Source organism: Apus apus, chromosome 5 (assembly GCF_020740795.1).
Source record: "Apus apus isolate bApuApu2 chromosome 5, bApuApu2.pri.cur, whole genome shotgun sequence".
NCBI classification, from domain to species: Eukaryota; Metazoa; Chordata; class Aves; order Apodiformes; family Apodidae; genus Apus; species Apus apus.
This window is the reverse complement of record NC_067286.1, coordinates 52,831,387-52,975,565: the sequence shown is the minus strand read 5'-3', so window position 1 is coordinate 52,975,565 and position 144,179 is coordinate 52,831,387. Positions and strand designations below refer to the sequence as shown.

The following is a 144,179-nucleotide window of genomic DNA, read 5'->3' as shown; positions in this document are numbered from 1 at the left end:
AATGTGAAATTTGGAAAAACTGGTTATCTACCGGTAGATTCTTATCCTGCCTGTTGCTTTCTGCACTGGTCCTTTGGAGAAGCTCCTGGGCCAAGAGAAGTAATGGCTGTCTCCTTTGGGTGTCCTTGCAGGCCTGAACTACAAGTCCCTAAGCAGTCCCGTGCAGCTCTACCTAATTATCATTCTAGGTGTTGGTCCAGGACTCTGATTTTGAGGGTTGTCAAGTCCTTACAATAGAATGACTTCCAGTTGCTCAAAAGTCACTCTTAACATAAGGCAAATGTTAAGGTAAATGCAAGGAAGTCTGTTTTTACTGCAATCCAAATTTAACAGCATAGTTACTCAATTTCAAGACAGGTGGATAGAAATAGAAAAACATAATTAGAAGTATCTATATGTTAGATCACCCAAGAGGTGTCTCTCTGTTTCATCCAGCTAGCAAGCTGTCAGATGCTTATGCAATTTCTTGGCACAGCACTTCCTCACATAGAAGTGTAGTCTCAGGATGAGCTTTCAGATTTAGGAACAGGTTTATCTTTACAACCCCCAGCCTTCCCTGAGGATCCATTCTGAATCTGATATCTGTGCAGGATAAATGCTCCCTTCTGCCTTGCAGAGCAGGGGATCAGCCCTCAGCATATGATTTCTTTATATACTGAGACAGACATTTTGTGTAACCACCTATACTTTATTCAGCCTTACTTCTACAAAGAGAAATGAGAATAGTGTGCATAGTGCTTTCCAATTTCTCATCAAGATTAGACATGATGATAAGTAACCACTTTGGAGTGATAGTAGGTGTTAGCTGGGGTGAATGAACCTTGGGCTGGGCTCTGAGGCATTCTGGGGCAAGGTATTTCAGTGCTCTGGGTATTACTAACTAATGATAAAGAGGCTTACATTCCTGAACTCATCCTTTTATTTTGTATCTGTTTAATTTTAATTTTAATTTATTATAAACAGGGGAGAAAAGCATACTCAAACCTCTACAAAAGCAAAAGGTTCTGGTTTTAATATTAAAATATGTCATTTGCAATAACCTTTATGCCTTTGTCATATACTCTCAATAAATGACTTCTAAGATTGATTAAAGACCTTAGCTTTGCTTCACATGTTAATCAATCTCACCAGCCAATTAGAGCTTTGGTGCTAGAGAGCAACAGAGATCATCTCTTAGCTATATATGGCAGCATTTATTGTGCAAGCCAAATCTTAATGACCTAATACTGGCAGAGGAACTCGTGAGGGTTTATGGGAAAAGAACATCAAAAGAATTGCAAGATTATTCATGCTGATGCTTGATTAATAGATATTTAGAAGTTCTATTTCTGAAGGAGTAGAAGTTAAATGCAGAATTTGTTTTCCTGGGCTGAAGCAAAATTGGTGTTTAAGAACAGCAGACTCCTGCTTAGCCACCCCATGCTCTCCCTTCTTTTTATGACTCGAACTGCATCAATTAGATTTTCTTTAGTTTCACCACCTGTAAAATGGGTTTTAAACTATCTGGTTTTCTATCTGGATGATCTGAGGATGAATTAGCTCATTCTGGAAGTAAATTAAAAGTAAGACATCCGTTTCGGTGACACTACAGTTTCCCACCTGAACAATTTAACTGGAAATTAGTTTGGAGCAGGAAGGGTAGAACTACGTCTAGCTTGCAGGCCATTGGTTCCCAGTCCTAACTGCAGTGAGCAGAGGGGGCTACAGTCCATTTTCTGCATGTCTCCACAGCTGAGTTGCTTAGTAGCTTTTACAGCAGAGAGGCCACAAGCTAGTCATGGAAAATGAACACTTGTTGTGCCAGTTCAGCTCAGTGCTGAGGCACACTGATGTGTCTGAGCTATACACAAATAAACAGATTATTTCAGCCACCAGGGCTACAAGCTCCTGCATTTTTCAGAAGATTTTTAACTCACCCGAAACGTAAAGAGAAATTCTGCTCTATGTGGGATGTAGTGATTAAGTGACCGAGCAAGAACCGGCTTTTTAAGTGTGTGCGCCCTGGTCCATTCACAACGGGTTGCCATGTCCTGATTGGAATATCTGAATATTAGTGTAATTTGAATAAATAACAGCACTAATAAATCAAGAGGTAAAGTAAAAAACAAACATTGAAAATTAACTCTAACTGTCACAAAAAGTCTTTTGCTTTTCCTGTGATGAGTATTTATTTCAAAATGCTTTGGTATTGCGAGGTATTGCGAAACACTTTATTTCACAGAATATACATTTGAAAGTGTTGAAAGATCAAATTCCTAGAATTCATCTGTTCTTGAGGTGGATGCTAACAACATGTTAGGACTAGACTGAGGGCTTTATCTGAGTTCCATGTATAGCCTGAATTCCAGACAAGACTGAAGCCAATTTTATTTATGTTTCGTCTTGGTATAATATCTTTCTGTCATTCAATTGTCTTGGTCTAAACACTGCAGGAAAGTTATTTTGAAATTAATGTCTGGGTGTTAGGGGCTTGCGAGCTAATAGTATAATTACTTTTGTAGTCTTTATTAGTTGAAAGGTTTATTAGAAAGGTTACTATTTATCCAATGAAGGATGACAATCTGGGTTTGATTGAGCACTGTTTGTTGTTTTAATATTGTTAGCTGTGTGAATGGGTTAACACACTTCTCATCTTCCAGAAGCTGAAGGCTATGAGAAATCCCAGGGGTAGCCAGTCCTCAGCCCACATTTGCTGCCTTTGCCAAGGAAAGATCCCATAAGATTTCACCCCCTCCATCACTTAAGGGTTGTGATGATTTTTAATGTCACTGCCTAGATGGCCTGGAGATTTTTATCTATTGCACTTACAGGTCACCTTAATATTATCTCACTCAGAAGGGGAAAAAGTTTCTAGTGGGATAATATTAAGTTATACAGCATGACACAAGGTCAGACTGTGAGAGACAAGAATATATGAATAAAGCCAGTGGCCATGAGAGTCACCAGTGTGGAAAAAAAAAAAAAAAAAAAAAAAAAAAAAAAAAAAAAAAAAGAAGAAGAAGAGAAAGAGGAACAAAGAGCAAGATAGGAAAAGTGCCAGTGGAAGAGAAAAAAAGTAAGAAGGGGGGAAAGAAAAAGGAAAGATTAAAAGGGAAAAAGAAAGATCAGGGTCAGAGTGGGTAACATAAAGTCATCCTTCTTATCCCAATCAGCTGCACACTGTGTACTCTCAGTGGCCATGTTCATACTGAATTAGCTCCAGACTGTTTCTTTTCTCTGGGACTCCATCTTTTTAAAAATATATCATCAGTACAACTCCATCCTGAAGGCATATTACACTAATGCATCATTATTGCGGTGGCTGACTGATGATGCGCTGCTATCGTACATCACCAGAGCTGTGCCTTGCTCTGATGAAATGTTGGTGTGGCACATAATCAGGGAGAGGCACTTGGGTCCCTCTTCTAAGGGATCCAGAGCTGTAAACTACACAGAATTAAAGCTAAAGCCTAGGAGAAGGGGAGCCAGGAAAAGTGAGCATTCCTGAGTCCGGCAGCATCTTGAACCTCCTGAGAAAACCTGCAGTAACTTTGAGTTACATTAGTGGAAGTGCCTGGAAGGCTGCCAAAATCCAGCTGCTAGACTTGGGCAAGAGTCACGAAACCTTAGCGACATGGCAGTAATGAGAGGCAGCTACCACAAGCCAGAGAGGACACACAGAAACATCCCACTCCTTCCCTGCCTGTGAAGGCAAAATCACAGCTTGACTGACAAACAGATCCACAGCAAGGGAACAGAGGAGTGGGAAGGTGGGGCAGAAGGGATACCTGTCACCAGGGTCTGGCCTTGGCTCTCTTCCAGATGAGCATCTCTCCTCCTTTCCCTAAAACACACTCAGACTCCCTCTGTGGCCCCCCATGGAAGCTGGCAGCTGCCTCAGTGGATGGTTTTGCAGAATCTGGCCCTGACAAGTGGGTGGCTGCATCCCTGTTGTTAATCTGACTGTTTTGTAAGGGAGATGGAAGAAGAATGGAAACTTGGCTGAATGGCAGCCTGAAACTTGGCATGAGACCTTCATTTCTGGATCCCCACACACACACACTCTTCCTGTCCTGCAAAGTTTGCCCAACGATATGTAAAAGCCCAACCAGTTGTTTTGAACACACGTACCTTTGCATCAGTGCTTCCTTCCAATACAGCATAAGCACCTGCCTCACCTTCCAAACCAGACTCTGGTCATCCCTCTCCCTCTGGCTTCCCAGCACCCTGCAGCAACTTCTGTCTCTGTGCCCCAGTTCCCCACCAGACAGAGTGGGACCAGTAACACTAACCACCATTAGATGCAGAGTTGCGTGGCTCTGAGTGTAGTCTCTGTTTCAGATTGTTTCTTACAAAATAAGTCTGAAATAGGTGCTTTCCTATCAGAGAATCCATTCCTTGCCTCACCAGTTGTCATTCCTCTAGAGATAAACACAAGGAATGCTCACGCCATTGGTAATCATCATTTCATGATCCATGATCTCGACTCCTCTCAGTCTTTTTTCCATCATGTCACCTGTGTAACAACAGGTCTAGAGTATGTCTGAAGTAGATCTGTTTTTCAGAATGGAATTACTCCAGCTCTACACCCACATTGCTGAGAGTTGAATTTGCTCCAGTGGTGCTAACCAAAGAGGATTTTTACCAAATAGCTTGGAAATGTAAACTGTCAAAAATCAGAAAAGGCCTCAGCTCAGCATATCGAGGTATCGTTTTTTCCCTCAGTCTTGCAAAATTGCTGTGCACCTGCCATACTTCACATATCATTTAATGGACTTAATATCTTCCATTTTCACAAGGGAAATAATCCCATCACAAGGCTGCAACTATATTAAGGAGCATTGGTTTACAGCATTCATCATATAAATACCAAATTGAGCTGTGTGCATGGAGTCTGACATTCAAGAATGAATATGCTGCATCAAGAAAATCTAAGGCTTTGCAAGAAGGAATTAATTTTGGCACCAGTAAACAATAGTTTTGCTTTTAAAGCATGATTCCTTACAAGTCATTGCTGGCTGTAAGATCTTCTAAAGTATTCATTTGTAAATTCCCTTATAATACAGAAGATCCCAGGTCAGGTCTCTGAAAGATTAGTTTCAGATCTTTGAGAGATTCACCAACAACTGGGGTTCATCATCTGTAGGAATGATAGGTAGAGAAAGCCTTCATCACTAAATCACAAGGGTATGTGCAAACATGTACTCAGGGAGCTGCCTCTTCACAAAATAATTATTATCTCTGGGTTTCCAGTGCCTAATTTATAATTTTTGTATGGCCATAGCCAGGAGTTGGAGTCACTGTCAGCAGGTCAGTGTTAACAGGACTAACAAATAAATGCCACAGGACACCTTGAGGCAAATGAAGGCCTGACACGTTCATCCCTTTTGTTCAGGCTAGCAGGAGACAGACTTGACCAACAGCTATGTTCCTGCCTTCCCTGCCTAGACCTGACAAAGTTCTGTTCAAAGCTAATGATACCTCCAAATTTTTTATTTTTTTCTAAAATGTCAGTTCACTTCAGGTGATCGCTCTGATGCGCAGATGGATACGTGGGCTGTCCAAGTAGCTTTGGCCTGCAACAACAGGGACTGTAAAATTAATCTGAAAATATCTAATTTTTCTGATTTTTATCCTGTCAGAAGCCCTGTAAGAACAGTCAGTTTTCAAGTGATATTCAAGCACTGAGACTCACTCCATTTACAACTTTGACCCCTCAGAACTGGTCAGGATCAGGAGAGAGATTCAGAAACCTGTAATTAAGAGACAGTTACAGAATGCCAGGCAACGGGTGGTGATGCCCTCAGGGACAGACAAAGCAGGTGGCAGAATACAGGACAGGCAGGAGAGCCCTAAACATTTCAAAACTGCACTGGTACATTTACTTGGATTTAGAGTTTGTTTCAGCTAGTGGTTAGTGTTGCTATTTGCCAGAACACTTACCCCTCCACAACTTCTTGATTTCTCTTTTATGGTTTCTGTCTGTGTCCACCAATATAAGAAGACAACACAGGCAAGGTGCCTAAAGTTAGCCTCTGAAGGGGCCAGAAGGCTTGTAGCACCTTTGTATCAACGAGAAACATCTCTTAGGAAATCAATAATGCAACTCCTTTCCTTAGGATTTAATTAAAGAAGCATTTCAGGCTTCAATTTGAAGGCAAACACAAACAAAAAAAATCCCATTGGCTTTCTCTTACAGCTGCTATCTCCCCAGTGCACTGGAAAGTGAGGGGGAGGAATCATTCTCACATAACATGTAGAGAACGAGTTTTTAATGTCTTAATTATTTCCCGTGTGCACAAAGCATTTCAGTCCTATTGTTACTTTTCACAATCTGTTTGAGGTCATTGGTAAGCAGATCACTTTGCTCACCCAGAAGACTGTGAAACTGCAGGCAAAGCTAGAGAACTAACTGCATGTGTGCTTGCTGGTCCAAGGTTACCACATCTGATGTTAACAATCTCCTTCATGTCCTTTGACAAATAAATTTACAATATGCCGCTTGACTCTAGTTAAAAGCCCAGTGAAGACAATGCAAATGGTATGAAACTTTACAGCAGTGCACAGAGTATCAGAAGTACATTAACTCCTCCATGATCTTTGGCTTTCTACTGGATAAACATCAAGGGAAATGTCAAGCCTCAGCTATTTTCTCAAATTACTGCCCCCCCCAAAATCTAGACAATTATGTCAACCTCCTAGATAAAGAGTGGCTGGCAACTCTGAGCCTTGGGCTCCCTGGCTTAGAAACTGGACTCAGGATGGGCTGAGGTCTTGCTCAGCTTTGGAAGGTGGAGCCAACACCATCAAGAGCAAGGTGTTCCTCTCATGTCAGGGCACAACGTACCTCTTTATTGTCATCTTACCAGCATTGCAAAGGAAGAGGTCCTCGAGTTGAAAAGCAGCACAGCAAACTCAATTTATTCTAGAACAAACTGCCCATGAAAGATGTTTGTCAGAATCTTAATGCACTTCTACTTACTTCCATAGAAAGTCAGAGTGGGTAAAGCCCAAATTTCTCTGGATATCAAAGATAAGAATTAAAATTGATTCAACACATTTCTAATACCAACACTGCATCATTTAGGTTCAAGCCAATTCTAATCAAATACTTTGTGCTTGGGAGTGTGAAATTCCTTTTCCACTGTCCATGACACTTAACATACTAATTGAGTTGTAGTCATCAAACACAAATTATTACAATTAACATTCAGTCTGGACTAATTTCTGTAGAAGTCCTGTTTGAAGATATTCCAAAGATATGCTCATTCCAAATAGAGGTAAATAAGTGAATGACACTATAGTGTAGGTGGATTCTGTGAAAAGAGACATCAGCTGTGGAATATCTTCTGGAAAAAGAAGCACATATTAATCTTTCAGGTGTTTATTTATAGTAGACACAGAGATATGTATATTATCTCTTGGGGTTATTCAATCCCATATAAGTTAACTTCCCTTTCAGTCAAAGACCTCCTCAAGGAACAGAATAAGCAGTTGAACACTTAAAAAATTTCCTGCTGCACTATGCCACATCTCCTCATTTTCCAGTTTTACTACTTTGACAATTCTGAATTAGCATTTATTCATAGCAAATTCTACAACATCACCAAAATAATTCTGCACTGAATGTCTATGCAAATGAACCTCTGTCCATGTTACCTCCCACCTCTATTTGCAAACACATTGGGGCTAAGAGCTTTCTCCTGATGAAATACACTTCATCTTGGAGCTGAGACAGAGAGTTTGGAAATGGAACAGCTTTGTCATGTGCTCACTTGTGCCCCTCAGCAACAGGACCCTGCGCACTCTGAGCACCCTGAGCACTGAAGTTCAGGATGAACATTTTGTAGATAGATCTGACAGTGACTCTAAGACCAACCAATTTCCATTCTAAGTAGACAAAGTAATTTTTTTTCTATATTTTGGTTTTGTTTTGTTGTCCCATCCCCCCTTTTGGGTGAACAGCAGTAGGAATTTGGTAGGGAGGCACAATGGATGAACTTGAGAGCTATTTAAATACTGCTTTCTTTGCTGGGGGAAGGAATTTGTTTTGATATCAAAATTACTTTTGTAGTTGAGAACAAGGAAAGAAAAGTTGGGACTTGCAGATTGTCAGACATGTCACTGCACTCTCCTAGGCAGCGTCTGCTTCTGAACTGGTCCAGATGAGACCTGTGGCCACCCTGGGCCCCTGGGTCTCTGCACCACATAGGCTTTTTATGTCTGTGTTAATCAGATGTTGTGCCAAGCTCGGTCGCTGATGGAGGCTGTAAGTGTGGAAGCTCTAACACACGAGGTTGTACAGCTATTCCTTAGTCTTTCAGGCCAGATTTCACACGCCTACAAATGAGGGCTGTAAATCACCAGAAGGTCTTGCCAGATTTCTTGAGAAAGACTCAATATATTAATGCAATGGGCATAATTCAAAACATTTTGCAGTAAACACTCATCACACTGGGGAAAAAACACCAACTTTTAATGTACTTTACTTCTAAATTCTTGGTTTCTTTTCTTTCACAGTCCATAAATACAGGAAGTTTCATAAAAGGTACATTTCTTTGGCAAGTGGAGACATATTTTCAAGGGGGTCCTAGAGAATCTGAAGCCATGGAGATGACTGCAGCTCTGGATATTCCTGGAGACAATGACAAAAAGTTGGATCTTGAGTTTAATGGCACAAGATGGACGAGGAGTGGGAGGGGGGAAGAACATATGGAAAAACTGTCACTTTTATCCCCTAGAAGCATCATCTAACAACACAAATTTCTCCTTAAGGATTCTTGGGGTTAGGATTTATAATATGGCAGAAAAACCTTTCCTAACCAAAGATAACATGGAAACCTGCTAAGGTATTTGGAATGTCTTTTCAAACAGTGAAGATGCACAGGAGAACTGCAGGTGTCCCTGGGACAGGAGGGTACAGGTGTTTCAGGCAGAACTGCCAGCAGTTTAAGACAAGAATAAGAAGATACTATATTCTTGTGGAACATAGAGAAAGAATGTGAATTTATAAAATATATTTAACCACCCTGGAATTTATCTAGGGCTAAGGAGAGAATATTTTTGACAGCCACCTTTAGCCAGTGTTTCAGCCTCCTAAAGGCCTAGGTCAATGGTCTCTCTGAACAGGCAAATGAGCTGGGGAGATCTTCTCTCCCTCGTCGTGTGCTTCCACGATTAAATGCCTCCGCATCGTTTAACCACGTACTGAGCACATACATCTAACATCCCAACAGCTCCTAGCACACCTGTGCAGCCCGAGGTGACTACATAAAAGAAGCTAATAAAGCAGAGCTTACATTTCATTCATTTTATTCATCGGCTCGAGATTTCAGGGATGGAACAGAGCACAGCTGGCCGTTGGATGTCAAATATGCTTCATAAGCCAACACCGGTTCAACACACAGGCAGAAGCCTTTTCGTCTCATGGCTCTCCACAGGCAATAGAAGGGAAGTATGTTGGCACTCTCACAGCTGGCAGTAGGGCTGGCACAGGAGAGCTGTAAATACTGTGTAGGCATGATGGTGCAAGCTGCCAGGGTGAGAGCGGGTCACCATGCCTCAAGGGGCTCCTAGGCACCCGCAGGAGGGCACGATGAAGAGTACTTTGCTCTTTTTTTAATTGAAGTGAAGGGCAAAGGGTAGGGTGGATAATTCAGGTATTGAATCAGGTCTGGCCTAACAGGGACACATGCTGCTGGGAGTGGAGATGCATCTCAGGAGGCTTTGTAGCAAGGAGCTGCTTACACTTGTGACCACAAAAAGCTCCACACTCAGAAGCACTGACTGCTGTGGGAGTTCTCCCTGCTGTAAAAGAAGTAACCTTGGGTACCTGCTGTCTTGTGTCTGCTCTGGTGCCTGGTCTTCCTACCTATTCATGTGGCAAAGGGAATCTTCTGTTTCCACCCCATCTCACTTGGGAATATGCAACAGAGTGGGTACGAGAGTCTCATTGAAAGCCATGTCATCTATGTATGATTGGACAGCTGCTAGAGAGGAAAGGAGCACATGGTAAAGAGCCGTGTTATAACTTTTAACTCTTTATTGATTTGCAGATCAGAACATACTTTATCAACTTCTTTATCCTCAGCATCCAAAGAAAATAAAGGGGGCAGATGTGCCTCTTCTAAGGAAGCAAAGAAAGACTCTCTGACCAGGTATTGCCTCTGTCGACATGTCTTTTTTTCCTCATGACTGTGTGCACAGTCCCAGTGAATTTCTGGCTTTCTTAAATTATCCAAAGCAGTTCCTTTTTGCATGCATGTTAAGCCCCTGGGGGAACTTCCTTTAAATGAGTGTTTCCCAGAGCAGGATGACCACTTGCAATATATGCTCACCCTGGCTGAGTATGATAAGAGGGCCTGCCTGGTGGGACTTAGTCCCGTTGGGTACCATAATCAGTGTCACCTGTGGTCTGAGTCCAGAGACCTCTCCAAAATCAGCTGTAAACATTGGGAGTAGCTGGTTGCAGAGCACAACTGAGAAGTGACAGCCAAAACCACCCTACCATTGGTCCTAAAGTTTCTCAAAACCTTTCTTTTCCCCAGGCATATCCTCACATCTCCTGAAACATGTGAATAGCCATTCTTCAGACTCAGCACAGAGCTTTTTTTTCAGGCAATCCTACCTGAGTAGTGTCCACATAGAAGGACAAGGCAATACTGAACCAGTTAACATGCCAGACAGTCACAGTTAAAGTAGCACATAATGTCTTTATTTCTGACCATCAACTATTATATTTAACAAAGCCCTAAGTTTCCCTGATGGAAGATGAGAGTCTGATAGATAAATGAACAGAATTATATATCCAGTCTCCCTGAGCAAACACTGCATCAAAAAAACCCACAACAAAACAACAACAAGAAAAAAGGCACTCATACTCAAAAGGGCTCAAACTGCAGAATCTAGCACCTCATTTCAAATACCCCCGAGGCTGTGGATGTTCAGAATTGAGATTCCAGCTTGGCCTCTTGTAAAGCTGAAGAGTCACATGAAAAATGTGAAACTGCACTGCTTAAATTCAAGGTTTTTCTCAGCCAGACGTTTCATTTGCTCTTTTTTTTTTTTTTTTTTTTTTTTTTTTTTTTTAAAGGGTATGGTATGAGCCTTCCCTTAGAACTTCCATTGTCAAATGGCATCCTAATCTCAGTATCACCTCCATCTCATTCAGTCATGTTTTCGTTTCATTTACACACAGGCATGTTGCAGTAGTAGTAGTACAGTTGCCCATATGGCTGTAGAGGAGCATATTAGGGTCTAGCCTCATGATAAGGAACATTTTTCAGGCAATGATGAAAGTGTTCTCATCTGCTTCTCTTCATGGTAACCCACCAATGTATCAGTACCTTGATTTCAGTCTTTCTTCATGCATTTTTAAAAGACACCCAGAGAACTTCTTTAAAAATTATTTTAAAAGCCTTGGGTGCCTTCGAGTTCTAACACTTTAAGTGTTTTCCCCAGGGCACTTGATTATAGTAGAAAACTGTCTTTTTAATTTGCAGAACTCAGAAAAGTCAGAAGATGGCAGCAGTTCATTCATGCATTAAACAATCCCTAAATCTCGTGAACAGAACAGCTCTTCCTTAAAGTTATGTTATGCAACCACCTAAGAATAAAGATTTATAATTTGCTAAGCAAAATGATTTTGCTTGCCCAGGTTCTACAGTCATAAAAGCTATTATCTCTCACATTCTGTTGCCTTTTTTTTTTCCTTTTCAGTGCAATGGAGAAATTTTCAGGGGCAGGTGAAAGTGAATTGTCATGAGAAGAGTTTTTAGATGGATACTTTTAGTTCCAGACATATGTTTGTGAGATGTCTAAACTTTCTTCCTTATTTTTTGTTACAAATATCACATTAAAATAAATAAATAAATAAATAAATAAGTTAGTATTGATATTTCCAAATAACATGAGATCTTAAAAGGGATGGTTTGGTTTTTCACCTGCTTTTACACTCAAATGTTTTTATCTTATCCTATGCTAATCTACACACCTCATCATTTCCAAAGCATCAGCTGTGGGACCTCTTCTCTCCAAAGATTTAATAGTGTCAATGTTGCAGTATATTACTAAATTTTCTCTATCTGGAGAAAATATATCATAGCACATTGAAAGTAGGGCATAAGGGGTTAGCATAAATAATTAAACTAAATTACAGCCATCAAAAAACAAGGCAGGCCAGATCCAAGATGTCTCAGAAGAAATCTAGTGTAACTCCGTTGCTGTCAGTGGAATTATTCCCAACTGAAACTGGCTTAAAGGATGCAGAATCCGGCATCCTAGCTTTTGTAACACAACCTCCTTGTCATTGTGTGTTCTTATTCACTTAATTCATAAAATTCAATCCATTGCAATGGGCCACCCAGCCACTAGAGTGAAGAAAAGAAAATCTATTGTATATGATATTTCTTTGATCAACTATGTCTGAAAGTGCATTCCCCCCTCCTGCCCCCCAGCAAAAGAATGCATCAGAGACCAGGCTGACATTGTGGTGCTGGGAGCTGATATTTCCCTCAGGCCTCATTTGTATTGCTTTATTGACTTGTTAATGACAAAGTACTTCCCCAGGTCCTATGAAGTACAGGACAAGTCAGAGAAGTTAGAATAATACCTAGTCCTAATTAGAAGCCAGGTATCTGCCTGACATGCTCTCTTTTTGCATTTAGCAGCTTCATATACTTGAACGTTGATTGATTGCCTGTTAGTTTGATTGATTGATAGAGAGGCTCCACTGAGCTCATAGACACACACATGAAGGGAAGCTTTTGATGTCAATATGAACAAAGATAATGATAGACTTACAAACAATGCCAAATGGTGAGTCTATGAATTAAGCATAATGTTAGCAGAAAATGTCCCCGACACTGTTCTGAGAGCAGTGTGACGAGGAGGAAGACGTTTTGTGTATGACTGAGCCTCACAGCTACAGGCAAAATTGTACTGTCGGGCAGATTTGCAGGTGATGTTTCTGATTGCTTGAAGATCTCTGCAGATAAACAGGGCAACAGAAATTAATCCAAGTCCTTTTTTTGCAGCATCACAAAGACTGTTTTGGAAATGGGCTTCTAGACCTGGTCTGCTCTGGGAGACAGGGTTTTATCCAGAAAGGAATCAGATTGATTTTCCATATGTGAAGATCACAAATGTACTTTTATATGGGAGCTAGGGAATGAATTGATGAGAAAGCTCAAGATGCAAAGGACAAAAATGATCAGCAAAACATAGAACTAGAGGACTACAGATTCCTTTACACATTTCGCCCCTATATGCCCCCAAATAAAAATATTTAACAACAAATAGAAAACCAGAAAAACTTTAAGGGGCACCTTGATCCTCGGGGGCTGCTGAGCCTGTCTTTTTCTGCCGCCTTTGATCTGTACTCCCCTCCTCTGTTCTGCACAGTGACAAATGCACTGCACACAGGGCGCAGAGTGCAGCACAGCAGGACAGATCCTTTTAGCTAGAGCTGTGCAAAATGTTCATAGCAGAGCCCCAAATCACAAGAAACTTGCCTGGCTTCAGGTTTCATTGCAAACTTGGAACTCAGACCACGTTTGTCAAAAGGTTACTGAGATTTGCTGGTCCTTTGAGAAATTTCTCTCTTTCCCTTGCGCACTGCTTTGCTCTCTCTCTCTCTCTAATCTGCCTGCATTTCTAAAACTATTTCCACAGTGTTTAGGAGCTAGAGGGACATACAGGTTTGGGCTTAAAAATCTGCCAAAAGCACTTTCTCATGGTGTCAATTTAAAACCAGGTGAAAGTAGGTGATTCATTCCAAGAAAACAAAACAAAACAAAAACCACAATGCAACAGCCAACTAACATTCTCTCAGTTCTTGCAAATTTGTGTGCTACAGAATCGGTTCTTCAGGAGCTTGAACATCTTTGACAGTGTCTCAGTAATGCTACTGATTGTCAGAGTGTTAGGGCCAAGCTGGATTTTCTGAACCCCAAAAGTCAAAATGAAACATAGATGCGTAATTTCTTTGCAGTCCTAAGTGAAATGAATCCCTGTGAAATGAAATCAGTTTCACACAGCTCTTTGTTTTTTTCCACCATTATGTTTAAAGACAAGGATCAACAAGTTTGTTATCACCTTACTCTTACACCATCCCTGACTCGAAGATCTCACATCACTTTGCCAAGATTATCTGAGTAACTAATTGCCATAAGGTCAAACAGGAAGTCAGTGCTAAGGTTGGAACCCAGGTCTCCTTAGAGCTTTAAACTCAAGCTCATCTGCTTTGCTGGCAGAAGTGCTGTCTAGCTCTGTTTGTGCCAATGACATTTCATGATTCAGTTTGCATATTTAAAGAATAGGTGAGTGATCCCTCTCTGGACATACCTTATGTGCTCTGGTGCACATAATATCAAGTGACATATGAATTCAGCACAGTGATATGCACTTTTTTCTGAGCTTTTTCACAGTATCTGAAATATCTACCCTTTCAGTACCTAACAAAGAGGCTGGAACTTATGCCCAGACATAATGAACACCTCCAGTTCAAACCAGACTTTAAAGCAATGTGTTAAGTTATCACACAGCAGTAAGGAATGCTTTTGTTTTTGATTCACCAGATCCAGAGAACCTAAGGCTTTCACAGATGCTCCATGAACAAGATCCCTATTAAGCTAATACCTCTTGTGTCCTGATACAGATGTCAAGCTTGCTTTATAAGCTTGGAGAGACATTTAAAATGAATAACATAGTGCCTTAAGCTAGTGCAGGTTCAGTTGAGTAATTATGTTTTAATGCCCAACCCTTGTTTGTTTTCTATTTCTCTTTGGAGATCTTTTGCCATGAAAGGTTAAAGATTACTGAGATAACTAACAATAAATGTGTCTGGTATTGTGACTTTTGACCAATAATTATAACTCGGGTTGACTGAAATTAATCTTTATCCAATTTTATTTTACATCATATTGCAACAAAATTGACAGAGGTGTGAATTAAGACTGTAGACTTGCTGATTAATATCAAAATGAGGATGGCCATTTCTCTGAGCTTTGACAACAACCTGAGTCCTCCTCGTTTATCAGCAGTCAGTGTGGACTGCAGCATTGCAGTAATTGCTTAACTGCTCATTTGCCCGTTGGGACTCAAATGACTTGGCTTTGGAGTGGACTTGAGAAATGACTCAGAGTTTCAACAGACACACCCAGTTACTGTATTTGTAGTACACTAAAAGCCTTCCAATACAACATATTTTTTAAAGAAAGGCTGTGTATTGCTCTCTGTAGACCTGAGGGCATATATTCAGTCACAACATAGGTGTAGGTTGAAAGATAACTGTGCAAACTGCAGTCTCACATGCTGCTGGCCTGCTTCAGTCCTATTCTGAAAGTGTGCCTGGTGTGGGCAGAGGAGCCCCTCTCTGTGTAAGCCCCAGCCCAACTGCTGCAGTTACTAGGGTTAGCAACAGGGATGCTTACACAGGAGGTAGTGCCTTCATGTCCTATGTATGTTAAGGGTTGCAGGTGTCCATCTGCACACTTCCTGGTGCAGAGACCAAGATCAGGTGAGCTTTGCATAAGTGGTCAGTCATTAACAGTAGTCATGGTTTTGCTGGTCTACACTGAAAAGAAGCACCTTACAGCCACACTGCTTTGTGGAGCTTTAACTGATCCAGTCCCAGTGCTGATCATGTCTGAGATACCAATCAGTTTATTGAGAGCAGCCACCAGAGGTATAAACCAAGGCTGTGTTGAAACCCGTACCTGAGGCAAAAAGCATCAGCAATTCTCATCATGAAAACATCCTGTTATTTAAGCTACATAATCTTCACTACCCAGCCCAGGAGCCAACACTCTGGTCCACCATGGTAAAAAAAAACAGTTTGAAAAAAAATTAAATGAAATTCTTTCTAAAAGTTCTTAGATTTCCCCTGGTTTCCTTTTTTATTTTTTATTTTTTTAATACAGATTATGTGATTTTTCAATTATAAAAGCTTTAGAAGCACTGTCTTCCACAATAAAACATGTTTATTAAGCAGATTATTAGCTTTCCTGCTATAAGTAGTTTTTAGCATTTTGGTGCCACAGAGGAAGAACAGCAGCAGATTTAGTTATTAATAATATGTTGTCATGACAATTTTTTTTGCAGCATTGGAAAAATGCTCTCAGTAGCATTCTAGGTACAGCCAGCTTTCAAGGTAGTGACAATGGCTAATTTCTTTGGGGAAGGGTGATAAGGCGTAAGATTTGCCCTCTGTCGAAGTTTGAAAGATTTTCTAGCAGACAAACTGTGGTCTTCTTGCTTGCATTTGTAATTGTCCACTTGTGTAAGTGGTCCCATGAGACTTTCTAAGATTATTGGGTATGAAGGAGAACACAGCATTCATGATACAGCTGAGATTTCTGTTTATTTTCAAGTTCACAGATGCACAAACTACAGAGCAATTTCAGGAAGGTCTTTGAGAAATTTATTTTTTTTGTCAGTCTTGGACTCAAGAATTCAAAGGCTGGTATTCTCAAACAAAAACCCTGCAATTCCCCAGAAAGAGGTCTGTGTCAGAACAAAAAATGCGCTAGAAATTTCTGTTTTGAAGAGAGGTATCATCTAACCCAAGAGAGAGGACGTGGTTGTGGTTTTGGTTTTTTGTAATCCCTAAGCTCCATGTCATTTTTAAGGAAAAAATTGGATATTAGCCAAATGTGACTTCAGTCCCATCAGAGGAGTAAATTTTACACTAGAGGAAGTCCTTTCAGAGGAGCAGACTTACATTTGAAGCTGTTTAGATACCCACTGTATTTGGGCCTAAAACAATTGCTAAGTCATACAGGTATTCATCCCCTTGGTCACCACACCATTTAAAACAGGGAGAAGAGACCACCTTTTAAACATCTTGCCTGCTTGCTGCACATCATCTCAGCATCATGCACTGTCCCCAGGCAAGAAGATACTCTCATCTTCCAGCTAGTCTACTTTATATGAAAAATAAATATCCATTGAACTGGAGGAGGAGAGCACTTGCGCACGTGTGAGGGGGAGAGAGACTTACTCTGCTGCCAGAGATTAGCGCATTAATGTGAAATAAGGAAGAGAGGTCCAAATCTCTGGGCAAATAAATATTTTATTATCTACAACAAGAGGAAGGGCTTCTGCAAGAGATGTCTTGCTGCTGAAAACAGTGTACAGTGGATTGGGTCTCTTCTCAGGGGAAACCTGGCCTTGAGCTCAGGCAGAATGGTAGGAGAAAAGTAAGCCTCCCATTCTGAGCTGCATCTCTATCCAGGGGACATGGGAGGAGACTTTTGTCTTCTCTCACAGTTTTTATGAGAAAAGGCTGACCGGCTTTAGGCTTCTAAAGCAGCTTCCAGTTTCAAAGAGACATGGATCCTTACCTGCTTTTCTGGAGCAAGAGTTAGATCTGTTTTCTCTTCTTAGCAGAAATATCTCCGTTTCCAGCGAAATAAACCCAAAACATCACATCAGACATAATTTCTGGCAGCCAAGAGCTGGGCATGGATGTGGCAACAAGCAGTGAGTGAACCCTGCCTAAGTAAAACTGATCCCAACAGGCATCTCATGTCCACACTACCCAGGGCAAGAGATGCAAGAATAGGAGCAGGATCAAGATGCACTTATGTACTTGCTCAGTCACACTCCCATGACCAAACCTCTCAAATGCCCAACCACCAGCCCATCCAGCCCTGCTAGGGTGTCAAATAGCAGCAAGGTGCCACAACAGAGCACTATGGGCATGCTGAGTTGTTTTTGTAGTTGTTCGGGTTGCTGTCGAATTTATTATCTGACCTAAGTGAACAGTTGATACTAAATGTACATTTCAGTATAAAGTGGTGTGCCGCCTCTTTACATCTGCGGGCTTGGGGAGGTGACTTTGGTTTCTTAATTTCCCTGTTCACATGGGTGAGTACCCCTAGGAAGGACAACACTTGGCTGCAGCTTCAACTGAGCCTGGGGGAGACACAGGATCTCTACGTAGAGGAGAGATATGGGGGCAAATAGCAGAAAATAGGTGCTGATAACCTGCCCAGGAAGGTTTGGTACTGGCCTTAACTGAAGCCTTCCACTATGTGGGACTGACATGTGGCTTTTGCAGAAAAGGCCCTTAGTTCTCTGGTAATCTCAGAGATGAAGGAGGGAAACCTCTTACACGGTGTCATGTCCCACCAAATGGGTACGGGTGGAGTTCCCCAGAGGTGGGGTCAGCCCTCTCATAGCTAATCCTGGTTAACAACCCATTTGGTGAATTTAACCTCTTGAATTCTCTGGGTGGTATTTTAAGAGTAACATCATTACCCAGGAGGCTTATACAAAACACAACTTGACTTAAAATTGAGGAAGGTTATAAAGCTTGTAAAAAACCACACAACATAACTCTCAAAGCAACAGGTTACAACCAACAGAACTCAGCAAAATTAGAAGTTGTGTTACCCTTATGGCTGAGAATAAGGTTAGAAACAGAAAGAGAGGGAGAGATGAAGAAAGAGGGGACAGAAAATATATCACCACCCTTGGATCTCTGCATGACATTGTGGTCCTTGGATGGTGGGGGTGCACCAAGCGTCCTGAGTTTGCATCTTTTGTGCTACCCGGCCTCACCTCCCCGGGCCCCACTTGCCAGCCACTGTTCCTTATCTAATAAGGACAGTGTCCTGCCTATCAGATTGGCCACTGAAGGAGGGGCTCCCGTTGCAAGGACAGTGTCCAGTTTATCAGGGTGGCCACCAAAGGAGGGGCTCCTCTTGCAAGGACTGTGTCCATTTATCAGGGTGTTTACCAAACGAGGAGCTCTCCTTGCAAGAATAGGGTCCAGGTGGCTTATCAAATGAGGGCCCCACCCAAGCACAATGTCCAGTTTGTCAAAGCGACTGTTTTGACGCACTTACTCATTTTGGGACTCTACACATGGGACTTGAGAAGAATGTTTCTTCGAGAGAAACAAAAAACTTTTCCTATATCTTCAGGATGTTTATGGTGAGAAGAGGACAGACTCAGTGTGAGGGATGGTGTTTATGTTTTACAGCAGGGGCCTATATCCTTGTGCTTTCTGGGTAAATGGGGAGGGAGATAGAGGTCTTGCTTATATCTTTCATACCTGGAGGAGAACAATGCCCTACTGTCTTGGGAAAAGGGAGGAATACTGTTAGATATATGAGGCTAGGGTTTATGAGCACTGATAAGGTAGCTCAGTTTAACCTGAGTAGCCCAAGGTGTTGCCTGCTAAAACTGTTTTGGTTTTAGCTCTGAGCTGTATGTCTGTAGACGACTGGGCACATTTCCTGACGCTCCAGGAAACTGGGCTCCTTGTGGCAGTACTGCCCAGATATGCAGAGGTGGACACAGCTGGCCCAGAAAACTAGCCCCCAAACATCTGTCTCACAGGAGCGTGGGGACTCAGCACCCAGCTATAGCCACACAACCCATGGCAGTAGCAGTATTCACTGCACCCCAACACAGTGATGGCTGGTATTTCTTTGGGAAGAAAAGGTGAAGGCCTTTTCCCACCACAAATATCCTGGGTTGTGAAAAAAATGTCAAACATAGTTGTGATCCTGGCCTATGTCAGAAGGAAAAAGATAGAAACATCTCTGGCAAACATGGACTGAAATGGCTTCAGAAGGGCTAGGTTTCTCCATCTAGGAAAAACTTGACAAAGACCTTCATCCCATGTCTTTGCCTCTCAAACCTTGGGATGAGGAGCAGCAGCAGGGAGGATGCTTTCATATATGGGTAGTGGATGCCTGGGTAACGGATAGCTGGGAGCATGCAGTGTGGATGGGCACTACCCATACATTGAAATCAGGCATTGTGTGAGACACCTGATATCTAAGGTGTGCTGGTGTGTCCCAATCTGTGTAGCACAAAGAGCTGTGGGCAGACATTACAATAAGGGGTAGTCCAGCTGAGATGCAACTGCAGGTTCAAGTAGCATCTGGAAACCTGAAATGCCCATGGTGAGTGCAGCCCAGGGAGTCTCTCATCTGATTTTTCTGCCGGAATCGTTTTGGGGTGGCAGAGGTCCTGGCCACAGCACTGAAAGGCGCCTCTGCAGGGAGGATCAGGTTGCAGTGTTGGAGCAGCTGATGCACAGCGAAGATGGCTGAGCTCAGCCTGTGCTCCCATAACATATGGCTGGGCCATGAAGGATTGCAAACACAATCTCTACCGCGCAGAGCAACTGAAGGCATTTAAACTGCTGATGAGCTTTTATTGCAGTGTGTCTCTACTGCTTTCCCAAGCCATACCAGCACCATGTATGCTTGGGAATTAGAGCACACCTTGGGTATCTGAACACTACTTGTCATCTTGTGGCTATGGTGTGGAGAAATAACCAGGACAGATGGTTAATTATATTAATGAATAACACTTAAGGCTCTACCACCTACCTGTGCTGTGGCTAACCATGCATCAGGTGACTTGAGGTTTGTAAGGATGAGTCATATTTTTATTAGAAAGTTGGTAGACTTGGAAGGAAATGGACAACCTCCTAGCACACAACTCCTTCCTCCAGGCAGAAGCACGAGCCACAAGCAATAAGCATATCCCTTAAGTCACAGATCTCCCTGCACATCTTTGCTTTCCTATATTTTTATTAGGGATGCAAAACTACAAAATCCAGTTTGGCATTCCTGTAGTCTAATGGAATGGCCTTTGCAAGCACAGTAGGAAACCCAAATAGGAGGTCTTGATATATCCCTGAACAACTCCTCCTGGTGTCCTCACAGGCAGAACTGTCTCAGAAAGGCTTGTCCATCACTGAAAGAGTTAACAACATCTTGTCAAGGATATGCAGTTATCTGGAACTTTTGTTTATACAGAGAGGCAATAAAACATTCAGCGCCTTAGACCAGTGTAAGAAGGGTCAATACAAGCTCCAGCAGTTGTATATAAATTAACCTTTTAAGTATGGTCTAATCCATAATGATTCATTGACAGGAATTATTCCAGGAGGCTGAGCTGCGACAAATTGTAGCAGTTGTAGCTAAACTACAGTACCTCACAGCTGCTGAAAGCTCAGATGCCTCTGAAGATGAAGTATCTAAAGGAACATTTTAAAAGGCTTTGACAATGTATTTCCACAATACTTGTTAGAGGTAGGACATTTCCAATGATCTTATATTCCTAAAGTGGAGTAAAAGTATGAGGAATCTGAATATATACATGAAGGATGTTTTGAAAGATTTTTCCTTTTACTGCAGCACTGACAGAATATGAAAAGGATGCTTCACTCCTACACACTGGAGTGGTCACCCAAGAGAGCTCATTTCTTCTCCTCACTAGGATTTAGCCAGGATAGTGCAATGAGTGCTTCAGCTGAGAAGCCTGCAGTGTATTTGCAATTGTCAGAATTAAAAGTGAAGAAAGACAAAACAACCTCTCCACTCCCACCCTCTGTCAAACATGCCTAATGAATAGCTGTACATGCACTGTATCAGAAACCCCAAACGTTGACGGCAATGCGAGGCACTAATTTGTTAGTTATCATATCTGACAAATTGTCATCATGGTTCCACTCCTTCAGAGGGTGTTGTGCGTGTGACCCAGGGAAGGGCTCTTAGGCTTGAGCTAATGGGTGTATGACTTGGAACAGAAGATGATGTGCCAAGATGGGAACCACAGAGTGGGCTGCCAAAAAAGAACAGTATAATTATCTGTGCATAATTCACGGCCAGAGAATAAGCTTTCCTCCAAAGTTGTCTGCTGTGGAGCTGTACCAGATTCATGGCTTTTTCAGCAAGTATTCACAAAGTAGTGACAATCTGTGCAGAAATGTTCACTTCTCCAAACTTTTTTTTTTTTTCTATTGGACTAAAATAGACATTTCTATAGCACTCTGCTCTTAGGACTGGTCTGTTAAGACAAGTGATGACTCACAGATGTATATTCTTACTTTCTTGGATAGTTATCTCTCCCATCTAATCCCTCCACTGACGGGATTTGAAAAAAATACAACACTGCAAGGAAAAGCACTAAAAATACAAACTAGTGCAAGCGTATTGGCTCACTGAATCTTCAGAGCTGCCACTATACTGTGACAATGGTGGTCCTAGTTCTCCAATTTCCAGGACAAACATGCAGACAACATGAGCCAAAAGAAAATTTCCTTCAATTCTTAGCAGTTTTAGGCAACACACCTTGTCAGCTCAGGTTCTGCTCAGCAGATGGCTAGGTATGAATGCACCTGTGAGAGTGCATGTATATAGCCCACTGCTCTTTCAGTTGCTATTAGACTGTATGAGCCTTATTTGATTATTTTACCCCCATCAGAGATACCATGCTTCCAGTACTGTTATGGACAATGAATATTTTGTCTCAGCAATGAGTCAAAACTAATTTTCCAAACTGTGTTAGTTTTCTTGAAGGAGATTCAGCTTCCAAAAGGGAAAGCTCAGGAAATTCCTTAGCTAGCGAGTGTCTCTGGAGGAGATCAGGGTGAAGGACTGAATGTCCAGTAAGGGCTATTCAGAATGGGAGGGAGAAGGCTCTTAATGAAAGGCAAAAGAGATGGAAAATGTTCCCATAAACGCTGGCAAAGAAGATGCAGATTTTGCTTGGGCACATTTCTTTTTGAAAGCTGATCCTGTTTTGTAAGGGTAGACAAGGAAAAGTTGCCAAACTCGTAGGACAACGAAGTTTGGAAAGCGCTGGCAAAATATGTGGATTTGGATTAAATTTGACAAAATGTCATATTGCTTTAAGGCTCCTCAGGGTGTCCTGAGCCATTTTTGCTCCACGTAATGCAGATTTCCTGTAAAGCTTTGGCACCAACTCCTCTACCCCGAGCTGCTCAAAATGTTGCTGTGGCCATGCTGAAGCTGTAAGGATCCTGTCTCATGGGAATTTTCTCAAAGACTCTGTGCTGTTTTCCCTCTGTCCTTGTGTAGGAACACCTACCCTGGGAAAATTCTGGTGTTACAGGCAGCTTGTGGGCATGTGCATGGGGTCTGTGCCATCCAGGGGTACTTGGGCAAAGCTCACTGGGTCCGGCCAGAGGGGACAGTGCTAAGTGAATGTGAGAGTTTGGATCTGAAAGTGACGTAAAGCACAAATGTGCTTTCCAGGCCTCAAATAGCTTCTTCTGGGGTTGGTTGTGTGAGATGACATTTCTGCACTTGAGGTGTAAGCCTTCCTTGTGTCACTTGTCTTCCATTACTTTGCTGGTTTATAATCACAAAATGAAAAATCAGGACTGGAAAAAGATGTCCTGGTTCTGGCAAAGTGCTTCAGTCAGTGGGATAATTGATCATTTTTAGCCCATGCTTGATTGCTTTGCTGGATTGGGGTGCAACTTTCTTGGTAGATACTGAAAGACTTTCACTTCCTGGGAACGGTCTTGGAGGGAGGAAACAAAAACTTTTCCTCTCTGTTTGCAGAAAATGAATAAAAATGTGTGAGTATACAATTAAAATTAATTTCCATTTCTTTTCTGTGTTCACCAAACAACTCAGCAAAGCAGTAAGGACCTAAGCTTGTGTGAACATTGAGGAATGAGCTCTGCAGCCTATTAACTTGAGTGAGGAAACTCTGGGGTAGGGACATGTCCTGTGGTTTGTACTTATGGAAGTGTCTTTGTCAGACTGATCAATTGCCCAGAAGGCATCAAACTGGACCTAACTGGGGGGTGTCTCCTGGAAACACCTCAGAGACAGGCTGGTGCCACACCTGAGGCTGCTCTGCTAATAATGAGATGACTTCAGTTTCCAGAGATCTCAACCTAGGAGTTTTCATTAACATTGTGTTCACTGAGAGGAAATTACGAAGAAAAAAAAGGGAAAAAAAAAAGCACTGGAAAATCAGGTGCACACATGTAACCAGCCCCAGCATTGATCTAATGTAAGTGGTAGCACTTATGAGGCAGATAATCCAGCTTCTCATTGATCTTGGCAGTACTAGTAGGGGGCAATATTTACATTTGGTTGAATTGCTCTTGGACAAATTGTCTCCACGGTATTAAATACAAAAGGAGCTTTCCATTAACACCAGGAGAGCAGAGCTTTTCATTCACTTTTTTTTGTTTTCATTTATTTAAAAAATAAAAATACATGGCCTGGTACTCTGTTCTGTTGCTGGTCTTAGACTGGGATAACTGCACTAAGGAAAGTAGCAACTACATCAAAGGCTGCAGCACAGAGGAGTATTTGCAGCAAACACCAGATTTTTCTGTACTTTTTAAAATGCAAAAGAACAAGGAATTATTATCCTTCCTCTCCCAGGAAAAAAAAAAAAAAAAGCAAAATCAATATTATTCCCTGTGTCATTTCTCTAAGCTTCCTTCTTTCCTAAACACTCACCTCATGCTATCTCCATTCTCAAGATATTCTATTCTTTTGATGAAGAAAGGAGAGAAACAAGGGGTGTGGGGTTTTTTTGAGTAACACTTTGGATGCACTTCAGGCTAACATGAATTGCACCATGATGTGCCTGTTTCTCTCCAGGTATGACAGAGTTCAAACCCTGCGAGCATGTGTATGTGTGCGTGATTGTATGAGTCCTGCCCATTACATCTGGGCAGTCCCATCACATCTGGCCAGTTTTATCCTGCTGTGTGGTAAAGTTTTTGACCCCTTACTATGTTCAAGTAGAGAATGAAAGTGCAAAGGAGATGCTGTCTCCGCATGTCCCACCCCACCACTCTGGCAGCAACTCGGAGTACAGTGGTGGATGATGCCTTGCTGGACACTTGCAGCCTCCTCCTGGGCCTGTGACAGGGAGAAAAAAACTGCAGAACAGAAGAGTTTATTAGCACCAGGAAGCCACTGTCTGTGCCATATCAGCATAAACAAAGAAATAGTTTTAACAGAGAGCCACACCTAGAAGTATTACAGTCTTTGCATGGGTTCACACAGCATGTGGTACATGAAACCAGGTAGTGAACCCACAGCAAGCAAGGAAGAGCAAGTTTATAGCAGCTAGAAAGAGAGCAAACAAGTAATGTGAAGGGAGACAAAAAAACCCATATAGTAGCAGGGAAGCCAGAAACAAGTCTGTATGCAGAGCTGACCATGAAAGATAAAGATGAGAAAATGAAAGTAAAGATTTTTACTGTCTCACTGGGAATTAAAGGATAAGAAGCAAGTGAGATGCTGCTGCCAGGAATAATGCCTGAAACACTGGAATAGCTGATAAAGGTGTTTGATTAGAATCATGACCCTGCAGACAGAATGAGACTCTGGAGAAATATTGCATCTTTTACCCCACCTCAAGAAGCAGGAACTGAGATAGGCACCTGCCTCACAGGGCTGCAAAATCTATAGCTCTGGAGATGTTAAACACTCCCTAAATGGAGCCAAGATCATCTGTAGGACACACAAGTCCCTCTTATAGAAAAGTATAAAAAGAGGAGATCTAGCCCTAGAGAAACACCTCCAGATAACAAGGGAACAGCTAGCTGTCCCAGGAAAAGGTCAAACCAATACAGCAAAGGAAGGCAGTGAGCAGGAGGGAACAGTCTACCAATAACACAGGCAGCAGAGGCCAGTGTAGGAGCTCTGTAGTGAAACAAGAAAGGCTGAAAGAAAAAGGCCTGGCAAGGGTGAAGATGCAAGAGAGGTGCAGAAACAAAATGTTTGTCTCAATTCTGAGACTCCTTAAGGAATAAAAAAGTGGAATGCCGTTCAGATACCCACACTGTTGCTTCAGCAGCCGGAGGGACTCTGGGGGTCTGCACAGCCAGCAGAGGATGGCCACCAGCCCTCAGGAGCCATATCTGCCCTTACAACAGCCAAGTCAGAGCCAGCTGGGTCATGAAGCTGCAATGTCTTTGAAAGAAGCAATAAGCAGCAATTCTAACCTGGAGAAATGTGACCACAACATGGTGATGTACAATAAAACCACTTTGAGGTCAATGGTCAATGCAGGCTGTTGATAATAAATCCATGAAACAAGAGATGTTATTGCTCAGAGTTTATAACAGTTGACATTCAAGATCACCACCCAGGGCAGAGCACCAGGGCAGTGCACAGCTTCCCTCCGGTCACAGTACAAACCCTCAGTACCCTTCATTTGCACAAAGAGACAGACAGTCTCTGTGGTCCATGTCCAGGATTCAAACAGGACTAAAGGGCATAGCTTTGCTCCCTGTGCCACGTCAGTAGAGATAACATTGCCCAGAGAATCTGGCCCAGACTCTGTCTACATTGTGATCAGAGACCTCCTGACTGTACAACCCTGTGCATTGTGTATGAAGGGTGAAGGGGGGAATAAAACATATTATCCTGACCTGGCTGCTTTAAGCATTCATTTTTGGACATGTCTGAATGCCTACACAAGGTACCAGACAGAAATGGATCCGGCCCAGAGCTTATATGTTCCTGTTTCAGAAAGTGTATTATATACTTTACAATAGGTCTTATGCTGCTAACTTATATAATCATTAAACATTATTTCTTCAGCTTGTATTTTAAGAGATGGCTAAATTTGTGGTTTGCCTACTGTGCCAAGAGCCTGGCAAGTGGCCACATGCTTTCACACATCTCCTTGCAGACTTTGGGGTCGAATTCTAAAACCAGTGGTGCCATCCTACAGCTGAAACAATTCCATCTACATGAGCTCAAGTGCAATCACAGTGGAACCAACTGCCTCTTTGTTTGGCATCAGGATGTATAAATATCTGAAGTTTCCTATGCAGGTATCTATGGATTTCAAAGTAACTGGCATGACGGAATTACCAATAAAAGAAAGTTTACTTACACAATAACCATCACTTTGTCACAGATGACATTTCAGAGGAATCAGCTCTGCCTGTCTTTTTTTGTTGTTGTTTTTTTTCTTGTTGTTGTTGTTGTTTTAATGAAAATGAGTAACAAAATTTTACCTAAGTAAAGTTTGCATCTCATTATCAAAATAGCTCAACTGACCTATGTTAAAGACCGTATAAGAATCATCGAGAAATAACAGAAGAGGAATATGCAGAGACTTTAAGCTGGACATTCTCTCCAATAGACATAAGATAGCACAGATGACCTACCTTTAAAACACAACCTCACTGAACATCTGCTTTTTTGTTCCAATATACACCAGGCAAAGCATAAAACATATATTTAAATGTGTATTTATTTTTTTAAATACAGTTTTTGAAGCATAACTTGAGATAAGACATCTGTGCAACAACTGAAGATAAACATACATTATTTAATTCTCTTTGAAAACTTATGCTTCACAATATTCTTCAATGGGGAATTGCAGATTTTTTTGTGTTGCCAAGGTACAAGCAAGATTCAAGAAGACAATTCAATGCAAAGGTGTTTAGCCAGCACAAATCTGTTTCTTTTGTGTTGAGAACAGTCACTTCATTCTGCCCTAAGTAATATTTAAGATAGAATATGAGGGAGAAAAAAGGAGAAGTTTCTTAAGCTGTATTCTGATAGTGTTTGTTACTAAGTGCACCTGCCTCCCTTGAGTCTCAGCCTTATGTGCTGGCCAGCAGGACTTTGAAAGGCACATATGTCCCTTGAAAATGTAATTAATACCTCAGTGGAGTCTTCAAAGGGCAGAAGTTCCTGGCTGGTACCTGTTTCAATAGAAAGAGAAAAATACTGGATATTCTCTGGTTTGAAGTGAAGTGAAGATAATAACCAAAGGAGAGGGAGGACAAGGGTAAATACAGTGAAAGCACCAGGATGTGAGACAGCAGTGATAAGGATCTGGGGGCTCTGAAGTGATGTGGCAATTCCCTTAGCCTGTGGCAGGAATATATCTCAGTGATTAGAGCTAATTAGGGAGGACGAGGCTTGAGCCTTTTTATCCTCCTTGGTAAATCTGCCTTCGATGCAAATGGTTATAACACAGCTCTGGTTCTAAAATGGGTTTTGAATGTCCTTCCTTTGCTGGTCCATTTAAATAAATACAACAAGCTCTCTAGGTCTGTTATGCACAATAAATCTATTTTGGTTCCTGATGACTGATTTTTTTTGGCTCTGCAACCTTGGTGAGAACACCAGTTTTGTTTCTTTTTAGCACTGTAAAGGAAGTCTTGTGTAATTTTGAGAGTGCTGGAAAAAGTTTAGAAAAGAAGTAAGGAGGTGACTTGGATTCTGGATTCTGCACCTTTTATTGAGGGACCACAACTGATTTATCGGTGAGAAAGTTAAAAAAAAAATTCATGACCAGAAATTGGGATTGACTGGCATTGAGAAAAAGATTCTGTTCTCTGTCCTAGCACAGACCATTTTAGTGAGATTGTTCAGTTGGAAGCTGAAGCTGGACAAATTCAGGTTGGCAATAAGGTGCATTGGCTTTTAATGGGGGAAGCAATACGTTTGTAAAAAAGAGCACTTGGGGTTATTGCTGACTTGTCCTTAAGTCAAGACTAAGTGGCTTTGTGGAAGTCAAATGGGAACTGGGGGTTTGGTTGCCCCAAATCCTGGATAAGGTTCTACTGCCTGCATTATACAAGTGGCCTCTAGCCTTCAAACCAACTAACCCAAGTACTCAAGAGCAAGGACCAGATCTCTGGAAGTTGAAAAGGTTGAATAGCACATGCCCCAGGGATACCCAACTTGAATACCAAATCTCCCAAATGGCCACAAAATGAGCCTCCTTGGGGAATCCCAATTTTACACCATATTAATCAGAAAATTAAGACTCAAGTGTATGGAAACATGCTTGTGGTGACAATACGGTTAAATCCAAGCAATACCCAACAGCATATGAGCACATGTACACTGGGTCAGGGAGCAGCAGACACTTGTGCACAGCACCATGCAATGCAAGCAGCTGCAGAAGCCAAAACCAGGCCAGTGCTGGGCTGTGCCAGGCCAGTCTCGGGCCTCCCATCTGCTCTCCAGCACCAAAGCTCATCCACTGAACTCCATTAGGTGAGAGGAGCACAGCTGGATTTTGATGTCTCACACAACTCATCAGGATTTTACAGCAGCTTTGTTGCTTGCTCATAATTGCTGTGCCTCAGAAGATGGTTTCTGGTCAGCCAAAGTCTCTCAGCTCCACAGGTTTCTGTCTTGGTGGCTGCTGGCCAGCTGCGGAATGGTTTCAGGGTTCATACTCTCGAAAGCACAACGACCTCGGGCTGATAAAGAAGAGCAAGATGTTAACCACAGGCACTCAGGACTCATGAGGCAAGCCTGACTGCTGTGCATGTGACTGAAGAAGCATCTGCAGTTTTAGTTCCTTTATTATGCTTAGTTAAGTGTCCTTTTTTTCTCTGGAATGCTGAGCCTTTTGGTTGGCACAGTTTGGGCTTTTGGCACATATATATATTTTTTTTCTTCTGCAGTTAGGAAAAGCTCTTTTTTTAACTGCGATCTTTTTTTTTTTTTAATGAAAAAATGCCCAAAGCTTAATAAAATCTGAAGATGGCAGCAATGAAACAGGAGCAAGGCTATGGCTAGAGCTTCTAGGGCAGGTTTGCACCATACAGTGAAGAGATCCCCAACACAGTGTTAAGCTGAGTTAGTAAGGTCTCACGACTTAGCAGGTTGGATCTGGAAAGGTCTGTGGCTGTGTTGGCAAGCCCTGCCTCTCCAGTGGGACTGTCCAGCCCCGTGCTGGGAATAGCAGTGCTTGCCCACCATGGCTCAGCTGCCTACAAAAGCAGCTGCCTGAGCAGAGCCCACAGGCACACCCAGCCCTCAGCAGCATGTTTGAGTGCCCTTCTGCAGACATGAGGAAGGTGCGTATACAGGGAGGAGAGTATTTGCAGGTTTTGTCTGTGGAAAGTTGATGTACACAGAGGCTTTTAGGTACCATGGTTTTATTGCATTCATATTTTGTATCCTTTATAATACTGGCAGAACATATCACACTGAAACTGTAAATTGATTTGCGTGGGTTGGTCATTTCAGAACAATGTCCAGCCTGCAGCAAACAGATATGCTGTACTTAGGTTCAGAGATAAGGTGTCTATTGGTTTGTCAGAGTGGTAAATGTGTTATCACCGGTGTTACCTGTGTCCTGGAGCACATCACCCCCCCTCCTACTAATCCCATAGCTCCTCATCAAACTTTCCCCACAGCTGAAGGGAATTGTGGAGAAATTCAGCGAAGCTCACCCACCACCAAGAACTGCTTGAGCAGTGTGGCCATGACAGAGGGTGATAAAGCAAGAACTGCTATCATGAGTGACCAGCAGAGGGTTAACCACCCTGAGGAATGTGTCTCTGAGTTTTCATTCTGGAAAAAGGCACAGAACTCTTCAATATCCCAGCAAGGTACCACAGAGGACCTGGAATAGTAGGTTCAAGTGCCTCATGGAGACTGAGATTACCTTCCAGATTGCCTGATAAATTGCAGCCATGGCAGCAACAACAGCCTTGGTGGGGTCTTTTGAAGGGGAGAGTAGCCATCAGCTGCCTGATGTTTGCATTCTCAGCCACAGTGAGTCCAGAAGGCACCTGAGCATCCTGGCTGCAGGGCTGGTGCCTGACTTCCCCTGATTAGTTGCATGATGACCAGTGAGACAGGAGGCTGAGGGGGTGAGCAGGTCTTCCTGGACAGCATGGTGGGGGATGATTAGGCAGGGACTGGCAGCGTGCTCCTGCTGCTGCTACTGCTACCGTACGGTGTTTCATGGAGGGGATGCAGAGGCGTAGCAGGCAAGCAGCAGGAGAGTAGGATGCCACATGGCGAGGAGGAGGAAAAGAAAGAGGTGGAGGAGTAGGCAGAAGGGAGATTCAGTTTAACATGGCATGCCAGGCCTCCACTGCTGCTTCCCTCCCTCAGGCCTGCTCATCATGAATTTAATTTGCGCATGGGGTGAGGGGGATTTTGTTGGCATTGTTTTATTCTTATTCGAGGTGCTCCTTTGCATGGCAAACGCTGATAGTGTGCTCATCGCTGTGCATATAGGCAAACGTGGCCTTGGGTGTACTTCAGTCTAAGGCTCTGATTCTGCAAACACATTAATAAACCAAAAAGCAAGGCGACTTAGTAATATTCTTAAAATGACACCTGCTTTTGTCTTCATCTCTCTTTCCTTCCACCTCCCAGTATACTTTTGCTTCTGGATATCTAATTTGAGCTCAGTATCTAAATTAAAATTTGAGTACAGAAAGGGAGCAATTTTTTTCTTTTTTTTTTCTTTTTTTTTAAAATCTCAATTTAGAAGCTGACCTCATCTACATATGTTCAATAAAACAACTAAAATATTAGTCCTGTCCCAGATAAGATTCAATAAGCAGGAAAGGCTCAGGAAGGGTCAGGCTTCGGGTGGCAGTTGATGTGCAAGGGTGTTTGGAAAGATTTGTCTTAACCTGACTCAGATGGATTTCGGTACGTATTTTGGTAGATAATTGTTTGCTTTGCTTATAAGCATTAACTTGGTCTCTTACAAAAATACATTTGGGAAAGCATCTACTGAATCTTTGAGCAACACAGTGGAAGGCAGTGCAATTAGCTGCAATTCTGAAGGGGGATCTGAAAATTCATAAAAGGTAGAACAAGCATATATATAGATACACTTACATATATAAGTTTAAAAAGTAGATTTCAAAAACCATTCCTGGGCTTTGGTGTGGAGGCTCCGAGCAGCAGCAGACAGCTCCCTCTTCTCAGTAGCTGCAACATCATTACACAAAGACATAGAGACACAGGAGCCACTATTCAAATGTAGCCCCTCAACTTTGTGACCACAAGTGGATTCTATTTTGGTCCTTGCTTTTGAGACTCCTTTTGATGAAGGGATCAGAGTTTTTCAGCTCCCTGCCATTACATATTGCTATTGACCTCTAACTGTTTCTAGCTTTAAGAACTTTGTTTCCATTTCCATTTCTTTACTGTGAAGGTTGGGGGCAGGAATCTGTATTTTTAAAACCTTGGTGCCAACTGCTGTGTGCTGTTGTACTGTGGATGACTTTTACCTCCCTTACATTTCCTCTTATGTTTCGAGATCTGAATTGCCCAAAGTATCTGGTGGAGGATGGCTTCTGGCCCTGCATATCCTGGTGACTTGGGACATGAACTATTGTATAGCAAATTCTGACTGATATAATGGGCAACAGAGCCTCAAGAATTATTTAGGCACCTAATGACCACTGATTTTGGTAGCAGGTAAGCCCCGAACTGAGAATCTGTGCATTAGTTTTTCTGTGGCTTGATGTGTCCCCTTCAAAATCAGTCTTTCCTAGACTGCCTTTTCCTACCCTTCCTTTCAAGCAGACTGTGGATGCTGGATATCCCTGTGCTGTTGTTGCATGATCCCTGGACTGCGTTTCCTGAGGGCTGTCATAAATCTTCAGTCCTCTTGTATTCCTTGTTCTCTTCAGGCAGCCTGGGTTAGAGCACAGGCCATGGGGAAGCCAGCAAGGGAGTCAGTCCCTGCAGTCACTGGGCATCTGCAAATTTAAGGGTGTGCAGGGACAGGAGCAAGTCTTGAGTACCATCTGCATGTGAGTCTGGGGGGACTTACTCAAACTGATCCTTTTCTTGAACAGCTCAATATGTAATACCGAGTAATAAAATAACATTTTAATATTGTTACTGTTGAAAAACAGAGGTAGTGATGCTCTTATGAGATGGGTTTTTCGCAGTTAAGAGAACTGGTTTGTAGCCTTTGTAATCTGGCATTTTCGCTTCTGTCCCACAGACTGGCTGGGTAACGTTTTAAGGTTATGGGAACACCTTTTGTATCTTATTCTGCTTTTCTCTAGGAGAAGTATCCCAATCATTGCCACCTTTATGAATCACCTGGAGATGCAAGTGAGGCATAAATGCAAAAATATTATTGGTATTGTATTACTATTTTTCCCCAGGAAATAGCTATTTTTCACAAAGCAGAGCACATGATCTCTGGTTTATTGTGTAATAGCATTGTGTTGTGATGGTAAGTAGGACATAGATACAGCTTTTCAGTGATGTACAGTACTCTTTCTTATCTTTAATTAAATGCTATTCCCTTGTATTGGAACATATTCTGTGATTACACATGTTTACAGTCTCTAAGTAACTTACCATCAAATACACTAATGAAAATCAGTGCCCCAAAGCAACTTGTGCCTTTTGTCCTGTACTATCCCACACCTCTCTCATTTTTTATTTATTTAATATTACTTCCAGTTTCCATTTTAAAAATTAAAGGCTTGAATTAAACACTTTTGTTGTAATTTTCTCCAACCATCTCTGCTTTTGATGTAGGGACATGTACCTATCTACCTCTCTGCCCTTCCCCAGAACAGTAACCCCTGGGGATACCATAGAGCATAGAGATGATACAATTTAATAAAGTCACAATAAAACATCCAAGGCCTTTCATACTTTTTCACTTTCTTTAACTCAATTTATTTTTCATTTCATGGACAGAGATTTAGTCCTGGTATTAGTTTATGATTTTGCTGAAAGAATTACTGAACACATACGAAAAGGAAATACTATTTTTATTATTTATTTTGTGCCATGTATACCATAGGAAAAAAAAAAAAGAGTTGAAATCACTTCAGTACCACTGTGTTTTTCATTACAAAGTTATTACATATAGAAATTACTCCAAATTATCTGAAATGAATGGAAATTATGAGGTTTAAATTCCCCAGGTTACTGCAAGCACAGCACTGGAAATTTATTTTGTCATCTTGCTGAACATAATTGCTACAACAAAATTTCTTCCATTTTACAACTGCAGCATAACTTATTTATACCAGTGTTGTTGTAATTTTACATCAATAAGTTGCATGGGAAGGAGTACACAGGTGGTAATTGAAAACAATAATTTGTAGTGGGGTCCAGGTGGAGCAGTTGGCTCAAAAAAGACTTCATTTGCTGCTCTGTAAATGCTTCGCATCTCTGTGGCCTTTGACTAGGGTGCCATCAAATCTCTGGTCCACCCAGAGCTGAGATGGCCCGGTCATCCTAAATTACATTTCAAAATGTCAGCAGAAGTGAGAGGAGCGACCGATCTATCATCATGGCACTGACCTGCAGCTCAGGCACAGAAGGAAAAGCACGATGCCTGAGGAGAAGGCAAAATCAAAACTGGGAAAGTGGCAAACATGATCCTGCAATCTGAGCAGCATCCTTGAAGGAAACGAGGTGGAAGGAAACAGAGTCCAGGCCTGGACATGCGCGTGTGTGCACACGTGTGTGCTTTTAGCATATTACAGCAACACCAGCTGTTGCCCCTGGCTTTTCAGCTCAACCACCTTCAATGTGCATGGCGATACATTGTCATTTGTTTGTTGAAGGGAATGTTGTTATTTGATTATTTTCAATTAAGATGTGAGTAGTTGCCTGAGACACGAGCAATGACGTTCACATTCATACTTTGCTCCACTTTTTATGAACAGGAATGTGTGATTTGGGTGCAATACACAAGCACTCCCAAGCCAGGCATCCACACCTCTCTAATCCGTAATTGTCAACAGGAATAATGAAACTTCAGTCTGGTACTGAACCTAGAAACTGATGAATTTCCTTGTTTGAGTTCCGTTGCCCAAGTTAAAATAATAAAAATAATAATAATTACAACAATGCTTATATGTTACTATGGTTATACACAATTTAAATAAAATAAAGTAGGAAAAACATGGAGGAATAAAGAACAAGAATGAATGAGGTGCCTTTCTCTTCTGATGTTCATATTCAGATTGTCATGATTCACAAGAGACAGGCTGGAACATTTCTGTCATGAGTTCAAGCTGAAGATTTCATTGCCACTTTCCGAGCTTAGAGGCTTTGTTATTTTAAACAATCCAAAGATTTCAAATCCTCTTAAAATGATCTGAGAAAGGCAAGTGAAGAAATTGGTTGAAACTTGCACTTGAAAGCGGCAGACAGCTGTATGGATCCCAAATTTCAGGTTGTGTAAGTTCTGAGGAGCACCTATGAGGAGGGGAAGTGTTCTTTGTCCACTCCACATGCAAATGGAGTTGCATATGAATCTCTAGAGAGAAACAATGTTATGTATTTCCATAACGGAGCAAGTTATAAAAGTACCTCTTCAGACGAAAACATCCCTCAATTTCTAGCAGTTTTTCAGGGATTGTTTTTCCTTCTTCACAGCAAAACTAAGTACTGGTTCACAAAACTCAGCTTATTGCACTAAGCAATGATGGCATTTGTTTTCCAAAGACACAAACAATCCTTGGATTGATTTTGGTAGGGAATATGTGCCAGCTTTTTTCAAAAAAAGTCTCCCCAGCAACAGCAGATTTTGCCCATCTTCCTTCAATTTATTTTTATTTTTTATTTTTTCATAAAGAGCAGTCCTACCCAGCTCGTTATGTGGATGCCTGAGTGGCATTCATAGTGGGACAGAGCACATACAGCAGATGGGATGATTGACTTTTATTTACTTTGGATGCTTGTAAAGCATGTTCCCCACTACCTGTCAGTGTGTGCATGCAGATAAAGACCATCCTTTACATGATGAGAGAAGACGCTGGAGAGGATTATTACCTGTCTTTTAGAGAGACCCTCAGATTACAAATGTAGGGGCAGGTCTTGTTCTCACTGCAGACCCTGAGGGTCCTGCAATCTCTCTTGTCAGAAAGTCTGAAACTTAAACAGACCAAATTCTGCCTTTAGGAATCCACCTTTAAACTGAAGAAGGAAAGCAGGGTCAAATCCTGCATTTTATCTGATTTAAAAAAAATAAGTCCATGGGGTTTTTCTGGTCTTGCTTGCTGCTTCCATGATTTTTTTATTATTATTTTTTTGCCGGGGGATGAGGGGATGGATACTGTTTTGATTTTGTTTATTTTAATTGAAAAAAGGTGGGGGAGAAAACTGGGCTCCAACATTTGGACTGCTGCTGAATATGTCTAACACTTGGAAAGAACTGGAAGAGTGAGGGACTCTGCAGGAACCACCACCCCTCAAAAAAACCTAACAAAACAAAACAAAAACAAACCCCAAACACAATAACCCAGAAAAAGCCCAAACCAAAACAAAAACTCCCCAGACCACTGACTGATCAGGGGACTTCAGGGAAGGTTTAGAACATAAATGTTGAGGAAATCTCATTTTCTAAATTCACTCCTGGAAACATGAGCAAATGACAGACATAAAAAATAAGGGGACACCAAATGCCTCGAAAGCACAGCAGAATTGGCACTGCTTTTGCCTCTCTCAAAAAGGTGTTGGTAATGGGGCAGGGGATAATACATTATCCTCCTAAGCCTTCGTTTCACTGCACCCTCAAATATACTAGTGTCATGGAAAAGAAAATCAACTTAATAAATGTTGCAATTTATATATATTTGAATAGATAACAAGAACAATCTTACTGTTAGCCATAAATGAGAAACCCCACCAAATCATTCCTCTGATTGAGGTTCTGAAGCTCTGTTTATGGCTGCAAAGTGATTTGGTAGAAAAAAATTACACATTTTGAGTTATTATATCACCCAGAAATTTGATGCCACTTAACTATGTAATTTTCAGAAATGATATAAAACCACTGCAGAAAAATATTCAGGGAAGCCCAAAAGACCTCTTTTTATCTTTTTTTATGGGTCTAAAATGAGAACTCGCAGAGATCCTTGTGCTGTATGTGAAGGCTGAACTGCCACCTCGGGAGCTTTATTAATATGTATGTAAATATGATCTGGTTAGATCTGTGTTTCTGTGTCTTTTCACAAGGTGGAGCGGCTAACTAAGCCGATCAGATCAACGCCCTGTGTTGGTTTTGTTGTTTTTTTTTTCCTTCCCAAACAGCAACATTTAAAGATTCAAAGAGAATGAGGACAGCAGCCTCATTTATGTCAAGATTGTCTCAAACCTCCTTCCTTCCCTCTCTCTTCTCCCCCCCAGCTCCCAGATCCATATCAAAAACAATTTACTTCTAACTTAGCATGAGATTTCTCAGTAAGGACTGGGAAGGAACTAAAATCACATCACACAGAATCTGCAGCTCGAATTTTTTCTTCCACTGAAAAGTTATTTGAGCAAATGGGGAGAAAGTGGAAATGCATTCGTAATGCATCCAAGCGACACATCAAGCTTAGCCTCCGTGAGGATATTGGGACCTCCCTTTACACTGAAGCCACTGTTATTTATGTATCTAAATCAGTGCCAGTTTTTTGATAAAGACATTGCATGATTTAGGAAACAAAAAAAAAAAAAAAAAAAAAGAAAAAAGAAAAAAAAAGGGGGCTGGTGGTGGTGGAAAGAAAAAGCCAGAAGCTGAACATGTGTGTGCGGAGAGTTCTTGACTCAGTGTGCCTTGCTTTATATAGGATAAAATAGAATATGTAACATCATATTAGCTTGTTTTCCCCTATGATAAGGACAGTGCTTCTAGATGAGAACGCCTCAAATCCCTGGTATATTATGAAGACAGAAAAGATTATTACCTTAATACAAGTTCTTTTGTGCAAGAGAACCGTTCCTCCCCCCCCCAATTTAGAACAAGGGACGAGAGCACCTTTAAAGCCAGCGAAAAGCTTTTTCTGTTCTTGCAGGTTATGCTCCCGTTCTGCCTGTGTTATTTGTTTCTTTATTTCGGGGATTTTTCTCTGTTGAGGTTTGGGTGGGTTTTTTTTGTGGTTCTGAGGGGCTGTGGCTCCAGGTTTGCAGGAGGGTGGCGAGTGGCCGGCACTTTCCTGTAGCCCCCGGGACGGCGGAGCGGGGGGCCGGGGGCCGCAGGCCCCCTTTACGGGGACAAAACTGGGCCGTGTCGGGGGCCGCCGCCGCGGCTCGGGGCAGCCTCCGAGAACCCCGGCCCCTCTTGCGGGGCTGCTGCCACCGAGTGCGGTGGGGCGGCGGGGAGGGGGGAGAGACACAAGCGCGGGGCCAGCTGCAGATGGAGGCGGGTCGAGGGATAGGTCAAGGTTAGAAAGAGACTGCTATTGATCTGGCTTTGAACGCGAGACAGGGAGAGCAGAGAGACTAAAGGGGGAGCTGTGAGACAAGACATTAACAGCTTTCAGTGCTAATGATCACAAGTGCCAGACAGGGGAGGAAAGAGGAGACTGAGAAATCACTTTGGAATTTATTTATTCCTCCCCATTGGGATGTATTTTCGGAGGAGGAGGCAGGCTGGGGGCTTACCCCCCGCAGCTCTGCCCGCAGCCGGAGAAGCGGTGCGGGTGCAGTGGAGGGGAGGCTCCGACGGCCCTGCAAGCCCCAGGAGGCTGCCTGGGTCTGAGGGGCCGTCAGGGTCCCCCCGCCCCCGCCCGCCTGGTCAATCATTGTCGGCCCTTATCTCCTGTGCTCAGTGCCCACTGGAAGACACTGGTTAATCAACAGATGATGCCCAGTAACTTCCCGATAAGCTGCGCTCCGAAGAGGGTGCAGCTTCCTGCAGCTCGCTGAGAAACGGCCGCAGCCGCTGCGAGCCGGACTTTGTACCCCTGAGGGTAGTAGGTGACACCCCTGCACCATCCCCCTCCTTCCCCGTGACGGCGGCCGTAGCCCCATGGAGTGACCCCCGGGCCGGGCACAGCCACACAAAACCTCTCGGCCTCGCAAGCCGGGATGAGATGGAGGATCGAAAGGGGAAGAGGAAGGCAGCCCCCATCCCTGCTAACCTTCCCCGCAGGTGCGGAGCCCAGCGGAGTGGACTCGCTTCCCTCCCATCCCTCCCTCCCCTCTCTCACCGAGAGGGTGCCGCATCCTGGCCCCGGGCAGGGCAAGCTCGGACAACGAAGACCCGGCCCCGGGAACACCCCCTCGGGGCCCAGGGGCCGTGACTCCCTGTCCCTCCCCTGCCCGGCGGCGTGGAACCCTTGCCATCACCACGCTCGTTTTTTCCTTTACAGGACCCTGCAAAACAAGCCAAAACACACGCGACGAAGAATCTCAAACAGCTTAAGCGCCGTTAAAATGTCTTCTGCGTGTTCGTCGTGCGTTAATAAAGGCGGAGGGCTGAGCCGGGGCACTGCAAGGTTGGCCCGGAGCCCACCGCCCGGCCTGGGAGCTGGGGAGGTGGGGAGAACGGCTGCCCTGGGGCTGCCGTCGGGCCGGGTTCCGGGGGTTGGCAGCGCTGAAATGCGAGCTGTGAGCGGGCGTGCGGGTGTGGGGAGGAAAAGGCAGATTTGCTGGAGGAGGCGAGAGCGATGCTGTTTAGCCAAATTCTACTCGAAGCTGATTAAGGGCACCGAGAAGAATTCTGGTCCCCCTCAAGGCTCCCATGCGATTTAATACAAAAAAATATTCATTTAACGTGGAAAGTAAATGACACGACTGCAGAGGGGCTCTCCTAGCGTGCTCCGGGTGGAGGCTGGGTGTCTTGGGTTTCTGTTCCATCTGCTTTCAAGCCCCCAGCCCTCCCCCTCGCCCTGTCCAGACCTGGTGCTGAAAAGCTGTTTGCACAAAACAATTTCCTTGTCTGGGGAGAGAGAGAAAAGAAAAACCCAACACATAATGGCAAGAGATGCGCTGTGAGAGCGGAGGTAGTGAGGAAAAAGTTGATTTCCAAGAATCTCACAAGTTAGAAGCGCACGCCGTTGTGGGCATTTCCCCGCGTGTGAAATAGAAAGGAAACTGCACTGAGATGCGGTCCCTGGGAAATCGGTGTCTCTTGATTCGTGGCTGGGACTTAATTCCTCCAAGGAAAAATCCTCTCTGCCAGGATTTTAACGGAAGGGGGAGACTGAGGGGGGGGGGGGGGGGGGGGGGAGGTGGGAAAGAAGGTCGTAGCGTGTATGCGTTTGCGGATCGGGTGCGTGTGCGCGCGTGTCCCGCTACCATCAGACTTCGGGTAGGGAGAGAGGAGGGAGAAGAAAAACAAAAAACCAAACAACACACAAAAAAACAGGGAAAAAAATCCCAAACCACCTCTCCTCAACCCACACAGATATTTGTGTTGTTGTAAAACTGTTTGAAAGAAATGCAGGGGGAACGTGCTCGCCGCCGAGGAGCTGCGGCGGCGCCTGGAGGGAAGAGCAGCCCGAGACCCCTCGGGAGCTGCCGCTCCAGGTCTCGGACGGCGAGAAGCACGACCCAGCGCCCGGCCCGGACGGCGGAGACCGGCCGCCGCAATGAGTAACGGCGAGGCGAGGGCCCCGACATCGGTCCCGGCACCGGCGCCGACCCCGGCGGGCAGCGCGCCGCAGCCTCCCGGCCCTCGCCTCCCGCGGCCGCCGGGCCCGGCGCTACCCTCGGCAGCCGCCCCCTCCCCGAGCACAGCCGGGCCGCCCCAGCAGCCCCCGCCGGGCTCCGGGAAGTTTGGCCGAGCGTGAGGATGCGGATTTATTCCTTCGGCCCCAACCCCCCTCCCCTTCTCGCTTTCCTTCGCTGCCGGTAGCGCCGCACAAAGCCCCGAGCGGCTCCGCAGCCCGGCATGGGCTGTAGTTTGTGTGTGTGCCAGTGTGTGTGTGTGCGAGTGCGGGTGTGTGCGAGTGGCGTTTCTTGTTCTCTTGCAGGGTACAATGTTAAAAAGCCACCACTAGTCGCCCCCAGTGCTCCTACTCTCTGGGTCTTTTTGTCTCTAGTGCAGATTAAACGTCACGTCCGCACTTGAACTTGAATTTTATCCCATTGTACAGAGGCAGCCCCAGCCATAGAGAGACAGAGCGCTCCCAGAGAACCCGGACTCCGCCATCTTCACATTGCAATATATAATAGTAATAGCCAGCACCAGCCCAGCTGCACTGGGGGCTTCCTTCCTTCCAGTCCCAGTGCCAGGCGAGGGGGGAAGAGTGCAAAGTGGTGCAGGAGCACTGGCAATCCAAAAGCACCAGGGCAAAGCAGTGGCACTTGTACTGGGAAAGAGGAGACACAGTTTTGGCTACCCCTTTTTTTTTTTTTTTTTTTTTTTTTTTTAAATTCTCTCTGTATATCTTCCCTGCGAGGGTCAATCTCTGAATTTTTTTTTTTTTTCAATTTTTGTGTGTGTGGGCAATCCCAATTCTAGTACTTTTAAAAAAATATTACTGCTTTTTTAATTTTTTTTTTCTTTTTTACCCTCCTGGTGGAAAAGCGCACTTGCCAATTTGCCAAGCGCTCTGGAAAGAGGGAAAAAGAAAAGTGTCACTGGCGGTGCATATCCTCCTAAGTTCAAGAAGAGATCTGGAAGTCCAAGTGGCAGAAGCAGTGGAGAAAAGACAGAGTGTGTGAAAAAGAGGAAAAAAAAAAAGAACGAGAAAGAGCTTTTCCTGATGATGATGATGATGATTTTTAATTGAGAGGGGATCCCATCCAGTGCACCACAGCAGCAACAAAAAGGAGGCTTTTTTTTTCTTTTTTCTTTTTCTTTCTTTTTTTTTTTTTAAAAAAAAAAAAAAAAAGAAGAAGAACTCCATAAAGAAGAAGAAGAAAGAGGAAAAAAAAAAGGAGGAGGAGGACCGGCCCCCCAACACATCCCCCCAAACCAGTGCGGCTCTCCAGGCGATGCCAGTGTAAATGCCAGGGCAATGTCCCGTCGCAAGCAGGGAAACCCGCAGCACTTGTCACAAAGAGAGATTATCACACGTAAGTTTGAACTTGGAACCAGACCGAGCCGAAATCGAGCAGCAAAATTAGGGAAGGGGAGGAAGCGGTTGGGAGAGGAGCGGGGAGGGGGGGGAGTAAGGGGGTGGGGGAGAGAGACTCCAGGAGCAACCAAAGCTGGTAAATGATTTCGGAGAGGGAGAGGAGAAGGGAATTAAAGAGGGGAGGGGGGTGTGTGTCTAGGGGGGATGGGCTGGGGGTGGAGGGGGGGAGAAGCCCGAAGTTTGCTGTGCGTTTTTGCAGCGGTGCGGAGGTGAGGCGGGCGGGCAGGCGGCGTGGAGCAGGGCAGGCTCTGCTGGCGGGGAGAGCGCGGCGCGGGGCTCTCCAGGGTGCGGGTGCGTGTGCGGGGGCCGGCGGAGCGGGGCGCGCCGCTCCGGGCCGGGACACCTAGCCGGGGCTCCGCCGCTTGCCCCCGGCCCAGCTTCTCCTTCCTTGCTCCGGGAGCAGCGCGGAGCGGTGGGAAAAGTTGGCTGAGCGCCTTGCCTCGGCGTGACAGCCGGGCCGGGGGAGGGGGGCGGTGGATCAAGGTGGGCAGAAAGGAGGGGAGAAGCGCAGCAGCCGTTGGGGGGGGGGGGGGCTTAAGGGGAAGCACATGGAGGCGGCTGGCCGGACGGGGCAGCGCGGGCTGGCAGTGGAGGGCGTCGACTCCCCTGGCGCAGGGACACGGGGGCAGGTAGAGGGGCAGGCTGCACCCTGCCGGCCCCAGGTGCACTGCTGGCCGGGGGGGGATAACTATCCTCCAAAACGGGGGCGAGGGGGGAAGGCAGGCTCTGCTCAGTGGGGGCTATAGGCAAGGCAGGGGCTGCAGAGGGGCGGCCGGGGATGTGTGACTGTGGCTCGGGGAGCAGGCAGAGCCGAGGAGGGCGACAGGGCTGGAAGGCACGAAATGCGGTTCGGGCAACGGCACCAGCTCGGGTGCCGGGGCAGGAGCGGAGGCTGCACTTTGCCGAAGCTCCCATTGTGAAATGAAAATGCACACATACCACCTCCTTCCACCTCCCCCGCGAAAAAAAACAGGGAAGGAAAAGATAAAGAGAGGAAGCGCGTGGAGGGAAGGAGGCGCACCCCCCACCGGTTTCAGCATCTCCCCCCTCCTTCCCCGTTCCCACCCCTAAAGCCCCCGGAGAGGGGCAAGCGCCTGCAGGCAGAGTCGGGGGCAGGTCCCCGCGCCGGGCGCCCCGCTCCGCTGCTCCGCCGCTCCCGTCCCCGCGGGGCTTGTTTCGCGGCGCTGTGTGGAGGAAGGGGGGCGAGGGGGGCTCCTGCTGGGGCACGCAGCGGGGGGAGTCAGGGGGTCCCCATTTCTCTCCTATAGCATCGGACCCGCCGCCATCGGGGCACGGGGGGGGGGGGTGGGTCAAGGAGTCCCCATTTCCCTTCTATATCATCGGACCCGTTTGGGGGGGGGGGGGCTGGTAGAAAATGCCCAGAGCGCCTATGGGGAGGTCTGGGGGGGTGGCGGCGGTCCTAGGATGGGGCCCCGCACCCCGCCAGGAAGGCCTGTAGAATAAGCCCCCTCCCCAAGACGAGTCCGCAAGTTGGTGTGTTGCGGGGGGCGGCGGCGCGCACAGAGCCATCCCGGGGCTGAGCCTGAGCCGCGGTGGATCCGAATATTTATGTTGAGATTTTAAAGAATTTAAATAAATAAATAAAATATTCCCCCGGCTTCTCTCCCCTCCCCTGAAAGCCAAGAATAGGAGCCATCTGCCAGGAGCATTTGGTGCTTGCGAGCTCCTCTCTTTCTTTGTTACCGGTGATAAATTTCTGTTTGTAAGATTTCCTTAGGAATCGAGATATAGATGTGTACATAATTTTTCCACGTCTTGTGAGATTTTTTTTTTCTTCTCGTAGCGGAGTGTTGCGGGGGGATGATTTGACTTCCGAAATTTCAATTCCTTTCGCTCTTTCCCTTTCTCTCTCTCTCTCTTTTTTTTTTTTTTTTTTGAGTGCGCCTTTATTTTTTAACTCGTTCCACCTTCCCCCTCCCCCACAGCCCATCAGCTGGTGGAACACAAATGAAGATGCATCTGGTATTCAGCTCTTTCTGGGGGGTTTGTTTTTAATTCATTGTTATTTTGGAGCCAGATTTGCATCACCATAAAAGGTGGATAACCCCCCCCCATAACTCCCTCCCCTCCGTTAATTGCATTTTTGTTTTTAATCATCCGGTTTGGAAAACGCGTTTCCCTTTCTGTTGGTGGCTTCTTAATTTTTCCCCGTTTTTTTTTTTTTGTGTTTTGTTTTGTTTTGTTTTAGAAAAAGCTTCAACAACCTCACTCCCCTAAATCGCCCTGTGCAATTTCTCCTACTGCTTTTCTGTCTCAGTTGCGAGATGTGGGGTGTTGAAAGGAGATGTGCGGAAAATCTAGTTTGTTGCGCACGTCTGAATTTGTTTTAAGGGGTGAAACATTTCTTTTCTCGCTGCTGTTGCTGCTGGGGGTGCGTGTGTATGTGTGTGTGTGTGTGTGGAGAAGAGAGCCAGGTAGGTTTGTTCTTCTAATTTGATCTCCTTTTGTGATCGCTTTACTTGAAAGCAAATAACGAGGAAGGAGTGCATTAAAAGGTGCCGAGGAGCTGCGTGTACAATGGGTATAGTGGGGAAGAATGGAGGGCAGAACTGTACTCAGCTTCCCTCCCCCCTCTCTTGTATTTATCTGTCTTTCCATCCTGAGGAAGCTGGCGGAGAAATCAGGCTGCATACTGAACAGTGGCAGAAAAAAATGAAGGTATCCAGGGGAGGAGGAGGTGGGAGCTGGGGCGGGGGGGTAGGGGGGAGGCTGCGGCTGAGGTTGGGTTGGGGCTGGGGGAGCAGGAAACGCAGGCATTTCAGAGCACAGACGTTGACTCTTAGCTGCAGGCTTGCAGGAGGGGGCTTTTGCAATCCCTGCACTCCACGGGAAGGTGTTAGCAGCCAGGGAGACTGTCCTCTGCAAGAGGGAGTTTGGAAAGTAGCGGGTAATGGAATGGGAAAGCAAAACACTAAACATCAAAATAAAGCCAACCCCAAGCCATGCCCCCAAAGCTGGGATAAATTGTTACTATTTTCTGAAATCTTTCATTTATGTCATGTTTAGCTTGGGCTTTTCTTTCCCCACTATTTCTCCCTTTTTGGCATCTGTCAGGAAAGTTGCATTTCAGGATGGATTGGAGGTCTGTGCCAGGCAAGGAAAAGAGATTGGGAGAGAGATGGAGAGAGAGAGAGGGAGAAGGGTTTTCTGACATTACTCAGCTGAAGTTTATTTGGTTTCACGCTCTTGGTGTTCAGAGAAACGTTTACATCCTGAGTGTAGACAAACAAACACAAAAAGCAGAGAAGCTGCAATGTAGTTGTGCTCCAGAGTTGCAGCGTCTCATTAGCACAGTGGTCTTTAAGACTGAAAAACGGAGTGGCCTGTTTTCCTTGCCAGGCTCACCCAGGCAGCCTTGTAATGGATGCACAGGCAAGACAAAAAGAGGGGAAACAAGTGGATGCAGAGAAGAGTAGCTCTGGACCTTTCTTCAGTGTTGGTGGACAGAACAAAGTTGGTAGCTGAACTCCCTTAAATGGTTGGACAAAGCAGGAGAAGATTATGTAGAGAAGAGGAGGCTGAGCTGTTGAGCTGCTCTGTGCAAATAAATGTTACTTTGATTTGGTTAAAACTGCTGATTTTCCTGCTACAGTTTACATACATATATATATATATATATATATATATATATATATATATACTTGAGAAATCTGTTTTCAAACTAGTCCTGAATTTTGCATTTGAAGGAAATGTGAAAGGTAAGAGCATGTGAGTGAGGAGTTCACTGATAGCAGTTCTGCAGACAGGCGGCAAAACAAGACACTTCTGTAAGAGCTGCAGCAAAGATTGGGAGGGAAAGGCACAGTAAAATAATTCCAGGTAGAGAGCCAGGTTTTCCAAGGAGAGTCTTCACTACCTGGTCAACAAGTTCCCTAGGAAGAGCAGTAATTTCCTTTATCACTTTGTATTTGTATGTATTAATTAAAAATAATAAAAATTAAAAAGAAAACGTATGATTTTTTTGCATGTCAAAGTTTTGCAAATAGCTTCAAGGAGCTTCTCTTAAAATGCATTTAGGTTTAGTGCAATTAAGGTACTTTTTCCTGCAGAAAAAAACCCACATCAATGTAATCCACTCTAATACAAAGAGAATGTGATCTGTGACTGAAGAATTAGAGAGGAAATTATTGTTTTGGAGATGACTGACTTTTTCATAATACCTGCATAGTTGTGCACAGAAAAGCTTCATGTGCTTTTAGAAGAAGTTACATGTGTTGGCTTTAAATAGGACGGGAAAAAAATTAAGCTTCTGTGTTATCGACTTCAGGTTTGCCTTTCATTTGAATATATTTGTATTGGACTTAAAAGATAAAAAAAACAAAACAAAACAAAACAACCACTAGCAGGTTTCATAGTTTCTGGTCTTTTAAAATATTTTTAAAAACTGGTGCAGAGTAACTAGATTGTGGATCTAGGTTGTTCCATCCTTTTTGGTTGATATGCTCAGCGGCTTAAATAGATGTACAGTGGGTGAGAAAGCTGTATTTTTTTTGCTGGTCGGCAGACGCAGAGCATATTTTGTCAGACATTTAAATATTGAGAAATCGAAGTCTTCAAGATTTTACAACCTGGCTGCCTTTAATAGGAACAATTGGAGCCCTTGTCTTGTGCAAAATGTATGTTTCTCTGCAGAACAAAGGTTTATCTTGTGGCATATTTGACAATTATGACTTAGAGGAGATCTCATAGAAGTGGTACAAATTATTGGTATCAGTTACCGACTTCAGTTGACACCTCTTCAGCGGCTCTTGCCAGGGCTGAGCTTGCCACTGTCGAATCTTTCCTCTTGCAGAAATGCCTCGCACAAGACTCTCGCTTCTCTTCCACATTTCCTACCTGGGTTGCTTTGCGCTCTGTCTTGTTTGTTGATGGAAAAAATACGTTCCAAAATAAACTTTGCTGGCTTTTGCAGTTGCCTCGCCAGCCTGCCCTGTGCCCCCGGCTGCAAGTGGCGGGTGTTGGCGACTAGGGGGAGCTCGTAGCCCGCCTGATGGCCGGGCGGGCGCGGGATGCGCTGCCCGGGGAAGGAGCAGCCGCGGCTCAGGCAGCCGGCCCTGCTGCAAAATGTGTCCAGGGTAAAGTTGTAGTATTGATTTTCATGCGAAGATCTATATAGCTCTAGCTGAGAGGGGCCGCGAGCGAGACAAATCTATTTTTAGCGAAATCGCTCTGAGTAATTGACTCGGGCGGACAGGAGTTTTTAATTAAAATTAGTTTTTAACAACGCCTTTTATAGTCAGCATACAGTGTTTAAATTCTCAATCTATTGTTGTCAGATAGTGATCAAGGTAATGATACCTGCACATGAGCGAGTGTCTGTGTGTGTGTGATTGGGGGGAAATACGGGGATCTGTTTGTTTGTTCGAGTGGAGGTAAAAACACAAAGTGAGGAAGCTGGAGTTGTAGAAGGTGTGTACAGCAATAAAGCAGACGTACACGAACATAATTTGGCATTGATTACATGTCAGAAAGCCACATTCACCTCTGCTGAGAGTATTTGATATTGGATAGTTTACCATACTTTGATCCTCAGGTCCTTACAGCAAAAAATCTGAAGTTTGCAAATGAAAATAAGCATTTATTTATTTATTCTTTCTTTCTTAGAGAAATAAGCACAAAATCACATCTGTCATGTAGAAGTTGCTGCTGAGCAGCTCACAGGCTGCTCTGCTAGGCTTGTGCTGTTCTCTGCTGCAGTCAGCTTGTGCATTGTGGATGGACTTCAGCGGGATGCTTTCTTACCCAAACATTTAATTTCATGGTGTACACATGGGTAGCTTTGATCAGTGGATATTTATTTGACCCAGCCCGAGAAATTAATCAAGTTATGGTGTTGTTCACATGGCACAGGTGTCTTCTTAATTTTAGGGCGCAGTATGTGGATAGAGGTTTTCCCGTGACAGGAAAACGCACTTTATTCTGACCTGAAAGAGAAGTAAATTAGGTCAGACAAAAGATCAGGGCTGTCATCAGCTGTACAAAAAACCTTCACTCTTGGGTAGAGAGGGCCAGCAATTTATCTGATGATTCCTCTACTTCATTTAATGTTTGAATCAAGCTAGCTGGAAGCATATAGACAGCAGCCAGCTCGTTTGACAGACTGGTAAGCTGAAGAACACAGTGCCTGGGCCACTGCTGATGCTAGTGTTCCCCAGCAGTGGGGAAAACCTTCCCTTCTCCCCTCCCAAAACCACAGACTTCACAGAGTGTGAATTTCCTTCCATTCTGTGACTGTTAACTTTTATCAAGTAATGATCCCACTCTCCTCCTCCTTGTCTCCTCTGCCCACCCAGGGCCTGTGTGCTCCTTCCTCCTATTACCTGCTCTGACTTCCACCTGTCCCACTCCCCTGTGTTGAAATGTGGTGGAAAAGTCTCCCTGCAGAGACCTGCTACCCCAAAGTATCTTTATGCCTTCTTGCTGGAGCTTTTTGTTTGTTTGTTTGTTTGGGTTTTTTTTGTTTGTTTATTTGTTGCAGTTTGGTTTCTCTAGGGTTGAGCAGCAGTTTTCTGTTGAATTTGGTCTCCCCTTTGTAGCCTCTAGAGAAAGTGCATCAAAATGTAAACAGGGGCCGGGGGCTCCTGCCTGCTTTAAAGTTAGTGGTACCATAAAAGCGCTTGGTGAAGCATCAGCATTGGCTGTAGATGGATTTATATATATGTGTCTTTTTAATGAGGGAGGGAAAAGACATCAATAACCGCATGCATTGATAAATGCGTGATTCATTCAGCTGCTCTTACTACAGCACCTTCCTCTCTCGTGTTTATTTACTTTCTTAAAATGTATCTGCACACCGTTCCTCTGCACCCACGGTTACAGACTCAGAAGCAGCTGTGTGTTCAGCTCCTGAACATCAGTTAAATTTGCTCACTCTCTGCTCTCCCTCCCAAAAAGCTGTTGCCTGCTCCATACAGTAGATTCTTGCTGGAGCTTAAAGTAGTAGCTTCTTTTTTTTTTTTAATTTTTTTTTTTCCAAGGAATATCTAAAAAATGCCTAAAGGAGGCTGTTCAAAAACAAATTAAAGCAGAGGGACACACTTCATGCGTTGCAGGCACGCGCCAGTAGAAAGGAGTTAGAAGAATATCATCATTTTACTGGCAAAAGTGACACCAGATCGGGGATTTGATTAATGGTGCAGCATTCACAGGGACTTAGTTCTGTATTTTTGACATATGCAAGTCTTTTGTGTAGTTGCCTCAGTGCATTTTTTTTTTTTTTTTTTTTTTTCCCTGGAACAGCCGATAATTTGTGTGTGCTGGATATGCCCAAGGTACTTTCCAAAGACTGAGCACTAGGCAGCACAGTATAAAAAAAGAATCCAAAGTTAAGGGAAAGGAAAAAAAACACTGGTTTACTTAACTTTTTTATGAACCCTTTTACTAAGCCACTGGAAGAAGCCATAAATTTGCTCAATGTTGTAATGAATATGGTTCAATGAAAGTAAAAAAAAAACCTGCTTAAGAAAATTGTATATGAGCAACAGTGTGCCATACACAATTGAGAGACACAGTCTCTTTTGAGCCTGATATTTAAGAAAAGAACAGAGCTGTTGTGTGTTTAATACATGTTCAAAACTAATTACTTAATTTTGATCATGCCTTTTAAATCCTTGGATAAGAATCCGTGCTTCCAATATCCTTTTCTATGGCAGTTAAAAGCCTGTACCCAAGTACTGCTCATTCTCCTTTTGTGGCACCAAGCACTCCTTTCTCTCCGTTGTTGTTTAGTTTTAAATAAAACAAATGTATTCACTGGGGAACAAAGAATGCTGTTATATCACATCATCACATCCCATTTTATCTGTTCAGATTTACAGCTTCTGCAGTCTATAGAAGAGTCTGTGCATTTTACATTCTCAAAAGCAGTAAATATTTTTTATTAATATATAGTTTACTTGAGAGGAGACACACCACTCCCTTCTTTAACACTGTACATAGTTTCTGATGAAATAACATCTGACAAGGGTTGGAGATTTGTGCGGATCCTTGGATATTCTTGGCTTTTGTTCTGTTTGGCTCTCACGTGGTTATTGTGTCGTTGTCGTTTTCCTTCTTCGTTTCCTTAAACCCTGACGTGTTGCCCAGCTCTGTGGCAGTGCTTGGGGCTTACTCTGTCTCAGGTGTATACAGAGGGTTAAACTGCTTTCTGAGGGATTCGGGCTACTTCTACAAAAGGTGTCTGACCTAGCTGCCTTGCAGGAGAGAGACTCTTAAGTTGCAGCAGTGCGTGGGGCTTGCTAGGGCATCAGGCTGACACGGGTCATTTCCCCCTACACTCTCTCCACCGCTGGGTCCTGGTCCCCTGGCTGTGAGTACCCAGCAGGGGAGGCTCAGCGGTGGGTGCCGGCCTCCATCCCGCTGTAGCGGGCAGGTGTCGGTGGCCAGCCCGCGCCAGCCGCCGGTAGCGGGTGACGGGAGGGCAGCGGGTGCCTGCCCGGACGGCCGTGGCTCGGCCCCTGCGCGGGGCCAGGCGCGGTGCGGAGGAGTTTGGCCGCTGCTCCCGCCGCCTTTGTGCACTTTGCAGATGCCTGAGAGTTGCTCAGAAAGTGAAGCTGAGCTGCGGGCCCCAGTGTTTCTCGGGCTTCCTCAGAAGGTTGCCTCTTCTGGCCAACTCAGCTTCAGACTTCTATCTAGAAAAAATAAAATACTACAAACAGTCGTTTTCCAGTCCTCAGATAAATTAAAATTTGATGCTGGATAAGCGGTGGCTAGTACTGCTGAGTGTGATGCTGATAAGATATGTAGGTATAAGCTCAACTCTGCACCTTGCAGCTGCATGGAGCTGACGGGGAGGCTCTGGAAACAGGTTATTGATAAACTTTGACGGTGAGGAGCCGCGTCGCCCGCTCTGAGCAGTGTTAGTCTTTGTGCAGCGAGGATCCTGACACTGATCTCGGCGATAACCCAGCTAGAGAGCGTGTGATCTGAGCCATTTCCGTTAAGCATGTTGATGTTACAGTAAATGTGAGGTGGGTGTTGATTTGAAAGGACATAATTTTCAGGCCTGCTTTGGGCCAACACCCTGAAAAGTAAGCCACTTCTTTATGCTCGATCCTCAACCAGGCTGAGCCCTTTCTGGATGTGCCCTTTCTGGATGTGCCTTCAAGACAGCAGCGACTGCGTGCAGGGCATGGTGTGCTCGGTGCACTGTGGCACATCTGTGGGCAGCTACCCGTGCCTGGACACCAGGAGCGGTGACCCATGGCAGACTTTGGGCAGCCCTGGCCTGTCCCAGAGACAGGTGACTCCTGGGGTAGCCCGTGATGGGCATAAGGGTGGACGGTGGCTGTGGAGGGGTGCTGGGACAGGCAGGGCACCCAGCAGCACCCCTGTGGCAAAGGCACTGCCAGTGGTTGCCTTAACCACCCTGTTACCGATTTGTGCAGAAATTGACCGTGGAGGGGAGGTTTCACATGCAACACTTCGGCCTGACACCAAACCGTTCCCTCTTCCCCCTTTCTTTGCTTTCTTTTGATACAGCAGGATGGGAAAAATTAGGAAAAGAATAGGTTGGCAGTTTTTAGATCTCTTCTTACCTTGTTTCTGCAGTGCAATGAAAAGGCAAGATAATACTTTATGGCTGACTGGACCTAGCCTCACCCAAACCCTGAGAAAAAGCATCTACAGTTCTGTCCTTTGAGGCCTTGGAAACGATTTTTAGTAACACAGTCTTTTTCAGTATTAATGGGTACGATTTTGAGACATCTGACAGGCAGAAAGTAGTTAGCATGTGCATTTGCTTTAATACTGGGCATGAGAGTGTTGTTTGCATGGGGCACATATGCTCTAATGATGTCACCACGCTGAAGTAGAAGCACTGGTGGTTTTGTGACAGTGCCTTTTTGGAATTAAGGAGTTTGTCCACTGTATTTTGGCGTGGTAGGCAGCCAGAGAGGCTGGAGATGCTGCCTAGAGTCCAGCCAGCAAGTGCGATGTTTTTCAAAGTAAAGCAAAGGATTTAGATTGTCCAGTTGCATTAATTTCATGAAGCCATCGGATAACAACAGAGTCACTCACATTGCCGTAGACTGTGCACCCCGACTTGCTGTGCTCCCTTGACAGGCAATGCCAAAGCAGTCTTCCTTGGAGTAATCTCTGGGTGCAGGGAAAATGCTAGGCACACCTTAACACACCTGGAAGAACAAGGGCATGAGTCCTGGCTGGAAATAGCTTGTTTGCATTTTTTTCCTTTTCCCACGTAAGGGAGATGGTTTCCCTTCTCCTTTTTTGTGTGGCTTGGTTTCTCCTGATTAAAAAAAAATATAAATTCATTTTAAATAAATACTCATGAGGAAACACCCTCCTCCCCTGAAAACCCAGCTACCAACAAACAGCAATAAAACCACAGAGTTAAATTCAAATAATGTGAAGCGAGTCATTTGAAACCCACAGACACAAGTGGAGTTAGAAATTTAGATTGAGACTGGCCTAAATTGCCCCATTGGTATTAAAGGACTTCTTAAACAGCCTAAGATCTTGGCTGTTGTATTAACCAGGCATGACCCAATGTGTTATGGGCTGGACTTGCAGGCTTTTTTCTCTTTCCCTTTGTGGATTTTAAATCTCTCCTGTTATGTTACTTGAATGTAGGTTTTTAATAGCTTAATTGAGTTGTCAATAGAAATCCTTCTTTTTTAAATTTATTTTTTATTTTTTTAATTCTGAGTTAGAAAAAAATATATGTAAATTGACATGGATGAAATGCATTTAAAGATCTATTCAGTATTTTGTTTTTCATTCTTTTATGTCTGTTTTCCACTTCCCAAACAAGGGGATGTAATGTAGCTTCTGCATTGTTGGGTGTATGGCTGGTCTCATGCTTGATGATTTATTAAGCTCCAATAAGAAATAGAGTCAAGTAAAAAAACTCTTTTGATGGTTTGAAACCAAATAACTACTGATCACCAGGGCTCGGCGTATCAAGAAAACAAAAAGCTGATTTTTGATAATGTAATGACTGCCAAAATATGAAGGAATACCAGATGTTATTCTAAAAAAGTGCCATTGCGGAGTCCTTGGAAAGGGAAAGTGAGCACGGGTACGTGAACAGGCATACGTGGATTTAACTAATATTCTAATGAAGTGTAAAACTGAAAAGAAAGAATTTGCAACAGTTTAGCTGTTTAAACCTCCTTCATGTTTCCACAGACGCCTGGTCAGGACCCTTATCAAATGCAGCAGCAGTTTTCTATGATTTCTGAAGAGCACAATTCAAGTTGCAGGCAAAAAACCCATAATCCTCACATCAAAAAGATAACAAAGTTGAGATCTGTGCTTTTATTTTTATTTGTGTTATATATATATATAAATATATATATAAATGCCAAGATTCAGCCTTTATAATTTGAGAGACAGAATTTAATCTGAAGGCTTTACAGGAATGTTAGGGGAAACCAGTAACAAGGATTTTCCGTCTCTGCCACCTTTTCTCCTTACAACCCTTGGTTCAGTTCCTAGTTTTGTGTTGTCTTTTCCAGCTCTTTGTCCCATCTCCCACGTGCGTATCTGTGTGCCTGTGTATGCGTCTCTGTGTGCGGGTTGTTGGTGTTTTGTTTTTTTTAATATTTTGACACTCTGCTCCGTCTTAATAGGAATTCTTCCTAGAAATAGTCCACACATTTCTAAAGGACCCTCTTCGCAGTCCTTTTCTTTTGGCTCTAAGGTGATGTATATGTAATTGGTAATTAAAGGTGCAAGCTCTCTTCAATATAAACAATATTGCTCAATGTTAGATCATTAAAGGGAACCGCTGCACTAAATAATTACCTTTTGCGTCGTGACACACTGTTTGCAGGCATCTGCTCCTTTCCCAGCAGCCCCTGTTCAGGGCAGGGTTATGGTTGCATTTTCACTAAGGCAAGGAGGCATCTTTTCATTATATAAATTGGTGAATTATTAATGTACTTTTGTCTTCAAACTCCTTTCCAACTTAGATTAATGGGAAAAAGGTAATTACTGGTTTTCAGAATGAGTGTATATATTTGGAAAGCTTGGTGTGAGTTAGGAAACTGAAGCCTTCCTGTGACCACCTTCTGCTCCAGCAGGACGGTCCGTGCTCGGGCACTTCTCTGGGGTTCCCATCCTTTTCCTGCTGCTGCTGGTGCTGCTGTTGCTCTCTGCTGTGCTGTTAGTGAGTTCTGATGCAACTTGTAATACAGCTGGTAGACACTGATCAATTATTTATTCTGGAAGGCGAAAATGGGGATGATTCCTTTTCTAAACGGCCTTATTCATGGCTTAGCTATTTTTGTTGCCAGGGAATATATTTCACCTTCTACCTCTTGTAGCTTTCCTATGCAGTGTGGTTTTTTTGTTGTTTGGGTTTTTTTGTTTTGTTTTGTTTGGGGTTTTTTATTTGTGTTGTTGTTGGTTTGGTTTGTTTTGTTTTTTCTCTTTTGTTTTGTTTTGGTTTTGTTTTGGTTTGTTTTCCAATTTGGTGAAGAGTGGGACAAAACTCCTTTTGTTTTTGGCCAGAAGGAGAATCCAGTTCTGGATTATAATATCTGTTTATCTTAGTCCCACTTCAGTGAGGTATATTTATGTGCCTTGCTTTCCTCAGGAAATCCATAAGCAAACCGCTCAGGCTAACAGAGAACATTTTCCCTCCTATTCCTTTAATCCTGATTTGTTTAGAGGTCTCACTCACTGATTTACATACTGTTAGTTCCTCTGTTTTGTTCAGCCCAAATCCTATAGTCCCTGCAGAGGCAAAACAGCCTTAGGCAAAAGTCAGTGGAAATTTTGCCCAAGTAAAGACCAAGGTTTGTATGATTTGTCAGTTACATGGCAGAACAAGAAAAAACACACCAAAAAACCACGTTTTTCCCCAGCAATAGATTGTGATCTATAATTATTTTACAATGTAAGAATTATCTTCAAAATACCCATTAAAAACACACTGTGTTTTATTAATTGTGAAATCAGAAGTTACTTATTTCTTAGAAACTGATGCAGGTCACTCAGACATGCTTTCCCAGCCTGTGGGGGTAATGGTATGAAATCCATCAGGTCTGTGGTCAAGATTGAAACAAAAAATGTCTGTTAACCTATATAGCAACTGCAGGGACTTTTGAAATCAGGAAAACAGAGTGGAAGATTTTAGACTCAGCCAATATTCCAGTATGTTAAATAAGTACCTCATTCTCTTTCCCACTGTACACACTCTTGAAACCCCTTAACTTCTCATGAAATGGTATCCTGTTTGCCTTACTCTTGCAGAGAGTTTGCTGTAATTCGTGCTAATGGGTGGTCATTTAACCTTGCCCGTATCTTTGTAATGGGACAAAGTGGTACTAATTTTGTATGCCACACGGAGCCTGATCCTGCTTGTTTGGAGCACACAAGCACTTTTCCCCCCCTCTCTCAGAAACAGGAGGAGAGGTTTGGGTGCATAAGCTTTGCTGGATGGGGCCTTGGCCAGATGGCTGAGAGATGCGGTGGGAATTAAAAGGTGGGATAAAAAGAGAGGAACTATTTCAGAAAGTGACTCGGGGCTCAAATGTTTGCAAAATGGCTCTTTGCTAATATTCTTGCAGTGCTGGCAGCAGTGGGAAGGAGCTGTCAGCAAAGCTATGCCAGGTCAGCCTTTCCATTTTGTTTCAGGCAGGCTTGGTTGCAAAATATATTTAAATCATTCTGGGAGAGTGGAAAAGCTGAAAAAGAAAAGAAAGATCTAATCAGGCTTGGCTTCTTATGGGGTGGGTGAGGGGAGGATGGGCCTCTTGCGATGCATCCTTCAGAGTCTGTGAACATTCAAAGCAATCTCTTTCTCTTCTCCCCTTGTCCCTTTCCTCCCTCTTTCTCCTTGTCCATGTAAAGCAGAGGCTGACCATGTGGAACCGGCACTCGCCGACGAGGATGAGAGCCTGGCAATAGCAGAGCCAGGCGGCATCAGCATCGCCGCAGGCGGGACAGACCCCGACTTGTTAACCTGTGGACAGTGTCAGATGAACTTCCCGCTGGGAGACATCTTGGTTTTTATAGAGCACAAGAGAAAACAGTGCAATGGCACTGGTGGTGCCTGCTATGAAAAAAGCATGGATAAGAGCAGCCCTCCCCCCTCCTCACGCGCCGAGCTCAGGAAAGTGTCAGAGCCAGTGGAAATCGGGATCCAAGTCACACCCGATGAAGAAGACCGTCTTCTCACGCCTACAAAAGGAATTTGCCCCAAGCAGGAGAACATTGCAGGTACAGCATGTTTTACACTCAATCAACTGCCTAGGTAATCTTTTAACAAGAGCCCTCTAGAAAGTGCCATGAAAGAGACGCTGCACTAACAGATCTTTATAGGAGCCATTTGTCTGGGGGATCCTCATGGTTGCAGGGCTCAGCAGGGCTGTCCACCCCATGTTTAATTCAGTGTAGCTATCTGTGTAGGGTCCCCTCCTAGAGAGAGGGGACTCTGGATCACCCAGGAGATCCCAGTGGCAGCCTGTACACATTGAAAAATGCAGAAGGTTGGGGTCAGAAATTATTTCACGAGTGTTTGTAAGCAGGTAGCAATGATGGAGGGATAGGCGTCTTTGGTAAGATGCTTGATTCAGTCCAGTTCAGACACACTTTGTAATACGTAGACCCAATGGGAAGGAGAAAACCCTGACCTCACTGAAGACAGTGCTAAAACCCCTCTTCCTACCAACTGCAGTGGAAAGAGGATTTGGTTGCCAGGGCAAAGCACAGGTTCATTAAGTCCTTGCTTGTTCCTCCTGCTGGGGTAGATATCAGCTGCCTGGTTGGCATTGGCGCCTGTGCTGCCTGTCCTGGCTGCAGATGGCTGGAATTGAGTGGGTGACACCTCCATTTCCATGCACACCCCAAATGGGCCTTTGGAAAGAGAACACAAGAGCATAGGCTGGCCCGGGTGAGCAAACTGCAGGCATTTCTTTTTCTAAAAATCTTGGACATGGTGCAGTTAATGTTTACTGCCTGGCTGAGCGATGGGCAGGCAGGTGATGGCATCAGCTGGGTGAGCTGCTGTGCAGCGGCTTCTGCAGCACACCCGGCGCGGGGCCGCTTCCGTTGGGCAGGGCGTTTCTCCCCTCCACAGCTGTGTGTTCCTCTGCTGTGGTGAAAGGAAGGCTCTGCTCCCTGCCAATGAGTGGGGTTCTATGTTACATAGCAGGATATCCCCTCAAAAAGGTTTTTTTTTTGTTAAAATCAACTGTATCCCATACAGAAGACCAGTGGCAATTTGTCTTTGCTGCCACTATCAATTTCTGTAGGAATTGTCCGACAGGATTAGATCTGATTGTCCAGGATCCTGCCTGTAGTAGAGATGTTCCTATGAGGGGATCCTGAGAAGACTTGTGATGGGCTCCTGTCTTCACAATTGAAGCTTAAGAGATTCCCACTTTTAGGACTGGAGGTCTCTGAGTCAGTCCGCAGCATCTCTTGACAGGCTTGGCCATCATGTAAATGAGAATGTGGGCTTTGAACTGCTGCAGTCTTCAGATCTCCAGATGACCTGCCTCTTCGGAGAGGGCATATGCCACCCATTGACTACCTTGTTCCTTCTAGGAGTTGTTTTTGAATGCAGTCACCATCTAGGCATGGGGCAGCGGGTAGCTTTGGGGACACTAGCAGTGGCAGCCTGTGCCATTTTTGTAAGCAACTCTACTGTAAGATGTGACCGCATCCCTTCTTCATCCTTTTCTAGCTTTTCTCATCTTTTTCCAGCTTTCCCCATCCTTTTGCAGTTTTGAATGCATTTCTTGGCAGAGATTGCTACCTCATGATGTAGCAGTTTTGAGGGCTAGATTTCTTTCCAATTTGGTAGGAGCAGAAGAGAAGTATTCAGGACTTTCTCCCCGAGTCTACTGAAGGCCTGGTGCTGAGCACTCTCAATAGCTATTGATTGCTTTGCAAGTTGGTGGCACTCAGGCCCTTGTAGAGGGTGCCCAGTGCTTAGTAAAGTTGGTCTAGGACACTTGGTAGTTCAGATCTCATCTCTTACTATCTGTGCCCCAGTTCAGTCCACAGACAAATACGTCAGTGGCTTTACCCAGAATAGAGGGTCCTGTCCCACCCCAGCTTCTGGAGTTCAGCATCAATATTACTTAACACTTTCACCATGCAAAAAATCTGCTGGGGGAAGGAGTGAGGGGATGTTCACATGTGGGAAAGGCATAAAAAAATTTAAAAGCCAATCTGGGGCACCTAATCTCTTTGCGACTAAACTGAGTATCAAATGAAAATACGTAGAAAAGATTTTGAATTGAGAAAAATAAAAGGGTTTATAATTTGATTGGCATTTTCTCAGCAGTGCACGGAGATAGGGACATCCACTAAATAGTGCAGTAATAATGCTTTCTCAATTAGAAGCCCAGCTCCAAGATAAAAAGGTGCAGTGTCCTTCCATATTTTTTTTTAATAGCAGCGGATAGTTTTCAATAGTAGGATAAAAGCCTCACATTACAGCCATGGAGGGTAGCCATGAAAAACCCACAGAAGTCATTCACTGGAAAGGCTTTAGTGGGATATACCAAACCCCTTATTTATATTTCAATAGAAAGGCTTTCTGCATTAGCCAAGAAAATCAGAATCTGCATTTAACATTAAAGGTATTTCCCAGTGAGCGGCTGTAGAGCATTGTTGTTAGATTTGTTAAAAAAAGAGACTAAATACGATTTCATAAAAGGGAAACTTAATCTCTAAGGCAGCTTTCTCCCACCCTGCCACCCCCTCCCTCTATTTTTTTATTTTTTTGGTAATAATGCAACAGCCTACAGTATTTTTACTTTATATGTGACGAAAGATATTCTTAGCCTTTCTGTACTGCGACAGGAAGAATGAATTTCTTTATTCCACCAAGAAATATGTAAAATAATCCCTTAGAAGTATGGGGAGATATGTTTGTTCAAAGCATTTAAAATGTTATTTTAATCAAAGGCACAAAACACTCTACATGCTGTGTCAGCTAAAGGAGACCATTACATTTTAACAGAAAATCATGCTCTTTTTCCCTCTCTTAGCTAGCCCCCACCTTTGAAACTAACTTTTTTTTTTTATTAAATAAAAAGGCGGAAAAGATTAAAGAATAAAAAAACTTCAGTGGCTCAAATATATAAAGTAATTTAATATGGTGGAAGCATTAATTATTTTAGCTTAATTGAATTCTGAGGACTGCAGTAGTTGCATTTTTGTAGACAAGCTCTGTTTATTATTTCTTTGTGTAGATTAACAGTAAAGGAAACATAGATAACTTTCAGTTATTTATTGTAAAATAAATGTGTCAATTCATGTGTAAAGCAAGCTGTTCAAAGATAATTGAGTCTTTATATTTGAAGAGGGAAACCAGAAATCACCCACTCGCCACTCCGACTCCCTGAAATATGCTGCCACTGCTGCTGCCCTCAAATAAGTTTCACCTCTTCTCCTTGATCTTGTTATATTTTTAGACCTTCTTCTTTGGTTGAAATTATTTGTACGGCCTTCTGCATCAAACCTTACAGTTTGCCATGGCTGAGTGTAGTCAGGGTATGTCAAGCATCAAGCTTGGCTCTGCCGTTGCACCTCTCTTCCCTCTGGGTGTGAGGATGTTGGGATGCAGCTCTGTGCATTCTGATGCAGGGTGCTCCAGAATCCTGGGGTTTTCTCCTGCCTTTTTAAATTTCTTTTTGCTTTTCTTTCTTTCTTTCTTTCTTTCTTTCTTTCTTTCTTTCTTTCTTTCTTTCTTTCTTTCTTTCTTTCTTTCTTTCTTTCTTTCTTTCTTTCTTTCTTTCTTTCTTTCTTTCTTTCTTTCTTTCTTTCTTTCTTTCTTTCTTTCTTTCTTTCCTTCCTTGCTTGCTTTGCTTGCTTTGCTTTCTCTGGTCATTGAATGTCTCTTGATCACAGTGGACCTTGGGCCACTTCAAGGGAGGCAAGTAGAGCTCAGGAGTCTGCAAGAATTTGCATGCACACAACACAAATCTCCAACTGACATTTCTAGGTATCAGTAGAGACAAAGGCAACTTCATGTCTGTAATGAGCTTTTAAAGACCTTCTGATAATGAAGTCTGTCATCTTTTCCTGACTTGTAACTTGTAAATCAAGTATGTTCAAGGCACTTTAATTTAGTTAACACTGTAAGGTGCTTGGTAGCCTGTTAGCTGGCACTGGGAGGACATGACTTGCTGAGGAGAAGTCTGCCCTGTAAAGTGGTGTTTTCTTTCAAATTGGCTGACCTGTTTGAAAATCAGTTCTGCCTCTTGTGCAGCAAGTGTGATAGTATCAAACAGATGTACCAGACTGTCTTACAGCAAAACAGCCAGGCCAATGAGTCGGCTGGGAGTTATCAGTCACTGCTTCTTTCACTCACTGCAGGCAGGTATTTTTTGAAAAAAATAGGCCATTGTTGTATTTTATACCTCTTTTTATCTTTCATATTTATCAGATCTTGTGCATAACCAGGTGACCTGTCCTGGCTGAAGAAGGCTTTGGGTATGTGGATCCTGCTGTCCTGTGACTGCTGGTATCTTCTGTCCTCCTCATGAGCACTGCTGGGCACTAGGCTGTTTGTTAGCAGGGCTCTCTGAAATGATCCAGATTAAAGAAAAAGTGCCTGTTGGCTTGTTTTAACACTGGATGATTTCAGAGAACCCCAGCAGAGAGGAGGGAACCTTAATGGGGCAGCCACCACATGGACCAGACCTTCTCCAGCTTCCCTGTCCGGTCTGCATACCGTCACAGGCAGATAACCACAGAGGCAGCAGAGATTCATTAAGACTGCGTAGTTAATTTCCTCAAAGACAGTGCTAGGAAAAAGGGAGGCAGTTGATTGGAATTCCTCGCTCATCTCATCCCGGCCACCAGTGCCGGGCTCCATACATTATGTACTTGATCGGCATAGTGAAAAAAGGCTCCCTGTCAGAGGCAGGATTTAACTGCAACCCCTGCTCCATGAATGTTCATTTCAGGCTTTTGAATGGTAAAACTGCCAGTGAGAGAAACTAAATAACTTGCATGTGCTGGAAGCCAGAGATAAACACTGCCGCAGGTTGCCATGAAATAGGCTATTTGATATATTTAGAATTGTTATTTTTCTCCAAATTAAGATTAGTTAAATCCATGTGTGTTGTGTGAGTGATTGTTAACTCAATGGCATGGATTATCCTTTTTTCAAATCATGACAGCTAATTATTATTGCTGTCTACCCTGAGACATTCACTTACAATGTACCATTATGGACCTACACACCCGTATTAACTGTCGGACTCAGCCACCGTGATGCCTTCACACGAGGGGAGGAAAATGCCAGCTGAAACACCCCAAGGCTGGTGGCGGTGATCTTGGGTAGGTTGGGAAGAGGTGTCCTGAGCAGTGCCGAGCCAGCACAGGGCATGGGACACAGCCTCTTCCCGAGGCTGCCGTGGCAGCGGGTCCTGCTGTCAGCACCTCTCCAGGGCAGTGGGTCTTGCAGGAGCAACTTGTCAAAGCCAGGCCAGGAAAAACACTGTATGAGAAAGAAGAGGCTTCCAGAAGTGTGTGGTAACAGCGCCTGAGAAACTGCGATTGTAGCTGCAATGCTTTTTTGCGAGGCTTTTCCAGGCTTGTTTCTTCCTTCGTGTCTGCCAGGCTTTTCCTGAGAGCAAAGGAGTTAGCTGGCCTTCTACTCTGCAGCTTCACCAGGTATTTAGCAACATGTTTTGCTAATTGGTGTTGCTCAGCAGTATGGGGGGGGGACGACACACAGAATGTGTCAACCACTGCTCCCCTCGGAGCAGGGTTAACGAGTGAGCCTCCTGCCCCTGGGGACTTCAGCCGAGGTCGTGGGGAGAAAAACAAGTCGTGTGATCTCACCCAGGGCCCTGCTGTGCTCGGGCAGGGAGGGGGGCACGTCAGGGGAACCTGGCTCTCCACCGGGGACAGGGCACCCCCAGCCCATGGGAGGGGCCCCGCAGCAGCAGCTGCCCTTCCCTGGCTCACTGCGGCTTCAAGTTTTAAGGCTGCTGGTGAAGCCAGATGAAGGGTCTCCAGGAGTTGTGATCCCTTCTTTAGAGGATCCTTAGGGGACCCGGTGCGGAGGCGGTCCTGTGGCGGCTTGGTAGGCTCCCATCCTCAGCGTGCAACCCCCGTCCCGCTCTCCCGGCTGGCAGTGAGGGACTGGGATGTGGCCGCTTGGCTCTTGCCTCCCGCCAGGGCAGCGGTAGGCACCCTGATAATCCCCTCAAAGAGTTAAAGGTGAGGAACCTGCCGATTACGAAACCCTTTCTTCCCCTTGCTTGAACTCCACCGCACCCATGTGGCGCGGCTCCAGCCCCCTCTGCTCAGCCCCGGCCCGGGGCCACCGACCGCCCTCTCCCCGCCGCCCTCAGAGCTTGCCCTCAGCCGTGTCCTGCGCCGGGCCGGCCCCGCTGGGCACTGAGGCTGTCCCGGCATCCCCCAGACTCAAGTGTGAAGTTAATCACGAATTTTAAGATCAGACACACACACAAAAAATAACCCAACAAACAGCAGACCACCTCTGAGGAATATTATGCCCTCGATTTTCCCTATGGGTTTTTGTCTTTTTTGTTTTGTTCCTTTCACCATCCTGTTTTTGAAAATTATTTTCTGCACTCTGTGTGTGGTTAGCTGGATTCCCATGGGGCCAAGATGGTAGGTGCTGGTGCTGGATTGCCATTGGGGCATCGGGGTCACCCCACTCACCCTGCTTTAATCTGGGTAACTCCCCTGAAACCAGCAGTGCTACGCTGGATGGATGGGGTGGTGCAAGCGGGGACCTGCCCCCAAACACCCAGAGAGCTCGCTGCTGTTATTTTCTCTCTCTCTAGTCTCTTTTAGTTACAGTCATCTTTGGTTTTACATGTGACAATGCTAGGTAAAACCTTTTTGACAGAAGTGCCATTTTGCAGGCTGATGAGAGGGGATTTAAGAAGTTCATTCAGTACACGTGGCCGGAGTTTTCTTGCTCCAGGGTGGTTTTGTATCAGGAATCACTCTGTAAGAGCAAAACTTGCTTGTTTGCACCAGTTTGGCACTGCCGTTACCCTCTTTTAATTCAATGGGAGGACTCTGGACTTACTCAGAGGTAGAGCCCAGTGAAAATGTCACCCGGCAAAGTGTTTTTTTGCCTTTAATTTCAGCCCTCTTGTGAAATTACTTGGGCCATAGGTGGGAGACCAGAAACCATGTGTGTATCTCTTATTAGCATGGAAAGATTAGTAGATATTTTAGACACCGCTAATGGTAAATAATGAAAAGGCTCTGGTCAGCCAGTCATTACTCATTTTTCTTTACAGTTCTGTGAGCAACTGTTAGGATCAAAGTCAAAGTAGTGGCCAATCATCCTATAGACTGCTTTGGCATTTGTGTGGATGTGACTAATAGCAATAGGCTTGTACTCAGTGGCGTATTGACTGCAAAACAGGAGTTTATGTGTGTACACAGGCAGATTCTGCACTGGGATGTAGCCGAAGGAAAGCTGGTTGCATGGAAGTACTATAAAGCAGAAACGCTCCCTCTAGATAGAAAAAGTCGATGTTCCTGTGATGCAGTGAATAAATATGCCAAGGCACAGAAATGGTTCCTTTGCTTCAGCAGGACAGAAGTGCTGCTATAGCATGAGGCTGCCTCCCTTCATGTCTTTTCCATAGATTGTTTTTCTTCCTCAGACCGTGTTTGAACTGTGCTGCCTACACACAGTGACCAAATCGGCTGTGACATAAAGGTTGAACCTTTCTAGGGTTTTTTGGAGACTGGAACATTTTTCTATCATAACTGGAGAAAAAAAAAAACCCTGTGAAGTAATCATACTTTTTTGTACAAGAAAGGCTTGTATTTCTGTGTCATGTCACATAACTTCAAAGGGCATAGATTTGGGGTTGAGTTTCAGCGCTGGCTTCTGTGGCCGAGTGGGAAGATGGGAGCCCGGAGGGTGAGAAATAGAGGAGAGAAGACAGGTACAGAAATAAGCTGTATTTCTCAGCAGACAAGCCTGGAAGCCCAGAGAAAGTGGGTAGCTCTCAGCTTGGGAAGCACACATGCACTCGCTCACTCCAGCGAGAGCATCCTTTTCAGCATGGTTCCTTCTCCCTCTTCTCTCCCACCCTCCAAATGGTAATTGGTGGGCTGTGCAGTATAAATGTTATTAAAGAAAAAAAAAAGAAAAAGAAAAAGTGGGTGGGTGGGGTATCTAGGGATTTGGTGTCTAAACTCAGGAGTTAAGCCGGAAATCCCAGAGATGTAATGAAAACAAAACGGACTTTTCACTTGCGCTGTGGCATTCTGGCAGTGAGAATGCTTTTGTGAGCCAATGTTTTCATTGTAGGTTTTCTCCAGAGAAGTAGTGGAAACGAATCGTTAACCCCTTAACAGGAACAAATGCGGTTGCTGCAGCAGGGAGAGGAGACCTGTTTTGGCTCCTAGTTGCCATGCTGGAGAGCTTGGGGGTGTGTGTATGTTTGTGTGTAGTGGGGAAGGTGGGGTAGACACCGCTTGTAAGGAGTTTAATAATCTTAATGGCAGATGTGAAGTGGTTACTTCGCGGTTGTTGTTTTTTCCTCTTTGCATGTGTGCCCCTGCAGAAAGATTCTAGCGTGATCAGCACAAACCACTGTTAAGCCCAACAGCTCTTAAACTTGCTCTTTCTTCTGGCATTTAGTAGTATATTTCTTGAGTGAGAAAAGGAGGACCCTGCTCGCTGGTCCCTCAGCAGGGTCATAAAAGCTGCAGATGGAAAAGACCTACCAAGTAGCAGATCCCAGTTTTCATGGAAAGTGGAAGTACAGGACGTGTGTCTGTCGCAGGCATGTTACACATACAGCTTTAAACGTCCACCAGCCTTGGACAGGGTTCAGCTTTACTGTAGTGAGCCCCTTCATTAAAAAACAAGGGAGTTTGGGGAGGAAGGGAGGTGGGAGTGATTAATCTAATTTACCTTAACAGCCACTTTTGGTGAAGAGATTGTGTATCCCTGTCCTCCACGTTCTGATTAGGCTGCATTTTATTTCGATGTTTTATTTCACCTTTTGATCATGGCTGGCACTTATGATATTTCTCTCTCCACTCTCTCATTAGGGTATTTTATCTGCACATATCCTTGCAAGCAATATAGAGCATCAGCCCCCTGCTTTAGCTAAAGAGAATCTCATCTACCCTTCAGCATCTCAGAAGAGCAATTAAAATCATTATACACCTTCATCCAGCTGCCTTAGATCCTCTGGTCCAGCCCTTGCATGCAGGTTGTGGAACTCTCAGTGCTGTGCAGACTTTGGATGTAATTGCATAGCTGCTGCAAGGGGCTGTGTCTCTGCAGCTGACCTTGCTCAGCATGTCTGGCCTCTGAATAGATGTTTGCCTTCTTTCTTCCTACTTTGACAGCTCCCCCCCTCCTCACTCCAGCCCCTCACTCTGCCCCAGCCCACTTCTTGTCTGCTCATGCCAGGAAAGCACCCGTGGTGGCAAGGTATTTGTGGCTGCAACTGCCTTGGCAATGAGCAGAGGCTGAGGAGAGCATCAGTTCTTCTGCACTCCCCTGTTTGAAGAGGGGAAAAATAAAAAAAGAAAGAGATGCTGCTGAATAAATGATGGTTCAACATATTTTTTATACCACGCTGCTTTCGTAATGGTCATTTAAACAAGGTGGAGTGGTGGGGGAGGAGAGAACAAAATGAGACTGCAGACAGGGTTTAGACAGCCCTCTTCTTATTTTAAGGCATTTATTATTTTCAGAGTGAAACCTGTAGCCAGCTAATGTAACTGTAAAAGTCTCTTTTGAATTACTGGCGAGGCGCTCTGAAGTATGCTATTGTAGCTGATGTACTTGAACACAGGCAAAACCCAGATTTGAGTTTAGCACCTACTTGTTTTATTTTCTTTAATAAACCAACTCCTGGCTCAATTTTTCCTTTCAATACCAGCTTTTCGTTTCCCGTTTTCTAGAGTGCCTTATTACTAGCTCATAAAAAGACTTGGAAACTGAAGGGAAGTTTCCCGAGCAAGAAAGATTTTTTTTCCCTTTCTTTCCTTTCTTTCTTTCTTTCTTTCTTTCTTTCTTTCTTTCTTTCTTTCTTTCTTTCTTTCTTTCTTTCTTTCTTTCTTTCTTTCTTTCTTTCTTTCTTTCTTTCTTTCTTTCTTTCTTTCTTTCTTTCTTTCTTTCTTTCTTTCTTTCTTTCTTTCTTTCTTTCTTTCTTTCTTTCTTTCTTTCTTTCTTTCTTTCTTTCTTTCTTTCTTTCTTTCTTTCTTTCTTTCTTTCTTTCTTTCTTTCTTTCTTTCTTTCTTTCTTTCTTTCTTTCTTTCTTTCTTTCTTTCTTTCTTTCTTTCTTTCTTTCTTTCTTTCTTTCTTTCTTTCTTCTTTCCCCTATGGCTTGGCCTGGAGCCAACCTGTCTTTCAACAAGTAGAGAGCCATTCCAAGTTGAAATTTATAGAGCAGAGTCCAGGTTCAAGGGCTGAAGCCCGCCAACAGCTCGAGCCTCTTTGTTACTGATTAATTCTGCAAGCGGTTCAGCTGGTTTGCTCACTTCTGCCGGCTCTTCAGAGCACTGCAGCGCTCCTTCCGAGCCGGCTGTCGCTGCTTCTCCCTTCCCTGCTTTTACCCCTCACTTTACAGCATCCCCCCACCCCCAATTCATTTTAACCCCATGCAATCCAATCTGCACCGAGTTCGCTCTACAGTAAAATTATAAAAAAAATCCTTTCCCTCGTCTTCTTTTATTTCCTCCCTATTGTTTTTTTCTTTTCCCTTCAGCTAATTTTAAACGTCTGGAGCTTCCCATTTCACTTCAGCTCGTATTAACGACTGCTTCTTGGCATCATTTGGAACCTAAGTTCCAGGTTTTAATTAGTTTACTCAAACACATGCTGCAGCGGGGCAAAATAGTTTCTTTCAGCTTTACCTGCAAAGGATGTTTCCCTACTCAGCGAGGGGGTTTCCCTCACAGAGGGATTTGAAAGGCAGAAGTTTTCAAGTGGTCTCAATATGGGGCCCCACAAGAGTGAGTGTGGGAGGTGAGGGGGAGAAAGAGCAGGAAGAAAAAAGGAGACAAAAAACCCCAATGAGTATGGGAAAGTACCTCAAAATGAGGATGGTCCCAGTCCTGCAACAAACTGGATATCAGAGCATAACCTTATTGACGTCAGTGGGGTTTTGCCATTGGCTTTAGTGAAGGCAGGATTTCATCGTTTGCCTGCACCAAACTGTAGTTATGCCAACAGTCCTCATACAGTCAGCAGGATTACTGAAAGTGCAGAACGTTAAGCATGTCTGTAAGTGTTGGCAGGATTAAGATCTATGCTGGTATTTTCAGACCAAGTGAAATGCATGTGGGAGGTTTTTGAAGAAGAAAGTGCATGGGAGTTTTAAAAAAAGGAGAATATAGCCAAGGCTGCCATTTTTAAGTGCCTTGGGGAAAAACCTAGGTTGCTATTAAAAATATCACAGGACTAATGTGTTACTAATTGTGACACAATTAACTTCGTAAAAGTATTCGATTGTGAGTCCCAAGAAAATAAAAAGGTGGGGATGTATAGCTAGAAATTCAGGCCGGTGTTTCAGTTTAAACATGTCTTTTTTTATTAGCTAGAAATAAAAGCAAGCCTACAGGTCCTTTTGCACCATGCATCTTGGTTACTCTGCTCCTAGAAGTCTAATTTTGAGTAAGTTATTTAAAGAATTAAAGACAACAACAAAGAAAAGAAGCTCACATCCAGTAGCTGTCTGAGACTCCTATCTGTGGCTTTACCACAAAGCTCTTAAATTCTTGTTTAAACGTTTCTCCAGAGCTGTTACTTTGGAAATAAAAATGTATGCTGTTTGTCTATAGCAGATTAAAAGTTTACCTTTAACGTGACAGCTTTTCAAATCTAGTGTCGGAAACATGCCTCTATTTTATGGTATTATGAAACAGGTCTGGAGCAGAAACAATGTCTTTGACTAAGAGAGAATGAGATAGAATTTGTGGGTTTCTTTCTTTAATGGTTTATAACCAGAAACCTTTTCTATGTCTGTCTCTGAAACTTTTGTGCATACAAGTGGCTGGCACATGTAAACCACACTTTGAAATTTAACATTTAACCTTAAAAAAACTTAAGACTTCAGCAAAATGGAATTTATTTATTTATTTATTTAGTGTATGGACAGCTCTTTGTAATGATCTGGCAGAGGAATCTAAAGTTGTGTTTGTTGCTTTTTGTTGTTGTTGTTGTTTTGTTTTGTTGTTGTTGTTTTTTTCCTCCAAAACATTCTTAATTTCAGCAGTAGAAAACTGAAGCATACCCGAGCTCTGAGAAGGCTCTCTCACATCTGCCTCTGCCTATGTGCTCATTCCCTGGGGTCCCATTTATAACAATCTAACAAGATAGAATCTGCCTTTGAGTATCAGTAAATATGGCTAAAGATCACAAAACTGTACTCATAATTGTTCAAGACTAAAAGGCAGAATACAGTGTTTGATTAATGTTTATGGTACACGGCCTTGCAGAAAGAAGTTAAAACAGTAATCACAAAACCCCCCTAAAAAAACCCATGAGCCCACATTCTAGCCCCCTTAGAGTCTACCGAAGGATGCTGTCCTCACTGTGCAAAGTTCATAATTTAAGATTATGGAGTTTATTTTTTATTTTGAAGTTGATCAAGGATACCTGATCAGAGCTGTTTCTTTAATGAGATGCACAAGGTAGTTTTCGGTTAGCAGTGCTAGCACACAGGAATGAAAGACATTTTGCTGGCCACTGTAAGCACCCATCCCTCAGGTCAGGGTTTTTTTGATGGTGCATTATCTTGGATTGGCCTCATCCTTACTGTGTCTGCTGTGTGGATGAGGAAAAACACTTTGAATCCTCAATGCTCCCTACCTGACAATTAAGTTTCATTCGAAATATTTAAGCAGGGGAAGGTTATGGATGTAGCAGTGTCTCAGAGACCCCTATCAAAGGCTCCTGCTTGTGTTGGAAAGACTGAGGAGCTGGACTGATGAGGTCTCCAATGGTCCTGGAGCCTTGCTGATGCTCAGGCTAGCGTTTGTGCCAGGTGACTGGCTGCTTGCATCAGGCATTACCTGGGTGGGGTGGTGCACTGCAGGCTGGGTTGGCCTCACTCCCTCCCACTGGAAGCTTGGCAACTCCTATTGCCTTCCCTGTTGGGAGACTTCCCTGCTGTCTGGAAAGGTTTATTTTTTAGAGTGATAGTGGGTGGAGAATGCAATACAGATGGATCTGTTTCTCTTTCATTAGCTCTTTTAAGATGCTTGTTTAAATGTGTTCACTTTGCTTTTCAAATGGTAAATGTCAGTGTTTCAAATACCAGTTAACAAAAATAAATGAATTAAAAAAATAAGTCTTTGAAAAAGCCGAGGCCAGGACTTCGTTAAAATGCTGGTCTAGAAATGGCAAAGGTGACTGGACATACACAAAGAGGGGAAGCTGTGGGGAAGAGTGGGTGCTGGTTTGCATTCATGGCAGGTCCCTCTGGGGGGAGCATGTCCTAGGGGGGGTGAGCCCAGTGGGGTGAGAGCTGAGGTCAGCAAGTGGAGCTGGGTGCTGGCAAGGGTGCCTGGGGGATGTGCTGAGCCTGTGACTGTGACTTTTGCCGTGAAAAATGCATGCTTTGGGGAACAGGGTAGGGGAACGGAGAGAAAACATGAAGAGGCAGATGTGCATATGCTCCAGCAGAGTTTGTCTCTTACTGAGGAAACTGGCCTTCGGGGTGAGACACTGACAGGGATGTGCAGAGCACTGTGCTAGCATAAATACCACCCTAGTGTGCCATCATGGAAGAACCTTGGCTCTTCCAAAATCACGCTTGAATACGTCTGTTTCCACCCTCCTGTCTGTACACTTCTCCAAGCCCTGGCTGTGTCATGGCAGTGCTGAGCAGAGCCTAAACCCCATGCTCCTTAGCCCTCCTCTGGGGGAGATCTGTGTGGTTTGATGGGTAAAGCGCAGGAGACCATCAACCCTTTCTCCAACCCTGCAATCCCACCTTTGTTCCTTGGAGTGGAGCAAGTCCATGAGTTGCTGTCAGTTTTAACTCTCCCATGTCTTTGCCAGCGCTAGCTTTAAACCACCCACAGGAGATAAGCAGCTAGGCCCTCTCATTTCTCAGATGAGGCAGAAAGATGTGAATGGCTTGATTTTCCTAAGTGCCTGGCTGCGTCTGGCAGCGGCTTGGGACAACCTGTCATGCTCAGCGCCTCTCTGGATGAGGCCGCAAGCACTCCTGTGCAAAATGACAGCAGGCAGTGGGTGATGGCAGCAGGGCTATCGCCAAGAGAGCCTGCCCTCTGGGTCACTGCTCACAGCCCTGCTGTTTTCTGTGTGCACCAATATTTTTGAATAAGCCCAAGTCCCTCTGGTTTTCCATGCTCTTAGCCAGATCTCTCCCTCCCCAAAGTCCTTGGCAGAATGGTTGGATTAAACAAAAGTGAAATCACAGGCAAGGCACTGGGGAGGTGGGGGGGTGATCTTGCCTGACTCCTCTCACAGCTCGTGCGCTGCTGGTGAGGATGGATGGAGGATGGGAGGCTTTGTGCCACTTCCTGGAGCCTGGGCAGCATTGCCACCATGGGCATGGTGCCAGAAGATGGTTTTTGCCTCATAACTGAATAAGGATCTAAGGAAACGTCACTTGTGAGTGTGCCATAGGGTCCTTCTCTGCACAGGGAGATGGATCCCTGGATTCAGGTGCCTCAGGCAAGATCTTTTCCAAGTTTGGCTGGGTTGGGATGAGCGTGGATGTCCTCATTGCTGCCATGGGTTTTGGTCCCAAGAGGAGCTGTGCTACATCCCTGCAACTGCGTGCTGAAGAAGAGGAGGAAGGGGGAAGAAAGGGAGATGGGGGCAGGAAGAAAAGAAAAGATCTGTGGCAAAATCACGCGACACCCACGTAAATATTGTTTGTATGAATTGGGTCCTTCATCTTTTGTTAGCAGCAGCTTGTTAATTAACAGCAGATTAGTGCTGCTTTCTTCTGACACATGAATATATTTTGGGCTCGAAAATACTTGTACTCAATAAAACTGTGTGACTGAACAATTCAGAAAGTACCAGCGGAGTGCCGTAATGGATTCCCTTTTCATTCCCTCCCCCTGGCCTCCTCCTCCTCCTGTTCTAAGTGCAAGCAGATTTCTGCAGTCTAGTGCAGAAGAAACATGTTAAACACAGCTAAATAAATCATGTTTACTCTTGGCGTTCTTGGTAGTGAAAAATCTGTTGGCTGTTTTTACTTCCTTTTTTCTCAGCGTTTGCATCCTACCTGTTTTTGAGCCTGTGCCCAGAAATAGTAGTTTTGTCAAACGAGTGGATTATGCCAACCAGCAGTTCCTTCTGCCAAAGAAGCTGCTGGATCACAAAACCTGGTGACTTCTTTCTTACAGTGACACTGAGATTCTCCTCCTCCCCCCCGTAATAGGATATAAAATAAAAGTATTAAAATCTGGAGAAGGAGAAAACGTAACCAGATCCTGGCAGTATAAAAGCCCAGATTAAGGAAAGTTGAACTTCTGTTCCAGAAGCCCTCTTTTGAGCTGTTTGAGGAGGTGAAAGCACTGGAGATATCAATAATAGGAACCAGACATTTTCCCTTTCTCGTTATCATTCCTTGTCCTGTTCCCCCCACAAATGGGTGTGGATTTTGTTTCAGTGTTGGTTGTTTTTTTTCCACTCTACAGAGAGCTTTACAGCTGGGAGGGAGAGGTAACTAAGCCTTTATTTTAACCAAGTCAGCTTGTGAGCTTTGCTGTTACAGGCAGTGGGTGAACTTTGGTTTTGGGGCTGAATTCTGCTCCTGACCCTGAGCTCCTGGGTGGCCCCATAAACCTCTTGTTTGAGTGAAGGCTGCTGAAGGGGTTGAACTCCTTTTGCATATATACGTGTGTGTGCGTGTGTATATATATATGGTACATCTGCTGTTGTCAGTAGAACTGCGTTAAGTGGAGGGGAGTGTAGTCCAAAAGGTAACTAACTCCATTTTGATGCAATCCTGGATGGGTATGAAGCACTTCTCTTTGACTTCAGGTGGCAACTTTTTAGCCTGGACCCATCCTCCTCACTGCTGTTATCCCAGATGTCAGTGATCTCAGATGTGACTGTAACACGGATTATGAGCCTAGTGGACTCTCCTTGTTTGGTTTTAAAATTAGAAAAAAAGATCCTTTTTCCCATCAGAGCTTTGCATGTATTTACTCTTTGATCACATTGGAAGGGCCTTATTCTGTCTCCAGAGGAGCTTTAGTTCTGCTTTCAGTGGTAACAGGGATCTGGCCCATGCTGAATATTAGCATTTTAATGGCTTACTTAAAACCCCACTGCTGGTACACTCGCAGGGCTCTCGGCATGAGGAGAGTCCAGCTCTGGGGTTCTGCAAAGTGATGTTGCAAGCTGCAATGCCTGCTGAAAGAGAGGAGCAGGGATGGCCTATTTGTCATAGATTATTAATATTGTCAATAATAACATGTCTACAGAAGCCACATTAATTCCTTCTTCCACTTTACTAAGTCCAAGAAATGCCAGATCAGTTTCAGAGCAGGGGAAAAAATAAACAGAATCAAAGTTTGTATGTTATGATTCCTCTGAATTTCTAGTGGGAATACTCTGTGATAGAAATGGTATTTCCACAGAGGCATTGGGCTGCCAGTTTGCTTAATTACATTAAATAGTGGTATAAGCCTCAGCAGAACATAAACCTCTGTTACAGCTAGTCATTAGAATATCGAATCATAAGGAATAATGATACCAGTGCTAACGTGTTATAACAGTCTTTATTATATTAGAGATTGAAGTGTTCTTTAAAAAATAAGGTTTGTTGTAGCGGTTTAGGTGTGCATGCATATTTTCTCTGATCACCTATTAAGAGGCTGAAGACTGGATTTGAATTTATTACAGGGAAATAAAAGGCTTGCTTAGAGGAAGAACTGCTAGATCACTGCTTATGATTTTACAATTTGATTCTACTTGTCCTTAAGGAAGGTTCATAATGCTTACTTTGGAAATGCCATCTACATCTAGAAAATGAGGGCTAAAAGGACTACTTTGTTGGAACTAATTACAAGCTAGTTCAGTTTTTTAGTTGGTGACATTTTAGAGATTTTACTTGTAATGCAAGAGGTTGTAGAAAGATTTGGTTAGACTGTGATGTACAGCAATAAGCTGCTGTTTGAGTATATTGACATTTTCATCAGAAACAAAACAAAAACCCACTAGCCTTTATTTAACTGGAGTAATAAGTATGAACTTAATATCACTTCCTCATCCTGACCATGGATGTTTGAAGGAATCATTTTGCTTCATCTTGATTTGTACAATATCACCTCGATTTGTACAGTTTTTTACAGTTTTTTTTTTAAATACACTTTCCTGGATAGTCAGCTGCCATTTCAAATAGACCTGATAATAAAATGCTTCTTTTTAATATCATGCTTTTATTTTATGAAGAAATATCCTATGGGCTGTTGACAAGTGAGTGAATTGTGAGTTATAGGGAAATCTGGTCCAGGAGAAATAATGCCTCAGAAAAAAATGTCCTGTAGCAGAATGGTTCTTGCAGTTTGCTTTGCTCTTAGGTTAGTGTCACACTGAAAGAAGTAAGGAGTTCTTTTGGTATTGTACTTGTGTTTTACCTCTCCTCGTGCAAGGCTCAGTTAGCCTATATAATGAGCTCTTGTGGTTGGCCGAATGCTGCTTGGGTGAAACTTTTCATTGTGCTATTTAGCAGCAGGATTTGGTGCAAGTTCACAACATGTTTCCTTGTGCAAATGAAATGTCGACTTGTTATTTCCCTTTGTAACTTACATTGTAGTCTGAATGAGATTCCTTGTCGCTGCTTTCTCTTGTTATTTAAAAGCTAGCTAATTTTCTGGCCTCTTTTTGTTCAGAGAGCATTATTTACTCAGTGCTGGTGTCCAGTAAATTGAGGACTGGAGCTTTAGATCCTTAGGGTTTCTGTCATTTGGTGCATTGTTTTACCATCTCCAGTTGATTGCTTTGCTCATTTAATGTGACAGATTCAGTTATCAGACTTGGGCCCGCTTGTACACATGCATCTGGATTGGTTTTCCCCTGAGAGATCCAAAACTCAAAGGGAATCCTAATTTTAAAAATCTCTATTGCTTCCCCCCCCCCCCCCGCCATGATCACTTGCCCTCATTTGCTTGTTTAAGTTTGCTTGGTGTTAGTGAAATGCTCTGCTGAGTGTGAACATGCGCTGTGCACAAGGGAAAATTTGCGAATTGTAAATGTGCATGTTAATGGGACCCCTCCCAAACACTGTTATATTACTTTAAGTGTAATGCATGCATTCACACTGGGCAGGTAGACTGTTTTTCACATTGAAATTCAGCACATACAAAGTGCCTACACTTACATTGCTTTTGGCAGGGGTTCAGCCAAAAAAACCCAACAACACAGGAGCTGTGATTCTCTCCCAAAGCTAATTGTGTCTGTATATTAAGTTTGTGCATCTGTGCTTTGCAGGGGATCAGCATCACCTGGTGGTCCTCCTTCGCATTTCCAGCAGCAAAACAGTTAACAGTGCTGCTGCTTAATATATTGCTGTAACAGAGTCTTTTTAGTTTCCAGGACATTTAATGAAATCAGGTGGATGTCATTAGCTGATTTTCACAGATGGGGAGACTGAGGCACAGAGTGGCAGTGACTTCATCTGTCTCTCGTTCCCCAAGTTACCTCCCCTTCCAGGAACTGTTTTTGCTGCCAAACAGCAGAAGAGCTGCTAAAGGCTTGCCCAGCCTAATTTCGTAACTTTTTTCTCTCTCTCTCTCTTTCTTTCTTTCTTTCTTTTTTTTTTTTTTTTTAATGTGGAATAGGGGAAAAATTCGAAAATACTGGTAGAAGGCAAACTTTAGAGGAAGGGATACTTATCCAAGCAGCAAATCTTGCTGTTGTCTTTTCCAGAGGCTACATTCTGCCTGTGGATATGTGTGTGCAGTGCAGTGTCTGCCATTGTGAGCAAGGCTCAATCCCAAATGGCCAAGGCAGAGGTGAAGTCCACCAGTGCTACAGACTCCTGCATATCTGGGCTTTTTCCCTGCTCCCATCACTTCCTTCCATTCAGCCACTCGGCCGTGTTCCTCTGGTCAAGGCCTCAGATTATCTGTAGTGGTATTTTTCTCTCTAGCTGCCTGTATGTATTATCTTGTCCTTTGGAAACAGCTCTTTCCATCCACTGAATTCCTGTGTTAACTTCAGGGCCTGTTAAATTGCAGTGATCATGCACTGGGCCAGTTATATATTTGTGTTACATCAGGAATATTTGCTGGTATACAGAAACATTCATGGAGTAATCAGGACTAAAAATTTTAATCCCCACAAGGGTTTTTGCAACCGTTGAAACGCCCAGGACTTAATTACAAGAGTTGGGGAACAAACTTGGGAAAATTGATGAACTGTTTATTGTCAACCCTTTTTGCCTTTCAGAAAACAAACTTTACAAATCAGGGTGATTATTGTTATTTGTTAGTTTATTGCAGTAGCTTCTGGACATTGCAGCTCAGATCAGGGTAGCATTGTGTATGGCACTCTGCACTCCTGGAGTGAGAGCTGGGCTCTACTTAAATGCATTTTGGGGCTGAACAGACCATACAGGCGGAGGGTGGGAAGGGCAAAGCTCAGCTCTGGGAAGGGACATGCCATAGCCTGGATGCCTTGTGCCCCAGGGTGAGTGCCCTGGCCCCCTTCCCAGCCGGGAGCCCTGTCTGCAAGATCACCCTTCTGAGATAAGAAAATTACCTGCTTTCCTATATTATATCGTATCTGTTGGTACACTGTATTTACTTATGCCTCCTGATATTTTAGGCCTAATCCTGCCTTTCTTTCCCCTTGCTGTCATTCGTGGTTGGTCTTATAGCAGAGGGATACAGTCATCCTGGGGCAAAGCCTTGTGTCTGTGGGATGGGCAGAGGGCATGGTGGGAAGAAGCAATGAATGTAGCCTTGGGGTGGGCAGGTGTCCTTTTTCTTGTGTGTTTAATTTGGGTTAGCAAAGATATTTCAAATTTTTGTATGGCTTCATGTTCAAAGGATGGACATGGGTTGGGAGCAGGTTTGGATGAGCATCAGATGGGAGGGGGTATGGATGGTCCTGCAGAAATCCCTCAGGGCCCCAGCTCATAGGGGTGCTGCTGTTGTGTGGCACCTGAATGCCCCCACAGGCCTCCCACCCTGGCCCCCGAGCAGATCCAGTGACAGCCCACTCCCCCATCTCCTAAAAGAAGGGTTTTGGCACTGCATAATCAATCCTGCAGGCATAGTGTGGGCTACTTATGAGAATCCACATGGTCTCTTAGGTAAGTAAAAATCTCCATAGCCTGCTCTTGATGTCTGAGCCTCCAAAATGCTATGCACAAATATGTGGATGACCTAAAATGAGGATTTTTATACAATGAGAAGAGCTGCATGCTCAAAACAAGATATTTTGCTGTATTAGGATATTTATTAACCACATGGGGTGTTCCAAGCTCAGTTTATTTGTCTTTGTAAAGTGCTTCCAGATTTTTGTATGGAAGGCACTAGAGAAATGAAAGGCATATTATTATTATTATTGTTATTATTATTGTTGTTGTTATTATTATTACAGCATCTAACTACTGACAGGCAACCACAGCTGCACAGCCACTTAAATTTAGGGGGTGATTTTTACAATGTTGACTCTTAATACTTTTTGCCATTGAATCCATATGCTGAAATGTGTGTTCACCTGCCCTGCAGAAGTATCATTATTCTCCAGAAATATGTAAATGAGATGCTTTTAAAGAAAGGAATAAAATGTGGCAGAAATATTAAGTGTTCACATTTATATGGTAGAACTCAACTGCCGTGTAAGAAGGCCTTCAAAGCAACCAACTGTATGAGCTGGTGGTTGCTGCTCTGTCATTAAAAAAGAAAATGCATTGATTAAAATAAAGCCGAGGAATCTCATAGACAAAGGGTAACATTTACAGTGTTTGAGGGTCTGACACGAGCTATGAAGAGCCCAGGAAATGGAAAGCTGAGTTTCACAGTCAAGCGTTTTAGTCAGCACGGTTGTGCACAGCCGCTGCCGCCTGTGCCTTATGTAATATCACACCTCAGCCGCCCACAGACACCTAGAGACAACAGGTGTCCCTGAAAGGTCGTGGCATTATTCAGAGGAAAGACTCCCAGCAATATCCTCCTGCATTGTGCTTAACCTTATCTTTACTTATGTTTAAATGTTGCTTCCCTCACCCCTCCCACTTTCTTTTCTGTAGTACCTCAGTAGTGTGTATTTTTGTATCTCCAAAAATGGAGCAGATATGGGGGGAAGAATCCCATTAGCTCCATGGTGTGTTTTCACGGCAGCTCCGACGGTTCCGGTCATGGCCATTTTGTGCATTTTGTAGCATTCTCCTTGTGCTGTTATTATTATTACTTCTGAACGTAGACTTGAAATGTTACATTCTGAAGACACCAGCTAATTATTAAATCCTACCTAGGCTATGCTTTCTTTAGAATTTAAAATAGGAAATAATTAACCGGAGGTTTTAAAGATCTGCAGAAAAGCCAAACAGGCCTGTGAAACCCCAGGATCTAATAACAAAGAAGGTGAGTCCATTTTCCAACGCCCTAAGATTTTGAAGTCATCTTTACTGTTCATTTTTTCAGTAACAGAAAGAGCTCAATCACATTTCATCCTGGTATAAGTAGCCCTGAAGTTAACTGATTTTCCAGAAAAGCAAAAAAACCCCCATATTGCTGGCTGCTAATTAGATGTATTTTAACTGCAAAGTCATTTTAGCAGCTAATATTGTTATTATGTGCTTCAGTGTGAATCCTTAGTGAAGCTATTAAACTGTGAGATCCTGAACTTATCAGACATTTTGTAACGTGGCTGGATTTTTTGCATTCTTAGAAACCTGTGGGGAGTGGAGGACCTTTCTGGCTTAGACATGGAAAACACATTTCTTACCAACTGATTACCAGAGTGGGCAGCTGAGACCTCCTTGCACCCGCCTTCTGCACTTTTTTTGTTGTTTCCTTTTTTTTTTTCTCTGGCAATAATATTTTTCTTTCTGTTGCACTCTCTCCTCTCCCAGACAGTGGTCAAGCCCCATGATTCACCTTCTAGCTGAGGAAAGGGATTTGACAGCAGGGACCAGTCTCAGTTATTTTGGCATACTTTTGACTCCCGTCTATTGTATACAACAAGTTGGCAGTTCTCAGTAGCTGGTAGGCTCTCAGCATCAGGCAGCTCCCACTTTTGAAAAGCAGTAGCCCACAGCAGAGGATGAATTTAGCCATCATTCCCCTATCAGTTTCTCACCTAGGATTCTGAGTTTGGAATTGCTGGGTTGGGTTTCTCAGGGTTTTGATTTTTTCCCTCATCTTCTTTCATCAGTTGCTTTTATTCTCCTTTGCACTCTAAAACAGAGTGACTGATACAATATCCAAACTGGTGAAAAAGAAGGGGATTTTTTTTCCCCCTTTTATTTGCTCAGATTTGAATTGGGTTATCTGCCTATCTTGTTTATGAAATTTTGTGCTGTCTTTTCTGCACAGACTGTGACTCCCAAATCTTCCACAGCTCCATTTCCATATTCCTGCGTGCTTGTTCTTTGTTAATCACTTGGCAAGCGCTTATTTGAATATTAAAAATTTCTTTAATCATCAAAGGCAGGAGCACAGCTTCATGAATATTCATATTTTTTCCTCCTCAGACTGGATTCTAGTTCATTACCCTGCAGTAAAGCCAAACAGTCATCAATCGCGCTCATTACAGCCGCTGGCGTTTTGATTGGCTGCCTGCTGCTGGTAGCCCGCGTCCCCCATCCTCCCGCTCTCCTCCATGAGCTGTCGTGTACCTGCCAACAACAACAACAAAAAATATATCAACAATGCAAGAATAAATTTCTCCGGTTGAAAAACAACTTTGCAAACTTGTCAAACAGTCCCCGTCACTTTTTTTTTTTTTTGGTTTTGCACCAAAAAAAAAAAAAATAGAAGGCAGAAACTTGAGCTTTAGAGATGAATATTTGTCAAGAGAGTTGACGTAAGTTTCATTTGCATAATGACTTTGTACTTCTGCATTAATAAAATTTGCATATGAAGCCATGTTAATTACTCCTGATCATGCTTTTTGCATTCATGCATAGTAATTTTCTCCGACTTGTGAGAATTAATGTCTTGGCATGGGGGGAGGAAAGGGGGGAGTTGGGGTACTGTCAAATTTCTGTGCCAGTGCCCCTCACTCACACTCCTTCTCCTTCTTGCTCACCACATTGCTGTTCTTGATCTATGACTCATTTATGCATTATAATTCGAAATTCTTGGGAGAAAGAAATGTATAAATTCAAAGGGAATCCTTGTCTGCCAAAAAAAAAAAAATCTCCTGAGCAAAATACAGCAAGAAATCCCTCCTTGCCCTCCTTTCCTCAGTGCAGCCTTTCCATTTCCAGCTTGAGCAAAGTTTTAATCTTAGCATCCTAAGTTGGTGTTGGGGAACTGCTCCAAAGCTGCTGTGTGTGTGTGCTAAGGGAGCAGGTGAAGGCTGGTGTGCAGGTGTGTCTGGCTGAGTGCTGGAATCCAGGCATGAGTGTGTATAGTAGTGTGTCTGCCTGTGCCACTGAGTCTTTCTGCCTTTCCTGGGGGATGCTGTGCAGGTCTGCCACTTGCAGGGTTTGCATGCATAGTCCTGCTAGTTGCTGTTGGAAATGTATGTGCATCTGTGTCTTTGTACACTCTTTGTGTGTGTGCATACACCTGTGTATGTGCATGTTTGCTTTGTCATGTTTGGTGTCTGTACAGAAAGACACATCGGAAAGATAATACTATCAGGTGGGAACAGGCCATATGGGAGAGCATAATAGAGATGAGACAACTTGTTTTCGGAAAAGCCTGAAAAAAAGTGTTTGTTGGAAAGATTAGTAGATAGATCTTTCACTTTTGGATGTGTCTGTTCAAAGCTGCTGCAGTGATACATGTAAAACCTGTCTCAAAACATCTGCAGTACTCTCCCTGAACATGATGGCACAGGGCAGGGATGAGACTGCAGCCTGCACTCTGCATTTGTAGCTGTACACTGTTTGAACAGATGTTTTTCCTTTTATTGAAAGAGGGTTTTTTAATAATGGAGCTGAGCTTTATTCTCTAACCAGCTATTGATTGATTTTCCACCACCAGACAGGCACAGAGAGAGAGACAGAAAAACTTGGTTTGTGCCCTGTTAAGTGGCTTTTACGTCTGCGCGTGCACCTGCCTGTCTGACTGTGCACAGATACACACCCAGGCACCCACCCAGCCAGGCACACAGCACCCCCAGGGACACACCAGCTATGTGTGGCTGCATTTACACAAGACATGAGACTTAAAGAAAGATCACTTAAATTAGGATCGGGTCCCCTGGTGTGAACATGCTGAGATGGGACATTGTGAATGCTGCTTGTGGCTCCATCTTTGTGCTTTGCTCAGGGACTTTTCTGCAGATGTGCCAGAGGAGCGTGGCGTTTTACATATACCATATCATATGGCCAGTTATGCCTCGGCTCAGGGAGGGGGACAACAAAAGGATGCAATTTATGCCTTGATTGTGGCTTTTGTCATGTTCATCTAGGCTCTTATGCTCATTTCCATCTTCTGGGGTCGTGTCCAATTTACCTTATTTTCTTCTTTGCAAGTTTAAAAATATCTGAGAAAAAAACCTCAAAACTCTTAGCAGTGCTGGGGAGTCAGTGTAACTGTGAGCTACTGCCATGTACAGGCACTGCATGTGTGCCAAGCTGGTTTAAAGTGTAAGGACAAAATCCTCCTTTACTGTCAGCAATGCAGATATTTTCTTTACATAGTGACAGTCCCTATGCATGTTTCACACTCACGCTACATGCAAAATTCCCCTTCATATCCGTGCAGGATGAAAGCAGAATATATAATTGAGATCTGCAGTGCAGGTGAGTGATTTCCCAGTGCTGACCCACGAGGAAAATTGAACCTTACACATCGTGTCAGTGATGTCTGAGCCACACAGAGCAGCACGTGTGCCTTCTTACCCTGGCCAAATTAGATATTTGCCTCTAAGGTTGCAGCACAGTTCTTGCAGTCTGCTTTACCTGAGTGGTGGTTACCATTGTTCTGTGCCCCTTGTGAAAGCCAGGGGATTTCAGGAGTGTTTTCTTTTTAAAACTGTGTGCAACATGATGTGGTTGATTGGCCATAAGATTCCAGAGATTGGCTCCCCTCCCTCATGTGGGGCCTTGTAGATTGAGCAGAAAACTCTCAGTACCACCTTAGGATACTGGCCGTCTGTCTACCTGTTACCTGTTTATCTTTTTATCTGTTTGTTCCTTTTATATTTGTCCATCACCTGTAGCTTTGAAGTTGAAGAACAGTAGAGCACCTGTCTTAATTTTCAGTCTTAAATAGAGTCTTTATGAGGAAAAATCCCACGAAAGAGGAGCTGGAGAGGTAAAATATGGGCATGTTCCTAGCAAACACAAGCTGAGCATTTCTGGGCATCACTGTTATTCTTTCTATAGCTGTGAAGAGGTATCACACACCTAATGATCATAGAATCATAGAATGGCTAGGGTTGGAAGGGACCTTAACGATCATCTAGATCCAACTCCCCTTCCTTTCCCCAAGGCCAGCGGATATGATTTCCCTTGCCATGGTTTGCCACTTGATCTGATTCTATAGGACTGTCCAGTTATTTGTGACAAAGAAGCAAACCTAAAATGATAGGAAAGAGGAGTCACCTGGTTTTATGTTGCTTGTAGGGGCAAACTCAGCCTCTTTGTCTGGCAGCCCCATGATGAGGAGGTTAGCACCTGAGCATCTGCCAGAGTCTCTTTGTCCATTCTTCTTCTCCCTTACCAAACCTTTTCTTTCTGACTCTAGGTTAGCACTTTTTAGATTTCTTCATGTAGACAGAGAAAGACCTGAGTGACATGTTCAGTTCCATCCATTCACTGGCAGCTGCTTCATATAGCTCTTCCCATAAATTTGTTAGGCACCTTGTTAAAGCGGATTGCTGGCTTTCCCCCAGTGCCTCTGTTAGAAGGCTCTTACAGGATCCCTTTGCCCAGATGTTCAGAAACCTATCTGAAATCTTAATTTCCTTTCTACACTACAGGAAACATACTGGATAAGAGCAGGGAGGGCCTCCCTATATGCACTTGGTGAGCTCGTATCATCTTCTTGGGTGCCTCAGGGCTGTGCAGATTTGTATCTAATTCATTGCCAATGGAAAGGTGGGATATACCAGGACTAGAGCAGAAGATACAGCTCTCAGAGTAGTGTTGGGCACTAGGACACATGCTCCTCCATATTAAAACCCCATGCAGTTGCGGTTGATGTTACACTTGATGGGCTTTGTATAGTTCCTCTGTGTGATGAGCTCCATCAAAACCTGGAGTATGGCACCATGATATACAGAAGGCTGAGTGACTGCAGGCCCTGTGACCTTGGTCATGGTGGGGCCACAGGCGTGTCTTGATGTAACCTGAGATGTAGCTGCCCTGTGGCTCTACTCTAAATCATGATTTAAAGCTCAAAACTTTCCGAGCAAGGACAAGTGTGTAGGCAGTGCAACATTGTGTATGCTAGCCTAGTTGTTTTGTTTTGTTTTGTTTTTTTAATATTAGGAATATAAGATACAGCTGTTAAGTCATTAGAGGGAATACTTGTTACTTTTTGCTTGTTCCATGAAAAAACCAAACTTGTTACGCATACATTTTGAGGTGCAGTAGAGTTGTCCACATACATGTAGAAATCCATGTCTAACATCAGTTTCCACATGCCTGGTACACAGTTCTGCCCAAAATGGGGCACAGGCATGATCTGGATAGTAGTTGTCATTACCTACTTGTGTAGTACTTTCAAGGAGATCAAGCAGTTACAAAAGCCAAGCAACTGAACCCCCCCCCCCCAAAATAAAAAATCGTTCCTCATCCCGTAAGCCACGGAGATGACTTCTATTTAAAACCAGTCCTCACAAAAGAGCACAAATTTTATCCTTGATGCTTGAAACTCAAGTATTTACACAGGGAATTTAGGCTTTTCACTTGTGGTTTTGGCAAAAACTTCACACAAATGTTTTGCACTGGTGGTCTCTTAGCCATTTAAGATAAACGACAAAATCAGATGCAGTCCTTGCAGACTGGAGGGCTGGATGCTGTGCCAGGGATGAAGTATCTGCCTTTGCCCCACACATGTAGCTGTGAGATCAACATGCAGGCCTAGTTTCTGAATCAGGACTCTCGAAGTGGAGAGTCTTCCACAGAAAATGTTGATTTTTTAAGCTTTGAGGGAGCATGGATAAACATTTCTCCTTGCTGCCACATTGTAGATTCCCTTGGAAAATCTTCTTTTTTGTGGGTGGAAGGAGCACAGATAAATACTCCTCCTTGCTGCCATGGTGTTTGCACGTGTTCTCAAGGTGCACACTCATGCACAGACACAATTGCCACCATTAAAAAAAAAGAGCATTTGCCATAAGTTACCCCATAGTTAACACACATATTTCCTGATCTAAATACAGGGGGAAACTGTGGTTTCTGATCTGCCACTGTGTGGTAACTGTTGGCAAATGCCAGCTTTTAATGGTGACTACTCCGCCGCACATCTTCATTTAGAAGCTGCCCTTGATTAGTACCTACCCTTTATTTCATAATTAAGCTGCACACATAGTTTTAAATGAAGGGGGTGGGATTCTTGGTGGATTCTTCCCTTTAAATTGCTCATCTGCACCAGCCAAAAATGTGGTTCCTACCTGATTCTTTGTGTGTGTCTGTGTATGCTTGTGTATATCTGTATTTGTGCAGGTGTATACCAGTATTTAAGACTTGTATCTTAGTTTTTCAAAGCCACAGAACTCAGTTTGGACTAGTGCCAGGAGGAGAGAGCATTTCCAGCAGAGCAGGAGAAAACTCAGCTTTTAAATAGCAGGTGATTCCTAGAGGGGTTAAAAGAAATAATTCTCTTGGAGGTTACAATATCATCTTTTAGCTACTAGGAAAAAGGTTGCTCCCTCCTTTACAGGCTCGACAGGGAAGCAGCCTGCATAATCGCAGCATGCAAAACGCACAACTGGCTGCAGCTCAAGCAGGAAGGCAGCACAGCAGCCGCCAATGCTTCCTTCTGGGAGCTCAGCTCCTGGCACCTCTCTGAAGCCATTTGAGCTCTAAGTCACTGCACTTTGTCCAGGCTGGTGTGTGGAGCCGGCTTCAGCGGCGGCTCGACAGAAAGCCTGTCCAGTTTTGTGTCGGCTCAATGCATTAACACGGCTGTAAAACAGTAATCCCCCTTTTGATTCGGGCCCTGAGCAAGTGCTGGTGGTGATGTCTGCCACCTCCAGCTCTGCTCCACTCCAGGGCCAGCTGCTCCCCAATGCTTTGTCCCTCTTTGTGCCCCTCATGGGCCCCAAGCCCCAGTTCATGGTCCCCCAGGTCTCTTCTTGCTCTTCCCCCACCCGGCTTGAGCCCACCAGCCTCAGCTGGACCCAGAGAGGGATTCAGACCAAGTGTGTTGTGCGTTAGGCAGCCAGCCCACACCTCGCCTGTTTCCCCTGATGATGCCTCCTCTTTCCCTTCAAACTTAGATCCAACTGACAGTTTTTTCTATTGTTTTTTCTCCAGGGCCGTCCAGGCCTGCAAACCTGCCGGGGGCTCCCATAGCTGCCTCCTCCCACCCTCACACATCTGTGATCACGTCACCTCTCCGCGCACTGGCCTCCCTCCCGCCCTGCCTTAGCCTGCCCTGCTGTGGTGCACGTGCAGTCTCAGTTGGCGGGACTCAGACTGAGATTCAGACTGAGACGTCAGGCACATTTGGATGTCATTGTCAGTTGTCAGGTAATAGAAACTTTTTTTTTTTTTGTTGCTATCTGAAGGTCAGTAGTGCTACCAAGTGATGTCACCTTTGCTGTGGGAGAGCTGCCTATGCTGGGTTGTGTGGGGAAGGCAGAGAAAATGCCCTAAACCACCCACCTCCCCTTCCCCCTTCCCCCTCCACCATGGAAGAGAATGGGGAGTGGGAAAGGGCCTGCAACTCTCTCCATTTCCCATCCTTCCCCTCCTGCCTGCCCACCTTCAGCTGTCACCAGTGGCCGCTGCTGGGCTGCTTGTGCCACATTGTGAACAAATGTCTGACACTCCTCTCAGAATGTGATACCCCAGTATCAAGATTTCATCTCTCTGGGCTGTTTATTTTAAGCTTAATTGGATAACATTTAACATCTGAGGTTTTTTTTTCCCATCCTTCTTTCTTTTCCTCCCCTCCCCAGTCATTCATATTAAAGACTCTCCTTGGCATCCATGTTCACGCAGGATGTATGTGCTCCATGCTGTTTTCTTCCTTGCATTGAGAAAATGATTCTTGGTAACTTTCCATGGATCCCTTGCCTCTAGCCTGTCAGCTTTTCTTTTCCTTTATTCCTTTTGGATGCCTGACTTTTGTCACCACGAGGAGGGGAAAGTGATGTGGAAATGAGGGTGCACCGAGCTAGCCAAAGAGGACATGGACATATTGTTGCCAGACCCCATCATTTCAGACCCAGTGATCTCTTTGAAATCAGTCAGTGTTTCTAAATGTGGCTTAGTTGCAAGATTGGATCTATGGTGAACTGCAGGCTGGAGAGGTGAAAATGGGGAGGACTTAGAAGAAAATGCAGCTGTGGCAAAATCCGCATTTACGTAGTCTCACTGTGGTGGGCCCAAACCTGCAGCCATCATTCATGCTGATGTGTGGAGTTTTAATAGGGAGTTCCCAGAATGATGCTGGATAAGTAATGCATGAGGACCAGAGGATTTAGAGAGACAGCAATCACTGTTAGTATTAAAGCCTTTGGGAAAGGGCTCCTCATGTCTTCCTGAAGCAGGCAAAACTTTGCTGTGCTCAGCTTTTTCTTTCCACAAGCAGTGGTACCACCTGGCTGCAGTACACTATATCTCATGAGAATGTTCCTGTACATCTCATTGTTGTAATAAAGCAAGACACAAAGTTTTGCAAGAAATTTAAATTTGCATCTTGGAAACCTTTCGTCTTCAGTGATAAAATATTATTTGGAGGAGGCTTTGAGCAGTTCTCAGGGTCCTGTTTTAACCCTGAGTGAAGCTCAGTGCGCACAAGGAGGGCTCGTGTGCCGCCTGGGTAAGGCAGACATCTCAGCCTGCATCCAGCCACCTGTGCTAGGGTGCAGACACTGGGCTTTCAGCAATGTGTTGCGTGATGTGGTGCAGTCAGGGCATCCAGGCAATTTAGTGAGATTTCCTATCCCAGCTGCCATATGCAGTGTGGGTGGGATGCTGTTTTAACAGGCTCTGCTGCATCAGTCTCAGCAGATTGACCAACTGGCCTGAGATGGGTTGTAGCGATAGGCTCTACTGAATGGTGGTGAGAGCTGGATCAGAAAGTCAGGTAACTCTCCTGCCTCCTCCCTTCTCTCCTCCCTGTGACCAGTAAACTGAACTGGAACTGGTCTCATGTTTTGCTGTTCTATCTTTTCACTGGTGCAGTATGCACGCAGGTGCCTTTGGTAGGCAGGTAGTTGTAACAGTGAACTGGATGCCCAGGTTTCCTGTTGCTTCTTGATGCCAGCAGCTAGTGGGGAGGGAAGAAAGTACAACTAAAAATAGAACAGGAAGGAAGGAATAACTTATTAAAGAATGTGGGAAGGCAAGGTTTTTGTACTTTGCGTACTTCGAGAGTTGTGCTCTGTGAGTTTTCAGAACTGCCTGTTTGCTGGGAGAGCGATGCCAGGTCTGTGGAGAGAGAGACTTGTTATCATGGCTTCCTGTCATTATTGCTGCAGTCTGCGGCACTTAGAGAATTGGTTATATCAAAGTGCATGCTGCATGTTTATGACAGTAGTTGGTCAAGTTCCATTTGAAAGAAACATTTTCTTCCCTTGAAAAAAGAGATTATGTCTACTTAACCCTTTCTTAGCTCCCACGGTATTCACTGTATGAGCCTGGAAGTTGTTTAAACCCTGTTGAAAGCACTATGGGATCTTTTTAGCCCCCAAAATGTTTTGTGGAAATGAAGGAAAAGTGAGTTCAGAAAAGTGAGTTCTTTGTATTGACTAATAATTTAGCAATGATCCTTGCATTATGCCCTCTTCTTTAATATAGACATTTACAGCAGTCACTTTCTCCTGCTTTAGAGATCTGCTTTTCTCTCTGACTTGATTAGCCTTTTATTCCGTCAGCTCTGTTCTTGCTGCTGAAGAATTGTTTCCTTCTTTGAACAAAAGCCATCAGCAGTTCCCTCCTCTCTTCCTCCTTCATAATTTCATACCTTTCCTGTTTTTTGGCATTCATTTAATTCAGGACCTAGAGTTTTTCTGTGATGTTCTTAAGCAGGTTTTGAATCTGAAGGCTTGAAGTTGCAGGTACTCCCAAATCTCTGCTGAGCACTTACAAATGAGGCCTGCGAAAGCCCCAGCAGTTTCGTGTTGGAGAATCTAAACTTCTGGCTGGCAGTGGGGTTTGGGGTGTGTGCATGTAAAAGCTACATTTGGAAATCTGCAACTTAGATAAGAGCGATTGCCTGGAATGCTGAGTAGCATTCAGTCATGCACAGGGGAAGTTGTGTTGCCTCATCCAGAGCTGTTTTCGATCTTTAGAAAATGTGCTGTTGATGATAGTTTCAATCACAGTAAATGATGCGGAGAAGTCTCCTCGGGTATTCACTGTGTCACTTGTCCAGTGCTGGTTGTGGTCCTCTTTGTTCAATTCTTTGTGTCCAGAGCACCACAGGATGAGGAATTTGTGAGTAAAAGTCTATGTTTTTCCATGTGATTTAAAAGAATATCTACCACTGGAGCAAGCTCTCTTTCTCAGTTTATTTATTTATTTATTTATTTGCCTCAGAGGCTTCTGTCTGTTGAATTGGGTTCTCCTGTTTAAATGTTTTTAGTGCCTATTTAATTAGAAGTTGGAATAGAGTCATGAAATTCACAGGGTTGTATAGCTTGGATCTAAAATATAAATAGGCAAAGCATTCATTTTGCTTTACCCCTTGCCAGATTAGGGTGCTTTTTGAGCCTGCTTTTCATTTCATTTCAACAAATTGCAACTGCTCAGAGTAACTGTAAAACACACACAGGTTTGTTATGTTTTTTTTTTGCATAACAGAGACATGCAAATGATTGTTGAGAGACATAATTATGTAAAGAAAAGTATATGCCTGTATATATCCACACATACACTGCAGTGCTTTTTGTGAGGCTATTTTTTCACAATACATCTTCATAAGGCTCTTTTTATGATGTTGATTTATTAATATTGTACATTAAGGCTTAAATTGTCAAAGCTGCCTAAGAGATTTGGATGCCCAATTCCCATTAAAGTTAACGAGAAATGAGCTTTGAAAATCTCAGCGCAAAAGTGCATGGCACTTTACAGTGTACTCTCAAAAGAAAAACGTCCCTGTCCTGAATATCCTGCAGTGCACAAGCCCCAGAAATGGAATTATAGTCGACATAAGACAAAGGGGATTGTAATGGCACAGATAATAATTTATCCCCTGCTCCTGCATTCAAATGTATACCTGATCCAAAATCCTTGGACCTGGGCCCACAAGTGAGGTTTTTATACACCTCCGTAAAGATAATTAAATCTGTCCTATACACTTCAGCTAACCAGTGAAACTGCTTCCTTTCCACATGTAGGATGGAAGGAGGTGGAAAGCAATTATGATTCTGAGTTGCACATATAAAAACAGCAAGTGGGCATGGACAGCAGTGATTAATGGACAGGGCTGTGAAGTTGAAGGTGTAAAATAGGGGAAGGCATGGGGCCATAGCTCAGAAGAGTGGAGCAAGCTCCTGTTAATTCAAGGAATCAGCTGTATGAGTCATTAGGACATTTTGAAAATCACACAGGCATCTTGTAAAGTTAATAGCAATTGACTTGGCTACTGAAATTTTACTTACGGAATCATTTAACTAGTCTGGTGTTTTCTTGGCAAAGGTTAAGGAGACAGTAAAGGTAAAAGAAGTACCGGTAAGAAAATAATAGGTTTTAAAAGAATACTTTTATCTCTTTCAATTATATCACCATATTCATTTTGTATTGGTTTTATAACTCGAGTCAGCCAATAAGAAGAGCTAGATGAGACCACCCTGCTAGAAAAAGCTTGATGCAATTAATGCAGTCTGTCTAGAAAGCAGTATTATTTAAAAAACTTTTATGTTAATGATATGGTATGCAGTCGGCACATTTCTTACTAGAACAAGAAGCAAGCTTTTGTTCACTCTAGACTAGGTTTCATTAACACAGGAGGATCAATGGAAAACAAAACAGTAATCGTGGAGAACACACACTCATCCAGCAAAAACCTCCTAGCTCATCAAGTCCCAGGATGATGGTTGATACTCTTCATTTTTGGTTGAGTGGAATCTCAAAAAAAAAAAAAAAAAAAAAAAGAAAAGAGTAAAAAAATCCATTTCTGATCAGCTCTAGGAGCTTTTTTTGCAAGGAGAAAGAGGAATTTGGTATATGTGTCTGAGGGCAAAGACTTATAGTTTCCTCGAGACCCTTTGTAAATGTATGTTTTCGTTTTGCTGCATAAAGAAGAGGTTTGCATAAAGTGCTGGCTAACATTCAGGAGAGATGTTCCTGTTGGTTGAGGTGATATGTATTTATTTATTGCAGTGAAATATTTAATGCATGCTATAGTAGAGTTGACTCTGTGGACAGTACTTAGAGAGTGCAGGGATGTGTGAGAGATGTATATACTAGGAACGGTAATGCATCAGTCTGAGTGTATGCATCCATCTTTTCATCTGTCTATCAGTCTATGTATTCATCTGTCTATCTAAGTATTAAAATCATATGTGACCTGTCTGTCTAGGCAGCTGTCTCACCAGATACTAAAATCAGATCCAAACTCAAAATAGATGGATCTAATCACAAATTTATTTTTTTAACTGAATGGTGTATTTGTCAAGAGGCAGTGAAGAGATGGCAAAGAGGCAGCTAAAATTAGGGTGCTGCATGGGGCAGTGACACTGGCAGTTTGAGCGTGGCTGAAGCTTTGTTCTAGACAGACACCCGATCACTATAACTTTGTAAGCCCTTATTATGTCAAGTTAGGAACCAGCAGGAGCAATAGCAATATTTAAAGGGGATGCATGCCATTTCCAGACATCCCAGGAAAAGAGAAAAGCCCTTAATTGCAATATTAATGGGTGGAACTGAATCTGGTAGTCTTAGGACAAAAGGGTTCAAGGCAACGTATCCTGTGGTAAAGACAATGGTTCCAACATTGAGAGAGTTAACTCGATCACATACCACTATGCTGAGCCCGAGAGTCTGAACTCTTCAAACGCTCCAAATGGAGAGCTAAATCAAAGAATCCTGTTTCAAATCCATCCAAGATGTTGCTGTTTTTCTCCTCTGACAGGAGAAGCATTTGGAAGTGCAGTTTCTTTCTTTTTTTATAGCTGTCTTAAAAAGGAGTTTGGATGTTTAGCACAGCTGGTGCTCATTACATTATGCACTATCAATAAAATAGCATGTGTAATTAATTTTTAATGCAGTGCTGTATGCAGCGCTTTAAAGCAGTTACTGTATGGGGAGAGCTGACACTGGTCACTGACATCAGAAATACTGAAATAGAGGGCTAGATTTTGCATTTTTAAAGGGTGTATGTGCGAGTGGGGGAAGGGTAATTCCCAGCCAGCAGTTCTCTGGCCACAATGAAATTTAAAAATATAGGAACAAGATGGATGAAGGTGATTTTATAATTTGCTTATTGGAAGGAACAAATTTATTTCCTTTTAGAGTTTGCTGAGTGATGGCTGGGTTAGGAGTAGGTGACTTCAGAGTATATAGTGTACGCATCAGGGACTTCGCAGCAAGTGATCTGTCTTTGTTAAAGCATAAACAAGCTTTGGTGGTATCAGGTGGGAGATTAGGAAAAAGGGGAGGTTATGGGAAAGCAAAGGAAGGACATTTCTGTTCTGTCTCACTGACTGGGCCTTTTTTTTCTACAGGGCTCCTTCCATGTGCCTTGTTCCCATTAGTAGTAACTCCCTTTCCCCCCACCCCTTGATTCATTAAATATTTGGGAGTATCAGTAGTTTGGAAGTGAGAGAGTAGCTTGGTTACAAAGAGGCACCACTGATGGCAAGGTGCCTGCAGCTCTGACAGAAGACCCAAACAAATCACAGAATCTTCTTTTTCCTTGACGCTTGTGCAATATTTTCCAGAAGACGACAGCATAAAGACTGCTTTAGTGTGGCACAGTAGGCAAGCTTTGAGCACCCCTTAGCTTTCAGCAGCCATTGTGTCCAGACACACCTTGGTTGTCCAAAGGAGGAGCAGACCTATTTTTAAAGTTGCAGCATGGTGCATGTTTGTATTCAGCAAAGGGATAGGAATGGATTTCATGCTTCTGAAGCAGAGTAACCACCAGGAATGGTTCGCGGGATAGGACCACCCTCTCCATGCTGCCACCTCCTTCCCACCCTTTTCAGGGAGTTGAATGCCTTTTGGTGAACACTTCCTAAAAAGAGAAGAAATCAACTGCAGGAAGGGAAGGAAGGAAGCAATCACCTACAAAGCAACAAAATTAAGGGTAGTGTTTGTCAGGTGCCTTGCCTTTTGGTTGGGCAATGCACCAGCTTTCTAAGAGCTGTTTGTTGGTTGTGTTTTTTTTATACACATGCATGAGGCATAAATGTTTGTAATTATTCTTTCTTTCTCTCAGTAAATTACCATTCATTTGTACATAGCATATGCTAAACAGTTCACTTGTACAACCTCACCTGGCATATTCAGGATGGAGTTTTCTCCTGCCCCTTCAGCAGTAGCTTTTTGTCATCACTTTTCTTCTCGCTTTCTGTCAGATATGTGCGGATGTGTTTGTGTGTCTGAGCCAGGAAGTGAGTTGGGCTGTTCAGTCTGTGAGAACAGATATGAATCTCTTGTGCACAAATACAACGCTTAGCATCAAAGGAAGTAGGGTGAGCCATGGTGTATGGTGTAGGTAGTTGTGATGAGAACTATTTTTTAGTTCACAAGCTAGAGCTGGAAATGTGGATGCAACAGTGAGGCATTGTACATTTTGTAGAGATACTGCTTTAATTTATTTTACTAGAGGAATGGGATCTCATATTCCTGGGGTGGCTCAAGTTTATACCAGAGAACTGCAAAAATATTAACCCATTTTTCCCTCAAGAGCTGCCTAACTCAGAGGAGCTGGGTTCTTTTTTTCTGAGTGCTTCATAAAAATAGATGAAAGGAAGAGTTCTGTGCTCAGATGGGACGCTTTATGTTCAGAAAAGTATTTGAGTCAAAGAAGCCATGCTGATGCACCTCGTGTGTGCCCCACGGAACCCCTGTGTGCTGCATGTTGGTCTTTCTTTCTGATGAACAGTAAACAGCTGAGCGGCTGTTAGCAACATACGTTTTCATGCTGTTTGCTTTCTTTTGGACAGGCCTTTCCAAGCATTTTTGCAGTATATACAGAAATTTGGTAGGTTAGAGTGTGGCACGTGCCTTTGCCATCTTTATTTCCCTCATTTTTTTCTTAATCAAACAATTTCCATGGGTCCCTGTTTCAGCTAATGCAATCTGCCCCAAAGCACAAGCTTGGGAAGCGAGGTTCAATGAGTCAGTAAAACACGCAGTTGGAAGGAAGCAGGCAAAAATCCCACAGAGCGAGGGTTTACATTTTTTATGAATTCAGCTATAAGAGTCAGAGGTCCTGGGACTTCTGGAATGAGGTTAATGCAGGCAGTAAGCAATGTGGTGGTGAGACACTGGTGCTCGAATCACGCCATGAAACGGTGCTTTCTAAATTATTGTCTTTGCTATTAACATAAACAATTTCTGGTTAGAGAGAGGCCAGTTTGCACAACATACCTGTGGGTTCTATACTTGCTTAAACATCACTTGGCTGTTTGGAACCAACTGTAAATGCATTATTTTCAGCACATCCCCTGGCAATGTGAGGGGAGCATCCTATCCTTTTTTCGTGTCAGATTGTCTCCTTACATGTTCTGTATTGACCTAGATTACTTCGTGTGAGACCCAGATCTAAACCTGATCCTTAGTCTCTTCAATGGCTGCGTGACAAGCGTGGTGCTTCCAGGACGTACTGTACCATGCCAAAAGTCCACTGAGGGATGGGTTAGGGACTGCCTAGGGATGCTTAGCTGAGCATCTTTCTACAAGGTGTTTTCTTACTTCAGTTTCCTGTCTTCATAACAGTGTGGTACTGTTATGTCAGCTGTGAACATTTTCTATGGAATTCAGGGATGTACAGGGATTTAAGTAAGAATCAGAGTGTTATTGGGGAATACATACTGTATAAAAACTCTCCATGGTGATCAGGGTGAAAAAAAATCATGCATGGAACCTTTTAAGATCTCAGCACCCTTTGTCTGTGGGGAAACTATTTTTTTCACTTTGCATCTTCTAACAGAAATTTGTGTTGTTTTCTCCTGTTCTCTGGTTGAACAGGGAGAAAGTAAGTTCGTTTATTATTTTACAGTCAGGCTTATAATGCTAAGTTTGTCCAAAAATTAGATCTGAGTGTTTACACATTGATTAATCCAAATCCTTCATGAAAATGTGTGAACTGATGATTAAACTGGGAATAGAATCATTGTGGTTTTGGCTATGGTTAGAACAAGATTAGTGAGTAACTTTACCTTTCTGCAAAACCTTATAAAATATAATAAGAATTTTTAAAAGATGCTCTTTAATTATTCTCGTTACTCCTTAAACTGAACTAATGCCTCCATTGTGAATTCGAGGTAGAATTGTAAAATCTCTGTAGCCTTTTGAAGCCAAACACTTCAATGTCATTATCAGTATACACATAGAATAGTTGTAAAATAATCCTGTGAAATTGCTGTAAACTCTCTCCCATTTTCCTTCATTCTTCTGTGTGTTCTCCACGAGGAGTGGTGTGAAAGCTGCAGTGTTGCTAGAAATGTCTGAGTTCTTCCCATGTTTAGAGTGCTCTGGCCAGCAGATCTTCCCTTCTGCTCTTCCCTTTCCTAGGAAACACCCAGCTGCCAGGGTTTGAGTTGGGCACTTGAGGTATAATTTTAATTCTGTGGCCTGGTCTTATCCAGAGCTGTAAGAGAGAGCAAGAGTGTGTGGAGACAGTACCATCACTGCCTTAAATAATTTGCTTCTTGCCCTTTCCTGCTAAGTTTGCCAGGTTGTTTCTTGTGATTATAAACTGAGATTTCTTAAATTTGTTTCTCCTTAATAGGTAAAGAGGAGTGAATGCTGTTTCTCACCGTCTCCTCACTCTTTCTTCGTAGATGTCTCTGATCTCTGGGGCTGTCTGGGACTGCTGGGAGGTATTAACCAGGGGATTTCATTGCCCTCCCCTCCATGACAGCACAGGGCTGTATTGCATGTAGCTGCCTTCCAGCAAGTCCCAGTGAGTCACCATCCTGCTTGCTGGGCTGTCTGATGGGAACAGGCTGCTTTGTCCGTGGCCACCCTGGCCATGGAGTATCTTCCCATCCACACCTTTCCCTTCTCCTGCTCTGCCCCAAACATTCATACTTCTTTCCTTAATATCTCATTTCAGTTTTACTATCAGGTAGGTCCTTCATTCTTTGCTGTCACTGCCAGTGATCCCTGCACTAATAATCACAGCATTTTTTTCCTAAAAATCAGGTCCAAAGTGAATTTGCTGGGTTTTTGTGGATTTTTATTTTTTTTTTTTATAACTTCACATTTTCTTAAAAGGAATTGACTGCTGAAAGTAAACACAGCTTGCAATGTACAGACTTATTGGGCCAGCATGCATTTCCTTAATAAGCTGGGGTATGTGTGTGCGCGCACTCCTGTGTGTTTTTTTTTCCCCCTTTAAACCTTGGAATAAGAGTGCTGTCTCTTTAAATCCTAACTCAAACTTTACTGGCGATTTTACAGAGCCTGGTTTCATTTATAGTGGAGCCAGACTTGCTGTGTGAGAGCCGTCCGCATGCTGGAATTAGTCTTAAGCTCGCTTCTGTGGCGTTGCCAAATTCCATGTTTGTGTTTTATTTAGAATTCTTTTCACGGCCAGTCGAATCTGTTCAGGCACACATAGGCAGTGTTGCGCCCCATGGAGAAAATAAGCAAGTTTGCGTTTTCTTTGGCATAGGCCGCGGCCACAAAAGACTGCGGTCTAAAAAAACATTTTTTAAAAGCTATTTTAACCCATAACAGATGTATAAAGTAGGCACACGCATGCCAGCTTCCTTAGTTTTAATTAAAAAATAATTATGGCTTTAATGGGATGCTAGTGACAAATTTGGATGAATGGTGGGTGACATTATCTCAAGGCTTGCTTCAACTTATAAATTAGTGCATTTCTCTTGGCCAGTGGTACAGATGAAATTAAACGAAGGAGCAGATTAATATTTCTTATAGTTGCAAATGAAAAATCAAATCAAATAAAAAAAAAACAAGGCCCCTTCCTCCCTTTATTGCTCAGATTCCTGTTTGCATGAGATCACAGAACATGGCGGAAAGGTTCTTTTCCCTGGCTAGTAAATGATCTGGCCAACAATAAACTGGGCTTAGCTATGCAAGGTACCTGTCCCTTTCATAATTTCACTTCAGTAACCACATCGCCAAATTATTGTGATTAATGTCAGCAGACGCTTCTATTTATAACCACATCTAACTAGCTAACACAGTACCTCCGAGCCAGGAAATCTGAACTGTAAAACCATCCCTACATGCTGCATGTTGCAATGGTTCTCTCCCCATACCTCGGTTAACTGGCTGCCTTTTGGGTTTGCGATGCCGGCTGTGATTCTTCACATCTTTAGGCTATTTTCAATTTGAGGCTTTTAAGGCTCACCAGAACTGGGCTAGATGCACAGGCTTGGACAGGTAACAACAGTTTATATTTATGAAGAAATAAACAAAAGAGTAATAAACATGTAATGAGCTAACCCCAGATGGTATCTCTGCTGTTATTAGGGTCAGGTGTATGCAGAGCTGGGTAAGGGAGAGGGAAGAATCAGCATGGGGAGGCTGTGGATATAGGAAGGAGAAGGAAGAGGAGAAGAGGTCTGATGGGTTCCCTGTAAAAAGTGTCTTCCTCCTTCCCATGCAAGCCTCCATCCTACATGTGGACACCCTGAATAGGTGCTGAGAGGAGAGGCGATAAAGCAGCACATTTTTTCATGACATGCAGCAGAAGCACGCTTCCTCTGGACCTGCTTATCCAACCCTAGTGATTTCCAGAAGCCAAAGCAGCCTGGTGTGGAATGGAGCTTTCTGGATGGGAGCAGATGATTGACCTCATGATCTATAGCACAGGTAGACAATGATAATTTTGTGTGTGGATGGCCAAACCCTATTTGTCATTTTCAGGCATATTCTTTTGTGAAACTTCTCATCTTCTTAATAATTAGCTGTCCCCTTAAAAAAACCTCTGAAATGCTGTTGATACATGCAATCTAGATGGTGAGAGCTCTTCTTCACTTAGACACTGCCAGTTTTCTGTAGCAAACACATTGTATTGTTTCCTCATTAAATCATAAAAGCAGTTTTTTGAAAATGCAATTGAAAGAAAGATAGAGAAAGTGAGTACCAGGTGTTTGGTGGATAGCTGTGCACCTTCCCCACGACCAGTCCAGATTTGTCTGGTGATGTTTTGCTACTAATTTCTGTGCAATTATGGCAGTGTCCCCCACCTTGCTTTCTGAAAGCTGCCACAGTAAGCTGGGAAAGCTCAGAGGAAGCTGCCCTGCTTGGTTTGAGCTAGTCTGGAGAATCTGATCAGGGTGATCAGCTTGATCCCATGGGGAGAGCATTTTCTCTCCTCATGTGCAGGATGTCCTTTATGTGAAGCTCAACCAAGACAGACTCTCCAAAGATGAGATTCTTAGGCTTTGTTTAACGGCAGCAAAAGAGAACAACATTTTCCTTTGTCGATTAAATGAGGATTTCTGTGGTAACATTTCCCTGAGCTTGAATTCCTCTTGAGTGAAAATGAAGTTCCAGCATTAAAAACATGAGTCTTGCAGTGCAGATGAGAGTAATTTTTGCATTCCTGGAATTTTTGGAAGGGAAACATTACATTCACATTAATCATTTCAATTATACCTTATTGCTATAATAATCCACGAAGCATTCTGCAGTAGAGCCCTCTGCTATTTAGTTACAGTTGGGGCTTTGAAAATAGCACCTGAAAGCTTTTAGAATCCTGTGTATCACTATCTTAATTTTCTTTTTATGTTGCTGCACACAGGATGTTCTGGTGTCTTTTGTATTTACTCCCTAGGATTTTTTGTTTAATAAATAAGGCTAATTTGATTTGTTCTGATCTGTCTCAAGTATCTAATTGCTGCTGTAGAGAATGATTAATGTCCAGTTGAAAGTATTCCACATCTATAAATGAGAATTGAAAGCAGATGTTAGTTTGATGAACGTGTGCTGTCCATTCCTTGTCTGCACTGACTCAGAAAGCAAGCTGCCGAGATACCGCTGTCTATCAAAAGAGAGATGTTAGATGCCAAATACAGTTCAGAGTCACACACCTATCACAAACTGAGTGAACAGTTAACAAATAATGTATCCCAGGTAGTTTGGTTTTTTTCTGCTTGTGAAATACATATTCAGAAAACAGTGTTATTCTTAAAGCGTCATAAGTATTTGACAGACTCCAGTTCAGGAGAATGCACTGTGAGTTGATTGCAAGCAGGACTTTGTGTTTCCGTTTTTACTTGGGGTAGTGTTGGTGTGTTGTCAAAGGGTAGGTAAATACAGCTCCCATTGCTGTTGCATGTGCAGTGCTGATTCTAAAATTAATTCAAGCAATTAAAAAAAGCAACAAATGAAGCTGATACTGTTCTCTTTTCTATTAATGGACTGGCTAGGGGCTCAGGCATTTCTGCCTAAATGCTTTTCAGAGTTTGGTAGCTTCAGTTCCTGCAGATCTGTGTAGAGCAGACAGTAAGAGGACTGCCTGGGGACAAGCTCAGGTTTTGTGCTGTCCAGCTAACTATGATGTACACCTGCATGCAATAAGTGCAACAGCTTTTTAGATAAAAACAGGTACCAACAGGATCTTTTTGCTTGGGCTCTCCAGTTTGTTAATGTGTGGTGCTTGACAGTCCTTTCACAAGCAGTGCTCTCTGGGCCATTGGAGTGCCCCTTCCCCATGGGGCCCTGTGGAACAGCAGGTTAGGAGCAGCCAGTGTGTGTCAGAGTGAAGGAGGAGAACTTTTGGCCAAGGACAGGCATTTCTGATAATGGCAGTAGGATTGTCACTGTTTCCAAAACACAGAGTGTTTGCTTTTTAAAATATTTCCTGTACTTCAAAAATGTTTGCCAGTGTTACCGTGAACAAACGAAAAAAATAGCTTAACAGATTTAGTCACTTTTTTTTTTTTTTTAAATAGCCTCTGCATTTTTATTTTTTGTTAAATATCTATTCAGGTAATGTCTATTACTAGAAAACTATTCCGCAAGTGGAAGACAGAAATGTAAAGACAAGCACAAATCTTCCTTGCTGTCTATAAATCAGGCTGACTTGGGATGTGTGTATGGCAGGAGAGAGAGGGAAAGAGAGGGAGGAGGGGACATGGATGATAAAAAGGACAGGGAAGGGACTTGGGGTCACAGAGACGGAAAGGTACTGTTGTCATGTCAAAATTACAGCAAAGTACTTCCAGTGGGGCCTTCTGTTCCCCTGTTACCTGAATAAGACTCTACATACAGCAGACAGATGAGAACAGAGGAGAGACTTGTTTTACATTTAGCTGGCTTTTCTATTTGGAATTTATCTATAATAACATTTATTTAAAAGATAATTATTTCTTGAAATCCTTGGGTTTTGTTTCATAGATGCTACAGAACTAAGCAATGAGACTTCCTCAGTTAAAGTAACTACATTTTACTGGGATAAAACCTGGCTGTGTAATCTGTTTCTTGTGATTTTTCCTGATCTGTACTATAGTGTCAACAGTTCCCAACTGATACACCTCGCAAAGTGACTGGAAATCTGAAAGTGAACCAAAAGAAAGTCCTTATCAAGTCATACTTTCAACTTATTAAAAAACAAACCCTGCTTTTTTGTTTTCCTTTACTTCTCTTTATCTCTTCACTCTCTTCTTAGATTTCTGTGATTTTGTGATTATTTTATTGTAGGGAAGAGATGTAGTTGATGCAAACACAACTACCCTAAATTAAGCCGGTGAGGTAATCATGTGGCTGATATTATTACTGGTCAGCCTGTAGTGCGTGGTAAACTTCATTTCTATGGAGGAGAGCCAAGACTGAAGTCAAGGTGGAGAACAAATGGAGGCAAATGAAAATCAGCTTAGAGTGCAGTCAGCAAAATATGTTGCTGTTTCTCTTGGTGTAGTCTCCTGGCTAGTTGTTTCTACATCCTTTTGTGGGGTAGGAGAAAACATCCTTGAGAAAATGTGTAAAGAAAGCTATCCTTTGTAACATGGTGGCTTTCTTCATTGCTATGAACCCAGCCTGATGAATGAGCTGTGAATGTGTAATTTTTGCAGGACAGGGCTTGTCCAAAGTATTTTATTGTTTCTGGAAGTGGCCACTTGAGCAAGTACACATGTGCAATGAGTCAGTATTGGTTTGCTCTGGCTGCTTCTTAGCAGGTTTTCATATGAATAAAGGTGTGCCTGGCCCTGAGCAAATTGTGGAACTCCTTCGTGTTGGCAGCAGAAAGGTGTAAAGGGATTAGGAACTTAATGTGGGGCACATAGCTCAATGCACATCAGAGGCTCAGCATCAGGAATCTCATGTTTGCTCTGCACAGGCAGATATTCTGTCAGCCTTACACAATCGAGGGCATGGCTGTGAGTTTTAATCATGCATCTAAAATCAAAGGAGAACACCGCATGGGGAGCCTTCCTTGGAATAGGCAGCTTTGGGAGACCAACAACAGGCTCTCTTTACAGCTGGGAGAAAATAAAGTATTCCTGTCCAGAGGTCCCCAACGATATCCATGAAAGGACCTTGTATCTGGCTAAAAGGAAAATCCAGATTGAAAGAAATTGTGAGTAGGTTTGAGAATTTTCTGTATGCTTTTACTGCTATCCAATGATAAGGAGTTTATTGTATCTTATGTCCTATTCCCTACAGTTTGGGAAATCTAAATCCAAGCCTTGATTCTCTGTTGAATTTTCCTTGTGATCTTGGAAAAGTCCCCTCATTTCTCCACAGAAAGTCTCCCACCAATTCAGTAATGAATTCCAACTCTTTACTACCTGGTAGGAGTACTAGGAGGATAAAGATGTAAAAGTTTCTGCTCAAATACTAAAATAATAAAAAGCCACAGAGGTATGTAAATTTCATGAGAATAATTCAGGCTAATTTTTGAGGAAAAATGCTTGTCCTGGGTTTTTTGAACATGATGGAAATGAAATTGAGAGCCACTGATGGTGATTGAGGTTTGTCAAACTGTTACTGTGTTTAAAATACTCACAAGTGTATAAAAGGCACTGCTGTTAGTCCTCTCTGTGAAAACGGTGGATCAAATTGTGCTCTCAGGTACAGCAGCTCAAGACCATTGCAAATTAAGCCATTGGAAATCAATGGGGTTGCACATTTGTAACTGAGATCAGAATTTGGCTTGGCCTTTCATGGTGCTCTGTGTGTTAATTCTTGCATCTAAACCTGGAAGAAATGGCTTTTTTATTACAGCAGTGCTTGAAGAGACCCCAGGAAAGTAAGGTGTAAATATTAGAGGCTGCCAACAGCTAGTGGCAGTTTCGGCCTAATAAACTGGAAGTAAATAACTTTGTGATTAGCTGGAATTGGCAGGCCACTTAAACACAGCACTGACTGGGTACAAGGTTTGCCCTGTTCAGACCTTAATACTATACAACAGCATGGATAGGTGCCTGGAAGATACACAAGCCTCAGCAGAACTCATTCTTGACACTTCTATTTCTGAATAATCTTCATAATGATAACAACAAAAACAACAGTATGTATTTAGCTAGAACCTTTTATCCCAAGGAGCCCAGAGCACTTCTTGTTTGAAGAGTGAGCAAACAATGAACTATAAAATATAAGTAATTACAGCAAGGATAGTTTTGCAGCTCAAATACTGAACTGGGAAGCCAGTGGAGTTGGGGTTTCTTGCTGCTGCCCCCACTTCACAGTCCATTGTGTACGTGGCCAACTCCCTTTGCCCTCAGTGTGTCTCTGTAGTGGGGATGTGGAGTGACTAATAAAATGCGAGGTTTAAGCTCAGACAAACAGGTATGTAGATAAAGGAAGCAGAGCAAGAATCTAAATGGAATTATTATTAATAGACTTTATGTTCAGAGAAACTTAGCCCTTGAAGATCCACTCTAGGAAGAAATATGATCAAATAGCAAGGGAACAAATGAACTCTTTTAGGGCAGGACATAGACAAAGTCCATGGGAGTTATCAGAAAAATCAATTGCTTTTGATTTAGTGAGCATTCTATCAGGCTTCTTGCTCCCTGACTGCCATTAAGTTGTATTTCAGGAGAAAATAGGGCATTTTGGCAAGAGTAGTGAGAGAAAGTTTGGCACAGTCCACTAATTTTTGCCACTTCCATGCTACTATCTCGGTTCTTCCTCTTACGTCTGTCAATTGTAAGTAGTATGAGAAGATTGTGGTTCAGTTGCCATTTGCTGCGTTTCTGAGTCCCACTTTGATACACAGACTTTCTTTAACATTTTGGTGTACCTCTGGATGACTTTACTTTTTACTTTGCAGCAATGAGGTTCCTGCTGCAAGGAGGAGTTCCCCTCTCCTATATAATAAAATGACCGGACTGGGTTGGCATTGTGTTCCCAAGGAGAAGAGGATATAAAATACTCAAACAGTGCCAGACTCTCTGACAGAATTAATACTTCACAGTATTGTGTCACTCTTGCAGCCTCTGCTTTTCAGTTACCCATCCCTCTTAGTAATTTCATTAGTCATTATTTTTGGCAATGGGCGTAGCTATCTGGTTTGATCGGAAAGCACCAAGGTGCGGTGCTCAGGTTTGCTACTTATGAACAGTGGCCATCATGTTAACGTGTAGATTCCTAAGAATTTAAGCTGTAAGGGTCAGAGTGTAGCGTTTCTTGACTCCTCTGCTCTCCATGGTGCAGTCTTTAAGTGGTTTATAAATAGCATAATAATCCTTAAAAATGCTGCAACTTGCCTGAGATTTTGTAGTGTGGTTCATCTTTGTGTTTTTTTTTCTAATCAGCCCTCACATGTAAGTATGATCATTTTACAGGCAGGAAAAAAATAAATAAGGGCTTGGGCACAGACTTGGTTAGTAAGTTTCCAGTCTCTAGAAATCTGGTCTGGTCACGTTGCTACGTGAACAACAGGCATGTATGGTTGAAAGTGATTTGCTTTGGATTTGGATTAGGCCTATAATCCAGGTCAGCAGTTATAAAGTTATCTTGTAGAAGATAAGAGTGTTTTGGCCCAAAGTAGTCAGAATTGAAATGTATGACAAAAGTACATTTGAAGTTCATTCATACTTAGGAGGGCTAAAGCATATTCATGGAGATACCAAAGCATTTATGGTCAAATCATGGCATCTGCTAAGCTTTTTACTCGTGCTGTAACTGAGACCAGGCAAAATAAAAGAGGGGACTCGAAATATTTAAGTACAAATAATTTTATCTTGTTGAGATTAAGTACTTGATACCTGGAGCCCACTAGGAAAACAAACCATTGTAGGCTCTAGTGTGTGAATCTCTAGGTTTTGAAGAAGCCAAGAATCCAGAAGGGCTGCTTTATGTGGAATTTCTTCAACCTCTTAGGCAAAAGTCAGAGCTGTGTGAAGGAAGGTGTGCATGGTATTTTGCAAGCAGACACGAGCTTGTTCTGCCCATGCTCCAAGCCAACTGGACAGAAGCCAGCCCTGCACCGGAAGCCGCACAGCTGTGTGAGCAAGGATATGGAGCCCCAGCCCCGTTTCTCTGCAGGGCTTGTTCGCTCGGGTTCGGGGTTGTACTAACCGCAGCTACATGTCCTCTGCATTGGTGCTGGCTTGTGTCTGGCCAGCTTGGAGTGCAGGCAGGGTGAGCCTTTGTCAGCCTGCCAGATACGGTGTAGACATACCCTTCCTCACCTAGGTAGCAGTTTCTCAGGCACTTAATTTTTGTTGAAGTCAGCATGAGCAAACGTTAGTCATCTGGAGGAACGGTTGCCAAAGAAGGTCCTTTGTGTAATGCATAGATTTAGCAATCTAGGCATTGACTTTGCATTACTGATGTTTGGTCTCCTTTCTCCCAGGCCTTTTTACTCTCTTGGTCATGGTCAATCCCCTTTCCTGCTTGCTGCTGCAATCCGTAATTACATCTGACTGCAGTGATAGAGTTGTCAGCCCTGGAGAAGTCTCTAGACTTTATCACTGCCCTCCCTCAGGCAATGCAGCTTGCTACCAGCCCTGAGAGACTGGTTTGGAGTCTCTTGAAATAGTTGAGATCTCGATAGTGCATTATGGTGATATTACCCTTTCTCTTCACCTTGAAGAAGGGAGGGACAATTCAGCCATAAGAGAACGAGTGACTTCAGCAAGCTGATGTTTCTTCCCTAGGGAGTATAATAAAGGTTTCTTGCTAGAGGGTACAAACTATCCTTCACAGAGTTAACAGAAAAAGTAAAAAAGAAGTTGATGCTAGCTCATGTTTCCAAGTTGTCCAAGCTTTTAAACTGGTTTCTGTAATTCAAGGAATTGTAGAAGTACATTTTACAGTTCCTTTTATTGTCTGTTACTAATGCACTAGTATTCCTTCCTACTTTGCCTCTACCTGAGGAAACCTGAACTTTGTAGTGATACAAAAACTTGAAATTGCCCAAAAAAGTCCAACTTCCTTCACTTTTTCATGCCTTAGCACTGGTGTTCTGGAAAAAAACCCCACATAATATGGTGTGAAACTGTGATCTGTTCAATGTACTAGAAGCTTTGTGGTGACTTCTGTCAGGTTTCTCATCAGGATTTATATCCTAAGAATTGAGAAGAATAGCAAATGTTCACTTTGCATCAATTATTAGTGCTTCAAATTGTGTTTTTCTTCCTACTGGAATAAAACCCAAACTTAGAGATTTTGGAGAAATGGGATTTTGTTTTCAATTTTTTAGGCAAAACCATGATATTTTGGTTAAAACCTGATGGTATCAATGTTTTTTCAACATCTTTCTCACAGATAATTTCCAGTCTGACAAAAGGAGTTGAACATGGGTCTCATGACTACCAGGGCAGGTCCTGACCACTCAGCAACTCCGTCTCTTGCTTGCACAGTCTTTCTGATGAAACTTCACTGAAACTCACCTCTTAACACAGGCCATTTTAACTGTCAAGAATCTTTAGTAAAAGCGTTCAGAGCAACTCTAGTCCACAGCCTTCCAAATTCTTTTAACTTCAACCACTTAAGTCAAATCTGTAAGATATGATCTATGATGTCCCATGGAAAGGAATGGACTTTATGCATTGATTACATTCCTTGGCTGGCATAGTTATCCTTCAAGAGCTTTTTTTAATGTGATAGACATAAGAAAAACCTTTCAAGTGTCTCTTCCATGTCCTATGTATCTCAGCTAATTTCCAAATAGAATCTGAAAGTCCAGACATGGGTCACTCAGCCCTGGGGAATTATGGGTGCCCTATTAGACCTGGGAGAAAAGCAGTGGAAACATACCTTGTAGAGTGGATGCACTTCACAGTTGGAGAGATGTAACATAATTTGTCAGCTATCACAGAACACTCATTTCATTTCCATTGCTACGGTTTTGGCCAGAACTACTCAAGCCCTGCATGGTTCAGTTCACAAGGTTATATGTGAACTGAACCCTGCTCTCAGTTTGAGGAAAGGTGGGTGGAGAATCAAACCTTTCAAGTTTGCTTAGAGGGATGAGTCTGACAAACTCACACCTTCAGAACCCCTGATCTTCTTCCTCTACCCACATGTGCACTGAGCCCTTTAGTACTCAAGACTTCGTAAAGAAGCTGGTAGTACTTTGTATCTATTTGGGATTCTGGCTTTCTCTGCTGAGTCACCTGGAGCTTTGCACAGTGCTTTCCTCTCTTTCAGGGCTCTAGGTGCTGCCACTAGTGGGCTTTTGCATTGTTACAAAGCATGTTCAGGATCTGCCCCCCACTGTAGGTCACCTTGTTGCAAATTTGGTCTTCTTTTTGGTAATTCATATATGGAATCTGTCTACCCATGTTCATGAGAATTGTGGTTTTTAATTTGTAGAAAAGATGATAGGGATAGAGTTCAGCTCAAGCTGCAGAGAACAAACATTAATACAGTATTGTGGCTCGTTAAGGCTGTTTGCAGTAGGATCCACATCCAAAAAAACCACAACCCAAATCCAGTAAGCAAAAGCTTATTTATGTTCCACAGCCTTGATGTGGCATGTGCAAGGACTCAGTAGCATTTTTAATTCATAGTTGTGTCCCTGCTAGTGTCCGCTCTTGAACTTTCATATTAATCCCAACTCTGTTTTGGTGTATTGGCCGTATTCTGTTCTTGGTTACACCCTGCTGATTCTCAGGAATTAAGTAGTTGTAGTAGCAAAATGTATTAAAGGTGAGATAATAAAAGAACAGGATTCTGTGTACCCTTCCAATTATCTTAATGAATATATATATTTTTACTTTGGCAGGATAAATGTTTTTATGGGGCTCGGCAACTTGACACAAAGTAACTTGCTACTTCTTGTAGGTGTCCTAAAAAGGAATATAACAAGCCTGTGAGTGATTAGCTGCATGGTCCACCTCACTTTTCTCACACTGACAGTACCATTTCTCTGTTTAAGTGCAGTATAGAATGTGTGGCTTTGAACATGTGGATTTTGGTGAAAGACAAACAGATTTCCTCTCCCCTTGATGCTAGAAATAGCAATAGCACTGAGCAGTCAAAATATTTCAGTCTCTCTTTCTAACTGGTTTTGAGTGTGCCTGTGTTTCGTGTCCTGTTACCATTGCAAGAAAGACTCTCTCATCCTTGGTAGCTGGGTTTTTTTTTGTGCTTTTTTTGCAAACATGAGAGTGAAGAAGTAAGGAAGGGGGAGCTCTTCCACAACAAATATCGCTGCATGATCTGGGATCTTTTGGAAACAAACCTCTTTTTTTTTTTTTTTAATTTTCTTTTTTTTTAAATTTATCTTCCAGCAGTCCTTATTGTTAAGATATTCGTTCTTATAAAGGGATGTTAAATAATTAAGCCTGTGGAAGGGGCAACATCAACAAATGCTGGAATATATTTAAATAATGAAGAACATCTTTAATTTGTACATGTAAAATAATTGTGGGCCGATGGTAGGTTAAGCATTCATATTTATTAAAATGTACTTGCCTCTCCTTTAGAGAAAGAAGGTTATCGTTTCCTATACCCTCCCTCAACATGAGCCACTTCAAGACTTCCTTCTCTTCAGCCAAAAAGAATCAATTATGTGTTGCGGTTTCTTTCCACCAAAATACTTTGATTACCTCATTTTAGCCGAGAGCGCTCATTCCTCTTTATACAGGAGGGAAGAGGGATGTAGAAATTACCCAGTCTGTAACCAAATAACCTGGCCTTTAGTGCAGATTACTAGTGATTCAGAATATTGACAGCAATCAGGAGTCTCAGGCAGTTGAAACTTCCCCTCTAATTGAACTGAGAAAGGTAAACCAGTTTCAGTGCTCTGCACGCTGTAATTGCAATAATTTAATTTAGCTATTTAACCTGTAATTCAGTGGTATTTATTAAAGAGCATAGGAGAAAATGAGGCCATTAGGAGCCAGAGATGAATACATTGAAATGAAAATGAACACTTCTAACTGCTAGTTGACCTTCGTTTTGTAGCAGTTTTTATTAGGCTGGTCACGGTAATTACTGGGACGTGAATCATGGAGAAAAGTGAATAATTCTGTAATGAACATTTTTATTCATTATCTCACATTTTCAGGAACCAGAAAAGTATCATGTAGAAGTATCTCCAGTGTTTTCCTTTTGTTTGTTTTTCAACAAATAATGGTTTGTGGACAATAGCTGGGTGGAAAACATCCTTCCAGTGTGAGAATTCGTGTCACACTGAGTCGATGGGCCCACGGTATTCTGCATGCATCCTGTAGGACTGTGGGACATACTCAGGGAGACATAGCGGAGCATAAATCAAGCAGAAGTGGTAATAGTAGACGTAGAACATGCTCGTCATCTGTGTTAACACTTAGGAGGGCACATTTTGGGACAAAAGCTGAGGTACTGAAAGTTCCAAGTTGTTTGTGCTGGGTCCTCTGGGCTCCAGTCCTCTCACCATGCCAAGGTACAGTTTGTCTGCAAATAAGTCTCCCTGAAGATCAAGGGGCAGTTTTGGGGGGCAAAGTCAGCATAGGTTGAGGCTTCCAAATGTTTTTTGCAAGGGAAGAATGAGGTCTTTTCCAATACCATGTGAGCAGCAGAGCGAGTGTCCTCCCGTCCTCTCCTGCTTCTGCTCATATCAGCATTGCCAAGGCCAGCCTAGCTCTGAGGTGCATGAGCTGTGTCCCTGGGGGGGTTTGCTTCAGAGGAGAAAAGGTGGAAGGAACAGGTGTGGGTGGACTCATGTCTCTGCCTCTTGCATACACTGCTTGGGGACTGCCATCTCGCTGGGGAGCAAGGGAGGGGATCTGCACCCTGCAAGGAGGTGGGAGCCCAGGCGCTGCCCTGCAACAGTGGCTGCATGTCATGTATCACTGTCTGCTGGGTGTCCTGCCACCACGACCCTTCCGGCCATGTTGTTTCATTAAATCTGCTCCTTTGCTGCAGCAAATTGTTCAGGGTTAGTGTCTTTGCAAGGAGGAGAACAGGCAGCATTTTGACAGTTGCGCTGTGATTGATGTTCTGTTCGCTGCTCTTGAACACTCTGATTGTTCTTTTTACCACTCTTGTTTTCTTACTAGTGTTATTAAACCAGCCAGACTCTACAGGGAACTGGCCTCCTGCACTCCCATAGTTCACAAGATCTGGAGGGTTTTTTTTTGTTTGTTTTGTGTTGTTGTTGTTGTTATTATTATTATTATTATTATTATTATTATTATTATTATTATAATCATCATCGTCGTCGTCGTCGTCGTCGTCGTCGTTGTTATTATTATTATTACTACTACTACTATTGTTATTATTATTATTTTAGTCTTTTTGTTCTTGTTAATTGCTGTCCAGTAAAACGAGATGTAAATTCAGTGAGAGCAGTGCAGTGAGGAGGGTTACTGCCCAGATCCCTCTAGTATAGCTGCACTATACATGGCCACAGTAATTCTAAAATGGATGAAGAAGGTGAATTTATTGATTGTGATTATTCACCCTGAAGAGGATGTTAATAGTTTCAGGTTTGAAGCTCTGCAGAGATGATCTTTGCTAGACATTCTTTTCACTGCTTAAAAGTGTCCAATAAACCTACACTAAGCAGCAGATTAAAAGCTCCAGCTGCACTAACCTCTTAATTTCCTGAAGTGTGTGTTTCTTACTTGAAGCTTTTAGATTTTCAGCCTGACTTTGAAAAGAATAGATCTCATTTAGCTTTAGAAGGTCCCAGTGATGCACATTCCCAAGATAGTTTTCCTAATTTCTTTCACTGTCTTTACTTTGAGGCTTATCTCAGTCCCACTTGCAGATCTCTCACTGGGACTGACATCGACTTGAGACTTGGTATTCAGATGGCTGAGGCTCTATTCTGTGGGTTTAACGTGGTAAAAAACAAATGAAATTGTAAGCAGTAAATTGTGAATACTTCCGACAGTCCAGGGTCAGAAATTGGGCATAGCTTAAAAAATGAGCCTGGAGGAGTGTGCATATGGAGAGGCATCATGAGCTGGGCTGAAGAAAGTGTATGTGATATATTCCAGTTGGCTGATTTTTCTGCCATATCCCCTTACCTGCAAGTTACCTCTTACTGTGCATCCTAGATCTCCATCCTGGTAAAGATGCCACTGTTTCCACCAATTTTTTTCACCTGATACTGATTTAACCTCTACCTCACCAAAGAGTATATATAACCTGAATACTTGCTGGGGATTGGAAAGCACTCACTCCTCTTTGGAATTTGGCAGTGTGATCTTAGGGTGGCTTGCCAAGTCTTTTGTGGTGGGTTTAGTTACCTATGACTAGTTTTCTTTAGAATACTGCCACATTCTTCTGGGCCCCTTTTGCTAAATGGAGATGTACAATGCATGTCTGACCACCCACCTTCAGTGATCAGCCAGAAAACTTAATCTTGGGTCAACATAGTAATAGTTTTCATCTGTGGTAGCTAGTTAACGATTACAGATGATTTGTGAATGCTAACTCAGTGTTGCCAGGATACTCAAGGATTTGAGAATGCTTAATACAGCTTAGAGTTTCAAAACAATTAGCAGATGCTGGGCTTCATTTCTTTTAAAGGCGTTAATCTGCCTTGTTTATTCAAATGGGCAGAACTGGATGCCTTTACTATAGACATTCGCTTTGCAGTGCAATAATTAAAAATAATTGCTGTACATTTTTCTACATCTACATCAAAGATACTGTAGTAGTAAGAGTTACAGACATACCTGTACAAATAGATATACATTAAACATATTCCTCTTATATTTGATATATATTTTATTCATGCATGTGTATCTGCATGTATATGTGGATATGCAATAAGCAATTTTATAATTACATTTTTGTTTGGAAGCTACTGCCAGCCTGTGATAATGGTATACTTTTTCTAGCATAGGATCTTTTTAAGCCATAGACTGTGCCACTGGGGACTGTACTATGAGATAATTGACCTCCAGGTGAATTATGTGTCCTGAGTCTAAAGCAAGGACACACGTGGTGGCATCAAAATCAATTCTCTCACAATCCATCCCTCAGTGGAAAGGGCTACTGCAGTTAGAATAGGCCCATGAAAAAGATTTAGATATTTAAAAATGTTTTCAGTGACTTAATTCTTACAAATAATGTTATTGCAATATACAAAGATATAGAGTAGTGGTGGTGCATTAAACTGTGCTAAGTGTGCCTACCGATGGCCTCTGTAGGAGCGCTCATTAGCTGGGAATGAAATCTCATTGTGGTATCACTGATGGAATATCACCAAGGCTGTATTAACTGGACTGACTCCATTGCTGCCATGCAGGTGACTGTCAGGTAGATGCATCTTCATTTCCTCTATAGGCCTCATCCTCTTGTGTATGTCAGGGAGCAGCAGAAGTAATGGACAGAGTTGGTAAGCTCTGAGGACAAAATTCTACCTCCACAAACCCTTGCAAACCCTTGCCAGGGTAAAACTATTTGGAGAAAGCAAAGGTATTTAACTCAGAAAATAGGGATGGTATCTCTGGTCAACACCTGATCATCCAAATGATCATAGCTAAACTATTATGTACTGGAACTCTGAAACTCTTAAATTGCCCAGTTGCTTAGTTACAGGATCATTTGTCATCTATTCTGATAGCAGGGTGAGAGGTGGGCCAACTGGAGGGAAGGGGGGAGAAGATTACATGTGCTGTTGAAAATGCAATGAACACATTCGATCATATCTAATTCCCATTTATATTGCTGTGGACATCCCTACTGCCCAGCTGCCCTCTCAAAGACTCAGAGCTATGGGATTTTTTGATGCATGAATGAAGACTGGGAAGAGGGCCAGCATGCTGTTCATAGGCTTCTTCATCATTTATTACCTTCTAGTTTTAATTGTTTTCCTGCTTCTCTTGAGATATTTATCTAGGAGGAATTGTACTATGCAATGCAGACATGTGAGGTGGCAACTGAAGATTGCTTGTTAGTCTAGTGCACTGTACAATAGATGGATCTTTAATAAAATAGAGAAGACTGTTTACATTAATAGAAGAGGCCCATTTATAAACCTTTTATCACTTAAGTGCGCAAGTTTGACTCCTGTTGTCCATTATAGAGGTGTGGGTTATGTAATAATCACCACATAACTGCATTGTCTGTATGCTTATACTAATGAAAATCAGATCTCCCCATATGCCACTCTATTGCACCCTATTGTGTCTGCAGGGCTACATTTATCTCTGGTAAAATGCTCTGGTAGATTTACAATAGGGTAAAAATTGTTCTGCTTAGTTTCTGACTGGTACTTCAGCAGTGGAAAAATTAAACAGAAGCTACCAGAAGAGATCTTGATGATAGGAGGTAAAACAAAGGGGAAGCTGGCAAAGAAGGGAAGGATAATTACTGAGGAAAAAGATAGGAATGGAGTGTGTGTATCACAGAGTGAGATTTGAAGGCAGGAATTCAGATCTCTAATTCCCTGTAGCTTCAATAGAGCTTCACGGTCCTTTTCTGTGGGCAGCTTTCAGATGTCATCCTTGCTGCCATTTGGATTCTCTGGTCAGAGACCAGTGGCTTTGTTGCAGGCAGGACCTCTGGTTACCTTTCATGGTCCTATCCAGCATCCCAGCTCTGCCCTATCCTACTGAACTTGTGTGTGCCACAGACATAGTTTTTCCTTCTGCAGAACAAGCAATGCTATGAAGGGGACAGCACATGGTCAAGATGTAGAGGAAATCAGTCTGCCTTCAATCAGCCTCCAGCTCCAAAATGCAAACACATTGGTGTACCTAGGGGAGGAAGAACTGGCAGTGTGGAGCTGTGTGGAATACTGCTCCAGCCTTTGCCAGTCAGTGCTTTGTGTTTTGAGAGCACCTCACACTGTGCAGGAGATGTGACAAATCATTCCGACTCTCTGAGGAAGGTCAGGCCCGTAGGCTGAAACAGGAGTGACCACTTTGATTTAAGTCCTCTTTGAAGAATAAAAAGATGCAAGTCCTTTTTCATGCTTTGAGGGCTAGAGAATTAGGGGAGCTTTCATGCCTCTGTCCCATTTTAGTCTTCAGGAAGGCAAAGTTTATGCATTACTCCACCTTCTTTTTTCAAACACAAGAGTGCAGTTGAGAACAATGGTATGTGTGTTGGGGCTTGGAAGAATTGAAGGCCACTAAATGTAGAGGATCTTTGTAGGTGCAGGGAGTGGCATTAGAAATGGGCATTTTTTAATTGATACCTCAAAAATTAGAATTATTTTATTCCTCCCGACACTTCAATGACCTTGAGTGTTTATCTCACCTTTTGGGGGAGTGGATAGGGCTGCTCATTTTGTCATTGTGAAAGTTCATATTATTCACTGAAGTGATCAGTACTTCTCTGTTTGTCTGGTACGTAGCAGCCATTGTTACTTAATTGGGAGAGTATTTGTTGACTTTGATGGGTCTGCTGAGTGGAATCCATGTTGCCAAGTTCAATAGACAAAGCATATACACCAGATTTATCCATTCCTTATCCATCTTGACAAAGGGATAAATACTGACTTAAGTGTTCAATCTTGTTTCCCTCCCATCCACCCCTCCCAGCAAAATCCAAACCTGTGTTTTATGGATACAGCCAAATGACCAAGCTCAGAAAAAAAATACCTTGTGCTTGTAGATATGAAATAGAATCAATTAGCTTGAGTAACAGGTCATCTCACCTGAGAAATACACATCATAAGGTCTAAAAAGATGATGATATGTAATTTATAAATATATATTATATGTATTTCCTAATTAGTTATGAAAAAAACCTTCTACAGTTATATGTTTTTAATTGTATAATGAACCCTAAAGTATGTGAATCAGCTTTATTTAAACATACAAAAGAGCTGAAGTACCCTAATAATAAATCCGTAGGTGTGTGTTAGGAAAGAGATGCAATTTGCATGACTGATGAGATATTAACAGTTTTGACCTGATCTCTCAGTGACTGATACTGATAACACTCATTTCTAGAGCACACCAAGGCTCCCATACGGCACAGCCTCTGATGAGGTTGGAGGGGGTGTGTGCAGCTCACGCTGTGTCCAGGGTTTCTAAATGGGGTACTTGAAACAACCTGATTCATTTTTGTGAATCGCAGCCTTAAATTTAAAAAGCAGAAAACGCCTGTTTCATAATGTACCCTGATGCTGCCAATGTGAATTATTTTTGTTGTGTACTCTCCAGGGCTTCTCCTTGTCTGAGATGCTGCTGGCTTGGGGCTTCTCTTAAGGATTTGCCGGCCTCAGAGTTGGGAAACGTTTTCCTGATAATCGGCCTACACTGTCACTGGCCCAATTAAATCCCATTACTTCTTGTTATACCCCAGTGGGATCCCCCAAACAATTCCTTGGCATCCTCACTATCTGTCCCCTGTCAGACACTCCTGGATGCTTATCTGGTGCCTCCCGCCAAACTCCAGCTATAAGTCAGCCTGGTTTCTGTCTGCTCTGTGCATGTCCAGGGCCCTCCTTGCTGCTTTGCATCCCATATCCCTCAATTACGTTTTTTGTAAATCTGGCATGCCATGATATTTTGGTTAGAAAATAACTTCTCTGTAGAGTTAAACATCTGCCTGAGATTGATAAAGGCAAAACAGCCCAGGCTGAAGGTTGTCAATTAATCCCTCCGTCACCCTGCTCTGCCTGCTGGTCTCAGGGGTCGTAGAGGAGGGAAGGCTCTTGATCCAGGTACAATGACACTGAGCTGTGGAAAATACCCTTACTTCTCAATTTGTACACTGCAGTCAGTCTTTGTAATGCACATGGGCCAAATTCAGTCCTCAGTTTCACCATCCCAGAATGTTCTTGAAGTCAGATTCTGATCCACAGCAAGACTAAATGCGAAACTACTTTTCCACAGAACAATGACCCAAGACTGTGCATAGTTCTCTGCCCATTGCTAATTGGAGGATGTTGTCAAATTAGAGGTAATTCAGAGACGAACAACAAAAGTGATTAAAATGTGTGCAACATGGTTTCATAGGGAAAGATGAAAATAACTAAAAATATATGAGCAAGTTAAATAAAGGACAGGTAGAGGGAATATGATTCAAGCAACAAGGAACAGTGATTCGATAGTGTGACACCCCTCCAAGACTGTTCCCAGAAAGTTTGGAGTTAGGTTATGAAGTCTGTGAAACCAATGGGGCTTCAGTATTGGCTTGATGCTACACACTGTGTGCATTTTTAGAATGAGAGCTACAGCCATGAATAATAGGTAAACTGAACTGTGTAGAAAATGAGCATTAGGAAAAAATTCCAGGCCATGACTGTTTTTCAGGTTGTAGAGTGTTCTGAAGAGGTGGAAAAATGCCAAGTTTCAGCAAAGTACTTATAAACCCATCTCCTAGCATTTGGTGAATATGTCTCCTTTGCTTGAAACATTTAAACCTAAACTAGATGTTAAACTTAGACTAGGAAGAGAAAAAGAAATTATTCAGTTGATCAGAAATCAAGAGCAAACAAACTAAAGGAAGTATGGTTTGGGAAGGAGCTGCCGTATATGACTTTGCCCAGTCTTGAAGTTTTCCATCTACTGTTAGTTAACAGTCAGTCTCCCATGGAATTGGTAAAGATTTAGCTGAAGTAGGAATTATGTAAAAGCAGACAGTGTGATTTTGCTGTCCATAACTTTGGGGAGTAATTTGCAATGGTTTGGTGCTGTGACACACTCAGGTGTCCCTGTTCGATGCCCTGTGAGTCAGGCAGCAGACCTAAAGATGATGTAGTTTTTCACTCACACCCAACAGAGGTGTGAAAGTCACTGCAGCAGGATGTTGCAAGGGCTAAAGGCAAAATGGGTTCAGAAAAGGACTAGGCAAAATCAGAAATATTTGGTGGGTGGTTAATAAAAATGCTAGATAGTCTGGGTATGGATCAAGCCCTGGCACTGAAAGAGTCTAAGTCATTGATTGCTACGATCTGGGAAGTCTGGAGATGGCCTTGCTGTGAAGTTTTTTCTACCTTGATTCACAGGCTCTTTCCCTAAGCTTCTGCTGGTGGCAGTGGTTGAAAACAGGGTTCTGCATGTGGGCATGATCCAGGGTTTTTATATTGTTATATGAGCACAAGCAGTAAGTAGTGTCTGGCTGAGAGGATCTCAATGATTTCACTCTGTCCTGAAAGAGACCTGAAGGTTCCAGCCCAGGGTGCCATCATTTGTCTTACAGGCTTCCTGTGTGAAGCCAATACAGAATTTGGGTCTGGTCTGAACACTCTCTTCCTCTAGTTTCACTAAAGGCATCTTTCAGGGAGATAATCCAGAATACTTCAGGTTATAGATTGTTTCAACTGATTGCCAGCCCAGTTTAGGTGACCTGTTTTAGAATACCTATATAAATTTATAGAGAAAAATTTCCTGATATAGCCAGTTTTTAAGCTGACAAAAATAGAGGCTACACTGGGTTTTGCACTGGTTGAAGTGAGTCCTTTTGATTAAACTGTTGCCAAATTCTGTGTGGACAAATCCTCATATTGTAAAAAACCCACACATCCTCCCTTTCCTGTGACAATCATATCAGTCTGGTGAGTCCTATGGACCCAATCTAATAGAAATGGAATTTTTACCATGCAAATCTTATTACCTAAAGTGCCAATGAAACTAATGGGATTTTGGATAGTAAAAAATAGTCTGTATGTGATACATAGTTTGGAATATAATTTAGGGGGGAATGTGAGGAAAAGGAGCTGTTATTGCATGAGGTCCTTTGTGACTTCAGAGCACCTGTTCCTCCCAACACCCCTCAGTTCCCCCTTAATTTCAGTGGGACCAAAATGGTGTTTAGCATCTTGTTGCAGCTCCTTGCAGAATTTGGCTTTCAAGATACACAACTAAGAGTCTGCTTGCTTTAGAATTCATTTGAGGGAGAGGATCAGAAATAAAAAATGCTCCACTCCAAGGACAGACATATAAAGGAATATATATTTTTCCAAAGGGAACCATTTTTGCTGTGGAAGTTAATTGAATGTCAGGGAGCATTTGGACATATTTTGACAATCCCTGGATAAAAAAAAAAAAAAAGGAAGAAAAAAGCAAAAAAAAAAGCAAAAAAAAAAAAAGCAAGGCTGAATCTATTTAGATAACATTTTAATTTATGCATCCCCCTCCCCCTAGTATGCATACATATATATTGTGTATGTTATATATATGCTAGTGTGCTCAGGCTCCCAACCTGTGTGGCAGCTCTCAGGCTGAGGACAGTGCCAGCAGATAGATCCGAAGTTAATAACTAAAGTGCTGCAAACACAACAACCTTTAAAACTATCTCTTATAGTTTCTGTATGTTCTGATAACACAGCACAACTTGCAGAGGGTTTGACATCTTGGGCAGGATTCCTACTGACTTTTTTTAGTCAGTAGCTTAGTATATTTGCATGTTCAGGCCTAAAATATTTTAAAGTAAAGTCTTTTTAATAATCTACAGCATTGTACCAATTGATAGTGATATTGATTACTTGGTTTCTTGTCACCGTGGAAGCAAAAATGCAATAAATGATACATTTATTTTTGTATTTATTTTAATCAAACACTCAGAAAAGTCGCTTTAGAAAAGTGAAGGGGAGAGGAGGAGGTCAGATAAAAACAACTGCAGTCTGATGTTCGTTTTTGTGGCATTGATAGTTATTATTCCCAAAGAAAATAGTCTTTTTTTTTATTTGCTTTTAACATTTCGCCCTTGGCATCTGTTCCATCCATTGTGGACTAACCTAGACTCTGTTCTCTGACAATGGGTTAAAGCGAGCACTTACTGAAAAGCATTCTCTACTTAATTACTTTTCCTTCTTCTGGAAGCTGTTTTTTTTATAGTCACATGTTAATTGTGTATTAGTAGGCCTTTCTGATTAGTTGAAAACATAATGAAACCTTTGTAAACAACAGAGAGAAAGAGGCAGAGGGAGAGAGGGAGCAGGAAGGGGGGGAGAAAGGGACAGGGGGTAAAGAGAGGTGTGAAGTGGGGACTGGACTGGTTGGGGGGGAGGTCGGCAAATTTTGAAAGGCAGAAATAATGCTGGTGGAAATTTCTGGTTTTTTGAATGACAACTTCCCTCGCTCAAATTAATCAACTTACTTAACGAGAAATGAGATGCATGGAGATGCAAATTGCTGTCGATCTCCAAAAGCAGGGTGGCAAAGGCAGCAAGTTGGAATGGTGTGGAGGGGGGCTGAGCTGCAGCTGTCCACTAACAAGTCAGTCCTATTTGTAAAGGGCACGGAGCTGAATAACGGTTTTGTTATTGGCTTTCTCTCTCTCTCAGTCGTAGGTAGAAATGCTGTGTTTGTTTCCTGCAACTATTTCAGCCAGATAGATGGCCTCCTCTTCCATCTCGCCTGCCCGTTTTATTCCCACAGTGAAGCCCTGTGTTCCCTGTGTACCCCAGTCTCTCGCTGATGGGGCAGAAAATTTGGATGCACAAGGAACACAGGCTCAGATGCAAGGTCTCAAACATGCAAGGTAATACCAGGCATTATTAACTTAACAACACATCTCTTGGAAGGGCAGTAAAAAATTTTTAAACCAGAAAATAAACAGTACTTAGGACCCTATTCAGTGACGTTTAGAGCTCAGCCAGTGCAGATCAGATTCAGTGAATCAGCTGAATCAGGTCCTCTTCTTGGAGATATTTTTTTTCCTTTTCCTGGAAAGCTACTCCTTAAATACAATTCTCATTGCTTGTTTTTAAAAGGCTCTCCTCTGTTTGGAGCGCTGGATTTTGAGCGGGCAGAGCATCCCCCCCTCCAGTCCTCCGCCCCCACCCCCTTCTGTTGCTGCTTTAAAGAGCTGTGCTTATAGGGATTTTGCAGCTCTCCGTGTGTTATTAGAAAATGTGTGGCTGGGACGGTTAAAATGGGAGTGCTACTGTATGCAAGAGCAATGTTCACTGTAAGCAATCCAAGGAAATCCTGCCAAGGCAGTATATGAACAGCAGCCAAACAAAACACAGGCGCCTTTCCAGTGAAAACCAGCACACTTCTGCAAATAGAGGAAAAATTGACTTTCTGATTTGGAGTGTTTCTACAACTAAGAAGAATTACTACAGTGATTGTTCTAAAAATATTTTTCAGCAGCGCATTCTCAAAGGAGTTGGGATGCTTAGCATTGTTTAATTATGCTTCTCTTAGGTGATCAATCTGGATTGTATAGAAATAAAATAGGAAGTTTTTAGGATCTTCTTTTCAGCCAACACAGGCATTATTTTCTGCAGTGTTATAGTGGCATAAAACACCACCTATTTAAGGAACAAAAATTGTATTTTTATCTTTGCACTTCAGGAAGTATGATTGGCGATTCATGTTTTGCAACTTCACAGTCATAGATTGCAATTTAACTGCTTAATCTAGAGCAAAGCCCAGGATCCCTGCTTCTGTAACGGATGGGTTTTATTTTTCATATGAAGTATTTTATACCTTCCTCCTTCCCTTGTCTTTCTCCATTCCCGCTCCCCCCCAACCCCCCCAATATTAACCTTTTAAAGCTTCTGCTTGTTTTGCTTCTTTGTTCATTCAGTCTGGGATTTTCTTTACAGGAGTTTTGAGTCCTGTAGGAACTCTTTAGTGTAAGATGTGTCTGCAGACATTCTGGCATTTAAAAAAATGTCCATAATGATGGAAATTGAGTGGCATTGTACAAATCTATATAATACCAAGGATAACTATGTTATTTAAAAAAGGTGTTTTGCTATTCTCACCTACAGTATTTTCAAAGAATTCTTAATAACAGAGTTTAAGAATGCAGTCTATTTATTTAAAGTCAGCTAAAGAAATAGGATAGATAAATGGAGAATTATTATTATCCTTTTTTACTTGCAAAAAACAACTTAGTATCAGCATAAGAAAAAGCAACAGAATTGTCAAGGATTAATTTCAGTTTATTTATTTATCTTATTTCAACTGTCTTTTTTTAACTAAGGAAACAATAGATACTTCACTAGATATGTCTCAATTTATTATTCTATAATATTTTAAACTGAGTTCTTTTGGCTTATAGCTACTGTGAACTCTGTTCTCTTTAACTACACCACCACAAACCAGATTTCTCCCTACACTGAAGACAGTGTCTTGAGGCTAACCAATCCCAATGTGGAAGAAGACCCTCATCCAGAGCCCATCGAAGTGGAAAGATTCATACAGACTTTGCTGGGCTTTGTATTGGGATATTAAACACTCATTTCCTCTTCTTTTAAATTTAAGGACTCATTTTCAGGATGGGATACTCTCTAAATAAATCTTAAAGTTGCCCAAATTTACTGAATTAGCTTGTGTTTATTTACCACTGAGATAAAACTTCCAGTAGGGTGAGACTGTTGCATATGCTTCTCCCAAAATAAGATTGTGTTGTTTAATAGCTGGGGAAGGACTTCTGCTCTGTACTCAGCCCCCTTTCTCCTTTGTGCCTAGTGCTGTGCTCATAGCCAGTCTTACAGACAGCAAATCATATATATACATATATGCACAAACACATAAACATATATCTGTGTACATATATGAATAAAGGAAAGCTTGAAAATATAAGCAGTTTTGCCTGGAATGTGAGGGATACAATCCGCTATGTTCAAATTAGGACACGGAAGTTGTGGCATATGCCATGTCAAGGCTCAGCAGCTCAGTTCTGTATCTTTAAATGTTGATGCACAACTGTGAAACCAGGTGAGATCTGGCCCCAGGTGCTGGCTGCTGCATGCATTGCTGAACAATTTTTAAAGGATGCAGATTGGGTGATTGGAAGAGGAAAAGTAGGTCTTTTTCTAAATAGGCTTTTTTTTTTTTTTATGAAATATGTTGTAGGTTTAATGCAATGATTAAAAAAAATGATTGTCTTAAGCTTCGTACCTTCCTCTAACAGGAGCTCAGTATAATTCTGACCTGGCTCTCCCCGATGTGCAGGACTAGTTATCATGGAGCCCTAATTATGCCAAACTGGGGGAAGATTTTGTTGAGACCATGAAACTCATTTCACTGGTCACTATTCATGAATGCTGAATTAAGGTGTTCTTTACAGAATGACTCTGAAGGAAAAGCTTGGATGCTGAAGAGGTGTTGAAGTTTTTGCTTCTGCCTTCCCTGTCTGCACATGAAGAGCCTACATGGGTTGAAAAACAGCTCCACAGCAGTTTCCTTCTAGGTGTCCCTGCCCATGCAGGGGAGTTGGAACTCAATGATCTTTAAGGTCCCTTCTAACTAAAAAATTTATGTGATTCCGTAATTCTGTGATTCATCCCTTTCAGTGTAAACAGTTTTGAATAATTTTACCTTCAAGTCCATGGGTTCAAATTCTGTGGTCAACAGAGATGAGGCATCAAGGTAAATTTACAGATACTTTGGATAGTGGCCCATGCTGAAGGTCTGTGGCTTCTAAACCTATTTAGAGGAGTAGTTTGTTGCAGGCAAATTTTTTTTATATACAAGGAAGGTTTTATTTAGAGACATCTGTAGGTCGGCAGCTGTGCCAGTCATATCTGTTCTTCTAAGTAACGGAAGCCGTGCAGCCAGGAATAGCAGTGTTTTGGTGACAAGTGTTGAGAATATTGGTTGAATTGCACTATGAAAATATTTTCATTATTTTTATTATTGCTGTTCTGTAAGCGGATTTGATATGTGCCTGCCTATGTCTGTGTGTGCGAGGGGATGAGGTAAAGAGGGAGGGCTGTTGTTTTAATTTTTTTCCAGTCACACCTCCTTAGCATTTTGTACATATCAGCATTCTAGCTGAACGATTTGCTAATTGCACTGGAAGACCCACTTTAAATTCAGGAATACTGAAACTTCGAAACTGTAACATTTTGACTGGCGAGAATGACCAGTCTTTTCTCTTTCGCAGTGAGCTAGTTGAAGGAAGCTGGCATTGTCGCAGAGTGAAAGCTCTGCAGAAGTGCCGCAGGTTTTTCATATGGAAATGTGAAATAATGGGGTGATTAAATAGAGCTGTATATTAAAGTACATCTGACATTAGAATTAGCATAATGTGCTCTAGCCCTAGGCTGAGTACTTTATTTGCCATCTGCGTCGGACCAAAATCCCCTGGGGAAGCGCTAAAATATTCTGAATAAACTCAGCCCGAGTTCTTATTGAGAGTAAAATACCATTTGTGGCACGTCGTATTGATTCGTCTTAATTGCGGTGCAGAAAAGAACATTCAGTTGCTGATGACTTTTGTACTCTGTGACAAGTCGGCTGGAGTTATTCTAACACTGCAGTTGGTTAACCTGAACAGACTGTCGTGCTCAGAGAAGGAGAAAACCTTATCTTCAGTAGCATAAACTACAGTATCATCTCCCAGCTTTACTCCTTTCTGTCTCAATGCTCAATGCAGCTTTTTTTTTTTTTCTTTTTTTTTTTTTTTTTTCCGAATATTATTCCCTGAAAACAGCAGCCAACAAACTGAAGGGGAGATGGGGCTTCATTGAATTAGTGAAAGAAGCCAACGGACTGAAGGGGAAATGGGGCTTCATTGAATCAGTGAAAGAAAATTCACATTCTTACCTAGTTATTCTCCCAAGTCTCCATCCCCATACTTCCACCCCCACATCTTAAAAAAATGCAGGAACATCTGACCGGCTTTCATCTAAGGGAGTGAAAATCAGTGGAACTTGTCCTTGAGGATCCATCTCCGGAACCATTAGTTCAAGAGATTTATTATGTATATTTTGTAAAAAGCTGTGGCTTCTCCTGTGCATAAGCCCACAGTCTTAGTCAGTTGTAATGGTTTGATTTTTGTCAACTCTCCGCTCAAATAGGTTGCTGAATACCTTTGAAAAAGTGCTTATAACATGCATAAAAGATAAATATTTCATCTGAAGGAAAATACTTTGATGCTCCATGCAATTCTGTAACATTCATAAGGTCCAGTTTTTACCCTTTAATTGCCTATCATTATACACGATTTACATATTCAAACATTCTCTACAAACCTTAGTCTAGCATGTTTTTATTACAAATTCAGATCAAGGGAATAACCTTTAACTTCAGAGACAAATGAGACAAATTTACAAGTGCATGTCTGCTGTTTTCTTGTGTTTTATAAATCCCTGCAGACCCGAACACTTTTGCTATAACGCCACTCAGAACAATATACATATATTACTACTTGTTTGTAGTGCTTCAGTAATGAGTCCCCTTTGTATTAGATAACCTATATAATTCAGCATCTAGGCCCTCCATAACGTCAATTATCTCCTCATAGCTAAATGTACATTCCATTAAAACAAGATTTACAGCCTTTATAATACTTCTTAGGATTGAATGTGGAGGTTTTGTGGATTTAAAGAAGCAGAGAAGGGAGTTAGCATTTGTTAAAGAAGCAATGAATTAAAACAAAAATGCTATTTCATTTACTATCTATGAATAGGCACCTCATACCGTTAAGAAATAGTTGTAGTAACACAGGCTGAAGTACTCCTGGGGAAAAAAAGAAAACAACACCAAAAATCAGGACAATTTGTTTTCACCCGTTAGTGTTTTTTATTGTTTCCTAATTTACTCTTTATTTTTCCGTTATATGACATGGACAATTTCCTTTAAGTTCCTATTTGGATTACTCAGAATTTTTGCTTATAAGTTGAGAAAATGGCACCTTAGAAAAGTCTGTGGGAAAAAGAAAAAAATCCCAGCACTTGCCAGTTTTCAAACAAAACTACTTACACGAAACCGATTTAAAGGGAAGCTGCTGGCATATTTCATATGTAGTAGAAAAGACTGACATGATTTCAAATGCATTTGAATACCTTATACAAAGAAAAGGCCTAAAAGTGTCCTTGAGCAGTACAAGGGTTTTTCATGACTGCCGTAAATGGAATCCCATATATTAAACCACCAGCCATGGTTAGTCCTTACAGTTTTTTTGTTACAGAAGTGGGTACGTTTTCCCCCATATTACATTCCCTGTTTTCACTGATAGTTTTCACTATTTTACACAGCAGGTTTGTAAAGCATCCTTTCAGTCTGCTAGTTGATGTCTTATGTTCAGAGAAACTAAGTAAAAGACAGAAAGCTGTTTAGATGCTAAAGGTGGAGTCAACTGAAACTGTTGTATCACAAGGGCTAATTTAGAAGTTAACTCGTTCACTATTGATCTATTATTATTGATTTTGCTGTTTGCTCCTTACTTTTCACACTTCTCTCTTTCACTGCTTCATAAATTGGCTTTGTATTTTAGAATTTAACACCAATTAGAAGGAAGTGTTCAGAGATTACAAACCTGGTTTTTATTTTCCATTTTAACAGTGTTTCTGGGTCAAAATCCCTGTGTCATGAGTTCCAATTTTTGCTATACATTTTTCTTTCTTTTTCTGCACTAAGGAAAAGCACTTCTTATACTTCTGTAGGCTGAGCATTAACTTCCAGTAAGCCACAAGCTCTTTTAAGGAATGAGAGATTGGACAACCAGAAGGAAGTTGCCCAAAATGACTATTGATATTTTCTACCTAAAAATATAATATTTCCATTTTGTAATGCGCTAGAAATTAAACTGAGCTGTGCATTTGGCTCATTTATGTGAATCTGGCAGTACAGACCTGAGGTATGATTAAGTCACACAGAAAATGGAACTATTGAATACAAGCTGCATCTTCAGCCAAAGGTCGCCTGTGTCCATTAAGAAGCAGGAAGCATCTGTTTGTGTTATGCATGACTGTAGTCTGCTTGCAGTCTCCTTTTTTTGTGAGTGTAAATGCCAGAGAGGACATGTTAAATGCTTCTGGGGAAAGTTTAATGAAAAAAAACCCGGAACAACAACCAACAACTTGGTATATTTGTATAAACCTAGTTAAGATCTTTGTTTGTGATAACCTGGTATAGCTTATCTGGAAAAAAATGAAGTTTGCAGTGGTGGTTATCAAAACTACTTTGAATTCGTTGCAGCGTAGTTCAAATCTGCGTTTGGCTAAGAATATGATTTTAAGGTATCAGGTTGATATCTCCAAGTCTTTGAAGGATTCATGCTCTTTGGAATTATGGAAGGATTGGCTGTAGACAGCACAACAGTCTTGATTTCTTGACTGTATTATTGGTAATTAATCTGTTTGGTTTTCCAGTCATATGACGAAATAGCTCATTTAACAACAAAAAAAATAAAATTTATTATTACAAGAATAATAAACAGACAGTTTGCACTTCTGCCTAATAGAAAAGGACCACCACTGAAAAGCACTAGTGACTTCAAAAACTAAAATAGGCTCCCAAAAGTGGGGCAGTATTTAATCCACCAGAGACAGAGTTTGCTTAATAGTACGTTACTAATAATAGTGTAATATTAATTTAATATATTTTAATATTCGTGTTAACCAGTGCTATTGTAGATCTTTTTCAACAGGTAGAATATGCTCTTGAGAATATTTGCATCGTTAATTAAAATCAGCGCTGGGAATGAGAGGGTCTTATGGGGTTTGTAGGTTCTCTTGGCATAAAGCTTCTTGCATAATCTCTGCAGAGAGCTTCCAGTTTCACTAGTCAAGGTAGAAGCAGGATGAGGAAAGCTGTAAAACACATAGGAAATGTGTGAGAGAAGAATATTGCGTGAAATCGTGATTTCCCTTCTGTTTGAAGATGGCACTGGAGGAGACAGGCTATTCAAGAGGCAAGGTAGAAAAAAAGAACAGGGATTAGTATGGGAGGAAACAGGATCCAGTTACTGAGAGGTAACACTTCTCAGTTTTTTCTCCTCCTTTCTTGAGACACCCTTAGTTTTCCATCCACCTCTTAAAAAACATTTTATTTTTGTTTCCCTGTCACAGTCTTTTCTTTCACCAACGACCTCCTTAGATTCCCCATTTCCAGATGATGTCAGTCTCCGTGGCCCCTCATGCTTGGGCTCTTGCACGTAAACCTTCATCTCTTCTTGACTGAGATTTGCTTCATGTTGGCTGAGCTTTACAAGAGAGAGTGTCTGTTTTTCTGAGAGAAGAATCTGAGGTCCTTAGGTTCTGAGACTGCAGGCATCTTGCTAAGTCATAAACCTCCAGCTTCAGTTGCCAGTTGATGCTTACTGTATGAATTGTTGGTAATAGTTGGCATCATCCTCAGCAGGATGTGCTCCAAGACTTTCTCGAGCCCTTTCTTTAGACAAGGCAGTGTAGGGATGGATGAACTATGTTAGCTCTGGAGATGGATAGAGGAGTTGCACTTGTGTTACATCTTCAGCTTGTGTTATCATCAAAACAAAATTGAAATGAAGAGAGGTATGAAGATAAATGGTTCTTTTTTGTTTGGTGTTGAGAATTGGACTAGCAGTGCTGATCCTCACCCAGGCTTGGACCCCTTTTCACACTTGTGTCATTTTAATTGAAACTGTCAGTCCCTCTGAAATGGAGGTAGCAGCTCTTCCAAACACCCCAGGGAGTGCAGGGAGGGTAAACCTCTTGATACTGGCTGTGCTCAGCATGCGTTTATTCACTCATAACCATGTGTAAGTAAATATTCTTGCTAACTTGGATAATTTAGAGTGGTAATATGGCTTATAAAACTTCTTCAGCAGAAATACCTACATTAGAGGTAGTTTTGTTTACAATGTCAAGCGTTGGGTATGAACTGATGTAGTTCGCACTGCAGACACCTGGAAAGTATTAGACCCTTGTCTAGATGACATGTCAAACCACATATAACCATGTATTTTCTTCACTATGAAACACTAAATCTTTCCAGTATTTAATGCCCTTCTCTTTAATGTCAGCTGGTCTTATAAGGAGACTTGTTAAACTGGTGTTCTCAATTAAGGCATTTTAATTTTAATAATAATTCAATTAAAGGTGTGCTTTTTATGGAGCATCCACGTTACCTTTAGTGGTATTATTAGAGTAACCATCATAATAACAAGGAGTAATTATTTAAATGCTCATTAAAAATTGAGTCCTGGAGAATAGAGTAACATTGGTGGAATGGCTGTACGAACACGATACGTGTCTGTTCCTGAGTATTACAATAAAATATGTCCTTTCTTTAAAGCTTGCAAGTTTCTGCTTTTCCTGAACTTCTAAAAATGCAGTAAAGCAGCATTAAAATTCCTTAACGTTTTTATTGCAGCTGTTGTAACTTTGTAAAGGGAACCAGAAACATTACCTATTGCTAGAGGTAAAGAATGGCAGTGGTTGCATGGACCTGACTGCAGGTCCTCACTGCAGTTCTGGCACAGGTTATGGGTGGGTGATTAAAAGGGGGAGAGTTCATTTTCTGTTACAGCTAATGGAATTATTCAGACATGCTGAGGGGAAGACTTGTTAGGCACTGGATGTCACTGTAGCCCAGCAGACAATAATGAATTCTCAACAGTTCTTATCTCACACTGATTATTGTTTGATGCTATCCAGAATAACTGAGGATATTTTGAGGGAAATTTATCTCCAGGTCAAAGGCACTCAGCATTCAGGGTGTATAGAAAGTCATGTACCAACTGGGCACAGAAGATCTGTGTATCACTAAATGATACAAATCAGACTGCAGAGGACAGATAAGTCAGGACATTCAGACTGCCTGGTGCAGTGAGATCAATGTCCACAGACCTAGGCTACTCTTTTTCTGGGCTGGGCAAAGTGACCTGTCTTTTCTCATTACGCCCTGCAAGGGCAGCATTTGGGAGGCAGGATCTGAATTTAGCTTTGTTTTGTGCTGTTCACCAAAGAGAAAAAAGCTCATTATTGCTTTGACATTTTGAACAGAACGTAATCCGTCATGCAGGAATGGAGATAACACATTGTAGTATTTCTGGAAAACACCATATTTTGTCATAATATGCCGAAAAGGCAAGAGTGTTCAATAAGTTCATAGTTTACCTATTAAGGGGAAGATACTAGAGAAATTTTTCATCTACCAGGTATAAACATAAGGGGATCTAATGGTTGATGGTTGATCTCAGCAATCACAATCCAAATTGGAAAGAAAACATTCTTTTTAATACTGAAGATAGTCAACCATTGCCACAGACTAGTCTGATACGTAGTGAATTCTCTCTCACTTTGCATTTCCAAATCAATCTGGGAGAAGGGGGTGCTAAAAGACATGAAGAGGCTCAATTAAAAATCACTGATCTGGATTATATCTGTATGTGAGATGCAGAATAGTTTGTTTCCTGTGTTTTTCATGTACATTTAGGTAGGACAAAATATCTTAAATTGCAGAAAAAGAGATTTAGATTAGATATTTGGGGAATCTTCTTGATGCCAAAAGATAGAAGGAATGAGGTAGACTTTGGGAAGGTTGTAGACTCTCCATCCGGATAGTCTTTGAAGTGGGATAGTGGAACATCTGCTGTAGATATAAATAGATGCTGTAGATATGGACACCCCTGGGTTCAGGTTTTGGACAAGGGTAACCCTTAAGATTTATCCTGGTCCTCTCATTCATGGTCCTTCCTAGCCTTCAAATCAGTAGTACTTCTGAACGTATACACCTATGTCTCAGTAGGATCCAGCCCTACTAACCTGTCTCCTGTCTGAAATCCAATGGCAACATTTGTTTGGCTTTAGAGCAACCTTGAAGCTACTATTGACTCCTCAGGGCTTGTGGCCTGGATGTCTCAGTACATACACCATATCTACCAACTAAGGCAAAGATAAAAAGTTACACTTGAGTCATCAGCCCCAAAATTCATGCCTAGTTATAGACTGTAGGGTTGAATACATGTGAAATTAATTGAATAGTATTGATGAAGTCTTGGTTTGTGCTTAACTCTAAGCATGTGAATAATTTCATCACTATCCAACAGAGTACTTTCGCCTATGCTTAATTTTCACTGATGTTGATTACTCACATGCTCAAAGTCAAGCACATGCTAAAGTGATAAAGACTGCATCTGGCAAAGCCTATATAGCTAGTTGTCATAAAGTGGGTATTTAGAAAGACTTCAGTGCAGGTGGCAAGGGATTAAGATAGCCATATATCAAAAGTAGCCTTATAACAAAGAGTTTTATAGTGTAGGTGCACTGCATTATTAAATATAAAGATCAGTGTTGAGCAATATGTGGCTGTTTCTGGGCATGTTTAAAATATTTAGCAAGTTTTTTAATATAAAAACATTCGAAGTGAATCTTCAAAGACTTTTTGACATTGTTCTGTTCTTAAAAGTAAGCATCTACACTGCTCAGGGCAACTTCTAGGCAAGATAACCATGAAGTGATAATATGGAAATGAACATTTTCTTTTATTTCCTTCCCCCCGCCCCCCCTTTTTTTTTTTTTTTTTTAAAGGGGAGTCTGGGGAGAGTCTTTGAGGACTGTGAAAGTGTGTGTGTATAAAGAGAGATATATATATATGCATATATATATATATATATATATATATATATATATATATACAGGCATAGACTCATGAAGGAGTCAGAGATTTGTAGCAAGGTAGCCTGCAGTCAGTTTTGTCATTGTGTTGAGGTATCCTGAAGAGGAGTGTTAAGAAGTGTAAAGGCTAAACAAAACAAAAAGGAAGAGAAAACTGTCTTACGTCTTCTAGCTTGTAAATCTTACATCACTAATAACACTAATTTGCTCTGTTTGAAACAAAACTAAAAAGAAGGGGTTTTTACTATCCTCACTTGCATTTCACGGGGTGAAGTTTTGGAGAACAAAAAACAACAAAACATTTTGGTTCCATGTAACATGTAGTAGCAAGCATCTAGTCAGCTGCCATTTTAAGGGTAATTTTTTTAATCAGCCATTTCAGTTTTAGATTGGCCTTGATCCTCAGCCTGCTCAGGAATTTTTCACCTTACATGTGTGCCTTTGCTGAAATAAATGTGTTGCTGTTGTTGTCGTCTAATACACAGCTGCTTTCTTCCTCCTGTCGGCTCTTGAGCTAAGCAAGGAGAACGCATGCACACATACCCACACTCACATACCTAATTTTGTTAAAGAAAAAAACTCCACAACAAAAAAGAATGCATGCTGTGACTTTAAAAATGAAAGAATCGAACAGCTGTGGGTAATAAATCGATTAATTAGAGTGGATAAAATGAAGGTGAAGGGTGCAGAGCACTCTTTAATTTGAAGATATACGACCTTGTAAGATGCTGCACTTCATTTGCTATTAGATCACACTTCAGAAGGGGCTTTATTAAAGTCTGTTCTAGGGTGAGCTGAGGTAAAACATATTGTTAAAAAAAGCTTTTGACAGAGTATGTTATATACTTTAGTCTGCTTCAGTGATTTCTGTCACTTTCTATACTACATGTTGCCATGCAAGAAAAGTTAAAGGTCTAGACATTTTCATCATACTTCTGTAAGAAACAGAAATTTAAATATTTGAAGTAATAATGGGAGCATTTACTGTTGCTTTGGCTGCAGAGCTGACATAAAACACCCTAACTGCCTCAGTGCTGAGTAGATTTTTAAGGGATAATGTATCAGTTCCTTTCTGTGTTTGTATGTGGCTTTCATTAATGTCAATTGCCCTTATGAGCAGTTTTTCCAAGCTGAGTACAAACTGAGTTCCCAAACTTGTGCTTTATGTGATCGCAGTTGTTAGAGCTTAATCAAAGCAACTGGGTCTGTCCCGTAAAGATGCAGTATGCAGGGCAGAGGCATGGGGGCTGTGTCAGCCAGGCAGAAACGCCTGGTGTGTTGTGTACATTTTTATCTTGGCTGTGGAGAGCCGGCTTTTCCAAACTCAGGGTCTGAAGCTGCTATCCAACAGCAACAGCCCTACTAAATCAATCGAAGTGCAAGGAGCTGCACCGCATTTATCACCTACCTTTGTAAATAAGTCTCAATCTGATAGATGCTCTTTTCTTTACGCTTTTATGGATGTTCATTGGGTGATAAGATTAGATAGACTGACAGGCTGATAGGTAGGCAGATAATCTTCTAGCCTCCTTTTATAAGGTTTTGTAGGTTTTGTTAGCAGCAGCCATTCCTGCAGCAGCCAGAAGAGGGGAATTCAGTCAGCAGCAATCCTGCTTTGCCTGGTGTGCCTGAGTTTATTTATTTATTTTTTTCCTTAGCTTCTGTGAGTCATTCCTCTTTATAGAGGTAGTTTTGATAATACAGTTCCGTTCACCTCATAAACTCTTTCATTTTCAAGATCAAGCAACAGGCTTTTGTGAATCTCATTTCCCCCCTCCCTTGTCTAGACAGGGTTTGTGTAGTTCACTTGTGGATCTGAGCCTCCTGTTGAGGGGCTGGGACCAGGCTTCATTCAGCTTGTTAGGAAGATACGGGTCAGGAGGGAAGCCTGGTTCAGATTTTGAACTTTCAGGAAGTTTAGTACCTTTAGGTGCAGAAGCCATCACTAGCCAAAAAATATGCTTTCATAAACAAACAAACAAGAAATTAATTTTAGATTTTCCAAAATGGGTTGTTTTTCTGCAAACCTCCCCCTCATTAAAAAAAAAAAAGAAAAAAGAAAAAAGAAACAAACCCCAACCAAATCCTGGATCATGATTTTCAAGTTGACACATATTTCTGAATTTATCAGAGTCTTGCAGAGGCATTGAAAAAAGGGAGGGGGGAAAAAGTGCTTTTTGAAGATAGTACATAGTTTATAGTGTGCCCAGGACTGGAATTTTCTAGCTAGCAAAATTCTGACTGTAGTGCAGACTTGTCCACACCTGTCCTTTATGTAAAGCTGAATCAAGGTTGAAGGAATGCTTTCCACCTTTATGCAGTCGTTCAAAGAGGCTAGAAAGGCAAACAGAACAATGTTTTTGGCTCTGGTGAGCATTTTTGCATTGGAGGGCAGGCTCAGGCTCAGAAATTCTTGGGACCCAGTTCAAGCACGGCCCGACATTTGTTACTGTTAATTGCAACTGTGCTGTCGGCTTTGATTACCGGATGTTTCATTTGAGAGGCATCTTGGTGTTTTGGCAAAGTGAATTTCAAAGTGGTTTATGCAAGGGTAAGTTTTCCATGCTCCTGTTAACTTGAATAGGACTTGTGTGGCTAAATACCTGCATAGTATTTTAAAAATGGAAGTGCTGGCATGACTGAAGCATGTATAAATTAAATTCAGCAAGATCTCAGGGGAATGTTGCATGAAGTATATAAAAATATAAAATGATAGAGTGAAAATGACACTGAAGCTCCTTGCAGGTGCCTTGTAAAACTTACCACACTGCATTTTCCTTGGTTTCATTCTGTAGTCATAAATGCCTTGAAACAAATTCTTTTTTGTGGAATAAACACATGAAAAAAATTTGGATCCCTATGCGTCATAAAGGGAGGTTTTATTTGCAAGTTAAAGGATATAAATGTGTATAGCACCAGTGTGTATGTGTGATATTTGTCATACATGTTAAGTGAGTAAGTGTGGTGAGTAAATGTGCTTTTCAACAATTTATATCAGTCAATACATTGCAATTAAGTCCCTCTTTCAGAAATGCCAAGGAGGAAATGTGCTAGCAAAATAAAGCGCATGCCAACTGTATTTAAATGTTCTCCCCTGTATTATTTTTTGAGTGTTCTTTCTGTTTTTTTTTATAGGTAAAGATGAGCCTTCAAGCTATATTTGCACAACATGCAAGCAGCCTTTTAATAGCGCTTGGTTCTTGCTTCAGCATGCCCAGAACACACATGGATTCCGCATCTACCTGGAAACAAGCCCTTCAAACAGTTCCCTTACTCCACGCATCACCATCCCTCCTCCTCTGGGACCGGAGACTGTTGCACAGTCCCCGCTGATGAATTTCCTTGGAGACAACAACCCTTTCAATCTTTTGCGGATGACAGGACCCATCTTGCGTGAACACCCTGGCTTTGGTGAGGGTCGGCTCCCAAACACACCTCCGCTGTTCAGCCCACCACCTCGTCATCATCTGGATCCACATCGCCTTAGTGCCGAAGAAATGGGGTTAGTTGCCCAGCATCCCAGTGCCTTTGACAGAGTTATGCGTTTAAACCCCATGGCAATTGAGTCCCCAGCGATGGATTTCTCCAGAAGGCTTCGAGAGCTGGCAGGAAACAGTTCCACCCCTCCGCCAGTCTCGCCCAGTCGCACCAACCCTATGCATCGCCTGTTGAATCCTTTCCAGCCAAGTCCTAAATCACCTTTTTTGAGCACCCCGCCACTGCCCCCCATGCCTCCCAGCAGCACTACGCCTCCCCAGCCTCAGGCCAAGAGCAAATCCTGTGAATTTTGTGGGAAAACATTCAAGTTCCAGAGTAACCTTATCGTGCACCGGCGCAGTCACACAGGAGAAAAGCCCTACAAGTGTCAGCTCTGTGACCACGCTTGCTCCCAGGCTAGCAAGCTAAAACGCCACATGAAAACACATATGCATAAAGCTGGCTCCATGACAGGCAGGTCAGATGATGGACTGTCCACCACTAGTTCACCCGAGCCGGGCACAAGTGAGCTCACTGGCGAGGGACTGAAATCTAGTGAGGCAGATTTCAGGAATGAGAGTGATCCTTCCCTGGGCCATGACAATGAAGAAGAGGAAGAGGAGGAGGAAGAGGAAGAGGAGCTTGAAAATGAGAGCCGTCCAGAGTCGAGCTTCAGTATGGACTCAGAGCTGAGTCGTAACCGAGAAAATGGCTCCAAGTCTCTGCCGGATGAGAAATCCCTTGTCTTGGGAAAAGTCATTGAGAATGTAAGTCTAGGTGCCATCCAGCAATATAACGACATGCTAGCTGAAAAACAGAAGAGGAGTAGCTTCATGAAAAGGTCTTCTGACCAACGAGACTTGTGTCCTCGAGACCTCTGTCAGAGAGATCCAGGTGATGAAGACTCTGTAGTAGGAGAGCTGGACCGCACTGAGGAAGGAACGGTCAATGGAAGAAACTTTGGCCCAGGTGAACCCTTCCCAAACTTGTTCCCCCGCAAGCCAACACCTATCACGAGCCCCAGTTTAAACAATTCCTCTAAAAGAATAAAGGTAGAGAAAGATTTGGACTTGCCACCAGCAACAATAATACCTTCTGAAAACGTTTACTCCCAGTGGCTGGTAGGGTACGCAGCATCACGGCACTTCATGAAGGATCCGTTCCTCGGATTCACAGACTCCCGACAATCCCCCTTCGCGACCTCTTCAGAGCACTCGTCGGAGAACGGGAGTCTACGTTTCTCCACCCCACCGGGGGACATGCTGGACGGGGGGCTCTCAGGGCGCAGCGGCACGGCGAGCGGAGGCAGCACCCCCCACATCAGCGGTCCCGGCCCCGGGCGACCCAGTTCGAAGGAAGGGCGCAGGAGCGATACATGTGAGTACTGTGGCAAGGTCTTTAAGAACTGCAGCAATTTGACGGTGCACCGTCGGAGCCACACTGGAGAGCGGCCTTACAAATGCGAGCTCTGCAACTATGCATGTGCCCAGAGCAGTAAGCTGACGCGCCATATGAAAACGCATGGCCAGATAGGGAAGGAGGTCTACCGCTGCGACATTTGCCAGATGCCCTTCAGTGTTTACAGCACCCTGGAGAAACACATGAAAAAGTGGCATGGAGAACATTTGCTGACAAATGACGTCAAAATTGAGCAGGCAGAAAGAAGCTAAGGCCACCCCATCCCCCACCCCCGCTAGGTTAAATTTCAGGGGTCTAGGTAACATTTTATTTGTACAGTTTAACTATTGCCAACTGAGAAAAGATGACCTAACTTGCCTCCGTAAACATAACTTAGCATAACTATGGTAGGTGCCAGACTTTGGCACTTAAAATTTAACCTGTGTCTACAAAGTTCTATTAAACCCGAGGGTTGATTAAGGCAGTAAAAATTGTGGAGCCTTTTAACTGTGCAATAATTTCTGTATTTATTGGGTTTTTGTAATTTTTTGGCATGTGCAGGTACTTTTTTTATTCTTTCTGTTTAAATTTCTTTTAAAATTTTGTTGGGTATCCCTTTTTAATTTTACCCAGTCGTAGCCTGAGATTACTTGCATTGTAGGTGAGAAACATATCTTTTTAAATTATAATTTTTGGGCCGCTGCTTTGTTGAAATTTAAGCTAAGCACGTGTAATTTCTTGTGAAGAAGCCAGAATTTGAACAGAAATCTTTCTTCTTTCATTTTTATTTTATTTCTTTTTTTCCTTTCCTCTTCTTAAACAACCTTGAAGATTAGGGAGAACAAAATTGTACAGCGGATAACAATCTTTAAAATTAGCACTTTCTTTTGGAATTGGATCGAAAATGTAGCACTGACAATGTCGCTGATGGTAGAAGCCTTTTCTAGATCGATTTCATCACTAAAGTTATGGCAACAAAAAAGACATAGGTGCAGAAGACAGCTACACTCAGAAACCAGAAACATTGTTAGTTGTGCGTTATTATTGGATAGTTTCTTCTTGATATTAAAAGGTATAGCAACATAACGGTGCCATTTTTTCATGTTTTGGGGTGTCTTTCCCTCTTTCTTCCTCTCCCACCACTCTTCTCAGAAGCAGTAAAAGTACATCTTGAGTATTGTAATATTCTTTTCACACCTTGTAGGAGCCAAATACTATATTTTTTTCTTGGTAAACTGCAAAAATATAAATTTGAATTTAGGACATCTACTTTAGTCCAAATTTGCTGTACATAAATAATTACTAGAGGATGGGAAAATGTGAATTTCTCAGTGAAAAGCCTCAACTCAGGCATTTGGTTTATGAAGGGAAGTATTAGAACTATATTATATGATGTACAAAGATGTTATTATAAGGAAGGGAAAAATGAATTCTAGTTTATATACCTTTCTTGGCAAGATTCTGCTCCTACTGAAGTCACTAAGAGTTTTCCCCTTGACTTAATTAGGAACAGAATGCAGTTGTGTTCAGAGAACAGCATTACGACAGAAAAAAGAAAATAAAAGAAAAATGCACCTGCTCTACTTTCAAATTTTAATATTAACAAACAGTGGACAATTATGGTTAGAGATTTTAATTATGTTGACCCGCACTTTAAAGCTTTTGTTTGTGGTTAATAGAAAAATGGCTTCTCAACAAGAAATTACATCATATTCTTCTACTTGGCCCAAAGGTGGGTTAAACTGTAAGGGAACAGCTGAGATTAAGTGTCAGTGTTGCTAAGCATGGCATTCACAATACTGGCACTATAAAGAAAAATAAATAAAAATAATTTATTGGACAGTTTTTCTACTGCCATTCAATTTGATGTGAGTGCCTTGAAAACTGATCTTCCTATTTGAGTCTCTTGAGACAAATGCAAAACGTTTTTGTGAAATGAAAAGACTTTAAAAAAAAAAGTAAAACAAGAAAAGTACATTCTTTAGAAAAAAAAGAGCCACATTTACTAAAAAAAAAAAATAATTACTGGTTGAAGATAGCGGACATGAAAATGCCATAAGACCCAATCAAATGAAGATGTATACCCAGCACAACTTCGGACATCCATTAGCTGAATTATTCTCAGCCTTTTTTTTTTTTTCAGGACAACGCTGCTTAGGAAATGGAATGGAAATGATTTACTGCTGAATTAAAACTCAAATGACACAAATTACAAGTTGTTATCATTGAATGAGAAAAAACAATTCAGGAACAACGGCTAATTTTTTTAAAAGTTAAATTTAGTGCACTCTGTCTTAAAATACGTTTACAGTATTGAATACATACAAGGGTAAAAAAGAAATTGTGTGTATGTGTGTTTGAGCAATCTTTTTTTTTTCAAAGTTTGCTTAATAGGTTATTAAAAAAAATGCCATAATGGCCATGTGTATATTGTTTTCTTTTGGTGACGGGGTTTTAGTATATATTATATATATTAAAATTTCTTGATTACTGTAAAAGTGGACCAGTATTTGTAATAATGGAGAATGCCTGGGCATTTTACAAAACCAGAAAGAAAAAAAAAAAAAAAACCCTTTTCTTTTTTCCTTGAAAATGTTGCAGTAAAATTTAAATGGTGGGTCTATAAATTTGTTCTTGTCACTGTAACTGTAAAGTCTTGAGTTTTAGTAAATTTTTTTCTGCCTTGGGTGTTGAATTTTTATTTCAAAAAATGTATAGAATCTCGTATTCGGGGATTAAAAGGTGATTGCTACACCATGTAGAAAAAGTATGTAGAAAAAAGTGCTTAATATTGTTATTGCTTTGCAGAAAAAAAATCACGTTTCTGACCTGTACCTATTTTTCTCTTTTTTTCTCCCCTTCCCCCTTCCCCTTCTGGAATGGATATTGATATTGGTTGATTCATATGATGTAGGCACTTGCTGTATTTTTACTGAAGCTTGTAATTTTTTAACTGTACGCTTGTCCTTTTAAAGGGATTTAATGTACCTTTTTGTTAGTGAATTTGGAAATAAAAATAAAAACAAACAAACAGGCTGCCATAATATATTTTTTTAATTTGGCAGGATAAAATATTGAAAAAAAAAAAAAAAATTTGTATGTGAAGTCCTTATTGTACAGGAAAAAAGGGGGTTGTTAGACGACCTTTGAGTAAAAGAAACAAAACAAAATAATTAAGTGCTTTTTTATTTTTTTTTGTTGTTGTTGTTCACAAATAATTTTAGTTGTATATATATTTTTTTTTGTCAGAAATGGCCTACAAAAAAGTGCTGTTCCCACAGGGCTCTAAATAACTTCAAAGTTGCCTGGACCCCTTGCATCAAGGTTTTACCAGGTATGGTTGAACCAGACTGGATGGTTATTGCCTATATGTGTGAAATGAAATTCCATTCCCATCAAGGTGTCTGGGGTGACATCCCACAGCTTCCCTGCAGATTCGAGAGAGAGAGAGATTTTTTCCCCCCTTTCAAACAAGATGTCCAACATATCTTCCTGCTCCCAACCACCCCCCTACTCACTGCTCCTTGCACCCTGCCACCACCCCCTAGAAGAAAGTAATTTTGTAGCAAACAGTGAGAGCTATTGCATCCATTGACCTAAAATGGTAAAACGGGCAGTTGTTGGTACAGCTGTAACTGGGTTGAAGTGAAATTGGTCCAGGCATAGCCCTCCTCTTCCCTGTCAGAACAGGACCTACTCCGTGTACAGGTCTTGCCAGTCCATGTTATTAGCTGCTTTGCTGCTGTTCACTCCTAATTGTACATTCCATAAATTTCTGAATGTTTGAAGGACTGGGATGAAATCCTGTGCCTTTTGATTTCTCTATTCTTTGCTGTTATTTCTCTCTCTCTCTCATGCTCTCTCCCTTTTGGGTCAAGGGGAAGACAGGTGGCAGAAGAGATGCTGATGCTCTAGTGAAGGGGAGAAGGAGACAATGCTCACAGCTCTGGCAGGAAATGATGGTAAAACTAAAACACAGCAACAAAAAATATTGCCATGCCAAATTCCTCTGCTGCTTTCATCAGTGCAGAGCTGCTGGAGCAATTGAAGGACATGGGTGTGACAGCAGGGAGAATTTGGTCCAGCTACCTAACAGATAGCTAGCTATATGTCTTCCTGGCTTGAACAATGTACCCTTTTAAGACTTCTGGACAAATTCTGTATCTCAATTAAACTGATATAAATCAGGAATTATTAATTACTCTTAGTTCTGGATTGCTCCAGTGTAGCTGAGGCTGAAATGTGGTCCCTTAAAGGCACATTCTCGATTTTTGGTGAAAATTCAGATCTTTGGCATTCATATAAATCCAGAGTCATGTCACAGGACTCAGCAGAATCCCTTGGACATGTGTCGGTGTAACAAAGAGCAGAAATTAACCACATATTTTCAGTCCACAATTCATTGATTTAAGACAGAATTTTACCTGTCATTTTAGAGTAAGTTGCTTAGGAACTCCGGTCTTGTTTTTAGTTATCCAGGATAGCTAACACCAGCAGTTGTCTAATTTTGTGACTTGAATCTCTGAAAATAATAAGTCACCCAAAAGCACAAGGCTTGTGTTTCTGCAGACTGTAGTTATAATTAAATGGCCCTCCTTTTCTTCTTGCTTAGAAGAACTGTAGTTTACTAGGCCATAAGCACAATATAACATGGACATAAAATATCTAGAATGCTGCCATAGTTGTCTTTACAATTTAAATAGCTTTTAATTATTATTTTAGGTTGAATTTATTACTTCTATTGTGTCTAGTCCTGCTGCCTTTGAAGTCCAGAGCAAAATTACAGTCAACAACCCTGGCAACAGGACAGGTCTGAGAATCTGATTTTAGAAAGAAATAAAATTTTAAGGAAAGGGTCAAAAAATCAGCATTTCATCCCAGTCCTATGTAAGAGACAGTCCAAGGTTTTGTTTTTCACAGGCAAACTCATTTTTATGGTGCTCTTTGTATTTTAGAACTGCAAAGCAAAGTAACGTTGATTTAAGTTGTTTGCATTTGTACCGGCAAGGCAAAATATTTTTATTACCTTTTTCTATTACTTATTGTATGAGCTTTTGTTGTTTACTTGGAGGTTTTGTCTTTTACTACAAGTTTGGAACTATTTATTATTGCTTGGTATTTGTGCTCTGTTTAAAAAACAAGAGCACTTTTTTTTTTTATTATGGATAAAATGTTGAGATGGCTGGAGGTCATTTCAATATGGCTTAGTGAAATATTTATTGTTCCTTTTATTCTCTGTACAAGATTTTTGGCCTCTTTTTTTTCCCTTATTGTCACATTGTTGAGTTCAGCATGTGTCTACCATTTCAGTTGTACGCTCGTTCAAAACAACGTTTGTTCCAGTTTCAAGTTATAAAAATAAATTGGACATTTGACTTGATCTCCAAATCTTGTCCTTCCTGTTTTTTGTTGTTGATTTTTGGTTGTTGTTGGTTTTTTTTGTTTTGTTTGTTTGTTTTTTTAATTGAGGGGTGGGAGAGGGAAAAAAGAAGGGAGTAAGGAGTTGAAGCTTCAGTACAGATGATAGAGCTCATGTCTCATTTTCTGTCGATTCTTGAGGTAATGCAGATTTCTTGGTTGTGGAGAACATGTGAGCACCTGCATGATGCTAACCAGATGCTCAAGTCCTGCTTTCATTCCTTGAAATTAAATATGATGCATTTTCTGAGTAAGGGTCTTGAGAGAAAATGGTAGAAAAATGCTGGATGCAGTCAAATTTATTACATGAAATTGGATGATGTTTGGGGTGATTAGCTCAGTTTTCTGAAGACAGTGAGAAGAGCTTTGAACTTTTGTTTCTTTCCATCCCCATAAACTTAACTGTGTGCTGTATGCACCTAAGTTTGTAAATGTGTTTTGCTTCTTGGATGCTGATGCAAATAGGGAGGAACACTTACCAATTTAACCAGGAGCTGAATTTGATCCACAGACTGCATTATTATGTTAGAAGTGCCAAAATGTAACTGCAGCTAAACATCTGCTCCTCCTCCTCAGCTAGGGACAAAGCCATGCAGAGTTAAAGGCAGAATTTTGCACAATTTGCAGTTTGAGGACAAGAGCTGACAGCTACAGGCAGTTCACTATCCTGATGGTCTTTATCAAGCCAACCTGTTAGCAAAAGCATGGAAATCTTAAATGAGAGAATTTTTATTCAAACCATTATTGGAAAGCTAAGGAAAGATTTGGAGTGTTGAAGATCAGATTCTGATTTCCTGGAGGTCCTGGTCCAACAAACCATGTAACAGGCTTGTGATTCAAAGCAGGTGGGTAATTGAAATTCATTTCAAAGGAACTGCTCCTGGACTTTAAAGTATTTGGCTCAACTCAGAAGTCAGGAGGGGAAGCTAAGTGGTTTGTGCTACAGAAGATCTCCTGCAGATGGTCCCTTCCTGATCTCTCCCTGAATCTACTCCAATCTAAATTTAGGTATATGTGTGAGTGCTTTGCTGGATCAAGGCTTCAGAGTGATATAAAAGTTACAGGCTTTGAAAAGTTGCACTCATGAGAAACCAGTGAAAATGAAATCAGAACCCGACGCTGACAATTATATTGGGCAATAGTTCACACCATAATTCCCCAAATGCCACGTTTGTTCTGAATGTTTTCTGCAGTGAGCTGTAAAGGCTGTTACATTTTACTTCTAAATTTTGCACAGTTTGCATTTGAATGGGGCGTTTTTGACACCCCATAAACATGACTTCACTCTAGTGGAGCTTTACACTGCTGTGTTATTTTGTCAGCTTTAAAGGCATTGCAGGCCTTGCAGACGTTGATGGGGTGCTTGAAGATTTAGTGGCAGCAGCCGCTGCTGTGCATCCTGGACTGTGGCTGGGAGAGTTTGGAGGCACGAGGGGACTTACCATCCACTGCCTCTGCCAGGGGCCTCTGCAAGGAGACGCATGGACCTCCTGGAAGTGGTAATGCCTTAACTCATCACTGTTGGATCTGCTAGAGCGTGTCTGTCACAGTCCTGATTACTCTCACATGTTGCCATGAGGGAAAATGCAGGATTAGGCCCTTTTGACAGAGGAAATGTGAGAAATGACACAAACAAGGCTGTGAACAACTAAATCCAAATGAGTCTCTTTGCGACATCCTTGGGTTGGATACTTCTGTTTCATAGATGCTTGTGTAACCCAAGAACTCTATTATAATCACTAAAGGAAAAAGGCTCATAAAGATCTTTGTGAAATCCAAATGAAACCAATGTCGCTTCAACATTAGTATGAAGCAAGAGGTTCTTTAGGTCAGCTTTGTAATTATTATAATGAAAAAACTTATTATAAAGGTGATTTGATTTCTCAAGGGCCCTATTTCTCACACTGATTCTATACCGTATTACTTCTTTGGGTTCAATAGATTTACTCCTGATATATGTATGTATTTCATGGGATTGAATATGGCTTAGTGGTTTTACATACCAAAAAATTACATAAATTACAAGAACATATTACAGAATAGCAGTGACAATTGAACTCTAACTCTGTAATTGAGATATTTCCACCAGAAAGTCAAGTCAACGGGTTACATTTACCCTATGAAAGGGCAGAAAGATACCATGTGGTCTGTACATCCAATTACAACAACTTGAAAACTGAGCACTCAAAATGAAAGGCTTCTGAACAGACCGATAATTATACACCAAAATAATTCAGGAAATAATTCTGAATAATGAATATATTTGAGAAAATTGTGATCTATTTGCAGACAACTTGTGGGCAAAGAAGAGGCAACATTTGCCTAATAGTTGATTTGCTCTGAATTATTCTCCTAGCTCAGCTAAACACTGACCTTTAGCTACTCAATGACAACATGCATTTCACTGCCTTAGAGATGACAGACCATTCTTTTGGATCACACATGGTAGAGATGGATCAGACTTATTTACTACTTTTTCCCATCCACTGCTAATAATATAGTATTATTTCTTTCAGTACATCTCATAAACAGGACATTATGGAAAACAGAATCAAATACAAATGTATATCTACTAATTGAAAAAAAAATGGCTGGTAAGAAAAGATTCTTCATCCAATTTTGTCATTGTCCATTTCCCTATCAGTTTAATCACAGGATATAACAATATAATACTACATTTATTGAGAGTGGAGGCATGCTTCAGAGCTTGGTTGGACTGTAATTTGAGAGTAAGGCTACTTCCAAAAGATACTATAATTCTTCTATTTCCCATACTAATCAAGAGCTAATTGCATTACACAGACAGTGGAGTGATTTACAGGTTATGTTTTCTGCACAAAAGTTAGGTTTCATTCTATGTGTATATTTTTAGTTATTATCCTATCAAGATACCTGTGAAATACCTTCTAAGCAAGTGAAGACCACTTACATACTTTCGTGTAGAGTTGGCAAGTGCCAGTGCTGATTATGCTAGAAGTTAGAGGTATCATCAGAGAACACCAAAGCTAATGGAAATCTGAAGGAAAACAATAATATTTTAACGATTCCTATAAACTTGCTAGGAATAATAATGACAAAAAAAAAATCACAGTGCTCTTCAAAAATGCTTTAAGCATAAAGAATGAGTGTCCAATGACTAAAAATTTATATCATGTGAATGTGCAAAAATGATGTACATGTCTCTGTACATAACTTAGATTCAGATTTTAAGTGTATTTGTAGAAAGCTAGAGTATAATAATGATTTAATTTTAATTTCTCCTAATTAACAAACAAGTGTAACTGGGCTCATTTTAGTCCATACATGAAGATTCCCAGTTACTTGAGGAGAGGTGATTTAAAATGGATATTACAGTGATAAATGAAGACCCCTTGCTTCTCCTCTAGAAATCACAATTGAAGGAGGCATTGTGTGTGGGCAATGTCCATGTAACATTTTAGTAGACAATATTAAAATCCCTAAGATAATGTTTTTTACTAGAAACCAATCAATCATAAAGCAAAGATCAGTGACTAACCAGACTAATCTAGAGCATGTGAAGTTTCCACAGTACCAAAGTACCACTAGGAGGTATGTTTGCAATTATTTTTCTCACTATGTTTATTAATCTATGTGTAAAGATGAACATAACTACTGGTGTGTTTTGGGGATGTGGGGTTTCACTCGTTGTGGTGCATGGGTCTTCCCACTGGTGTGAGATGTGGAGAGACAAGTGAAAATAAGACAAATTACAAAAGTCAAGCAGACATTGGAAACACTCCAGAACAAACTCTCATCAATTGACACTTCGTGATGCGATGGTGAGAAGAAGTTTCAGAGTGAAGGATGTCCAAGGAGTAGTCTTCATATGATACATTCCCAATGTGAACCATCAGCAAAACCAGGAAAAATTGATATTGATAGCAATAGTATTTTCTATGCAGAATGTGGCTGCAGCAATCTAATCAGAAATCAGCCACTTATCACAGAATAGTTTGATTTGTGAAGTATCCGCAGTTTACTCCTCTGCCATAATTTATCATTTCTATAAAAGTGTTGCACAACAGGTCATGTGAGTACTCCTCATCCACTCCAGTGAACAGTCAGGTAGATTTACCAGTTCCCTGTTGAGAGATCGAGCTAGTCTGAGAAGAGGAGATGAGCTCAGCGGTATGATTTCAATTGGCACATCTTGTTCTGCAATGGACCATGGCTGTAGAGTGTCTTGTCCATCCACGACACTACAGTACTCTACAGCAGATATATGCAGAGCAGGAGTAATGACCAATGGAGAAGTGGAAATGTCTGTGAAGAGGGATTCTCTTCCCAGATGTGGATCTGAAAGCAGATTTTTTTTTTTAATTTTTATTTCTTTTTTTTTTTTTAGTGGTAAGTTAGAGAAATGCATTTTCTAATTCTGCTTTGTGGGAGAGCAAACAAAAATGGGACATTGTCTGGTGTAAATCAGCATTACTCTGTTGTGCCAAGGCAGCCAGGTTTTCTTACCTATGAACTGAGAGTTATTTTCAGGTTTGTGTTATCCATCCCAGCTTAGGAAATGCTTTTAATATCTTACATATTTTTCAAAAAGAAAAAGGTGCTCTTCCAATTAATAAAACAGGAAGTGTTTTAAATCAAATTACCTTGATCGCTTTGTGATACTGCATGTGAGATCCCCATTAAGTCAATCCTAAAAAAGAGCAGCTGTAGCTACAAAAAGAGGAAGCTGTAGCTCTCAGTAAATTAAGTAGACTGTGCATGTCAGGAGGAACTTCTGTGATGTATGTGAATGATTAGCCAGCACAATTAAGTAGCTTTTTGTCATTTCAGTCTGATGTAATTTCTCAAGCAGTTTTTCCCAGAAGCATGCACTTGTCTTGATATGCAGAAACTCTGGCCACAGAGTTCACATGATTTTCCATACTCAGAGCCTGTTTCTTTTGTTAGCTGTTATTCAAAGTGATTTCATGTTACCACTGTAATCCTGGTGATGAGTGATTACTCAGTGCAAACCCAGTGCGTTTCTCTTCACCATGATGTTTTTCCACATGTTTTTTTTCATTTTCCTCTGGCCAGGCAAGACTGGACATTGACTTCTCCCTGAACTAATTTGTGAACTAATTTGTTCTGGTAATTGTGCCTCAAAGGAAATTTCTTGATTCCTGTGAAATACTCCTGGACCAGAGAACTGGTGATCTGCTTCTGCAGTTCTCCCACACAACAGCTGCTTAAGTAAAATAGGAGCTTAAGCAAAAATGAACTTGAATTCTCTGATCACAAAGGACGATAGAACAACCTGCAGACCCACAACATTTTTGTTTGCCTCTATGTCTACCAGCCACACATCGTATTTCAGTTTGTTTGAATTCTTACATGGTCCTGATTTTCTCTTCAGGGTAGCTTCTCTGTTCAGGGAGAGAAAGAGACATACAGCCTGAGGGCAACAAAGCCATCTTGGAGAAGCGACTCTCAAAACAGAGCAGGTTTTAAGGGGTCAGTACTTGGAGCAGTTCTGTGCAGTGTTTCATTGAGACAACACGTATTATATTTGTACACCAAACCAGGTTGGGAGAGATCAAAAGTGTTGTTGAAGGTTGGTGTAGGGGATTCAGAGAGATTTTAGTATCTCACTAAATTCACTAAATGGCCATTGGTCAGAAAAAAAATGTATGAAGGATCACAAGTAACAGGTAGACAACACCATGGGATGTATCAACAGGAGAGCAGCCTGACAATTATATGGTGTACTCTGTCCACTTTGGCCAGTCCAGGTGAGGACTTTGGACACCTAGTTGTGGGGTCAGTTCTTACAATTCAAGAAAAATGTAGGCCAGTTGGAGGGCTGTCCCAAAGGGTGCAAAGGAAATTATCAGAAGTCTACAGTGTGTTTGATGGGGAAATACTGAAAATTGTTTATCCAAAAAAAAAAAGCAGAAGAATGAGTCACAGTGACGGAGGGAGAAAACTTCTCAAGTGGGCAAAAACCATGTAAAGATGTTCTCCCTCTCCATGGTTTTATATGCCTCCATGGTATCTGGAGGAAGAAACATATCCACTGCACCCTCACAAGGAATTTCACCTTATGCAACTTTCAAATTGTTTACTTGGCAAACCTTTCCTTACAAATCAGTGGTCATGGCTCCCTTGATCAGCTTCTTAAAAGAACAAGGATTTTTTGAAATGTTTACCAAACAATGAAGTTCAACGGCAACATTTGTCTTCACCCAGGATTTGTCAAACATAAGTAGAGAACTGTGGACCAGATTCAGACCTGGTGTAAGCTAGTGCAATATAACCTTGGAAAGAGTTCCTCCTTCTTCCACCAGACCTGAATTTAGCCCTTAATCTAACTCAGAGAAAATGCAAATTAGCCTAATTAAACATACAGTTCAAGCAATCAAGATACTGGTTTTATACTATATTGATCTATTTTAAAATATCAACGTAGGACAGTTAAAAGCAAAGGGGGCAATTAATGTCTTTCCCTGGAAAGGTGTGAAAGGTACCTGTCAGGTTTCATTAAATGTATTTATTCTTTCCTTTCAAATTGTCTCTCATTTGAGCAGACCATTCTGCTGGGTTAATGCTGACAGAAGACAGCAGCACTACTATAAGCATCCTACACAGCAAATCCAGCCTATTAGTGAAAGATCGGGAATCCTGAAAATGAAATACTTTATTGTTGATTTTGCTGAAATAC

The 144,179-nt window shown here is 42.2% G+C and overlaps 1 protein-coding gene across 2 annotated transcripts; it reads left to right on the top strand.

The window, feature by feature from the left end:
• Window positions 1–41,176: 41,176 nt before the first annotated feature.
• BCL11B (BCL11 transcription factor B) lies at window positions 41,177–137,323 on the top strand. Of its 2 annotated transcripts, none has more exons than XM_051622107.1 (4): window positions 41,177–41,243; window positions 55,148–55,513; window positions 83,836–84,051; window positions 130,343–137,323. In XM_051622107.1, exons 1-4 carry the CDS (start codon window positions 41,186–41,188, stop codon window positions 132,352–132,354), a joined length of 2,652 nt encoding a protein of 883 aa, XP_051478067.1. In that variant the 5' UTR covers window positions 41,177–41,185; the 3' UTR covers window positions 132,355–137,323. The 2 variants fall into 2 exon arrangements, with proteins under 2 accessions (XP_051478067.1, XP_051478066.1); XM_051622106.1 differs by having other exon boundaries at window positions 55,145–55,513.
• The last annotated feature ends 6,856 nt before the right edge of the window (window positions 137,324–144,179 follow it).

Bases quoted from the DNA above. Each gene is read 5' to 3' on its own strand.
- BCL11B (XM_051622106.1), top strand. From the start codon at position 41,186: ATGTCCCGTCGCAAGCAGGGAAACCCGCAGCACTTGTCACAAAGAGAG. The intron at 41,244-55,144 runs GTAAGTTTGAAC...GTCCATGTAAAG, and splicing joins ACAAAGAGAGATTATCACAC to CAGAGGCTGACCATGTGGAA. The intron at 55,514-83,835 runs GTACAGCATGTT...TTTTTTCTCCAG, and splicing joins CAAGCAGGAGAACATTGCAG to GGCCGTCCAGGCCTGCAAAC.